The sequence below is a fragment of the Phaethon aethereus genome (genome assembly GCF_964289735.1).
Source record: "Phaethon aethereus genome assembly, chromosome: Z".
Lineage (NCBI taxonomy): Eukaryota > Metazoa > Chordata > Aves > Phaethontiformes > Phaethontidae > Phaethon > Phaethon aethereus.
This window is the reverse complement of record NC_138577.1, coordinates 79,734,018-79,878,196: the sequence shown is the minus strand read 5'-3', so window position 1 is coordinate 79,878,196 and position 144,179 is coordinate 79,734,018.

Genomic DNA, 144,179 nt, shown 5'->3' with positions numbered 1-144,179 from the left:
GCTATTTCTTTACAACATCACTCCAATTTACAGCGGTTTTGTCCTTTTTTGTCTCTCAGTGAAAACGTTTCCGTTATCATTGTGTTTAAAGGGGGTTTGCTGAGAGGTGTTTAGCAGTCCCGCTTGAACTTTCTCTTGATTGACATAGCATATTATTGTCATCAGCTGTTAAGAAACTTTGTACCTCTTCTAGAAATGTACGCTTTTATAGAAACTGTTAGCGGATTCGTGTGTATATGGCTAGGATTACGTACTGCTTCTATGTCCACCTGTAAGCTCTGAGAGACTGTCTGTAATTGACATTGCAAAAGGACACACTGCAATGTAGCCAAAGGGTAAATGGGAGAGACCACAGAGCCTGCATTTAGACATGCATCACTGGCTGAATCAAGATCTATTTACAGGCCTCCTGCGGGTGCGGATAACACTATCATTACAGTGTCTGTTGTTCTCTAGCACAGATAAGAGTACAGAGCTTGCCCTCTAAGCAGGACATAGCCTCAATGGCAGATCCACGGGGGCGAAAATTAATTGCTCTGAGCAGGTATGTCTTCAAAAAGACACTGCTTGCTTTGTGTCTAACCCTGCATTATAAAAAGGCAAAATCTGTATTTAGAAGTTTCTTCTAATTTTAGCATACTTTTCTTGTTAGTCGGATTCTTGCAAGAACACCTAGAATAAGGGTTCATTTTCTATAAATAAAAGAAAGGAAGCAAACAAAAAAAAAATCAGTAACATCTATACCATGAATCAGCTACACAAGGGTAATTTCTCAGATGTGAGGAAGGTGCTGAAAGAAGTTTCGCCTGGTCAACAGGGCCAGCCTGTTCCTGAGAGCGGCCTCATGACCAGAATAATCTGGGAGTTGCTCCCTGTGATCACAAACTGTTTGGGAAAAGGGACTGTATTTTTTCTCTGTAGTCCCAGCATCGACAGAGTCCTGAAGCACTTCTGAAGATGAGTTTCACATAAATCAGTAACAAGCAGCCTTTTTCGCCTGAAGACTCAGGCAGCCTTTATGCACATTTTCAGGGCAGCCACTGGTCAGAGGTTTTGGGTTCAAAGGCCAGGGCAGATGACTGAAATCGGCTACTCTGACTTTCCTCACGCAGCTGACCAGAGAACTATAGCCCTTGGGTCTTGCGTAATGATTCAGCAGGTTTTTGCTTGGTTGAGGTAACTTCTTCCTACTGCTAAAGAAAATTTGCAATCAGGTATTTATAGTAACCTACCAGAAACCCTAAGAATTGAAAGAGGTAATTATTCAGAGAGTTAAAGGTGCTTCCTTGGCAGAGTACTGTGGTGGGTTAACCTTGGCCAAGGGCCAAATTCCCACCCATCCTCTCAATCACCCCCCCTCCTCGGCAGGACAAGGGGGAGAAAGTAGGATGAGAAAGCTTGTGGGTCGAGGCAAAGATGAAGAGATTGCTTACCAACTACTGTGGAGGGCAAACAGACTTGACTCGGGGGGTCGAATTAATCTGATTTACTGCCAGGTAAAACAGACTCAGGCAGCAAGAAACAAAGACAAAAACCAACACCTTCCCCGCACGCACACCCCCTGGAGTGGGACAGAGTGGTCAGAACATGGCGGTTTCTCTCTGCCGCTCCTTCCTGCTCACAGTTTCACCCTGCTCTGGGCTCTCCCCGCAGGCTGCAGCGCCTGTCAGGGAGACTGCCCCAGCGCGGGCCCTCCGCAGGCGGCAGGGCAGGCCTGCTCCAGCCCCAGGGTGCTGCTTGGTACCACCTGCCCTACCTTACTCTTCCCCTTCCTGTCCCTCGATATTTTTTCCTCACTCTTCTGCTCCTTCAGCATTTTTGCCTTTTCTTCCATATGTTTTGGCAGCCGTGCCTGTGGCTAAGGGGCTGGGCTAGTCGCGGCCAGTTCGGCTCCAGACAGCTCCGAGGACCCACCGCTGGGCCTGGAGCTGACTAGAGCCATCTGGACCAGGCCATGACCAGGCCTGGTCATCCCCAGCAGAGATGCCGACATTGATCTCCCTTCAGCAGGGATCCTGAAACCAAGCTGAGACTGACACAAATTTATTTAGATATTATAAACGATGTGATTGAGGGGGAGAGGGGAAGGAAAAAAAAAAAATCAAGCTGACCATTGCAAGACTTGTTTGCAAGGGATGTTAGTGTATTTTTGGCAGCTAAACCACACAGCTAGTTGCGCCCAGGTCAGATCCCAGTAGGAATGGAGGAATCAGCAGTTCCCAACCTGCTCATTCCCTGGCCTTAGATTTCGAGGACATTGATTCCTGCCCATTCTCCTTGCTGGGGCCTGCAGGGAGAGGAGGGCAGGCAGCCCACCCCAGCCCTCTCACCCTTCTCCTATTCCCCATCTGCTGGTCCCTGGAAATTTTCCCCAAAGTTGGAGATGGGAGAGGTTGACAACCTCCTCGCTCTTTTTCAGCTCAGCGAGGTAGAAGAAATCGCACTACCCTTGAATAAGGAGAAACGGACGACATGTCTTCAAGGCACAAAGATAGCGATAATTTTCGTTCTGCTGACGCCGAGAACATAACATGCTGAGTTTCAGCCATATTCCAGAAGAGAGGAAAAAAAAAAGACAACTACAAAGTTATGTCTCTGTAGTTAAAGAAGAGACACTTCACTGGGTCACTGCAGTGCTGCTGGATTTGACATAAATGATGCCAGAATGAGCAGGCAGGTAAACAGGAGCTGCAGATTTGCGGGAGAAGCTAGAACTGGCCAAAATCAGGGCTGCAGCTGCTGAGGCAGCTGCTCTGCCTGACCTGTACCCATGGAGTCTTGCGGTGCCTGTGCTGCCCTAATGAGGACTGCAGAGGAGCCTGGAAGTTTTGCTTTTGACCTCATTCATCGACTTCAAGGGAATCAGGTTCTCCTATTCAGGATTCACATTGCAAAAGGCTGCCACCTTCACCTCCTAACAAGCACTTACTTGAAGAAGCCCAGGAATGGATTAACACTATGGCTTTATTCACAAAAGACTCTTGTGTCATATTAAAGGCAAGATGATTTGCAACACAAATGCATGGAGTGCCTGGACCGATCCCAATAGTAAGACTAAGATTGAACAACTATGAGTTTGGGTTGACCTGAAGAACTCTTCCTTCAAACCAAATCCAATTTTCAGCCACAGCTAGGGATGATTAATATAAATAAAATGTCTCTCAGTGTTAACTCTCAAAGAAAAGGCAGTTAAAACTAACAGAAGGTGATAGCACTCTCCTTGGTTTTGCTAGCTCTGCCATTTACAAAGGTCATAATTCAAGAAATAAACATTGTTTTGATGCACTCATTTATGTCCAGTAACACCACTGCAAAGTTTAAAGTCCAGATGTGTTCGAGTTGTTTGTTAAACTCCATACACTGTTAGTATCTCAGTATGCCATACTCCAAACACCACAATATTTTATGCTATTACCTGACAATGAATACCTTGTGTCAGAGGTCTTTCTTTTGACAATACTGTGCTGGCTATCTGCAGAGATTTCAGATCTCTCTTTCCACTCATTACTTGATGTCTAAGTGCTTGGTTCAGTCTTCTCTTATGAGTAGTTGGGAATCAGACAGTCTAATATGACAGTGATAATGCTTCCTCATTGTGACAATACTTATCTATATAGGACTTTCTATAGCACTAGGTTTAAACTCTTCATTCACTGTCATCCATACAAATTGTACCATCAGTTGCTATGCAAGGAAGGTTGAATGCTTCAGAAAATCTTGCCCACAAAGCTCCCGCACATGCTCAAGTGACAGCGTTGTGAGTAGCAACACATATCCCAAAGCACTCTTTAGCACTGTTCAGACGAAATGATGCCTCTAAGAGTACAGGCAGGCTTCTACATACTCACATGGCTGTGAGTCTGCAACAAAGTGTTTCTAAATAGATTTCTGTTCTTACAGTTTAATCTGAAAGGCCTGGCTTTAAACACGCCTGATTTACAGAGTCTTTCAGACATACTGATGTTTGAATAAGAGATAAGAAAGCTTTTTTGTCACCCTGCTACTATTGCAAACTCAAACCAGAAACTGGTAGGAGATAAGAGAGTGAGCCCTGCTCCATTCTGGCGATCTGGCCTTTGGACGTAAATCAGGCTACGCCCAAATTATCTGGGATTTGTTTATGAAGAGGTCACAGAGGTGATTACATACTGCGGGTTTTGGAACGTAAGAACAGGCCTTTTGTGATCTGAAGAGCAAGGTAAGGATGGCAATTAGATCTGCATTGTACTCAAGCTCCAGGTGTAAGCACACAGAACACCAGAAAACAAAACCACTTTCATATATGCAAACACATTAAACTTGTTTCTCCACAAAGCCTTAGGGATCACTGCACCTAAGACCAGTTCACCCAGGTAGGCAGCCTCACAAGTCTATAATGGACATTTTGGTTTCGCCGCCCTCCCTGGACAGTGCCCTGTCCTCCTCCCTTCCCTGCCTAGGAGGGGGGAAACAGCATGCCCCCTGCCACAAGACCGAAGATGTGCAATTACTGCTGTGCCATCATGCAATCGCTATAAGAAACCACACTTCCCTCTCATCCCTGAATTTGCACGCAAGGTTTCTCTTCTTAACCTAGATCCCAGCTAAGAGCACAGACAGGTCCTTTGCCTGCATGTCAGGCCATTTACAAACTGTCTGTCCCTTCTGCCACTGGAAATGTTAGTGGCTGCCAATCTCATGCTTCTGGCTCCTTAATAGCAAGATAATATAAACATCTTGTGAGCAGGAGGTGCTTGCTTCCTTTCCAGGTTAAAATCCTCTGTTGACAGCTTGTGGACACCCACAAGTCTATGGGGCCTGATGGGATCCACCCAAGAGTACTGAGAGAGCTGGCGGAGGAGCTTGCCAAGCCACTCTCCATCGTTTATCAGCAGTCCTGGTTAACAGGGGAGGTCCCAGAAGACTGGAGGCTTGCCAATGTGACGCCCGTCTACAAGAAAGGCCGGAAGGAGGATCCTGGGAACTACAGGCCTGTCAGCCTGACCTCTGTTCCAGGGAAGATTATGGAGCGGTTGGTTTTGAGAGTGCTCACAGGGCATCTGCAGAACAGCCAAAGGATCAGGCCCAGCCAGCATGGGTTCATGAAAGGCAGGTCCTGCTTGACCAACCTGATCTCCTTCTATGACCAGGTGACCCGCCTAGTGGATGAGGGAAAGGCTGTGGACGTTGTCTACCTGGACTTTAGTAAAGCCTTTGACAGCGTCTCCCACAGCATTCTCCTGGAGAAACTGGCGGCTCGTGGCTTAGACGGGTTTACTCTTCGCTGGGTGAGGAACTGGCTGGATGGCCGAGCCCAGAGAGTTGTGGTGAGTGGCGTTAAATCCGGCTGGCGGCCGGTCACGAGTGGTGTTCCCCAGGGCTCGGTTCTGGGACCAGTCTTGTTCAATATCTTTATAGATGATCTGGATGAGGGAATTGAGTGCTCCCTCAGTAAGTTTGCAGATGACACCAAGCTGGGTGGGAGTGTTGATCTGCTGGAGGGTAGGAGGGCTCTGCAGAGGGATCTGGACAGGCTGGATCAATGGGCAGAGGCCAACTGTATGAGGTTTAATAAGGCCAAGTGCTGGGTCCTGCACTTGGGTCACAACAACTCCATGCAATGCTACAGGCTTGGGGAGGAGTGGCTGGAGAGCAGCCCGGCGGAAAGGGACCGGGGGGTGCTGGATGACAGCCGGCTGAATATGAGCCGGCAGTGTGCCCAGGTGGCCAAGAAGGCCAACAGCGTCCTGGCCTGTATCAGGAATAGTGTGGCCAGCAGGAGTAGGGAAGTGATTGTGCCCCTGTACTCGGCACTGGTGAGGCCGCACCTTGAATACTGTGTTCAGTTTTGGGCCCCTCACTACAAGAAGGATGTTGAGGTGCTGGAGCGTGTCCAGAGAAGGGCAACGAAGCTGGTGAGGGGTCTGGAGCACATGTCTTATGAGGAGCGGCTGAGGGAACTGGGGTTGTTTAGTCTGGAGAAGAGGAGGCTGAGGGGAGACCTTATCGCTCTCTACAACTACCTGAAAGGGGGTTGTGGCGATGAGGGTGTTGGTCTCTTCTCCCAAGTAACTAGTGATAGGACAAGAGGAAATGGCCTCAAGTTGCGCCAGGGGAGGTTTAGATTGGATATTAGGAAAAATTTCTTCACTGAGAGGGTGGTCAGGCATTGGAACAGGCTGCCCAGGGAGGTGGTGGAGTCGCCAACCCTGGAAGTGTTCAAAAAACGTGTGGATGTGGCGCTTCAGGACATGGTTTAGGGGACATGGTGGTTCTGGATTAATGGTTGGACTTGATGATCTTAAAGGTCCTTTCCAACATAGTGATTCTGTGATTCTGTGATTCTGTGATTCCTTCCCTGTCTGCAGCAAGCAAACCCCGTGAAGAGGGACAAAACATTAAGTCCATATCCTCATTAGTATTCTTTAATATAGAGCAAGATGTTTCCCACAGAACCTTTTAGTTGTGATTAATGCTGTGGAGACATTGGTAGGCAAAGCTTGGCTGGGCAATAAAAGCACAAAAAATTTTTCATGGATGTCACCTCCAATTCGAAGATAAATTTGCTTCAGCTATTTCCCTGTCTCTCCCTGCTCATGTGTCTCTCTCTCTGGTGAATTAAAGCCTAGTAAAAATATGCTTGCTTTTCTCCTCTGTCCACAGAAATCACATCCAACTTGGATGAAATGGTTGGAAGTGAAAGGATATTACAAAGAAGCACTGTATATGTGCCATTCCAAGGCAGTGTGGTACCCTTTCCTGGATGCTTTACTGCATTACATGGACATAGTCTGGCTAAGAACCCTGGACCACCAAAGAAAATGAGCGCAGCTCCACAGGGAAATTGTTTTTCAGATGGTCAGTTTTTAAACAACAGAGTATTTTCTAAAGAAAGCAAACATTTATCTTCCAAAACGCCATTACACAAAAAATAATTTTTGCATCAGAAAGGCCAACTTTGTACTTTCGAATAGTCCAGGATACTCATCAGTGTTCATTATAAAAAACTTGCACATAGCATTCTCACTTTAAAAGCAGAGCAAGCGAGTTTTGCATATGTGGCTTCTGGAAGCAAGAAGCAGAGGGACAAGAAGGAAGAGTAAGACAGAGCAGTAGCACCAACAAAAGCAAAGTCATCAGGAGATCAGCCAGCAGAAGCAGTTAGATTTTATCATCATCTTGAGGCCGGGACAGACATCTATTTGCTAGGATAGAAGAAAATGATCAAGGAGAAAATCCAATTTCCAATACATGCTTTCAGTCTCTGCACACATCCATCAGTGGCACTCCAGGCTGATGACACTTTTAACCTCACCTTCGGCCACCTATGTTGCAACGACCTTGCAATTTCACATACTCTACACTACTTAACAACTTCTTTTTAAGGCTGCAGCTGTTGGATTCATATGTTACCGTTAGGAAGCTGAAATTAAGCAAATTCTCTAATTCCCGGTTGCAGGGGCAATGCCCAATAAGAGAAACCCTAGAGAATATGAAACAGAAAGCCACAGACAATCCAGCTGAGAAAAAAAGGACACTCTAACTCTTCAAGTTCCTAGTGCAAAATCTAGCAGCGATCAGCTGAAAAATCTTGCAGCTAACAAGTGTATCCATATAAAAATCAGTAACCGCATCTTCATTGTCAGTAGAGTATGAGACTTTCTCCCTTCCCTGTGTCCTCATGATCACTTGCAAGCTAAAACACTGGTAGCAACTCCTTTTTTCAGAGGCCAAAACCTATGAAGATAGCTCTCAACTGCCATTGAAGGACTAGGACGCCCACAATTTATCAAGGTCAGAGGCAGAGTTAGTAGCTGAGCCTGTGCTTCTGAAGTTGTAGGGCATTATTTTGATCACCACATCTATTCTTCTTTCTCCAACAGATACAGGTTACTGTTCTCCAAGATCTCCTTTCTGTTCAACCAAGCCAAGTATGAATGACGGAATGGAGGGGCACTGCACGTAGCAGTTTTCTGCTTAACCAGTCTCTGTACAGTATCACAGGTCGGTCTGGACCCAACTGGAACAGGAAACACAGGCTAAGCTACCTCTGCACTATGCAAGTCACCAGAGCTCGTAGGCTTCTGTTTTTACACGTCTCAATTTTTTTGCAACTCAGAACATAAGTCTTAAGAGAGTTCCTTAAATAAGGTTTTAGACAGAAAAAAAAATACAAGAAGTTAAAGGAAGTAACAGCAGGTAAAAAAAGCACCCTACCATTTTTATATATATATATTAAAAAAAAAAAGATAAAAAAAAAAAAATATATATTCAGGTCTGGTTTTGATAAATCCATGCAGTCAAGATTCAAAGCATACGCACAGAAGCCAATGGAAGTTCACCTGTGCTAGGCATTAAGAGATTAACAAGACATGCCATGGACTCTTAAAAATTTAATATATTTCATCATAACCGTAATGCAGAATACATAATGGAGATGAAATTCAACCTGCTGGGAACAGGATGCAACCCCAATCCAGCCAATTGAAAACAAACTTCAGCAGCACAGCTCTGGAACGGATACTATAAAGCAGCTAGATCAGAGAATAAGGCAGTTCAGTGGATCTAATGAGTCTGATGGATGGTTAGAAGAATAAACAGGACAACAGGACAGAGACCAAGATCCTGAATCTCAGAAATGGAATTTGTATTGCAACTAAGAATGGCCCAAGCACATACCACCACTCTCAGGCATCTACCTGCGTGAAGGAACCAGCACATCAAATACTGGGCCCCAGATGGCTTCTTATCACCCCGTCACCTGTGTGAGTCAGTGGTCTAATCTCAATCACCTTAAATCTGACTGGATCAAATCCTTGCTTTCCTCTCCATTTGGTTTTCCTGGCTTATCTTCTTATACAGCAGAAGGCTTCATGTGATGTTAATGTCTGTATTTCACATTGAAACATGAGATTTTCTTTCACCTCTTGCCAACTGGCTCTACAAACATGCCACTCAGTCAGCAACAAACAACACTTTTGGTTTAAACCACTCCTTTAACCCTCTGTGATACAAAAGGTGGCTGATCATGGAGCAGCAGCTTTTATAAAGACACTGAATTTCTGACCAGCACACTTCTAAACTATGCTCAAAGGTTAGGTTATATTCAAATACAAGATTTTATTATTATCTATGTACTTACAAGTGAGTGCCACACTGCATGTCTCTGTCTTCCTCAGACAACACAGAAACTTCCAAAAAAATTAGCCAAATGAACAACCTCATGCAAGAAATAAGATATTTAAAAAAATGCTTAAATCAAGCAGTTATTCCTCAGGGACTGATGAGAAAGTGGATAGTAAGTTATTTACCCTATGCCATAAACCTTCCTTGCAAACTCTCTCATTCCCTCTCACCAAAATATTACCGCACACGCTTTTCTTCTTCACAAACCTGTTATGGCCAGGTACAGCCCTTGGATCCTCAGGGCTGTACTCTCTACTGGTTGAACTGGCAGAGCTTCAAAGAAGCCAGGGCTTTGTTCCTGACTGAGATTTGGGCCTTCATCAATTAACTGAAAAATTTCAAGTCCTTGCAAAGGAACAAAACTAGTTGCATCTCCTTTTAATGGTTTTTATCATGGATGCAGCAAACAACCTGCTTTGCTATTTGCTAGCTTGCAAAGCAATGCCAATCATGAAGCTTGCCCAAAAGGAGGAAACATTTATTTTAAAGTTAAGTAAGCATAATGGATTAGACTTCAAGGGTCTGGTACAGTGCAAGGTGTGCTGAATTGTAAGCCAAATGTTGGTTTCTAACATCCAGTGGTGCCATCACTGTCAAACAAGAAAGTTGTCCAGAAACAACATTCAGATGACCTTCAAGGGCTGCTGTACCCTGTTGCTGACCGCTTAAAATCACAATAGAGCATGTGACAAAATTGACCTCTAGGCAACTGGCTCTTGTATTCCCCATGCTCTTGGGCGAATGTCCTCTCTGCAAGTCTCTGGAGTCTAATTCTTAACTTCAACATTTCAAAACTTGTGCTTAGCTGGATGCAGCTTAGTGGGCTCCCATTCCTACAAGCACCTCCATTTCCCAGGCAGATGCATCTAGAACAACTCTGGGGCTGGGGCTGCTTTGAGCAGTGTCTCCAAACTAGCTGTTCTCCTGCCTGATGAGCAGGGCCAGAGACCTAGGGGCATACTCACAGTACACTGAAGTTGCAAGGGGAGCTGATAAAGGGTTTTGGAGATACAGCTGCTCTGTTTCCACCTCACATTGCACACTGCATGCTGCCTTTCCTTGAAATGGCCTGTATTCAAGGCAGCGTCAGGCAGGTAAAGTTTCAACTCAGATCTCCCACCTCCCAGATGAAGGCTCCTACCTACCACCATCCTATGTGGATACTCAGCCCAACGGCAATGCTACAATAAACCACCATCTTTTCACTGGCTGTCCAGGGAAATGTAACTCCAGTGGTCCTAGTTCCCAAGCTCATGTGACTTCGTGTAGCACCGCATGGCTTTGCACACAACCACCTGCAGGTACTGCAGGCTGTCTCCACATCAACCACCCCAACAGCTTCAGCCCTCACATACGTACCTGAACCAGGTTTGAGGTACCTCCTGGGATCCTACCAAAACCACCCAAGCAGCTGGGTGAATACTCTTTCATTCTGAGCCTTCTGCTACTACTGTAAGCAGCTACATCCCCCTGAGCAAGCTGCTGGAAGCTGGGGTGAAACAGGAGGCTTTGTCTCTCAGGAAGGTTTGTCTGGACAGTAGTCAATAGAGGAACAGAGCACAGCAATACCAAGAAGGAAGAGAAGACAGTAAAAACCACCCCAGTATATTAATCCTTCTCTCTGCTGCATGCTAAGCATACCCAAGCACATAGAAATTAATGAAAACTGTAACCGAGAAACTTGAACCCCCTGCATTTCTAAAAACCATAATCTTACCTCGAAGCTTCTGGCTGGCTACAGGAATATTTCCTGTGAAATGTTTCTAGGGATGATAAAAAGAGTAAGGAAGCACTGCTACTCTTTGCAGAGAGATAGCTGTATATCACCAAAACAGTCATCACTGGTGCCACTTTTCCTCTTTTGGGTTCAGGGAACCAAAAGGCACCCAGACTTTGCTTTGCCTGGCTCTTATACACCACCCACTGTGACTGCGGTGAAATGCAAATGTTTCACAGCATGAGAGAGATATATTGTAGACATTGGCTTTGCTAACACTCTAAAAGAAGGACAATGCAAAACAATTTATACTGTGAAGCGTGAAGGACAGAAGAGGTTAGCTTTGATGCCTTTCCAGAGACAGTCAAAATAAAAGGGTAGAAGGTAGGAGCAGAGAGAGGGTTCAGGGTGAGGTTGTAACAGAGACAAAATGAATCCCATGGCACAGGCAAGTGAAATCCATTAGAGAATGCAAAGGGCTAAGTTCTGCTCTTCTTTATAAGCCTTCAAGCAGATTATACAGATGCAAGCGTCAGCAGAGCATGGCCCTGTGTGTCCACCCAGGCTTCCATGTGGTTGTCGAAGGTAGATCTTGACTGGCAGCAGAAAACAACATTCACATAGCTAGCCCTCATGGGGCTGCCGGAGAAAGGGCAAAGAGCAGGCTCTCAGACAAAAAAGGAAAACACATCCTCACAAGGAACAGCAGAGATGATAAAAAACTTGAGTATTAAGATATTCTCCCACCTTTTAGCCAAAGATCACAGACCTTCAAGAGGAGAAGCAATTTAAATGCCACTGGTTAATGCTTCTACTTGAAATATGTGTTCATGTGAAGAGCGGCATGACAGCCCTGTCCACCAATGTAACAAGCCTTACGATAGAAAAGGAAATCTGCTACTTAGGAACACACCCTTGTGCTAGAGAAAATCTATCAGAGAAAGCTGTATGGCACATGATCAGATTTCACATAATACTGATTTTTTTCTAAATTTCAAATTCTTACCATTTATTCCTTTTCATCATGCACAGAAGGGAACTACATTTCAGTTTAATGTACAGGGTTTAAAAATACATGCATTAAAAGAATACTAAAGTTGGCGCTTTTTTTTTTTTCCATTTTGGCCACGGTAATTGTCCTTTCCTCAAAATCTATTTTTCAAAACCATTCTAAAAAGGAGTATAGCTTCTTTAAAAAAAAAACAAACAAAGCAATTCACCTTAATTTTTTTTTTCCCCTACAGTTTTGAGAAAGAAAACATCTATAATTGGCATATCTCATTAACAAACTCAGCTATCCTATGGTAGAAGTAAGTGGGTAGCGAAGTGAGACTAGCATTTTAATTAGGTCCTTTTAATTTCTAGGCTAATTTCCTTCATATTATGTGAACATTTGAGGGTTAGAGAAGCTTCTCCTATGGTCAAAGACATGCTAAACCCACCATTCCTCAGCCAAATCTCTCTCAGTTACATGCCCACTGCTTTTGTTGAGAGCATTTTAACTCTTTTATCCAGCCTCTCCCTTTACATCCACATCTAGACAAAACATATCACTCGTAGCCACCTATATCAAGGCTCTGGCTTCTTCAAGCTCAGAAAGACCACATTATGATTGATCTTCTCAGGTACCCTCTTCAGGATGATGCTTATTAGGCAGGTAGTTACTGGAAATGCAAGCAGCTTGGACATCTGATCTCTATCCACTCAGCAGCAGATAAGCTGCACTTCCAACCCCAGATAATGGGACTGGTATAAAGGCATCAGAGGAATCACATATCCCACTCAGTATCCCACCCGACAGCAACAGCCTCCAGGTGGTGCTCAGCAGGCAGTAGCAGACTGCAGGATAATGAACTTACCTACAGCTTCTTCCTAGCCCCTGGACAGACAGGTAAATGCATCAGAGTATCCATCCTTTCCACTTCTGTCAAGCTCACTTATATCCCCACCATTTGCCTTCTGGCCAAATCACCAGGAAGTAAAACTTCCTGAAGAAGTCTCTCAGTGTTAGCAGCTTGTCAATGTAGGACTACACATTTGAGCGAGCTCCAGGTCTTTTTTTGTGTCAGAGAAGCTAATTTGATTTCACTGTCTTTCTGTTAGGTTGTGAGACTGGGAGACAAGGCTAGCAAAGCAGAGTGGAAGCTGACAGGAAAAAAAAAGACAAGCATATACCGAGGGCTGACTCAAAACAGCCAAACACACATTTGGCTGGAAGAGAAACGCCTTAATAAATTGATGTTCATTGCATGTCAGCATGCACAGCATAAGTGCTTATAAAGAAACACAGGAACCGTACTGTGAAACTGTCCCCTGGAAAGCATTTGATATCAAGGCAAGATAGTCCATCTATTTATTTATTTATTTTAGGCATTAGCCATTTTTATGTTAAGCAAGATAAAACTTAAGTTCGGGAGGGGGGATGGGATGCTTACGGCACTTGCTGATCAGGGTCAAACCCTGATCCCACTGAATCAGTAGAAGCTTTTCCAGAACGTCTTCAAGTTCAAGAGAATCAAAGATCTATCAAATTCTATGAAAAACACTGCAGCATTAAGGGGAAAGGCGGTCTGAGAAATCTATTGCAATATAGCTTCTCCAAAATGTGAATGAGTTGACCTCAAAAGATCTAGCATTTAACTTGAAACGTGGATACCCACAGGCTTCAGTTTGCAATTTATTTTTTGTTTCTATTTCATTTTCAAGGCTGTAACAATGGCCAAGATGGGAGCTAAGACTTCATTAGCAGAATGAAGATTTTAACATTCAGTAAAAATGAACAATTTTTAAGTAATAGCACCATTAGAAAGAGTTTGAGTGCCTGCATTAGTCACTGCTTAAACCTGAGCAAACCAGAAATGAGAGACAAACTCAATTACTTTTCTATTTGGCTTACTTTCACCCCACTCAATCCACCTAATGCTGTATAATATATAAAACTTAGGCTACCTGCACAGGGTTCTATTTCACCTTTCACATGAGACATGCCATCCTCTGCTACAAACCCCTATACCTCCACTAGCTGCAACAAACCAAGCTATTGTCAACAGATCAGTATGATGAACTGTACCTTCATGCACAGACAGAGAGGGGAAAGAAACATACACTTCTCTGGAAGATACTTCTGAAGCTTAGCTACCTGAGACAAGACATACATGACAGTGTTTAAAAGGCCAGTGAAGGAAACTCCCTGCCTGTTTGCACAGGAAGTCAAACCAAGAGCATGTTCCAAGTGCAGAAGCAGAGGAGAGCCTAAAAGCGCTGCAGACACGCTAGTAAGAAGCTGCATGGCCTTAATCCTGATATAACAGGTCTGCATCATACATCACGACTGGTTTAGAGATACAACATTCTGTGTTAACATATGCATGAGTACAGACCCCAGGACCAAGTGGGGGGGACCCCATCTTCTGCTCAGCCTGGTAGGTATAAAGAAAATGGGACAGCAACAGTCTCATTCCTGTAATGCCTGTTTACCACTGATGCTCACAGAACCACTACCATTTACACCATTTCAATTCCCTTCCTTCTCCACCTCCACTTTACATCATACCACTTGCCTTTTGCCCTTGCACTGAAAGTCCAGCTATATGGCTCATATTTGCCAGACATGGATACACTGCGCGCACACTAAATGTGGAGTTTTGCATGACTTTCAGGATAACAGCTACACCCTCGCAGTACCTCAGCATTTGTTTGCAAGCTGTCACTGCTCAACTGTTCAGCAACTGTTTACAGCAAACTGATAAAACAGGGCATCAACTGTTTCTGCTACACTAATGCAGAAGGAGGGAGAAGTTCTGAAAATCAGTTTCTAATTCCCATCTGTCACTCACCTGAACTGAAATATTTCCATTACCTCCTGCACTCCACAACTCATCAGCAAAACAACTGTTTGAAGGCTTAAAAGCAAAGTACCAAGAATCACTGATGATTCTTTGAGTCTCTCACTGAGGCTGTTAAGGCTTAAAACAAACTCCAAATTGCAATTGCTACCAAGAATGCCTTAACTAATATTTGCAAGTAATTACAGTTTACTTTCCTGACATAATGGAGTTATGGAGGAAGTTTCAGTTTCCTCCTCTGTCATCATCACTGGTAGATGAACTCAAAACTGTAAGAGATAAAAGCAAATAAAGATTGAGAAGATCAGTATATTAACGAAGGCCAAGGCTGGACATCCAAGCAAGGTCACAGAACACCAGACTACTCCAGTAGCCAAGCTGGGAACAAACGTGAGAAGGACTTGACTCTTGCCAGCCAGGATGTTGAAGGCTTTGCCACTGAATACATATGAGTAACAAACCACAGAAGAGTTGCATAACTTACAGAGTCACACCAAAAGTAGTCATATAAAGCAGAAAAAGCTTGCAGTTAAGGTATGTTAAATGTTGTTGAGGAGGATGAAGGAGATGAACATGACTGGTTTAAGTCCTGAGATGGACACCTTGCACATCTGGCTTCAGGCAAGGGCAGGGACAGAGGAGAAAAAATGGCTTTTTCTATTACAAGAGAATGGAGAAGGTGGCAAGGGACAAAGCACCACATAAATAAAATGCACTGGCCTGAAGCCTAGGAGGACTCGGGTATCCAGAACTCCTATCATCTCTCCCTCTCTCTGCCCATGGAGACATTCAGTGCCAATCAAAAACCATTTAGGTATTGACACTACCTCATCACTGAGGCTCAGAATGCAAAAATCTCAAAAATTTTTCTGTTCTGTGGTTTGATACAAGCTTTACTTGAAATGCTCACTGTGCTCTCTCTGTTCTGATTAACATATCATTTACTGCCTGACTCATGCACCTCTTCTTGCAAAACAGTGTAGATTTTATGCCTGCCTTTCTATCTCCCTTGTTGAATGCTTTATCATAGAGATAAATACTTTTCCCTTTTTCCTTTTTTTTTTTTTTTTTAATTACCTGCATCATTGACTGGCTTCTGCTGAAGATCACCATGCTAAATGAAATTCTACAAGCAGTAATACTCAGTATTTTGCTATGGCTATCTATCCCTACCTTGAATAACAAGGAAGAGGAATGGCAATTTTAAAACGATTGCTTTCTATTGTTCCAGAATAAAGTAAGATTTTAAAAAATCATTCCACATCACATCACTGCAAATAGCAAGTATGCTCTCCATGCACTCCATGGTAAAATTTAGTATGAGACCTTGTGTAATTGGATTTAAAGCTGAACAGCTGTTTTGCTATCCCTTTATACCAGGGCAAACATCTTGGAATCAGGAATCAGCATGATCTCAGCAGGAATTTAGGAGCCAGACAAACACTGATCGAAAGAATAATAAAAAGTAGCCTCTACTCAACAAATCATTCTGCTCTTTCAACAATTGCCGTTTTTAAAGCCCTCCTGTCTTTGGAACTCATCTCGCTCACACTTACAAGCATATTTTCCTGGCCCATAAAAGGAGTAATGCAACCAAACATCTGCTCTCTGGTGCATGCATTTTAGATCTGTGAAGCAATTTCACTGAGTTATTCAGGCAAGAACCCCATGAATAACTTCAGACCAGATTAAGTCATCTTTAAGGACTGTGAGATACATCCATCAAATCAAGTCTCTTAACAGCAGCAGAAACTGTCTCTACTGTATAAATGAAGCCAGGGGAGGAATTCTTCTTAAGATAAATGAAGCCTTACCATTATAAAAGGATGGCAACATTAATAATTTAAGAAAGTGTTATGAAGACATTAGTTTCCCAAGAAGAAATGACTGAGGAAGACAGGCTTGTATGTTTGCCAAGGTGAGTTCTGGTAAGCAAATAAAGACTTACAAAAAAAACCCAGTGTGTCCTAAAACACTAGTCAAGTAGCTACTTCTAGCATCAAAAAACAACTTCTTAAAATACCTTAAAAAACCCCAAATTGCTAATTTGGTCTGAAATTTCCTTCCTGATAATGCTGAACCGAGTATCATCATCATCACTGCCATAGCCTCCTAAGGAAACCAGCATGTTCTCCCTTTAGCTGTCAAATCTCTCTTTGCAATGTGCATCAGCCAGAGACCACAGAGAGAAAGTGCTGTCCTAGGAGGGCACTGACATTGCAAACCAATGCCTTCAGCTACTGCCAGGAGTGTGGCGATGAGCAACACAATTGTTTTCAAAGAAAGTATCTCCCACAGCCCACTTCAACACTGTAAGTTAGGATAATGATGATTTGCGTGTTCATGGTATCCTGAACATGCATGAGTAATACATATTTCAAAGTCATGTGCTGAAGGAACAATACTTGCCAACTCTTGTCCTAACTCCAAATGACCAGGAATGGTACTAACATCCATTTGTAAGCTAACTTTGTCTAAACTGAGACAGAATACAGTTTATGTCAACTACTAATTAATACAATCAATATTAATTCATTTCAAGAAACATCAGTTATCTGATAATAATTAATTTTTTTTGGAGCACTGAAAGAATATTGATAGGGCTGCTGGGCTGAAAGACTTTACAGGATGAGCTCCTTCTCAAAATGGATTAGTTGATCTCATAAGAGCTTTGTTTTCCCTCTGAGCACCCTAGTGGTGTTGATTACAAAGACATGAGCATTTGATTGGATAAATGACTGCAGATTAATTGCAGATCATTATGTACTGGCAAATACAGACTATCATGCCAGGAAATGCAGAGCTATCAATATCGCAAAATTATCAGTAAGTTCATTTACCATTTCCTTGACCTATATATTCTTATTTAGAGAACAAAGCCAGCAGGAGGAAAACAAGGTCAATGGTATTTACTCATTTTCTGCCATTTCGGCCAGAGCATTTTTCTGCTACTCTTAAGTTTAGCCTAACATTAATATTTCTTCATGCAAATAGCTTATTCATGACTTTTGTGGTGATCAGAAATGAGATCTGATGTCATGCTCAGGCAACAAGACTGTTACAGGTTTTTTTTTAAAAAAAGAGCATCTCAATCTTTTATTTCAAGAGCTGATACAGAGTAGCAGGAAAATCTATCTTTGGTGGTCCCTTTTCTGTAGGGACGAATGCAGTCAACTTCCTGGGGAATCACAGGTAATACTAAATAAATCCAATCCATCCAATTTATGCCACTGCTACTCTGTTGAACACCAGCTGTGTGCTTTCCCGTCTCTTAAGTGAATTGGTGAACCCAAGCGAAAGCGCAGCAGAGGGGCTTGGAGGCATGCTTTCAGTCAACAACTCCAGCCAGTAGTTTCAAAATTGAACTCTGGTTAAAAGAAAGTTTTTACAGAGAGAACCTGCAAACCGTAAAGAGATAAAACAGTTGTACAAAGTAAACAAAATATTTCATTCTATCTGAAATGACACCACATTTTCTTCCTGTTAGCAAGGAAAACAGCTTATGGCTTTCATCAACCCAAAACAACTTCCTTCCCGGTTTCCAGCTCTCCTAGTTTACCTCTTATTTCCATCATAGAACCACAAACTCAAGAAAACTTCTATAAGAATTCAATTAATGAACACAGATATGTACACAAACAGAATCTGTAGACCTTCACTGGATCTTTAATCCCTCTTTGTTACTTCAAGCTCACATCCCTTCTCTTACTCTAGATACCGCCGTCAAAAGTAGAATCTTCTCTCCCAAACTCAAAACACTAACACAACACAGAAAAACAGATAAACCCTCACACTCTCAACCAGAAATAAACAAAGTCAACTAAAAAACCTAAAGCAACTCAAAATGGTGGATCATTCTATGTTTGCAATTGTAAGTAAACATAACACAAATCCTGCAAAAAACAGCTCTACAGCAAAAAAAATTTGTACGCATAACACTTCTGCTCAATGTTTTGGGCCAAAACTTTTCAGAACTGAGTAATTTTTGGCAGAAATCTGCATGTTCCAGAATTCTATTTTGCTATGGAAACTGCCGGCATAAGAGAAACAAAGTCATAGACCAGTCACTTCTAGTCAAAATTTCCTCCACTTTCATACAAATCACTCAAGTGAATGATTGGCATATAGTCCTTGAACAGCTTCTCTTTAAAGATCATTCCTTGTAGCACAGACACTGCTTTCTTGCTGAACACCTGTGAATTAGTTATATTCTGCAACTGCCTTGCATGATCTGTTAGCTGATGCAAGTTGTACACAGTCCAGCTCCAGTATCTCCCAAGTGAGCTGAACTCAGTGACAGCCTGTGGGTGGGCCAGGTGCTGTTTTGCTTATATGAACTACATCTCCTGTAGGACGGATGGCAGGACAGATGAATGTGGTCTTATGCTATCTCTGCACTGCCATTGCAGCTTCTGTAGAAAGCTCAAGTATCACCAAACCTCTCATTTTCTTTCCTTTCCATTGCTTCTGTCCTCATCTAACCTAAGATATCTGAAAATTTCCAAGTTGTATTTCAGATACTTGGGTCACTGGCTTCATGCACAAGGGCATGCATGAAAGCAGAAGCAGATGTATTATATGTGACAACCCCACATAAACAATGGCCTCTCTCCATTCACTGCTGTAGCGGTGCCTGAAATGATTACGTACTGATGACTTTTCTGTTGTTTTTGGCAGCCTCACAGTAGCAATGTGGTTGCTACAACCCACCTCCAGTTTTCCCAATACCACAGGCTGCTGCAAAGGTGGCTGCCCTCTGTCTGATGCTCATCAGTGCATAAAACCAACTGGTGACCAGCATAGCCAGGACACCACTTTACATCAGCATATTGCATCTGCATTTAGAGTGCTCAGACCCATGTCAGCAAGTAGAAGGGACCTGATGAAAGCCTCAGGAAGCCGGGTATTTCTTGAATGGTTATTTTATTTGCTGAAAGACATTACCTGCTTCTCGTGCTTTCATGACTGATAAATTGTGTTCTATCTTCTTATGTCTTTCCAAATAACATTCATTGTATTCTCAAGATAATCAAGACTAATTTGGCTGAGTGATGCAAGGATGTGAAACCTTCATCAGTTTGTGGCTTACATTTTCACGGCGGAGACCTGAAATTCCCTTGATTCAGCCCAGTATTAGAAGCGTAACGCTGGAGACTGATGTCTTCTGACTGGCCTGCTCCTGCTCTGAAGAAATATACCAACTATCACCATGTATTTCTTAAGGTGGACCCCTTTCTACCAGCAACTCAAATCCCTGAATACCCCAGATGCAAAGATGATCTGCTGTCAATTGGTTTTTCACACCCATTTCTTCAAAATCTGTTCCACTTTCAGCTTGGTAGATTACAGCCAATGGTTCTGCAGCCTAGCAAAGGTTTTGAGCTACATGATGTATCTCCAAGTCACACCAAAAAGATGTGCAAACACTCCTCTACAATGTGTATGTGTATTTTCCCTCCTCTGTCTACAGCATTCGCAGCGACCGGTAAGACACCTCGCCAGGCAACCACTTCATCATGCCAGCAGGCATGATCCTTACAAAGAAACAAACAGCATTTAGGGGCACTTTGCAGTCTATTGGTGCCATCATCCCACAGCCCTGCACTTTGTAGGCTGTCCTGCCCTGCTTGTGCTCAGGTCTCATTGTGGAACTGGCACGGCATTTCACGAGCAGGGCGAAGGCCACTCTTAAGGGTAGGAAAGAGCGTTAACACAGGAGACTGCAAGTTTGTACAGCAGGTTTGCTCTATGAGAGGGCAAGATTCCTGCATGAGACTGTGTAAGCAGTTCTTCTGGCTTCATTTATCCAAATATGGCATTGCCATCAGAACCATCTTATTCTGACAGGTTACTGAGCATGTTTCACTGGTATTACAAATAAGCTTCGAGCACAAAGGATCATGTTTTAGCGAAGAAAAGGCATGCTTTTACTATGACTCTTCATTCTTCCAATACTTTTCCTTTCTCCCATAAATGTTTCTCATGGGATGCTCCAAAAATGCCAGCTGCATTTATGAAATTATATTTTTCAGGTTTCTTGCTAAATATCTCAGTCAATTTAAAAACAAACAGCTAATACAAACTGAGTTTCTCTTCAGTTCATGCGTTATTAAACACCTCCCTTTGTGCACAAGGAATGGAAGAACAGCTGGAATAAGTAGAAGAATAAGTTACTGTAGAAGAGCTACCAGTAATTACTCAGCAAATACAATAAATTATTGTATATGTGGAAATCAAACATACTTCATTTTGTTGTCAACGGGTATTTTACAAGCGTGGATGACAGAAGCATGCAGCAGAATATAAATGTGATACAACTGCCTTTTGCAGTATAAGTGTTTTCCATCAAAGTTGGATTTTTTTTCTCCTCCTCCTCTCCCTTTGATTGATTTAAACCGATGGATGATGAAGCAGGATTCTGAATTCACTGGTGCTTCAGCAAAGCAGTAAAAGCAGCACAGGAAACATCTGTGAAAATTCACGCTGAAATCTCATGCTCTCACCTGAGTCACTGAACAGGGCAGCTCTTCTAAGAGTATCCAACCCTCAGCTTCTTTAGATACCCATTAGCTTTGACAAACTATAAGCAGGCATTCAGGTCCACTCAGATAAGATTATGCCAGGGACACCAGACATGAGATTCAAACATGTTTCTTGAGACTTACAGCATCTGTCCTCAGAGAGGCTTACAAACGAGGCTCAGTTGTGCGCTTGTGCAGAGTTCAACTTTAATTTTAAAATCAGTTCTGCCTTCTGAGATTGTAGTAGTGGACTCACAGCCATTTGCCATGAATTCAGGAAACCCTCTTTGTCATCACTACCAAGTGCTATTAACTCTAAACGTTGCTCCTCCATAGGATGACTTTTCTGAGCAAAGAATCAGCCCTTCCCTTGCTAAAGTACAACAAAGAAACGATAAAAATCAGAGGAGTGCATTGTCAAAGCTCTTTAAACAAATGGCTTAAAGGAGTAGTGAATGTGTGGCAACTGTAACCACCCTGCATGGTCATGAATAAAAGTGACACCTTTAAAAAAAGAAAAGCAGAAACCTTGCTCCAAATGCAAAGGATGTCCAAGCCCATGGGTAACTTTAAACCTCTATCTGGCAGACACAATTCTGTTAGCTGGCAACGAACAGCATGCCTTTACATTTATGCTAGTCCTCAGATCCCTAGAGGACATGGTAAATCAATAATTAGCACATTTGTGCACATGGATCTGCCTTGAAGCTAATTCTCATCAAGATATGAGAATAATGCAGAATGAATCCTTCAGAAAAACGAATCAAAATGCTGCCTTATACATATAAGCCCATTCTGTCCCCACTCCCCCACCTGTGGTCACCCCTTTCTGAATAATTATGTCCTCAATCACTCCTGTATGCTTTTCACTACAACCAGAAAGGATGGCATCTGCACAAGACACACCAGACGTTGTCATGGGATGTCCTGCACTCCACGCTAGCAAAGTTCAACCCTTTTGAAAAGAAACATAGAAACTCACTTGGGTAAGGAAAATTATCTTGTATTTCAAGAGGATGGAGAGATCTACTGTGATCTACTTGCTTATTAGAAAAGAAAGGTAGCACAACAAAGATTACCATATGAATGACAGTACCCTCCATTCCCTACAAATGAGTAGAATTGCCCCAACGGCTGTTACAGGTGATTCAGGCAGTTACTGACTGTAAGGAGGTCTGACTGTTAACAGCAAGCTGTTCAGCACTGTTTTCACAGTGCACTGGTACAGACTACCAATGAGCAGGTTTTCCAAAAAAGGGAGGAAATGCGTGAATGTTGACCCCATACCTAACAACCCAGCTAATGATTACTCAGAGTACTTACTGATTCTGTAGCCTCTCTTTTTCAATCCTTGCTCATGTCGTCCAACAGACACTGATGGTAGCACGACTTTAACAAAAGCATGAGATTTTCATAATCAGGACATGCATCGTGAACAACAATGCCACTCACAAATGCGCTCTCAGCTGCTGCCAAGCAAGCATTTCTGAAATGCACTGTTGAAAAGCAAGTTTCACCCTGGATATGCAAACCCAGAAAACAATGCCTAAATAGGTAAGAGAGGATACGTAAGAAAGCTGCAGTACCAATTTTGCACACTACCAGCAGCAAACATGTTGGTCATTAGTCCATCCAAACATTTACCTATTAAAAACCCCAAGAGCTGTGAGTGTTCTTCAGAGAACAACTGGGTTTGCAGATCAATGTTTGTACCCAGTCTTTTCTCTGTGTGATCAGATATACTTAAAAAAAAAAAAAAAGAGAGAGAGAGAAAGAAGAATCCAAAAAGAAAGAAAACATGGCCTGTGAAGAGCACAGGGCTAAGTCTCCAGAACTAAACGTAACATCAAGCCAGGCTATCTGAAGAGCATGGATTTCCTCCAGAGTTGGGAAATTCAAAGCACAGAGCATCACAGACCCCAGTCAGAGTCACAATAGATGCTATGCAGCAAATTCTGAAGAACTAACCTGGCTGCCAACCAAGCTGACAGAACAAAACTGAACCTTGTTTAATTCACATGGGTATCTCGCCTGGTAAAGACTGGACTAAAACCTAAGCAAAGGCTTCAATATTTAACCTGTCATAAGCAGGGATGCTCTCAGTTCCTAAGAAATAACTATTCTGATATCAGTCTCTCAGAATGAGGTGCCACAGCTCATTTCAGCAGCCTTGTGCAAAAACTAGTGGGGAACCACAGATTTGCTTAGCATAAACCAGCAGAGAGAGAAGACAGAGGCTCACAAAAGCTTCTGGCATCAGCAATATGGATTTTGTCTTGGTTCTACTTTTATTTTCGGGAAACAATGATGGAGAAAAATAATCCTGAAGACAGATCTTACTCTTGAAGAGTCACCAGCTTAAAAAGTTAAATCTTTCACCAGAACTTCAACCAGTATAAGTAGGCCAGAATTACAGAATCATAGAATCATTTAGGTTGGAAAAGACCCTTAAGATCACCAAGTCCAACCATAAACCATAAGCCTTGCTTGAACTGCATGCCCAAATACTTAAACCTTACAGTTTCCTCCAGGGAGGGAATACACGTTGCTTTCAAAGATACAGGAGAAATGCTTACGCAAAGCATGATATCCTGACAGCAAAACAAAGAACAAAATCTAGGTGCCCTGATCTCCCATATCCGACCACTAGAGAAGTTTGCCCATCTTGAGGGCATAGTTCCATGATAATTATTATTATTATTCTATAATAAGATCCCAGTCAAACTATTATTCATAATACGTTCTCCTAAACACAACTGGTAAAACATGCTTCCTCCATGCTGTTGTATTATCTACAGAACTGCAAGATATTTGTGGCTGCAGAAACTATTAAGAAGAAAAATTAGAGCACTAGAAAGTAGGCTAATCAGTTCGACATACTATCTGATGAAGTAACAATTATGGAAATGTTTTCCAATTTAAAAAAAGCCCTCAAAATAACAAAGCACATCTAGAATCCTACCACCAAACAAAGAGGCAGGAAGAATGAGCAAATAAAAAAATGGCATGTTTTTCATGATGATCAAAGCTGTCAAAGAAAATTAAGGTACAATGCAAAAGACAGCTATTATGCAATTGTAAATTCAAAAATCTCCTTCTTCTGCTACTGAACTCTCTCAATGCAGTCAAAATATGTCTCCAGCCACAAACCCAGCAAAAGGCTTTGTAACTGAGCAGATGTGACTGCATAGCTGAGGAATTATGGGTGCAGTTCCCCCACCAGATTCTTTATCTCCTCTGATGTCTCATAAATCAGTAAAAAAACCCCAAAACACATGGTCTTTATTGTGTGTGTTGAAACAGGTTAATAAGCACCAACAAGTAGCCCAGTTTTGCCCAATAAGCCTACATATTCGGAAACAAGTTCACATCTGCTGTCAAAGGAGAAACAGCACCGAATATCATCCTTGTTGATAGACATGGGTTTGGCATGTCTTTCAGCATCACCAGTTTTCCACCCAGAGTGAACATAAGTTAACACTGAAATACGCCACGTGAGAGCTAGCACTGAAAGCTTAGGAGGAAAGGAAGGAATACAGATAAATAAGGGGAGGTAGTAGGGAGCTGCTGTCATAGCTCCCAGTACTTGACAGATCCTCTGGTGATGTAAATTTTGTCCTTTTTCCTCCTGTGTCAAGCCTCCAAAGCAGGTTCCTCTTCTGTATAGGATGTTCAAACTTACCCATGGACAAATGCTTCCCCTAAGGTCTTACCTGTCTTCATTTTTAGAAATAGCCCCCCCCCAATCACACCCAAGAATGGTGAGATGACTTAAAAAAAGAGAGAGGGCCACAGCAATGTCCTCAGACTAAAACGGATCTTGACATTCCGAGGCTGTCACACCAAGTAACCTCTACCTCAGAAGCAAACCCTTCTGCAGTAACTCCTCAGGCAACCTTTCCCAAGCCAAGCACAAGAGCCCACTGTACAAAACTGAGAGATTTTTAAAAATCTCCTTCCTTGTGTCCACGTAGAAACATGCAGAAATCTGAGCACAGAGCCATAACCTCTGCTTTTCCTCACCATACCCATTGCACGTACAATAGGGAGGATGTCACCTCAAGTCCCTGCTCTGTCCCAGGTGTCTGCATGCCCCCTCAAAGACCACATCGGGAGCAGGACCCGTACCGTTTATTTCTTAAGTACTTACCCAGAGGTACCAAGAGAACTATTGTACAACCTCAGACATCAGCTAGCTAAGTCTCACTGCACTATGTGCAAGCTTTAAAAACCAGCTAATCAAAATGCCTACAATTTTTGCTTTCTAGAGATGCAAAAAGATTCAGAGTCAGGCCTCTCAAAGCATCCAAGCCTGACAGGGACACCGCATACCGTGGCATTCTTGCACCTCTGCTCCAGAGCGTCTCGTCCCCGCGCGCAGGGTCTCCATCACGCCCTGCTGCCGCCTGCTCCCGAGCCACCGGCCAGCGCCGCAGCACTGCGAGAGGCCGGGAGGAAAGAGCACACTCGGGGCAGAGTCTCGGAAGATGGTGTCCGCCTCCACCGACAACCGCCCCTCCGTGGGCTGCTCGCGGGAGCCTCCGCGCCGTCCCCACTCGCGGGGCGAGGACAACCCACGCCTTTCCACCGCGGGCACGGCCGCGCGGTACCGCGGGAGGACCCGGCAGCGAGCTCGGGCGCGGGGAAGGCGTTTGGCTCCCCTGGGGACCCCGGCCCCGGCACCGGCGAGGCGCCTGACTGACCCGGCTCCGCGCGGTCGGGCGCAGGGGCGGCGCTGAGGGACGCCCCTCGCGGGGGACACTCCCGCGTGGAACGGGAGTGCCCGCAGCACCACGGCCGGGCAAGGGGCAGCCCGGCCCCCGCCCGTGAGAGATGCGCTCCTCCGGGAACGAGTCGCAGGCCCCGCGGTGTTGCCCCCGAGCACGCTCCTCGCCACGGCGGGCCACCCCGCCTCCTCCGCTCGCCCTGTGGCCACCGGCGAAACCGCCCCGGCGGTTTTTATTCCCAGGAACGCCAGCGCCGCGGGAGGCGAAGCCGCGATCCCCGCACCCCGGCGCCGCCCGGCTCGGCTCGCCCGAATGCGGCTCCCGCAGCCCGGACACCCCCACCCAGGGCCATGCCGGGCACCTGCCACCTCCCCGAGCGCCCCCACCCCGGCACACGGGGCCGCTCGGGCGGGCCGCAAGCACCCCCGGCAGCCGGCTGCCGCCCGCCCCTCACCGCCCGCCCCGGCCCTCCGCGGGGACCGCACGGGCAGCCCCCGCGCCGGCACCCCGCTCCCGCGCAGCCCGGCTCACCCCGCGGTGCGGCGCGGCAGCCACGCTACGGGCGGCGGTCTCCATGCGGGCGGGCGGGCAGCGCCCGCCGGTCGGGCATCGTGGTCCGCCCGCCCTCCTCGGCGCGGCGGGGAGGGGCGAGGGCCGCGGCCGCCCTCCCCCTCTCCCTCCCCCTGCGGCGTCCTCGCCCCCGCCCGCCCCCTGCTGCCCCCTAGCGGTGCCCGCAGCACAGCCGGCGAGGCCCCGTGCTCGCCGTCCGCCTCGCCGCCTCTGCCCGCCGCCCGCCGGGCCCGGCTCCCAGCCCCGCGCCGCGGCCGCCGAGCGGAGGGAGGGGCCCGGGGCCGCCGCCGGGCTCCCCGCGCCCGGCCAGGCGCCCTCCTCCGTGCCGGAGCCGCCGGTGCCCGGCGCCTTCCGCGGCTACTGCTTACCTGTCAGCCGCCCTCGCCGGGCAGGGCCCGGGCGCGGCCCCGCTGCGGGCAGCGCGCAGCTCCCGCGGCTGCACCCAGCGTCGCCACGGGCTGCACCGCACCCCCTTCCCCAAACAAGAAAAAGGCGGGGGGAGGGAGGACTGAGCGCAGGGAGCAGAGCGAGCGCGCAGCGGGGCGGGATCCGGGTGACCCAAAGCGTCGCCGGAGTCGCGGGGTGCTCCGGGGTCGAGGGCCCTCGCCGCCCGGAGCTCCGGGCTTGCCCATGGCAGCACGGCGGGACCGGGACCGGGACCGGGACCGGGACCGGCATGGCTGCCGGGCCTCCTTCGCCAGCCCCGTCGTGCACGCCGGCACCGGGCAGGGCTGCTGCCCAGGGCTGCTGCGCGGTTGTGGGCCCGTCCTCAAGAATCGCCCACCTGAGCAGCTCTCGCTGTGCAGGGGCTGCTGGGCCCCTCTGAGCTCACGGGGCCCAACCTTACCTGTCCTTGGCAAACGGCCACGTACGGCTCGGTGAGGATGCCAAGAGAGTCGCCTGCACTTACCCTGCGTCAGGCTCACATTGGCCTCCAAGTCACAGATGCGTTACAAGAAGCGGGAACGGCACCGCCCCAACCCCCAGTTTGTGTGCAAGCCAAATTCCTAATTAGCCGGGCAAAGCAAAGGTGACCCAGGAGTTACTCTGCTGCAAACGGGCGCAGAGCCCTGGATTCCCACTGGTGTGTGACATCCTCTTGGTGATGTGCCTTAACTGTGCGGTGGAAAACAACGGCATCCACAAGCTAGAGTAAATCACGAAAACACAATTTTTGTCTGTGGAGCCCTGGAGTTTGTTCCTCAGTTGCCAAGGCAGCTGCAGCGGCGTTTCTGGGTACTTCCCCCATTTCACAGACCGGGAGCATGGTGCCATATGGCAGTGAGGTGATCTGCCCAAGGTCACCGGGAAGCCCAGACTGTTGGTGTCTCATGAGCATGCATCATGGGCCACATGGACTGAAAGGCAAAAGCAGACAAGTAGTGTAACGTTACTTGCTGAAGGCTGAGAAGTGTTAAGTTTTCTCTGCTGCAATGCAGAGGAAAACATTTGTGCATCCAGCACCCTTTTCCTTTGTAAGATGTCAGGAGAACAAGCACAGTACACTGAAGACATCTTAGTTGCAGGAGGGAGGTATTGCTGTTCGCATAAGCAGTGCAACAGTATGGGCAGCATTGGTCTGATCATACCCGAAGACCGATATTTACTCAACAGATCAATCAAGTTAATTGGAAGAATGACTGCTTGGAAACTAACATGAAAATGTCTTCTTTGCAGCTTCATGTCCCTGCAGTTTCATCGTTTCTTTCACATCTCTCTGTAAGAGAAGTGGCATCTACTGTCCTTGGTGGCTGTAGAGGAGGCAACGGGAAACCAAAGTACTAACATGCCTTCCTGCTGGTTCCCCACTTTGCACCATCAGCAAGCCTAGTAGAAGCAGAGCAGGATGACAGGATTTGTTTTTCCTGCTGCATTTTGGTCCTATGGATTTCTGACCTGCTTGTCATTTCAGGGAAGCTCAGCAGGCCATGAGGTTTTCTTTCCTAGTGTGGGTGTTGGGTGGCTTGCGTGGAGCTACAGCAGCAGCAACAAGGGCTATTTTTAGCCTAAACTAGGCCAGGCAGTTCCAGAGACATATTAATAGGAGGAACATTTAAGAACAAAACAAGCAAACAAAAGAGAAAACAAACTGAGAAATGTAAACAAGAATCATCTTTAACAGAAGCACTTGCTAAATAGTAAACATGTAGAAATGCATGCATCCTGCATCTTGGAGGACATGACCTCACCACACAGAAACCAAACAAATGCAACCTCTCAACAGTGTGTGTTGCCTTCAGAACAGCCAAAGTACCTTGTTTTAGTGTCCTGCAACTGAACTGGGATTTTCAGAGATGCCCAATTCAGCAGTTTTCAGTATGCATTCATTTCCCAGAAAAAGGTTACCTAGACTGGCAATTTAAGTAGATAGTAATCTCCTTCTTAGAGTTCAGTACACATCTATGTTTTGAATCAGAGTGTAGCTGGTACCCAATGTGCATTGAAACTTGTTGGCCAACTTGCTGGGAGAATACCTGCCTGCATTTGTCAGTGAAATCCTGTGGGCAAGGTGCTGCTTTCTATGTGCAGCTCTCTAGCATAGGTAGAAAAAGAGGTCAGGATACATACTATAGAAGATTCATTTTTTACTGCTCAAAGCAACAAATTTTAGTTTTCTATCAATGATAATTCGGGGGGGGCACAGATATCTGTCAGCTCCTTCATCTAGTATTGGAGTTGGAAGAATAGATTGCAATAATTCAGCAGTCTGTAAATCTCCATGGAAGAATAAGTGTAACAACATTCACCACGACCACATGCGTACTTCCCATATGGGCTCACATAGCTGTTTTTTACTGATTTTTTTTAGCTCTTCATAGTAGTTTCTCCTCTTTCCAGAGGAAGTTCCAATAAGACATCTCACATTTTGTCTCTTGAAGTGTGAATCATTCCATTGAAGCCTATTGCAGGACACATTCAAAGTTGTTTGCCTGTAGGAGTGTTTGGGTAAATCCAGTCCAGAAATACAGAACAATCTGTGTCACCATGAGCCTTTAAGAGCTGAGTTTGCATACAATATACAGGTTGGAAGCAGTCTCCCCTTTGTACAGGGGATCACAATGAAACTTCATGACTCTGAGAGGAGAGAGATGGCTACTGAAGTCCTACAATCATATGATATTCCATCACATCTTGTAGTAGGATACTCATAGTTACAACAAAAGTTTTCGCTATATTTAGCATGCATTTGCTTGCTGTTAATTTCGTGAGATGATGTCCTCAAAAAGAAAGAAGAATCAGCAGTTTCTGCTTTACTCCTCTAATTCATAAACACCTTTTTGATGTCCCCATTTGACTTTTTTCCACACCAGTATGAATATATACAAGGTTTCAGATAAAGTGACATCAGAGTTTAGTGTGTAAGAATTCAACATAAGATCTCACTGTTATCATCTGTCAACTGATTTGCCCCAATACTCTCTACAGTGTGCTAAAGGATAGACTTCCTGCAAAGCTTTTTGAATCCAGTTAGACTACTAAGTGTTCCACTGACCAGAACAGCTACATCTGATTCACGCCCACACCTATCTGTGCACGGAGCAAGAAGATGACAATATACATATGCACAGACCAAACTGCATCTGTAGGATTTGTGTATAAGGCATTGAGATGCAAAGCTTCCCACCAAATTTTTGCAAACAAAAAATAATTTTAGGATTTTGGGGGGGATTTTTTTAGATGAGTACATTCTGTCTAAGAACACTGCACTTGATTAATCATCTTTGCTACGTGCTTGTCAAGCAGTGATGTCGGGTTACAAATCATAGGCCTGCCTTAACCAATTTAGGCTACTGCTCTGCAAAGCACCTAAAGCTAAGCAGGTGCCCAGTGGTGGCAGGTCAGTCAGCAGTTAGATATTTTGTCAGTCGGGTGTTGCTCTGGAAACCTGGGGATGACTGCTACAGAGCTGCCAGTGAATTCAAGCTTGGGACATTCCTTTTCACTATAGTTTATTTTCTCCTGATATGTTGAAATGACATTACACACCCTTCGTCACTAGCCAGAGACTTAACCATAGCAATTGCTATGGTGTCAGATGTTTCTGGTTGAAAATTCAGTGCACTTATTTGTAAGTATGTCATTTGTCATAGTCTCAATAGCAGGGCACACTGTTGTAGTACTCCTGTCACTTAAAATCTAGATTTACACATCTTCCTTAGATCTTAGATCTTAGATCAATCTTCACAGATTGAAAACTCAGTTTCTCTAAGATCTGAGGGGGGCTCAGTAGGCCACCGTCACATCCAAGAACTTCCTGAGGGATCAGAAAGGAGACAACATCCCTGCTCTGATGTGAAACTCTGCACCAGGCGCTGGCTGGACTGCAGAAGTGCCATAAGCCCATCTTCACGGCAGTCAGCCAAGAGGCCTCCCTTCTCAGCTGTGCATGCCAAATACGCCTGAGCCAAGCAGCAGCCCAGGCAAGCCTCTCATGACTAATTAGGAGTGATCTGTCAAATTGCCAAAATCCTGAAATAGGTCAGGACTACTTTTTGCTGGATGCTGACCAACAAGCTCTTGACTGCTACGGTCTGCAGCGGTGTGCTGCATAGACAGAAGACCTGGGGAGAAGAGAAAGTAGCAGAGAGACATCAAGGATTTCCTCTCGCTATTTGCAGGCTAGGCACTGCATAGCTAATTAGCAGCAGGAAAATGCACCATCTGTTTCACCAGTGTAAGATAACAGTATTCCACTTCAGCTTCAGGGAAGACCAGTTTCATAAACAACTCAATATCCAAACCTCCTGTAAGATGGACTCTTTTGGCCACAGGGAGGTATGACTGGAGCTGCTGTTTCTCGTTAAACACTCAGTACGCTAAATGCAAAGACCAGTTTCTTATCTGAGAACAAAGGATTCAAACATAAAGTACAAGTTAAACCCCGCAGAGAGGGAATAGACCAATTTCTAACATATTCCATTGCTACTACAGGTATGAAAATCTTTTAGCTGCCAGTGACTCAGAAGAAGTCTTCACCATGGAGAAGTTTCATGGGGAGTGGGAACAAAGCAACCTGGCAAGAGGGGTGTGAACACAATGAGCAACACACCCTGCAACACTGCCATGCAAATTACTTGCTCTTTAAGGAGTGGGGAATCAGCTCTCTGCTTTTCAACATCAGATTGATGCTTTCTAGCAAAAAAATCGCTGTATGCATACATATACATATGCACGCAGGGCTGCTGATAAAGTGTGATACACCTAAGTTTGGGAAAATCACCTCATAGCTTTATGATAGCAAATTACACTTGCATAATGAAGTGTACTGGCAGGCAAGCTCAAGCTGAGTGGGTGTAGGCAGGTAGTACATTTCAGCAGTAACTTAGCTGTTTCCTGAGCACATGTGAGGGATTTATATGCCTCAAATGTTTTGGGGTTTTTTTCTTAAATTTTCTGGCATCTCCCTATTAGCAAGAGAGAAGATACTATCTCCATATGGGTAGCGGCAAATTCCTAATTACTGTACAGGAAGTGATGAACAAACCAGAATTGGCACCTAAGTGGAGATGCCCTATATTTTTTCTGGTATGTGCATAAAACCAGCACTCCAGACAAACAGTCCGCAATGTCTGAGAGCAAGATGTATACTGCAACCCATCTCTCTCTGTTGCCCTTTATACATTGGCCTAAAGCCTCACATCAGGACACACCCTTTATTTGGACAGTGTTTGAAATTGAATTTTAGATTGCTTAAACTTATTTTTTTGTCCTGTATAGACTTCTAGATTTTTTTTTCCTTGTCAAATTGTTTTCTGTGGTCAGCATCGTTAATGGCACTGGGTAAGTCTTGGCCTAACATGCAGATCAATGGAGTTCCTCCTTTGTCGGTCACTATCAGCCAGCACATTTGGAAAAACAGTTATAGCAATGGGAAGAATTTCCCCACACACTTGTGTAAGATTCAAAGAGTTGCAGATTTATCTCATTAAATGCCCTTCCCCATCATTTTGTGAGCCTTTCTGTCCATTGACCTCCTATGCAGGAGCAGCTGTGCTAGTTCCCCCCACCAGAGTCCTTGTCCATGTGAGCTAGGACGTGCCACACAAGCCTGATTGTTTGCTGAGCACCTCAGAAGACATTGGCTCCATCTTCATCCAGCAGTGGCTGACAGAGAAAGACCAAGCCACCAGAGAAAGCAGAGTGAGTGATCTGCAAATACCTGTTTTCTGTTTTGGGGCTAAGGACTATTTCAGATAGTGCTACTCAGGTATCTGAAGAATAAATTCTGGTTTTCCATGCCTACATGGAAAAACTCAAAACAATTTACAGGCAGTTTCAGAAATGTATAGTGCTTACTTTTTGCAGGTGTAGTCCTCAAATTCATGATGGGTACTTCACTTGCTACCTGCTTGGGGCCTTAATGAGGCCACTTGATGTATACACAAAAAACCTTTTGACAAGAATAAGTCAAGGAAATCACCTGTATGACAGCCGTGAATATTAAAACTATTTCAGTACAGCTTGAAAACCTCACCAATTAATTGCTCAGATATGAGCTGAAAGTTAGAATTTAGTGAAGTTCTAGTTTTGTTGAGATGGTATATTATTTTCTTCAAGCTTTCTGAATGTCATCCATCATACTAAAAAGCAGTGAATTTAGCCTCCTAAATGAGATAACTTTGCTAGTCCTAACACCCTGAACAGCTGGCAGGGCAGGAGAAAAGCCTTACAAGCTCTTTGTATTCTCAGGCATGAGAATTTAGGGAGGTTCAAACAAGCAAAAATGTAACATCTCTACACAAGAGAAGAGGCATTAGCAAAATAAGCAAATTTATGCTTTCAGAACAACTGTATCAAATCTAGTCTTCAGCCTAGCTCATAAGTAAGTAAATGAGTCAGCGCAGCATGCAGCTGTTCCCTCTCCAGTCTAGCGTTTAGATTTCAGAAATGTGGGCACCTCCATAAAAGCTTCAGGTTCTGGTCAAATCTTTTTCAATTTTTCAAGTAAGAATCAGTCTCAAAGCACAAGCAAGACTCAATGTTCTAACAAATGAGCCTTCTCTGAATTTTCTGTGAGTAGGTCTGCTGTGCAGTGGTTCAGATTTGCCTGTGCTGCAGACCTCAGAAGTAGGAAGCGTTGTCCTACACAAAGATGTACCCATTTATCTGAATTGGTAACCCTGCTGTTCATATATTTTCATATCAACTCACAGTAATTTAGCTTGCCTGTCTTATTTTTCTGAGTTGGATTTTAGCTTCTAGTTTCTCAACAAGCTATGCAAGATTTTCCCTGGTATATCTTCATGTGTTTTCAGTTTATATTATTTTTTTTCGTTCTTGTACAAATCGAGCATGCTTGTAACACCATGCGGGTGCTCATTCCAAGTCTGGCACATCGAGGGCTCTGCACAGCTCTCTAGCAGAGTTCCCACCTGCCTGTCCTTCCTCTGCTTGCTGATGCTGCTCCAGGGAAGGGCCAAGAGATTTATACCACCACCATCCTACCATCCATCTCCTCACCTCCTAACCCATTTTCAGCACCTGCTGTTTCACAGTACAACTGTCAGTTATTTGCAGCAATGATGAAGCACAAGACTATTAAGGACTAGGAGCCACTTTGGAAAGCCTGACCTGCCAATGTTAGGGTCACAAACAGTTGTTAGATGTATCAGACAGTATCTATTACTCTTTTCTTTTTCTCCAATGTAGGAGTAATTTTAAAAGCCCTTTAGCAAGAAAATCACCTGTCAATTTAAAATAAGTCACCTTTATATCAGCCAAGGGCTCAATCTCCCCCTTCCCACTCTACCTCCTTTCCCAAAAGGAGCTTCCTGCCCTGTGCTCATCTCCTTACTGGTGACTCCACAGCAGAGCTCAAAGGCCTCTGAGTAGCAAGATTTACATCAGATCAAATGCGAAGGTGAATTTCTTTGTTTCCATGTGCTCAGCCTACCAACAAGATTAGCATGCAATAATACAGGGCCTGAAGTTTAAAACTAATTTGAAGTTTGCTCTTCCAGCAAAGCAGATTTTCCATCAGGTGTGAGGAATGGAGCTCCAGAAAGGCTGCTGTGAAGTCTGAGGGTTTGACAACCGGAAATGCATCCTGGAACAATAACTTCTTTAAAAGGTACTATCTGAGAATAACCTCATTCTGTCAGTGGGTGCTTGTCATGATGGGAGAGCAGAAAAGACAGCCTCAGTGTTTCCTTCCTGCTTCAAGAAATTATCTATGAGTGATGACTGAACTGGCATCAATTTTTTTTTTTTTTATACTGTTACAAGGAAGGAAAGGTCCAGAAAAGGAGTTCCTACAGATCATTCCAGATCTACTGCCTATTGCATTGCTCTTTGCAGCTGTGATACCTGGATTTGGGAGGGTTGTGCCCCAAATCTTGCACGGTATCAGTGCAAGCCAGTCACACAACCCCTCCAACTCTACAGCCAATCTTGCTCAGACTTAGGGCCAGGTGCATGGGTATTTCCTGGATGAGCAGAGCAATGTATGGGATCCTCACAGGACAGGTTCCCACAGGACTGACCACACCAGTGTCTGAAAATAATCATGATAACTGTGAAAGTGACTAACAGGAAATCTATAGTTACTGCTTTCTCTTCCTTTCAAAGAAAATTGTTCATCTTTGTTGGGAAAAAAAAAAGATTCAGTCTGTGTTTTGCAGTATTTAATTTTCTGTAAAAATGAAAGACAACAGAACACACTGTGTAACAAGAAGGATGGCTGCTTTGGTTAATCAGAGACAAGAAATGAGAAAAGTCAGTGACTTTTGACTCTGACCTGATTCAGCAGCTCTTATTAAATAAAGGATGTGCATTTGACTGTCTCCCCTTTTGGGAAAATGTGGACCAGTCCAGCTCATCACCATGCAGGGATTGGATGCCACCCTGAACAACAGTATGATGATGAATGGAATCTTAAAAAAAAACTCAAAGTACTTGTACACTCATACCATTTATATAGAGGTGACAAGCCATTGCCAGCCAAATCAAAGAGTAGGCAGAGCGAGAAATGCCATCACAGCTACAGAGCACTTTGCATGTCAGCCACCAACCACCTACTACCCTGTGGGGGTGGCTAATGCAGTCTAAGTATCAAGAAGAGGGTAAATTGTAAAGGCTTGACAGATAGGTTTAGCGATCAGCCAGCAGAAAAAATGCCTTTCCTAAGAGACCCAAGTTACGAGCATGAAGCAGGAAAGACTTTTCTCCTTTGAGAACAGCTTCACATGTAAGGCCTGTCTGGGTTTTTCATGACGCAGTTGATTGTCCTGTGACTTGCCAAGGTGTGCATTTAAGAACAAGGAGGATACATCTATTGACTTGATTAGAGAGAACTCCAGCATATCCAAAGTGTGACCAGACTTCTCTGCCTTATTCACTCCAATAATTCCATGGATTTAAGGAGGGTCATCCACAATATTTGGAAGGACAGAGAGGAGAAAACAGAGATTTTGGCTCCTCTGAAGTTTGGTTCCTCAGTTAAAAAATGCTTCCTCTGTGAAAAATATAGTGACTATGTACTGTCACTGACACTTGTCTTTGATGAGTGTTGGGGCAGAAACCAGAGGAGCGAGGGTAGAGAACACATTTTTCGTCACCACCTTGTGCCCTTCTAGGTTTAATACAAGAACCAGGAGCATCAAGTAGCACAGAATAGGATTTTTATCAGGTACAGAGACTTCTACTTTGAATTGACTTCATCAGATTTAGAATGCTTAGAAGAGGTTAGAAGTATTAGGAAAGATGATTTTATGTAATTATTGCATACATGTGATTCTTTTCTCTGTTCTCAAGCGGATCACAGATAGCTTGCCAAGCACCATGATGCTACATACTTACATTTCACAGGCAGGCACAGCCCATTTTGAGATCAACCACTATTGTGCTCTTGATTGGGCAGATGCACAATCTGGTCCAGAGGAGTTGTTTCCCTGTACACAGGCAGATGTGTCACACGGGTGTGTAGAACCTCCTGTGATAGCTCAGAGATACAACAGAAGCAGGGTCATACAGACCTGTCACAAGTAGTGGTGATTAATCCTTGACAATCAGACATTTAACACCCCCTGCTCAATAGTCTGAGCAGAGCGGCTGTTGCTGAACATTGATTCTTACAGCAGTTTCAGTATATACACCAAAACCTGATACTGTAGTGCTTTATAATACCTCAGGGTCGTAAAAGGAAGTGTCTTCTTTAGGTCATTGCAATCAGATTTGTCTGTGGATCTTTCAGAGACCTGGACCATGACCAGATATCTCATGACTCTAGTAATCAGAGACACCAAAATCAGTAGATGACTTGAGATTTTCAGATCGAAGGATCAACATAAGCCCTACAGCTACTAGATATATAATCATTTACACAGAAATTTTTCTCTGCCACCAGAAAACTAGGGTCCAATCAAGACCTGGATCTAGATTTGCCTTGAAAAGCCTGGAGGTCTTTGGTAGTATCTGGCTGGGAGAGGAAAGCCAGGGCCTTGGGAATGTTGAAGGGAAATAGCATCTGGTCAAAGAGAAACAGCAGTGGTGTTTCTGGACATTATCAAGGGGGATAAAGAGTTAAGTAGTTGATTTTGGCCCTAAATCTGTGTTAAAGTGGAATGGATATTAACTGTCAATTTTTAAAAAAGGAAAACAGAACCAAAAAATACAAGTTAATACACACAATGTCCACAGAGTAGTGGCTGCTCAGATATGGGTTCCCAGAGGCAAGGCTTGCTTTGAAAAGGCAGTACAACCCACTTTGTGCAATGGCAAGCTCAATTCATATAGCTCCTCCAGGATAAAGAGATCGGTTTGGAAGTGATGAATATAAAGAATTTGGATACTGAGATTGTTGCATACAATCCTAGGCCAAGTAATGACTGGATTTATTCACCCACTTTAGAGATGTTCCAATTACTGATTACAGACAGGTAATGAGAGAGGAAACGCAAAGGATTAACTGTTAAGGGAGCAGGCAGAGTGGCAGCAGGTAGTAGTTACTCAGCTCCAGCCCTTTTGTCCTTCCCAGACCTTACTGAAGAGCAAAGTTGAGCTTTTACCACAAGTCAGAACAGCCTCTCATGGCTACGAGCAGCAGGAGCTTCCTGGACGTTAGGGAGTTCACTGGCACCTAAAAATTTTCTCCAGCTGTTCTACTGCGTAGCTACAAGGTCTCCTAGTAGCGCCAAATTAGTGCCAAACACCTGGCTTACTAAGACGAGGAGAGGATGAGGAAGGAAAAGTGACAGGCAATAACACATGACCCGAACTGCTTTAGGACCAGTGCTGCAGGTTCTCTCCTAGGGTAGTATTGACTCCTGCCACTGAGGTGAGTCCTCAGTGCTGGCTTGACAGCACCGATTAATTCTGGAAGACAAGGTGAGCCAGAGCACAGAGACCTCCATCCAGCCAATTTCCCTTCTCTATCTCTGGCTGTCCCCATGGGCCAGCACCAACAGGGACCTCCGTGCTAAAGAGGACCAAGGCATTTCCATACCACCTCTCCACACCTCCACCATGAGCTTTCAGACATAGGCTTGTCTGAATCCAAAACTAAAACTCGTCTTTGTTTAACAAAACATGGGAGTTGAGAGTGGCAGAAGCCCACGCTCCTCTTGCTTTAGAAATGTGAAGACTGCAGCTATGTGGCAGTCTCCCAGAAAGACACACAGATGCTTCCGCCTCTTGCAGCTGAAAAGAAAGCTTGAATACCTGCTCCAGATGTGAATATCTCAATAGCAAACCAGCAACTCTTGAACAACTGAGATGTTTCTGCCATCCACCTTCGTTTGATCGTGGCCCCGTGTGATACTCACCACGTTCTTCTGGCGTCGAAGGGAAACAAAGCAGGCAGGAAAGAAAGGTTCATTGCAATAGCTTCCTGCTGGCAAGAAGAAAGTGAGTAGCATTAACAGGATTATACCTTCATTTTAGTAAAGAAAATGAATATTGGAACCATCTGATTCAGGGCTATTAGAGGAGGGTAAACAGGATTGCAACTGTATCTCCAAGATATTGCAAATTTTGTCTCCAAGAATATCCTGTCACTTTCCTAGGAGCATTTTCACTTTGAAGGCATAGGAAAGGCCTTGCTGTGCCCCTGCACTTAATGCCTCGCTGCAGGGTGAGATGCTGAGCACAATGGAACAGCCGAGTCAGGTCTCTTATTAGGATGTGAATGCCAGGCACATTTTCACTGTAAAAATGCACCGTTATTCAACAACAATTCAAGCCATGTGTTTCTGCACCCCTCCAGAACACTTATGAGGCATCACTGCTTACCAGGTAGTACTTGTCCTCCATTAACTTTTGAGAGAGAAGTAAATTCTACCAGTGGTGGGAAATGAGGCAAAAGCATGAATCTGGACTTGGAGTGCTTCTATACCTCCTTCTCTTCAAAGTTTCTGACTTTGTGTTTTGTTGACACTCCCCACAAAAGAGAGTTACTTGCAAAACTCAGATTTAGAATTTGTTAAAAATGCAAGGAATTAAATGTTATTCCACAAAGTCAGATGTTGGAGGATTGGAATTTCAGTGGTTTTAAAATAAAAAGATGTTACCCAGGTTGGTGGGATCGATGTTTTTTTCTGCCTACTGTCAGACGACCTTAGTTAACACCTATCTGAACAAAATGGAATCTGTATCACATCAGCACATAGGAATCACTACTGAACGTTTAATTTGCTGTCAACAGATTCAGGAAAGAGGATTTATCTTTGATAATGTATTTCAGCTAAAAGATCTGAAGCTGAAGGGGCCCAGAAGGAAGTTATTAAGCTGGTTTGGTGAAGTGACTTGGGGATTCAAATATTGCTGAACATAGCATGCAAACCAGGACCCAGCTGTTAAAGGAAAATCAAATATCAAGAAGAGTTCAAACAAAGCCTGTGTCTTAATTCTTATTACTTATGGATATGCAAACACATTTGTGTAGGCAAGAAAGGTTTACCGTAAATGTATGCTCAAAAGCACTCACAGAGGACTCTTTTCTACCTCATCCTGTTCTTCTTTCCCTACACCCCCAACAGGGATTCAACCTAAATGGGTCATGAATTGACGAACTTTGATGTGAATGGTAAACACTTCCTCCCCTACTCTACAAAGTCTGTGTGCTAATTTTTATAGGGATTGAGGAATATTAAGTTATTTGAGAAGGAGCCTATATATTCCCACAAATACAGGGGAGGAATGGAGGGGAAGAGATTGTCAAAGTTTACAGAGCCATGAGGTTGTAAAGAGCCTTGTGAAGACGTTAGATGGTGAAAGAGCTAGTTATTTGAAAAAGCAGTTCAGTCATTTTAATGAACACATTTCATGAAAGTTTAATACCATCTTATGTGGCACATCTTCAATCTCAGGCTCCTGAAACAAGGTGATGACATGTGAATCTCTGCTTTCCCTTTTCATGCAACTTTGTTGTAAAAAGCATTAACCCTAGCAACTCAAAGGGAAAGTAGTGAGCTTTCAGATGTAGAGCTTCAAAACTCGTGATTTATGCAAGCTGCTTGATTTCTGAAAGTTTTGCTTCATTTTTGAGAGTGCTGACACTGGGCTTCTGTTGGAGCCCTGACTGACCTGACAAATCATAAAGCTTATCAGAGTTCTGGGACTTTTTTCTCCAAAAACGGAATGGGTGAAGCATGAAGACAGAGAGTGGGATTGTTACGGTGCCTTGGCCGGGCACAGAGCAGAGATCAGGCAACAGGAGCTCCTCTTTCACCAAAGGAGGAAAGCTCTAAGCCTTGCACCCTTCAGCTCGCCCTCAGCCCTTTTCCACCGCATGACCCTGTGGAAATCCCCACACCCCTTCCATTTCTAATCTACCGTGCGTTGGTATTACTCTTCACCTTTCCGTTTTACCGCTCTGTTCACGCACAGGGTTTGTTTTCCTCTGTCCTCTGCCATTTGAAGAGAAGATGTTATTTGGCCTAATAGTCCACCTGCCATACCTTACTGCTTAATGCCCCATCATACCCCAGCTGGCGTAATTTGTGCTGCAGCATCTTGGAAGATTTCCACATGCTTTCCCCTGCCAAACTACTGTTTTCCCTTTCTCCTCACCTTTGGTCTCAGCCCTCCTCAGTTGTGCAGACGGAGATGGGGAAGAGCTGTATAATTAAACACTAACGTGACGGCATGTACACTGGTCAGTTGTTGAGGTGTGCCATGGACAAGTGCCTTAACACACAGGCTGTTCTCAGCAGCAGCTGCTGCCTACAGGTCTTAGATCACCAGTACTACAGACTGCTTTGAAAGATATCAGTAAACATTGAACTGGTAGTAAAAGCAATCTGAGGTGTGGGAAGGTAAAAGCAGTCCAAACAATATGTTTAGTTCAATGCCCTGCTTTGCCATCAGCTTCACGTGCCTTCGTCTAAATACTTAGTGGCTCTAGCCCAGCGTGCCTACAGCCTACCTGCCCGCAAGGCTGAGCAGGTTCATGAACTGCAAGGTGGAAGACAAGCTCAAGATCCATTAGGGAAAAAAAGGAGGCTGAACCTGGGTATCTTTGCATCTGGGGGCACCCCTAACATCCAAGGTAGAGTCTAAGGTTGGGAAGGTGGGGGTACAGGTCCTACGTGGTGCTTTGTTTTGAGAGAGATGGTCATACCAGCCCCCTCTCTGAAAGGATGCTCCAGGTAGGCTCTCTTGGCAAGAGGTGGGAACATCGTGACAGCACCTAAATCCGCTAGTGAATCTAGCCTTCACTCAGAGTTAGTACCTAAGAGCTACTAGAGCTAGTTGGTCATGATGGTAGCAAAGAACTGGAAGCTCCTCAGATAGTGGAGCCATAATAACCAGTTACCGAACTTGATCCTCAACAGGCCCTAATCCTTTGGGATGAGCTAAGAGGACTTCTGGTGGTAAGTCTGTAGTCTGCAGTAGTCTGTAGTAGTCTACAACATGTAGCAGGACTGGGAGAGTTTTGAATCACAAGGGCGTTTCTTTATGTTTTGATCTGTAGGGATTGGAAGCAGGATACATGATGCAGTTTGCAATAACTACAAGGATCTGGCACAAGTACCAATTTCTTCTGCAGAGAGCCCTTATTTAGTGAACATACATATCTCGTCACAAGTTTCACCTGTGAAATACGGGCAGTTATTGACTGCTGTTGGCCTTCAGAGCTGCCCAAAATGAAACAGTCCCATTTCAGTTATAAGGAACGCACAGACATGCAGGTGATAGGTAGTGCAGACTGGACGTTTCCCCTGTAATACGGCAGCTTTAAATGAGAATAGTGTGCAAAATGAGGCTGCTTGTGCTGGCCTTGGGAGGAAAGAAATATTTTCCTTTAGCTCTGGGATGCATGTAACACTGGAAGTTTGCAGAGAGACCTTTCTTTGCCTCGTGCATAAAAATGCCCCCAAGACCTCAAAGCAGACCCGCTACCTGTAAATCGCAAGTATACATTCTTTATCAGCTGTTCAAAAAACCCAGAAATAATTAAAATAAGGCCCCTGTGTCCTTTGCCCAGAAATGTCTGCAACCTCCGCAGCTAGACCAGAATTTCTGCTGTTCCCCAGTGTGGACCATTTGAGGTGTTTTCCTTACTTACTCTTTGAGATCATAATATGCTTTGGCATGAAGGTGCTCACGGCCTTCAGGATAAGCCCCTGTCTCCATGTTACTCAATTAGAAAGTACTTCCTGGCATGTTTTGAAATGTAGGGCTTGCTTCTAAGGCAATCGTTTTGCCTTAGCTGCTTCCTAACAGTATATTTGAAGAAGATTTGAACTTCAAAATGCTTCATGGCAGAACTCCTCCCATGCAACTGTTTTCCTCCCACAAGAAACAGTTTACTTTTGACTTTGGCCAGCATCAGGTTATCAGCTTTCCTCTCCTGAACACCACTGGGTGCAAATTTGAGCAAGAGTTGACTTCATTTCTGCACCTGACTACCCTCTTACAGAGCAAGTCCAGACCCTCACCTCGTTGGCCAGCTCAGAGTCACAGGGGCTCTTCAACATTGTGCAGGTGACTAAAAATCACAGGAGTCCTTAGTCTTGGAGTGGGTCTTCAGCATCCGAGAGTGGGAGTACTGTGTTAGGGAGACCAGAGCTCACTAACCTCACGATCAGCTCCTCAGGGACAATGTGCAGGACATGGGAGCCCAGGGCCACTTCCTGGGGCTGGACCCCAGCTGCACCTTGGTCAGATGGACAGTCAAGCCCCTTCCCCATAGTCAAATTTCTGTGTAAGGAAGATAATCTAAACAGGCAAGCAGGGAGCTTTGATGAGCTCCAGAAGGGTCCATATTGCTGCTGGTGCTCCATCTGAGAACTGACTGCATGGTGCAGCATAGCGTCTCTGAGGCCATCAGGAGGGACATGATTTGTTTTGCCTTTAGCTATTTTCCCAGGTAAAACAGAAAAATCTCTCCATTATACGAATCTATATTAAGGCGTCAAAGGAAAAAAAATAATCTCAGTTTATGCTGAGGAGCCTTAAGATAGAACGGAAATGCTTATGGCACTGCAAAACAAAATTTCCAGAATCAGAAGGCTTTATACCATAGTAAGGATACACAGAAGAGAAGCTAATAAATAAATGAAAAAGCTCTGGCTATGAAACATTTCCCAGCTGGCTACATACCTACTGAGGGTCAGATCTGAGAGGGAAATGGCTATTTTTGTCATAAGAAGTACCAGGCAAAAGTAACTGACACCACTAGGTGTTTAAAGGTGCTCTCCAGCTCAGCCCAGAGTCTGCCCTTTGAACATTCAGCATCATTTCTCCAAGGCAAATAAATTCAGCATATCAAATCCCTTTCATCAGCCCACTCGGTGGAAAGCTGCCTTCTCAACCATACCCCACTCCACCCTTTGTTCTTCAAAACTCTCTCCTGAAAAGACTCTCCTCACAACTCACCCTCCTCTCTGGGGGGCTCCCAGGAGGACTGGATGATCTTCCCCACATCGTTTAGTTGTTCACCCCAGCTGGAAGAAAACCAATTATCCCTGACTGGGCCAAGGCCAGTGGTTCTTCCTCAGCCAGTTGTTTTTTGATGAGTCTTGTCTGCAAACATGGCACGGCTTCCTGGCTGCAAGATAACCTCTGCTCAGAAAGGGGAATGGCACGCACTGCGAAGAACAGACATGAGGCTAAGACATACGATCCCCGAGCAGTCATGGGAAAAACAGAAAGTCTCATTAATACATCTGATCTGTATGGGTAATGTCTTGCGATTGGAAGGCAGGCAAGAAGAAGTGCAAATTTTATTTTCATGTAATATTTGATTGTTGTTTTCCAGCTAGAGGTAGAAAATCACTTGTCTCGCCTTTTTTGTATCATCACCCTTACAGCAGAATTGCCTTTCTGCTGTCAATTGGATGTTTCTGATTTGCTGAGTGGACATTTTCTTATACATTTGCCTTTTCCTGCCTTCATAATTAATTTGTTGCCACAGGCTGGATTGAATACGGACAGGTTTTGGATGTTTGGCACTCAGCTTTGATGTAGCAAGCTACCTGAAAATACGCACGGTATGAACTTTCTGAGTAGTGCTCTGAATTAGAGTGAACATGGCTATAACAGAACAAAAAATTCATGCCCTTATTGATACTAAGCATATGCTTCTTCCAGTCACTGTTGATTAGACTACTCGGGAAACAAGATAATGACACGAATGTGGATATTTCCATCCTCCTATCTAGATTAAAGTGAAGATTTTTAGAAGAGATTGGAGATTCTGGTTGCAGAGCAGGAAACAGTGTAAAGGGACTGATTTCTTTTTGTTTCATTAAAGAATAAAGCACCAGCCTCTGGAAAACCAGGGCCTTTGAATTCAAAAGACTGACATCATGAATGATATCTGAAAAAGGTGATCTGACTGTGCTAACAATGGCAGAGATGGAATCTCAAGCAGTTTGTACCAACGTTATTTGGTTTGCCTTGCAGTTCACATTCATGAAGTCCACTTTTATTGACTCTGCACAATTTGCCCATCAGCAAATGGAATCATTCTATCATTCCATATCAGACAAAGACCTCTCTCATAAATGTATTTATAAAGTACATTAATATGCAAATATTTATTTCTGCAGACAAGCAACAAGAAAATGCCACAGTACTTTAGCAGCTGCAGAGCAGATTAGAAGGGTGGTTTCCAGGACAGAAGATGCCAAGACTGAGAGCAAGGCAAGGGGGCTTGCCTTCAGAGCTGTTTATCTTCCTCTCATATGTCCCATTGTAAGAGAGAATTCAAACTAACTCTATGAGCAGCAAGGATATGCTCATTTCCAGTGAGAAAATAACCATTTTGTTAAAACTGCGATTACAGCAACATGTCAATTTTATCCACACACTTATTTTTCCAGTTCATTTTGAAATCATTTATCTATTCTGCTTACCTGCCACTTTCCATCTGATATCCAGGTGATCAACTATTTTGAAAGGAAAACACCCATACCATCTCTCTGATCAGCATTCAGCACAATGAGACCCTGTTTGAGCTGGGAATACTGCACATATCTAGACAAATACTTGACCTTGAAGCCAGATGGGAAAAGGACATTCTCAATTAAGCCAGGGATGATGAGTCCATTTTGAATTAATAAACGTACAGTTCTGGCTTCCCTCAAGAGAACTTAATGCAGGAGAGAGGTAAAGTGGGGAAGAAATCCATCACAGATGTGAATTTTCCTGACATGACCTGGAGTGCCTGATGCTATCTCAGTGCTAATCAAGGCTCTGCTGCAATCTAACACCCGTGCTTCATTAGTAAACATTAAGCCAAGTCTAAACTCATGCCAAAGAAGGACAATGGAATTGCTAAGATGAACAGCTTTTGACCAAGAACCATTCACTACCTTCGTAACCCGAGTTCCCTAATTGTAGTACGATTATCTATGGCAAACGGCGTACACCTATAGGTAGGTGTAGGAAGTGCTAATGAGCACTACACCAACAGCATGTGGTTGACGATATGTGAGCTGGGGTGCTGGTGTGTCTGAGAGAGGGAAGCTGTTGACGTTGATGTGACTTTGTACGGCGCCAGTTGAAAAAAACACACCCATAATCAACCAATGACTTTGTTGGACTGTTTTCCCTTTAGCTGGCCTTGCCCCAGCTAACAATATGAATGCAAGCCTGGTGAAGGCTTGTTCTTTTCTCTGCTCCTGCTTGATCTCTTGAAGGGTCAAAGTTGCAGAGGATGTTGTGTGGACACATAACTGCATCTACATCTCTGTGAAGTCGGTGGAGATGACTTCCAGTCACCAGTGGAGATGAGAGCCTCTCCATGGCTGCTGGGTCAGGCTGTAAGCTCAGCTTTGCTTTGCCTGCAAGGTGTGCTTAGCCAGCCAAAACACCAGTGAAAAAGTCCTCTGCTTGTAACATGCAGTTGAATCTCCATGAGATGGACATTCTGTGGTCTAACAGCAGACTTTGGTCTCAGCACAGATTATCTGGATGAGCCTGGTATTTAGGCGTCAGATCTGGTCGTCTCTTCTGGTTGAAGCTTTGAAAGTCAGGTAATGATTTGTTGGTCTGTTTGACTTTGCTCTGGTGCAAAGTCTGATATTGCTCTGGTGCAGAGACCAAGAAAGGTTCTGCACAGGCTGAGTGCTGCCACGTCTGGAGCCTCGTCACTGGAGATCTGGGTTTTTACTGGGGTATAACTTATGCGACAGAAAATGGCCTTGGTGGGTATATGCGTACGCAGATGTGCCGTATATTCACGGCACAATATCTGCAATCTGAAGTCTGTCTGTCATTTTCTAGAATAGCCAAATGCAGGTTTGTGTTCTTACTCCTCAGAGTTGGAAAGCGTTTCATTTACATTAAGCGCACTGCCATTCCCCATTCCTGGTGGCTGTGGTGGCCCAGTTAACAGCACAGAGGGGAAGGAAAATTTTGACCACGGCACACGAGGGGTTTTTTGGCCATGTGGCAGAGCTTCAGGGACTTTCCAGGAAGTTCAGAAGGGACACAGAATAGATGCTGTGGTCCTCTGAAAGCCACTATGTTGTTGTGGTAGAAGATCCCAACTGTCTGCGTTGGGAAGAGCAGTGCAACACCAGAGCTGCTAAAGCAGAAAGCTGCGTCCCAGCAGCTGGCAAAATCAGCACGTGTTTTGGGTACCTCTTGCTTCAGGAAGATGCCAGCAGCTTGTGCACAAAGAGGTGAACCACCAGAGCAGTGAGTCTTTGTTATTCTGGCTGCTGTCGTGCCATGTCAGCAGGACGTGACTTCCAGGAGAGCGTTGCCTCGGCCAAGCCACCTAGCTGGCCCTGAGCACGTTTTGGGTGGAGAAAAGCAGCCCTGTTTATAGGCTGGTTTGGGTTTTTATATGGTTTTATTTCAAGTACACCCTGATGGAAATGTCGTATATCTTGCATCTCAGCTGCATGACAGACAGTGACCCGGGATGCTCCAAGGGGTGAACTGGAGAAGCCAGAGTCTGGTGGGAAGTGTCTTGCCCTGACCCCACGTAGAAGGGGTTGAGGTGAAGTGGGACAGGCGTCTTTCTGAAAGGCCTGAAGGGACTGGTTTATGTTGTGGCATGGCAATGGAAAGAGGAACTGATAACTGAATTTTCCTTAACTGAAATTACATAAAGGAAAACTTTTTGGGGTAAAATGTAATGTTTTTACTCATGGCTTTTTGTTTGCCCCGGTACAATGCCCCATATGTTGAACAGTGGTTGGAGAAAAATTACTAAAGCCGTTTGTTTATATTGCTAATGTGATGATGTAATTTTTTTTAATTTTAGGGGATAAATGCAGAGCACAGAAAATCATCCCTCGTTTCTGGGCAATACATATGGAGTATGGCTGACACAGGAGCTTGAAGGCTTCAGAATGGTATTCAGTGATGCTAAAACCAAGAGCCATTTTCTATTATTTAATATTAATTACATCTTCTGTAACTGTACGTATTCTGTGCATCTTCTGTGCCACTGTATATGGAGAGAATGAAGTACCACTAGAATCGATCCTTCACAAACTGAAAGGTCCTTGTAACAAGGACTTTACCACTTTACAAAAAGCTGTGGAATATTACCATATTTTCTTTTTGACACTGTGATCACATTTTCCTAGTACCAAGCAAAACAAAAGGCAAATTACTCCCGACCAAAGAATAAAACATTTTACTTATGTAGACATGGAAGGAGTTGTCAAGCATGCAAGAAAAGCTAGAATTTATCAGGAATTTCAAGGGCTATCCAACAAAAGGCAAACCTAAAAACTGCTTAGTGATGATAGATGTAATGTCTTGTGTGCGCTTAGACTTGTGTAGGTTGAATAGCAGGAGAGAATAGATGTTGGTGTCTCACCGTTGTAATCAAGTACAATTTATTTTGTATTCGACACCTTTGCCCCACTTCTTAAAAGTAAAACCAGAATGAAATAGGTTCTCCAAAAATACTTCATTGCTGTCCAAGGCTCAGGATCCCAAAAGAAGCTGTAAGATTTTTCACGTGGAAGTTGCTTTGCAGTGAATGTCCTTTAAAAGCATTGCCTACCAAGCCTTCACCCAGATACTACACACGACTTCTCTACACATTTTGTCCTAAACACCAATGGCCTCTGTAATGGAGAAAGAAGCAATTAAAAACCTCTGTGATGTACTTCTGCTTACCCAAACTAATCTCAAACTCATCTTGAATTTTACACTCTGCGGAGTGGCAAAAGCAAGCTATAAAAAGAAGTAACAGCTCCAGACCAGAGGCTTCTGTTTCCTCAAATCTCACATTGTTAGGACCGGCTTTAGGAAGAGTGGGAGAGATCTATAGCCCTTAACAGCACATTAAATTATCCCATTAGTCTGAAGTGCAGAAACGTGACCTGTTACACTTCTATTTTGATTGTGGCCATCCTTATGCCTGGAAGGATGATATGTGAGCTGCAGAAATACCAGCCTATGAGCTGCCACAAATTATCACAAATAAAGGGGCTTCTGAAGAGCTAAGAAAGCTCTTACTGGCAGTTTCTTCTCTCAGCAGGGGTCAGGCTCCTGTTTGGATGTCAACAGCATGACTGAGCACTCTAAACGAGGGCTTTTTGCTGTTGACCTACAGGTGGCATTCGAAACATGCCAAAATCTCTGTATCAGGGCTGCTATTTGTGTACGGTGGCGATCAATAATCATGAGCAACGTTCCTCTCTACTGCGATCTGATGAAAAAATCACAGAAGGACAGCAGCACAGCTCCTGTCTCCTGCCAAGATGCAAAGGCACAAAAACTTGGCATCAGCTGTGTGTGGCAGGACAGATGCCTTCCATCAGTCCTAATATGAAAAGGAAGGGAGACTCCTAAAGCTTTCTAGGCCATCCTCGTGCCCAGTTCCTGTTACTAGTAATGGAAGGAAGGCTATCTGAATGCTCTATTTGGCACTGAAAATCTTAACAAATAAGCACTTCAGCCTTAGACAAAGCACTTACTTAGACATAGACAACCTTAGACATAAGCACTTCAACCTTAGGAGGCATGTCTGGACACCTTCCAATTACACTGTGGCAGTGTGTCCGATTAATTGCTGTTATTCCATGCCATTTGCCTTTTTTGGGAAGACAGGTCACAGCTTTATCATCCTCCATACTTCTGAAGCACTGCTTTTCAAGGATCTTCGCTAAGTGCTGTAGCGCTATCAATTAGTGCTGTAGCACTGTCAACAACTAGCTTTTGTTGTTGCTACTGAGGTGCACCGTTCTTGGAAAAGTAAAAGCCTTTCTTGCAGTTGAAGACAGCTTGTGTTTTACTGGTAGCATTGAAGCGGCACCTAAAGGCTCCAAGCAGACCTTGTGGCCCTGGCTTGTTCTGGTCCACATTACTCTAAGCAGGATGGGAAATAGTTTTTCTAGCTTGTGAACGCTGCTGAGAGGACAAGTATTTTCTCCCGTTCCGCATCAGGTTGTAATTGAGTTATTTGTCATTTCTGTTTAAAAATGTCCTATTTTTTCACCTGAACCAGACATTAACTTTCAGAAATAGATTATTTTTATACATTTCTCTGCTATGTTAAAGGCAAGGTCAGTACACAGAAATTATTCCTCACGAAGTTGCTCTTCCACAGCAATCATGCCATAGATCAGCCTCCTTTTTGATAAGTGAAACAGGCAGATTCCTGTAAGTATCTCATCTTAATGGATTTTCTGCAGCCCTTAAATGCTATCATCTGATGTGCCCTTGATGTGACCTCTCCAGTTTTTCTACAATCTTTTTACTTAAAGCACAGATACCTGGAGAGCAGCACTCGAACCTGATCTCAGGGTGCCTTGTGAAGAGACCAGTGCAACCTGTGCCCAATGGGTCACAAGGACCCCGTCCCACCAAGGAAGATGCTCCACATCTGTCTCCTGGCAGAAAGTGGTGGGGGATGCCAGAGCTGTGAAAGAAAGCAGAAGCCGGGGGGATCTGTGGTGTGATCTGCGCATCCTGGTGGATCGTAACCCTGAGAACTTCTGCCTACCAAAAGGAAAAAAGGGGAAAAAACCAGTTTCTTTAATGCATGGCCGCCTTTGTGATGGCATGGGCATGGGCTGCAGCATGAACTTGCTGAAGAAGAAGGATAAGAAAAGGAGCTCCCCGTGGGCTCCAACCTCTGTAGCAGAATTGGGGCTCAGTGGGGACAAGACCCTGCCCTGGCTGGTCCTGTCCAACCCTGCAGCGCAGAGCAGAAACTCCCCTCTGTCCTGCCTGCCGTACTCCAGTGCAGCTTTGAGCTTTGAGCTTTGGATGACAGGCAGGGATCTATAGACACCAGCTTTCAGTTGTGTGAGATGGGATCTGAAACCTTCCATGAATACTGGGAATGGCTGGTGAGAATGTAACGCTTCTACAGCAGCAGCATCCAAGCATGGCAGAATGATGAAGGGACCCATCCTGCACCATGGGAAGGAGCCTGGAGATGAAAGTGAGAGAAGTTTAAAACAGCAAAAAAGTATTCCAAGGGCTGCAGAAGCTGATGGTTATGTCCATCACTGCTGTACTTTGCTGGTTGGTAATCATCAGAGTAAATTTTTTTTTTAACTGGAAAGCACACCCTATCAAAAAACAAAACTTTACAAGAAAAATGGCTTTGATGCACCTCTCAGTCCCTCTGCAGCTGAATGAGGTTTTGCAGTTGTTAAAGACTTTTGGGTTTGTGTTCCAATTCAAAAAGATTGGTCATTTTAGAAAGCAAGTGAATTTGTACAAAAAATATTTGTGTTTTTGTTTGGCATCTTAGAAGTAAAAATCAACCCCAAATTTTCAGCTGGTTCTTTTAATTCTTCTTTTTTATTCGTCCAGATAATGAGTTTGCAAAAAACCCCCAACTAAACCAAATAAACAAAAAATTCAAGACTGAATTTTAAACCTGATTTGGAAAGGACATTTCAAATTCTTTAGTACAATAAATGCAACAAACATGACACATCCAGTTTTAATTTCTGCCCTCTCATTCTTCCCACCTTCCTCCCCTGTGATTTGTAGTATGTCTCATGCGTGCTTTCATCTTACAGCAACTCTATGTCTCCTCACCAGGAGTTATACTTCCCTGGGTTTCTGGTACGACACAAGTCCAAGACTAGCATTTTTCAGGTATTACTCATCCTTGAGTTTGGCAGGTAGCTTGAAGCTGGGGAGGCCTGGGCTCATCTCTTTCCTGAGCCACTGAGCAAATACACCCCAGTGTAGCGGTGACGGGGCTGCTTGGGCATTAGACATGCTGCAACATAACAGGTGAACTTGTCCACACATCCCTGCCGAGGGGTGTCAGACAGGGAGGAGCAGGGCTCCATGCGCCAGTCACTGCAGTCAGTTGCAAACCTTCAGTTAGGTTCAGCAGCGTTGTAAGGACCCCAGGGCAGACCCCGCAATGTGGGTAGGGACACATAACAAAAGTGATGAGACAACTTACCACCGCAGAATAAAAGGGGGAAGTCGCTTCTCAGAACGACACCTCCCATGAGTCAACCGAAGAATACCCAGAGGCCTAGGCCCAGAGCAGGAGTCGCCCCAACCATGTAGCTCATTGCAGCAACATGGCAGTTTATCTCTTTCCCACGTCAGCTTTAGCTTCTTCATTTGTTTGGCCACGCCAACTTTGAGAGTTTGCAGATAGGTCTCTGGAGGAGTCGGTGGGAAGAACAGGTCTCCAGCTATAACCTCAAACTCAACTTAATTCTCTTAATCAGAACGGGCTCTTTCAATGCCAGGTTTTTAAAAACTTCGGGCACACTACAGTCATCAAGGCAAACACCATGAAGTGAGGTTCACAGAAATCTGTCCTTGGTTTGAACCCTGCTCCTTCTGGAGAGGCAATGACCAAGGACTGGTGGCTGCAGCTCCAGGTGGAGGAAGTCTGCGCGTTCCTCTCCTTACCTCAGCAAGCGACGGCATACGTACTTGTGGTGAATGTTAAACACACGCTCTCCTATCCTTGCTTCCTGAAAACATAAATTCTGCAAACTGCAGCATAAGCATTCTTCTGCCTTCTCCTGGTAATTGGTTTAATGGATATTAAGAACTGGAGAAGCAATGTAGCCTGCAGAATTTATTGCTATAGCTAATTACAGAGAGTGTACATGTGCAGCAGGTTACAAAGAAAGAAACATAGGCAAGTGCAAACATGTACGAAGCATCCCTAAATCCTCCTTCTAATGAAAGCTCCAGATGAAATTTCCTGAAGTCCTTCTAATCAAAGTGTTTGAAAAAGCAATCCAATCTTAATGCAGTTAGTATCCTCACAGAGTAACCTCTTACAGCCAGCTCAAAAGTATTTGGCTAGATGTCAGCACTTACATTGAAATACTGTGACCATTCTTAGCCACAAATTCTAAAATCCTTTAAACGAGGTGGAAACCTACTATTCTAATTGCTCACTGTAGGAGAGAGGGGAGCTTCACCCACGGCTTGGTACAACAGAATCAGCATTAATTATGCCAATCAGAAATTATTTGTCTCCCTTGCTCCTCGCTCACACACAGGATCTGTTGCCTAAGGTTGCCAAGCCTGCCTTCTTCCACTGGAAATGACGAAACCTAAGTCATCGGCAAATACCCATTTCATCCTGCTGCATTTTTTGACCACAGCCTGATGTTCTTTAATTAGCTTTTAAATTAAACATTTGCTTTCCTGATACCAACAGTTCTACAACACGTAGAATTAGTCAAATTAATTAGTCAAATTAGCAACATGCAAAATCATCACACTAAGATGTAGAAGCCTTTTATGGGCCAGAGCCAAAGCTCAATTGACTTAATTACTGCCTTAGCATTCACGTCAGCGTGCCTCGGTCCATCCCTGTGTTCGGTTTAGGACCACTTTCCTAAACTTTGGGCTTTGGCACTGCCTTGCTGGCTTGACAAAAAGGAGGGTCCCAGCCTCGCGGGGACGCGTGCTCAGCTTTTCCAAAGGAGCTCCAAGAGGTGTTCCTCTGAGTCTGCATATGAACCTGCAGGAGAAGACGCGCTGGGGAAGGTGATCGGTGCAGGGACAGGGAAGTGGCCACTGCTGGTGGCTGAAGGTGGCTTCTCTGCCAAATTCTGCTCGTCCCATTGGGATGAGCGGACCTGGTAAGCCCCTTCCTCTGCTCTGCAGGCGACCCCGCTGCCGCAGCACCACTCGCCAGGGCAGGGTCGTCTCTGAAACCACCCCGGACATTGTCCAGATCCATCCAGCTGCTCCAAGGAATCCTGCCTACTTCCATCAGCCCTTGGTGTGGGACAGAAGTAACTGGATTATTGTTCAAGAAATGATGCATTTATGTGACCGTTGCTGGAGCTCCCCCAAAGTACAGTTGAGTCTCTTTGAACTTCAGAGGGACTTGAGCTTTCAAGCTTTTTACCCAAGTGGCTCACTAACCTCCTGAGGCAAAGGAAGGACATAGGTTCCTATTTTCCAATTAACAGTCTCAGGATGGTGAAACCCCACCAGTAATGCCTTCCAACAGCTGGATCTTCACCGGAATTTCTTGCTGGTTGCATAGCTGGAAAGGCAGTTTGGCCGTGGCTTCGCTTTGCTATAGGTAAACCAAAGAGCCGCTGTCAGCATGCTCCCAGGACTGCTTTGTAAGGGTAGCAAACATGAAAGGAAGTTGCCATCAGGGGGAGCAGGATTGCAAATATGAGCAGCAAAAGTTAACCACAGCTTGGGAGAAAAGGAGGGGATCAATATGGTTACTCTAAAAGGAATTTCATCCACCATCTGCTTTCTCCTCACTTCCAAACTATTCATCTGTGTGCCCTTTCTGAGTTCTTTTCTCACTTTCCCTTCCATCTGTCTTCCTGGATCAAGTCAGTTTATTATGGAGAAAATTGTTATTGTTAATAAAGCAGCGCTGCAGCACACACCAACCCCCCCAACAGACCGAAGCAGAAAGCAATGAAGGAATGGGACAAGGTGTTCCGGACTGCACAGTGCAGGCAGGGACTAAGACTGCGTGAGACTGGTTCCTGGAGGCAGTGCCTCGGCAAGCGTGAAGCTCCTGTACACGTAGTCCATCGGCAGCCTGGGGTCCAGAAAGCCCACGCTGAGAAGTTCCTTCTGCTTCAGCTGCTGTGGCTGCACAAAGTCCTGCCACCCTTCCCGTATGAGGAAACTGCTTTTGGCAGAGCAAACAGATGCTACCCGTCCTCTTTCAAAGCTGGGGTCAATGTTTTTTTGGACACCTGGGGCAGATCTTGGCTTCAAAATATGCAAAGAAATGCTTAGTACAAGCAAAGTCACCCATCGATAGGAGACCCAATACTTTTGAAACTCAAGTGCATATTTTCTGCTGGAGTCAAGCAGCTTCAGATAAGAATTGCTCAAAATCTGTATTGGTCAGACTAGTCTGGCTTCAGCTGTACCAGGTGTTGTGTGTGAATCACGCGACAAAATTCAGCCCCTACGAGAAATTTGATACAACATCAAAGACAATTCTTAGCAAAATAATGACAAGACTTAACATGATCAGGGGCAGGTCTTGGGTGACACAAATGTAATAGGATGTATCCCAAATCTATCAGATCAGGCCTCCTGCCCCTTGATAATAACCATATGCTGCACCTATCTATACCAGCAGCTCATTAACATCAAAGGGAGCACTTTGTTTCATTGTGCGGTTGGAGGACCAAATGTGGCTCTTCCAATGGCATTTATTTCCAGCTTAGAGTTCGTCTGACATGAGTGAAAAACTGATAAGCCAATGGTGGAGCAAGCTACCATGGGTCCCTAACCATGGAGACAGTAGCTTTTCTTGCCAGCTGTTTAGGCTGAAATGTAACAGAGAAAATTTGCTTTGAGAGAAAACCTTTGCAAGCTACTTGCCTCCAACAGTTTGTTCTTTGTGAAGCTACTGCAACTATAAAGTAGACTCATTCAGAAGCCATTTCAGATAGGCCAGCTGCTCGTCTGTGTTATGAATGGTTTACGGCCAGTTGCACAATAAGGCAGGAACTGAGGGAGCTGTAGATGAACCCAAGTTTCTAGTCTGAGTCTGTGGGAAGAGAAAAAAAGATGTCATGGACAATTATAATGCCTGACTGGACCCATAGAATTTGTGAGAGTGGAAGAAAAGATGCTCCACCACTGTTTTCTTATCCTTCCCCTGCTATTGGCAATTTCTTTGACCTCAGCTAGTGGAAACCAGCATCTTGTATTGCCTTCAGGCGAGCAAGGTCAGTTGAGAACAAGTAAGAAACTGGCTCTGTTATTTAAGGAAAGGGAAGGGGAAGGGCCTGGAAGGTGGGTGTGTGAGGTCTTTTGTAAATGACTGCGTGCATCTTTGTCCTGAGGTTGTTCACAGCATCAAACAGTGCTCTGCTTTTGTCTGCAAAGAGGTTTCAAAATGAATGGCAGGATAACTGCTTTCTTGCAGAGATTATGGACACAAGTCTGTGCTGTAAAGTTCAAGGGCATAATAGTGTTTTCTCATAGGTAATAAATGTCAGCAATTCAGAGATGTGTTACTGGTGCCAGGGTGAAAAAAAGGTGCAAGAGCCTGGCAGTTCAGTACCAGCAACAGGTTTGACAGCTGGCTGTGAAAGAAGGTAATGAAGGATATATTTTCTCGATGGTTGAGTCTAAGCCCACCAAGAAGCTCTAAATTCTTGACCAACAAACGCCAGGGGCTGGCACTGCAGGCAAAAGACTTTGCTGGCATCAGAAATCCTGCCGGAGTGAATGGGAGGATTCTGTAATGAATATCTGTATCTGTAATGCTACCCTGTGACTGCTTGCAAGATCGAGGCTCACCATCTGCACAGAGCAGCTTGAGAAGTCTTATCGATCTGCTGTGTCCTTGCCACCTTTCTCTGCCCTTGCTTATCAAGGGGAGCGCGGCCATTTTAACACCCCAGTGCCCTCTCATTGAAAATCTGTGGTGATGGTTACGGGTCACGGGGATGATAAAGCGGGCATCTCACATCGCACTGTGCGTCTCAGTGGCACTTCTGGCAGTTCGAGAGCGTGCGTTGCTGACCAGTGGAGCGCAGGTGCTTGAGGTGGGCATTGCTGAACCTGCTTCCTGCTGAAGGCAGCAAACATTGCAGAGACCATGGCTTGGCTGGAGGCAGCATGCATGCCTTGTGCACTGCTGGAAGAGAGAAAAATTTCTGCAGTGTATTTATATAAGCTCAAACCTTTCAGCAAGTCTCGATGGAGTGAAAAGAAACAGTCTGACTCATATTATGCAACACCCCAGTGCTGCACATTCTACACACACAAACAGAGTAAATATGTGCAAGCAACATTTTCTAATGGACCCACATTTATTTCCAATCACAAAAAGCTTGCAAGCAATGCAAGCTTTGCAAGCAATGATAAGCATGGTAATAGAAAAATAGCACAGAGCCTCCGGACTGACTCCAAAATGCAAGTCACATCACTGTGGAGGGAATTTCTGAAGTCCACTGAAGTTAGGGTCACCTCTCAAGCACCTCCATTAACATGTGGAGTGAGAAGCATCAGCATTTCACAGCAATTTCCATTTGCTGAAAAGCCAGTCTGCAGAACACCTGAAATACCCATATGCCACACGCTGTTGTTTCCTTCCCCAAATCCATCTTCACGGGGCTGCCAACAAACGTGAAACCATGGCACAGGAGTGCATTACTTTTTTTCCCAGATGCCACTCCCAAATCCTGCAGAGAGCTGCATCATTTTGTAGCATGTCTCTAAAGCGTTCAAGCTGAACTATTTTTGGGACAGTGAAAGCTTCATAATTTTGTCCAAGCAGTGTCTGTGCTTTTGTACAAAAACTCAGCTAGCAGAGCACAGGTTTCTTCTTGCTGAACTTCGTGGAACACGAGCAGTTTTACTGCTGGAAGAGCCCTATATTTCCCATGTCCAGACAGTGTCTAGAAACATGGAAATTTTTTTCGCTTCACATGCAGGGAAGACAAGATGGACCTCACCAGGGTCTCTGCCCAACTGCTCACACTGGACGCCCCTGTGAAGTCCAGCCAGGTGTGCAGCACTGAACTGGCTGCAGCGGTTACAGCAGGATGCTAGCAGGAAAAAACTAAGGTTGTGGGTTTTTTCCAGGGAGCAGGGAGGTGATCCTACTCCTTCTCTGTAACACAGGAATCGTGTGTGGAGGAGCGACTCAGATCTGGCTTTTCCCAGAGCTTTTCCTGAGATGCAACGTGTCAGTGCTCGCTGCTCACAGTTTGACTTTGCAATCAGTTTGTTTACATATGAATATCTACCCTTAACCTTGAAGAGCTTAAGGTCCCCTGCTGTAATTATCATTGTCTGGACTAATTAAGCAGAATGCTGGGCCATTCCCCAGTGATGGTCCCAAACAGGATACAGTGCCACTACCTGAGGAGTTGCCGTGGACTTTGGTATCAGTGTTTCTGCAAGGGCAGAGTAATAAATCATGGTGGGGATGCACAGCAAGGGATGCCCGTGCTGTCGCCACCGCTGTGACAGGTCATGGCCAGCCGCGCGCAGGTTGCAGGGACCGGCTATCTGAGCATCCACCCTGCTTGCCAGGTGGGCTCGTGCAGCCAGCGTTGAGCTGCTGTGGCTGCAGGAATATCGAGGGACCGGCAGACGGGACTTCGCTGTTGCGAGAGGCAGGGGCACGCAGCGTGCTGGCAGGTGCGGGCTGGAGCCGCAGAGCGGTGCTTACCCCCCTCATAAATCAGTGCCCGGCTACTGCCCGCAGAGACCCTCTGTGTGGATGTCGCTGCTTTGCTGCAGGGACAGGGCTGCACAGGCACCCCAAGGGCTCCTCTGCTTCGCCTGCAAACTGTGTCTTGAGTTGCGGCTTCTCCCGGGGAGCCGAGCAGCGCCTTTTTACTGTGTTACAGCTATTGACAGATCCCGGTTGAGTCTTCTTGGACTTTCAGCTGCCGCCGTTATTTTTAAGAAATTGAACCTGTGATATTCTACCCAGCACAAAAGTTCAGAATACATCCATTTCATCCTTGCAGTGAATTGAATTATCCCTCACAACAAGAGACAAGGCGGAACAGGTACCATGGATGGTGAGCAAGAACAGCTGCTCCCTTTACCTGGAAGGAGGAAGTTTTCAAAGTATCATTGCCATCAGCACCCAAAGAAGGTATCCATTTTCAGGCATTCTTGTCAAAGCCTATTTATTTAAAAAAAGATAAACCCCCTCCAGTTCCTTGTTTAGTATGTAAAAAAAGACAATTTTTGTGCCAGGTGAGAAATCCAGATTCCAGGCAGTGTAATTTTAGAAAGGACAGATCATCTGGCTGTAGAGTTGAGGGCAGCCTCCTATAAATCTCACACCCATCCGTGTTTGAAGCCTACCAGTTACCATGGTTACCATGACATTGCTAGTCTTATTTATAGCCCCGCGCTCTATATATCGCTTTCCAGAAGGAATAAAAGGGATAGCTGACTGTGAAGGAATCTGGGAACCGTGCACTGAAAAGGAGACATCAGGGGGAAGAAAACCTAATTAACGAGGGGCTGCTGAGGTTAGATGTTGGCTTTTGTGGCGCAGGGCTGTGACTCCGTCCTCACATCAGAGCGCGCAGGGGGGACGCAGGCGGCCTCGTGGCTCCTTCACCCCGAGCCCACCCAAAGGACCCCCATCGCGAGGGAAAGCCAGGCGCCGTACGGGGTCCCTGCAGACAGCTGGGGCAGGATGTGCCGGCACTGGTCCACGTTCCTGCGGGACAGAAGGGAGCCCGTGGGTGGCAACGCAGGTGGGAGAAGGGCTGGGGACAGGCAGCGGCAGCCTCCGATGTCGGTGCCCTCCAACGCGGCGCCCCAGAGACGGGCAGCCGCAGATGTCTGCGCTGAAGTGGGACACGTTGCCCACCTCTCCCAAGAGGACCGCGTTTGGCTTCTTTCCTCTCTGGAGCTGACCATAATGTATGTTCCTGTAGTCACATGTATGGATGTATACATGCGCATATATAACGTGTTATGAAGACTGTACGTTTTGTTAGGAGGAATGCAAAAGAAAAATCAAGTCAGTGGCAACATTTACACAGGGACTGCCTTGTGCTATGGGATAGAGACAAACCTGCAGCTCTGCAGAGGAGGAAGACGGGGAAAGAGAGTTGGAGGTAGATAAGGAGGGAAGGGAGGGAGGGAGGGAGGGAGGGAGGAAGGAAGGAAGGAAGGAAGGGGAAGGAGGAAAAGAGGCAGATGGGATTGAAGGAGGGAGGGAGGTAAGGGACAGAGGCTGGGATGAATTTTTTAAAAAATGCTTCCTCAGTTTTTAATCTAGTTCCGCTTCCAGGAGCCACGTTGCTGCCCAGGTCAGCTGTCAGCCCCGAGGGCGGTTTCAGCGGCTCAATGTAGATCAATAATATAAATAGAAAACATAAAGGTAAAAGTCTTGAAAATGGGAAACAACCACCTTTACAGCTGAAATGTAAACCAACAAGAAAGAGGAAAGTTTATTAAAAATAACTGACATGAGGGGCTTAAATGGTGTGTCCTATAAAGAATTTGGGATTGATAATATGGGTACGATTAGAAGCAAAAATTCTGAGGAGGGAAGGTCTGCCCAGACTACAACTGTGCTGAGCCTCTTGGAAAGCAGCTGAAAATGAGGCTGCGTTCCCTTTCGCAAGAGCATGCAGCACAGTTTCAAGGCTGGTGCTTTAATGGTGACTGTTTTGCTGATTAAAGACCTGTAGGAATGAGTGGAAGCTGATGCCTGTAGAAAAAATTGGCTAAAGTCTGACCCAAACAAGAAAGGTGAGGTATTCTGTGACTCTGCTAATGACATTGAGATGTCCCTTTCACTAACTGTATGAACCTTAACTGGCATAGGTCCTGACAAAATGTTCATTTAAAATCTTTTAAAATACATTTTTTAAACTTGTTTTCAAAAGTTCAGCTCTAAGTGCCTTCTGCGTAGCTGCCTGTGGAACTGTAAAGACAGGTAATGCAAAACTCTTAGACCATTTTCACAGGGAAAACCAAGGAAGCAGACAAGCAAACCTCCTCGTGACCAGGCATTTAGTAAGACAACCCCTGCTCTGGGAACACGGGTGTACTTGTAGTCCACTTCATTTTCAGTCCCCTCTTCCTCTCTACAGGCTGAGACTGAATTCAGTCCATTACTGGGAGTACAGGCAGGCTTAGTTAGGGAGTAGGGAAAAAACCACCCCAGAACAACATAAAAAGGGGGAAGTAATATGTAGAAGGGACAAAACCAGAATTAGGTCCTGTTCCCCTCACTCTTATGTCATGTAGGGCAGACACGGAATGTCCCAGCAAAATACTGTGGCTGCATGGGTATGAATTACAGTGTCATGGCTGTGCCTCTACAGAAATTTTGTTACTCAGTAGCTAGTTATGCCAGTCCTGTACAGAAGCAGTCATCACAATATCAATATACTTTTGCTGTTGTCTGCAAATTACTGGATGGCCTAATACCACTGCGAGCTTTTGTACTATTATTTTTCTTTGTATTGATTAAATGTAAATTATTAAGAAAAGTAACTGAGGAAATTCCAAGGTAGTGGAGATGCCGGTCACTGTAACTAGAAGCTGTCTGTCACTGAATGTGATACTTCTGACCTGATAATCTGATATAATGCTTATAATCCAGGATACCCCTCTAGGAGTCTGTTATTTAGGATCTTGTTTGTTTAAATGCCCAGCCAGGCACACTGGAGAGGGAATGGGAAAATCCATTTGCCAAAAGGAGAACAGATAAATCTTGAGATGGCAGGAACCAGAAGAATGTTTGCATTTGGTTGTACCTGGGCAAGGAAAAGAGAGGAGGGGAAATATTGAAGATGAAATTCAAATGGTTTTACACCAGCCTCGGTTGATTTTTTTCTTTTTTTTTTTAATAGAGAAATCCTATGGGAAGTAGTATTATAATAGGATTCTATGGAAAATAGAATGTAGCAACTATTCTAAAACATATTGACTTTTTGATGATGAATGGTGTTTTGCTTTACATACATTTCATGTTCATGTGTATGACCCCTTCTAATCTCCACAATCCTGATTATAAAAGAAAGTGGAGTTTTTACAGAATATTCAGGGGGTAAAGGTGCCACTTCTTCTGGAACTTGGTCAGCAAAACTCTGACCCAAGCCCTGCAAACATGGATCACACCTTTCACACTCCTGGGGCATAGGGTTTCTTCCTTTCACTCTAGTGTAACCCTCTGACCTTTTACACTTGTCCACAAAAACATGCATATTAAAAAATTAGGTGCTGCTAGGCATTATCTGGTATGCTGTATCACCTCTAGCAGCGGGAGGCCATTAACCAGTATGGTTGAGATTGCGTTTCTGTTCCACATTTGTCCATTTATTGCAGAATTTAGAATAAACAGAAGTGACAATGCAGATGTAGCCAGCTGTTAACAGCAATGTCACAGCCTACTTGCTATCCTGTAGCTCAGACCTGGATTTAGATGTTGGAGGCAGTAAGACAGAGAAGGGCTTAGCTATGTGAGCAAGCAATTCTTGTTTTACAGGGAAGGATTTAGGAAGGTATCACTTTCCTTAAATCCAAGGTGTTAAGTTAGGGTCTGAAATGAAATGTCATTAGATATTTTGGCCTGATAGTGAAAGGCTATTAATAATATTTGTGACTTCTACATTCTAGAAAGAACAGCAGTGTTTACTGCCCATACAATACAAAACTGCTACCTAAAATCCCAATGATGCTCAACAAAGACTTAATTATCAGACTGCTGAGATGTCTTTTAACATTCCTACTGATTTTGATCAGGAATAAGAGGAGGCAGCTTTCAGATGCAAAAGTTCAAATGCAAGTAAAAGAACGGGGAGAAAGTGCATAAGTTTCATAACACAATAGCTGTAGGTTATTTAACATATAACATGAGTACTTTTCCATTTCCTTGGGTTGGAGACAGAAGAACTTTTGTATATTGCTATATTCTTCCCAGCACTATATGCCAAGAAAGTAACATTGCCTTCTCGTTGTTATTCTAGGGTATCTTCCCCTCTGTACCTCTGTACTGAGCTCTCAGCTTTCCTGTACCATCTCTGTTTTGCATCTCAAAAGGTTTCTATTTGGTCCCCAGAGTGGAGCATTCAGGGTGAGTCGAACAGAAAGCTGGTCTTGCTGCTCCCCAACCAAACCGTTTTAACAAAGCATAACACAATCTAAACATTGAACATCTGTCATGGTCAACTCCAAGACTAAAGAACAGGCAGGCATGCACCATTTCAAACACTATATGAAAGCAATCACACAGTAAAACAATTGCATATTACCAGCAAATAAAATGTTAAGCTACTCAAATACTGTTATAAGCAGACAATAATATGTGAAGCAAACCTGCATGTAAATGTCATTTCTACAGCTGAAATGGTTTAAACTGATGTAGATAACACAAGAACAGTACCAGAAAACGTCTGTTTCTCACCTCTTGGAAGCTGCGGGAAAATATATATTTAAAAAGAAATGGTTGCAATTACCAGCTCCAGGACACAGTAGCTCTTCTTTTAGGACTTGATTTTTTTCTTGCAAGTGATCCTCAAAGTGGTACTTTACTCTTGTAGAACTGCTGCTGTTCTCTGTATTTGCCATCACCCCTTTCACAAGTGTCAACTCTTTAGCATTGTCTACACATTCAGCAATATTTGGACTTTGACAGTGTTTGTAAACTTTCTTTGTCAGAACAAATGAATGAGATTATCCAGTATCATTTACTTATACAGTGGTCCTTCTCCATTTCTAGCCAATCTCCTTTCCAGTCTACTTGGCAAGCAGCCTTTTTGATCAATAGAAGCTGATATTGGGCACTCAAAGTGTCTCCAGCCTGCCTTTTATTTGCCAGGCAGTACTCAGAGACTGATCTAACCTTTGGTGCACATTAAAGCAGCCTGAGGGCATGCAAACTATTTTGCCATGAAGGGTTCCCTGCAAACCTGGTGAAGATTGTGCTCCAGCTCTGCACCTGATGAACACAAAACCCCTTCTGTGACAATCCCTGCCAAAATTTTCTCAAGTGTCCTTTCTGTGGCATGGAAGGAGTTATATATCTGCCTCTCCGCAGGCAATAGGAATATCCTGTAAAACACTTGACTTGATAATTTGGGTTAGAAAATTAGTCATATGTTGATTATCTTGAATTTCCTAAAGTGTTTTTTCCTGCTACCTTTTTGAATAAATCTAGCAGTTATTAATAGTCAGCATGGTAATAAGGACTCTGAATCTTGTAGCAAGTTTTTGTTGCTACTGTTATCCTGAGAGCAAAAGGCAAAAGCCTGTGCTCTGGAATTACTGCATTTTGACACACAGCACCAAGGAAAAGGTATTAAATGTCCCTTTTGCAAAAGATTTCTTTTTCTAACTGGATCTGGGAGAATAGCTTTCTGATTTGATGGCTAGATACAGGCAATTTAACAAACCTGTTTTTATTGGTATCAAAACTCAAACCATGTATTTTGATAGGGGGGAAAGAAGAGGAAAGCATGGAAATTTTGGTAAAAGGCTAAGAATAATTTGAGTATTTGAGCTGTCCCCAGAAAGAATGAATGACTGAAACACCATATATTAGGCTGGGGAAGTGCAGGCACCCCGTGTATGAAGCAGTGCTGGTCTCATATCTCTTCTGTCAGTGATTTGCTGCAAATTGACTTCCCTGATGATGTGAATCCCTGTGAGCTGCCTTTCTCACATTCCCAGGTATCATTTTTTTTTCATCTTCTATGGAAATTTCTGCTTCTCACTCCCTTGTGCATAAAGTCAAACAGGAGCTTTGCTATGCAATACCTGTCTAATGAAAACTCCAGTACTCCCCTGAAACCTTGACACCATGAACAACTTGAGGCAAGAAAAGAAAGTTTTGCAAAGGCAGAGACTTTCTCTTCAGAAGGATAGTAGCAGAAAATAAGACTTCACCACAGGAAAGGATTAAGGACAGTTGATAAAATAATAACTTCTTAAGCAATAAAGTGATTAAAGGGCCTAGTTAGCAACAGAAGTAATTGCTTTCTGTTTGTCTAAGCACAGGCTGTGTCTGCTGTGTCCTATGAAGAGTAACTACAAATGGCGTGTTTTTAACCTCCAGCCTCCTGAGACATCACTGAAAGTAAGGTTGTACGGTGTCTTACCCGTGACAAAAATAGCGCATGTTTTAAGTAGGGAGCGTTAGGCTGCAACTGTGACCCCTGGAGGGTCACTGAGAAGTGGAATCAATTCATTTAGCAGGTTGGTTTGAATTCTCAGGAAAGAAGGAACGCAGTCCTCAGTTTTACTCCCAAGATTTACTCAATACAGCTGGTGCTGTGAGTGTGCAACTACCCGCCAGCAGAAAGGCTGCCGTAGATGCTGTAGGTGCGAGTCAGGTATGCAGAAGAGAGAGAAGACAAGAAAGTGCTTCCTTAAGCAAGTAGCTTAATTCTTTATGTAGCTTAATTCTCTTAGGAACATCAGTGACTTAAGATCACCATTTTACTATATTTACTAAACAGACACTAAAAATTTTTAGTATTAAGTATAGTGGTAAACAACTGAGGGAAACAACAAAGACCAGTTTTGTAGCATCTTGTTCCCCAGTCTTTTGTCTGTGACCCATAGAGTATGAGCTACTCTATGCTGCTGCTAGTATCTGACAGTTGTGCAGCTGACAGAGGCAGAATCCCCTTCTTTGTATGCAGTGTGTCTCTCACTTTCAGAAGAAAATAATGCTACCATGCAGTGCATCCCTAAGTGCACATCGTACATCAAGCCAGCAAATCAAATTCTGATTTATTGCACTGCATGAAGTAGAGAAAGAAGAAGGGGGGAAGAGAACAGTGTGGGAAGAAAGAAGATACAGGAGAGTTATTCCTTGATGAGATATTGGTTAAAACTAGTTTATGCAGCTAGAAAAGGAAAGAAGTTGATTGCGGTCTCAAGGCTAGGAAAGCCAAAAGTATTTCCTGGAACAAGCTGGGGAAAGCTAGGTGTTTAACAGACTCTAGGATGATGTTAGTAATCAAACATTTTCAAGTAAGAAGATTATGTCTTCCTTGCACTTTCTAGATTTTAGTTCAGGATCCTCTTACCTAGCCTGTGCTCTGCTTCTATAACCCATGGCTTCTGCAAGGATAAGGCATCTTTCTTGCCCTCTGTAATGCGTTCAGTTATGGCTTTGATGAAAAGGTGCACATCTGAACCCCTTTCTTGCTTCTGACTTGCTTCCCTGCTTACTGATTTATGTATTCTCCAGTCCTATAGATGGGTCTTCCCAGTTTCTCAAGCATAGAAGTTTCCATGGTAACCTAATGAGTGAAGGTAAAACCATGGTGGAAATCAGCATTAAGCCAATAAGTCACCGATGTGCAGAAAAAACTGCTCAAGACCAGCTTACAAAACATTCTGGCACATTAAGTAATGTCTGAGGCATTCATGGCTTTCTGAGCTGTGCTTGCACCTCTTTTTCCTTTTCTCTGTTGGCCTGCCTCTTCTTCTGTCCAGACCTAATGTAGCACCCTAACTACATTGTTAAGACATAACAATAAGACTGAAGGAAATCTAAGTGAATAGGTCTGTGGCATATTTTGGAGAATGTCAGCAGTAAATGTTTAAAACCAGTTCTGAAGTTAAGCAGGGTTTATGGTGTTGTGAGCATATGGTATTGTGAGCATATTATGGCTCACAATGAAAGTGGTGAAACCACGGCAGAGGTTGCCCAGAGAGGTGGTGGATGCCCCATCCCTGGGAACATTCTAGGGGAATGGACGAGGCTGTGAGCAACCTGATCTGGTTGAAGATGTCCCTGCTCATTGTAGGAGGGTTGGACTAGATGGCCTTTAAAGGTCCCTTCCAACCTAAACTATTCTATGGTTGTATTCTAGAATTCTATGGGTTTAAGAAGCATGTAGCCCTGTGCCATAAACCCAACTTTTTTCCATGTTGCTAGTATTGTTCTGCTCAGTCAAAGTCACCACATCCAAAGATCACTCTGGTACTCTCCATCATCTCCATTCATAACTTGAGGATGGGTGTTTTGTCCTCTTGCTTCTTTCTAGAAAACATCTAAACTGTGCAATCTGGTGCTGGTGCAGGAGTGCTTGTGTGTGAAGAGGGCAGGAGAGAAGGAAACAGCAGCAGTCCAAGGCTAAGGATGATGCTAAGAGCACATGGGGCTGGGAATGGGAGAGGCAAACAATTGTGTTTATTCTTACAGTTGGACCACAGGTGCAGCAGCATCCTGGTGAGACCCTCTGAAACACTAACCACAGGAGCAGGCCTCAGCCTATACTCAGATTTTTTAGAGAACAATTGCATCACCAACAGCAATAGGGAGTTTGGCTAAAAATATTATTGACTACGGTTGGACTCAATGATATTAAAGGCCTTTTCCAACATAAAAGATTCTATAATTCTATGATTCTGTGACTGGCCTGGGAGAATGTAGAAGACTCTGTACAGCTATTGACACAAACAGAAAAAAAAGAAGATAGGTAGATATGTAGGTAGATACATACATACATACATTCATCCACCTTGAAATAAAACAAAACCTCACCATATTTATATGCATATCCCTGCAAGGAGGACGTATTACACCAGAGTCCTTGTTTAGCGTCACAGACCAATACACCCAGCCAGTGGGTGGCTGAGCGCCTGGCTGTGAGTGTGCTGTGTCCGCACTGCTCAGCTGGTGCTGTCATCCCTCGAGGGTGTACTGCCATGGCAGTTGGTGAAGCAGAGATGGGGGATGCGAGCCCCTCCTCAGCTGACACCACCCCTTCTGAACCATGGCTGGTCAGTTTAGCCCAAGTTTGGATTCCCACTTCACTTTGAAGCTGATGTTGCAATGCGCAGGGTGTGATCATTCTCTTTCCTAGCTGTAGGTAGAAGAACCATCACATGTGGAGCACAGCACCCAGCATAGGGTGGTGATGCCTTCTAGCATGTTTCCTCACCCATGGCTCCTGCCTGCTGGTGAGGGAGCCCAAGGGCAGAGGAGAGGACTGGGGGTGCCCTGAGGAGAGCTGCTGCCAGGTGGTTAGTTCCTGAAACTCCATGTGAAAGGGTGGCCACCAACATCTGTCATTTCTGAGCTCTTGAGTTTTGGGGCCCTCTCTTTGCCATGGTAGCTGTGGCGTGTTTTCCGTCATGATAGGACAGGTCTTCCTCTTTGCCTGCCTTCCTTTCTCACCTTGCCAAGCTGCACCCCACCAGGCATGAGAACCTGTGGAGAAAAGCTAACACCTCTACCAGGGCAACACCGTCCATCTGATCTAGTTGAAGATGGCCCTGCTTATTGCACAGGGTTTGGACTAGATGACCTTTAACAGTCCATTCCAACCCAAAGATTCTATGATTATGGCAGTGTGCAATCAAAGTTCAAGCCATCGAGGAGTCAGTGGCTGACCGTCTTGTTTCCCAGGTCTATGTACTCCTGCTAATAGACTCACCTGATGACCCACTCTCAGCAGATAGCTGTGAACTATGAAAATTTTCATTTTTTCCACAGCCCCGTCAGAGGTCTAGAGGGGTGAGCATGTGCATTTGAAGCTGTATTTCCTTGTGCTTCTGGTCCCAAGAATCACTGTGGGCCAAGCAAGCATCCTGCCCACCACGATGGAACTTGGTGGTCAAGCTGACATCCTGGTCAAGATTTCTGTTACTGAATGAAGTTCTTTGAAAAATGCTCTGGGCACCCAAAGGGGTGGTAGAATTTATTAAAACAAGGAAACAGCCCAGACTGTCCAAGTGAAACATACTAGTAGCTCCCCCCAGCAAAACCTGACACAGAAACACCATCTATAGCAAAGTGGCAAGAAATCAGTAATTATTGGCCTGAGTCACAGTGCTGAGCAGACCTACTTTTTCAACCACTGACTGGAAGGCTGATTTGTGAAGGGAGCTGCTCCCTCTTTCCAAAATGTACTTTTTCATGCTTGGAATACAAGGTGATTTCCTTATGTTCAATGAGTGCTGGTGGAAGTGATTGCAGTTTCACAGAGACAGCAGAGTTACTCCCAACTCTGGCTTCCTACTGCTTGTCTGTGACCCATGAAATCATGTGCAATCAGTGGAAGAGGAACTGTGTTCAGACCTATTCTGATATTTATTCCCTCATGAAACTCAAGAGTATTTTCTAGTAACAATGCAAAGACTTTTATGCTCCTTTTGATTTTATGAGGTCATTGAGCAGCAGTGTTTTCAGGGTTTCTTTTTAAAGATTTTTATCTGCAGGTTTACTAATTCTCTTGCATGATCCACTTAAACTCACAAATCTAGAGTAATCTCAAGAAAAACATTACTTAAAGATCAGTTTGTGAATCTCTAGGGGACACATGGAGGCATGTAACTCAGATTTATTTTAACTCTTAATTCTTAGCGCTTTGTCTGTATGCTATGCCAAAGGCAAGAGCACACTTAGCTGTGGAGCAAACTGGGATGCTCCTGCAGTGCTGGGTGCTAGTTACCAGCAGACATCACCAACAGGTATGCCTGGTTTTCAAAGATCCCCTTTTTTGTGGGAGCAAGATATGAAGCTAAATAAAACCAGTTTTCTTGCTCTGAAACATATGGCTAGGAAAAAAGCCCTCAACACACTGTGGAAGAAACACTTTAGCCTGATTTCTTAAAACAATAGGGTTTCTTCAAGTGCATAAACTGGGTAATCAGCTCTGAAGAGAGATGGAGTGTTAATAACTTTTAAACATACTTATCACTGGACCTCTTTCTTCCAGAAAGGGAGAGGTCTGACAGCTATCACGTTCTGCAATATTCAGGAGAAAATATCCAATCTCAGGAGAGAGAGGCAGTGAGAAAGTCTTGCTGTGGTCAAGGGGCAAAGTCTGGAGCAGAAGCTCCAACAGTGACATGTATATAGAGTGAAAGAAAATGGTGTCTGTGAGGCATTATCTGACTGACTTGATGGTTTTGTCCTACTGATGTGTAATTCATTTGCTCGGTGTTTGGTATTACCACACAACCAACACAATGAAGAATTACTAATGCAGTAAGCTGCAAACTTGTGTCTCCATCTGCCAGGGATTAGCTGCCAGAAAAGACAACTGTTTTTGCATTAAATGCTAGAATAGCAATTACTTGTTACAACAAGAGCTTGAAAAATCAGGCTGCATTTTGCTTCTCTGATGAGTGACAAGTTTCTTGCTAGCATTGCCCTGATTACTTGACCACAAGCTGCATTTTTATAGCTCTTTTTATCTGTACCCTTGAACAGTCTGGATAGAAGTGTGCAAAACATTGTGTGATTCAACCGTGGAGAGTGCAAAGCAAGGATCTCTTTTAATTATGGTGAGAATAGGTTTATGCAACTGATGGGATGACAGAGATAGAAATACACTAAAAGATCTGACAGAGAAGCATCCCATTGATGTAGGCGTACGTCAGCATACCCCTTTGTTTCTGTTGACGTTGGTACACTTTATTGATGCATCGGGAGCAGGTGTGTAACACGCTTCAAGGAGCAGGCCTAACTGCCCACTGCCTTTTCAGTTTGGTCTTAATTCTTGTTTGTAAAAAGCAGGTGAAAAAGATTGTTATTCTGACTGCATAGCATGTAGCAGCCCTGGTATGAAATCACAAGCAGCGAGGCAATGGGGAATGCTGCCTACAGACCTAAATTAATCTCCCTGAATGCAGTCAGTGACGGTTTCTCTTTCCAGATTCAGCGTCTCATGGCTACCCGGTCATGTGAAGTAGCATTTTGTCCTCTGAGACTCTCTGGACGGTTCCTAAAATTAGAAAAACAAAGCACCTTGATGAAGTTCTACCTCCTCATAATGTTTCTTGGCCTGCTCTGACATGCCTCAGCACTTAACCTCAGCAGTGGGAAATGCTAAGCAGTTTCTCAGTGTTGGCACAAAGCTGCTTTACAGGATTTTGTTGTTCTGTTTTTGTGGGGAGTTTTTTGGGGCTTTTTTTTTAATTGTTTTGTTTTGTTTTGTTTTGTTTTGTTTTTTTCCTGGCCCCTTCTTGTGGAAGTTTGCAGTAATGGACTGTAAATAACTGTATAGTTAGAATCTACACAGAAGCTGCCTGAAGCTTGAAGCTGCTCATAGTAGTAACAAATCATTCTCCTGTTTCTTAATCAGTATTCTTCTGATTAACACCTTAACAGCGAATTAAGAGACCACATACTGTACATGCATCAATTTGCAGGATACTTTTTCAGTGCTTGAATTAGTATGGCACACAGGAAATGGCAAGTTAATCTGTTGACTAGGCATTAAGTTTACATCTGTTTCTGCAGCTTTTTGTGGTCATCTCATTGCTTGGAAAGATGCACAGGCCTGAAAGGAAAACCTTCTTTCTGAACCACAGCTCTGATTTCTGTAGTTGGCATGTGCTTTAGCACCTGCAGGAGGAGGCTATATTCTGTGCTACTGACACTTCATTTGAAACCTGCTTGAATTTCCCTGATAACTGGGGTGAGGAGCTTGATTTTGCTATATCAAAACAAGCTGGGGTTGTTTGGGTTACATGCCAGATCTCCCATGGCAGAGAACATACTAGCCAGAGATTTCGTACAGTGCTTATTGTTGTGCAAGGAAAGTGGGGACTTGTCCCCAGGAGCTTGCAGTCTGAGCCAGGTACAGGCAGTGTGCTACAAACAAGTGAATAGTTCAGTAAACAGCAGAATTAATAGAGCTTGGTTTCCTGAGGATTTCTCTCCAAGCTGATGGATGTAGATAGATATGGAAGATGACCTCAGAATTGGCAAAAGCTTTGTTTGCAATTAAGAGTGTTTATAAAATCTTCTCACCACCTGAATCTTGCTATATCATGTTCTTCCTGTAGTCAGTGTCCCTTTAGCAGAGGTTGTGTGTTTTCTTACTCCTGCACAGCCACCTACTAGCAGCTAATCACCTTTCTGGCTCTTGTGTAAAAATGAAAATGACAATGGATGTGGCAGTCAGGGAGCCATCCACAGTCCCTATTTCTGTAGGAAACCTATCTATCTGCCTGTCTAGGGCAGGTAGAGTGGAAATATAGGAGGTAAGTAGATATATTTGAACTGGGAGCTATAACTGTCTTGAATTTTTGTTGTTCTCAGCTGCTTCTTTCTGGTCTCCAGGGGTCTTCCATGTTTGCATCAGGCAGAGGCAACAGAAGGAAGCAAAATAAATTAGTTTGTGTTGAACTCTTTGCTATTCTTGTGTAGAAGAGAGTAAGGAATCACAAATGATTATTTTGATCTTGATGGGCATTTTCCTGGAAGTAGAACATTGTTTTAGTGTTCAAATTGAGGGTGTCAAGGCGAGCAGTTGCATGGGATTAGGGTGTTAGATTAGGGTGAAAGAAGGGTGTCCTTAACTAGTAGGAACTATCATGTGAGATCTTTACTTATGTTATTGCAAAGAATGGCACTGACCCATGCATGAAGTGGAGGGCTGGTCAGCCAGAGCCAGGACATGAGAATCTGGGTATAAATCATGTCAGATAGAAGAGTCAAACACAAAACAAGCAAACAAAATGACTGCAAAGCAGGTGGGATTAAGCTGGAAGTGACACTGGTGAATTTGTTGAAGGTAGCTTTGAGGAGGTGTATTATTTACACATAAAATCCCCTTCAGTATGATGCCTGGAAACTTCCTCACCTTCCAGTGTAAGGAGCAGAATGCAGTTTGCACTGACAGCCAGCTGTACAAAGTCTGTTTTCACTGTGAAGGTTAAAACTGAGATAGCTTTTATAAAGCCAGAGAAGCCCATTCACACCCAGACACATGAGCAGTATGGCTAAGGAGGAAGCCAGCTGTCCTTGCTATCCCAAAAGATTAGCCTGAGAAAAAAGCAGAGAGGCAATAAATGAGCAACCTTTAGTAAAAAATGTTGGTAAACAAAATGCTAAATTGTTTGACAATGCAATCTGATACTTATCAGGTTGGTGCAACAGTAAAGCCCATCTCTAAAACCTCATTGTTTTGCCCCCTGTTTAAAGCTGGCTATCTTTGCTATTGACAAATAGAGCAGGGTCATGCATAGCATTCTGGTCTCCTGATGTTAAATGATGACACATCTGAAACACATTCAGGATTTGCATTAGAAAAGGAGTTGAAAAAAGCGTTTTTAATAGATTTTAGTTTGTGCATGCCTGTTGGGTGTGTACTGTATAGAGCTAGTTTAAAAAAAGACCTAAACAAATAATAATTCCAACCTCCGCTCTTGCTACTTGCTGAGGAAAATATGTCACAGATGCTGTCAGCCTGCAAGTGTCAAGGCAAAAAGTGTGTCTACACACTACTAAGACAGAGCTGTGAGAAATGTGTTGTTTACTCATCCATTTTATTTTTAAATTTGTATTCTAAATAATGTTAACATTTTTTACCCATTTTTACTGACCTTGAAGATCTTTTATCATAAAAACAAATTAGTGCAGAACAAAAATCAGCTGTTGAACAGAACACAGCCTGCTACATTGCAAAATAAATTACTAGGTAATTAAAAGCAGACTCTGACCAGATTGTTTGGAGCACATTTTTCACACAGGTGGCAGTTGTTGGCATATGAATGGGGAGTGAGGTGCCCCATACTGCCTTGTTAGTATAATCTTGTTAGAATGAGTGGTTTTTTCTTCTTTTTGGATGGACCTAGGTAGCAGCAGGAGGAAACATTTGAATGCACAAACAAGACTTAGGGATCTGCATCAGTATAGGAGTAAGTTTCTTCTTCATCATGATTTCCCTACAGTGTTTTCACTTCACCTGTCTTTCCAAAATGTCTCATGTTAGTATGCAGGACCTGGCTCTTGTAATCTGTCTAATCCACTGAAAAGTGAAAATATCTATCAGGAAGAGAATTCATGTTCAATCCTGTGGGTCAGCGGTAGCTATAGAAGGACTAGAATGTGCTAGAATGTACTAGAATGCTCAGCCTGGGAACAGTCCATCAGACTTCTATTACGGAGACATCTTGCATTTTATGCCCGCAACTTCTAGCAAGTGCCGGTGAAATGTTAACACCTCACACCATCAGAATTTCAGGTGTAAAGTTGTGAAAGACCTATACCAACCTGTCTCAAATGGGCAGCAGCTGCCAATTTTGACACTCAGGTGGCATCCTAGCATTCTCAAATTCCAATGCGGGAGGACTGAAGGAGTTGATTGCCCTAAATATGATGTCCTGAAGGCTTCAGAGCTATGATCTTCTCACATGTACTGCACCAAATGTGTTCTGAAGTTTACATACATTTAAAATTTCATTGTTGCACTGCAGTTTTCCATAAAACTGAAACTGTCTTTTAGAGTTCTGTCACCTTCTGTGCTTTATTAGTGACTCATTAATTGTCGTCCTGGGTCTGGGGTTTATCTTCTAGCTTAACAAAATTAACAAGAAAACAGACCTAACAGCTCGCTCATTTTTTTTTTAGCAAATGCAGAAGTAGTATTTTTTCATGGAGAGTGTGATACCCAGCCACTCCATCACACATGGTCATCTCATGTGCAGTACAGCTCCAGGCAGTGGAGGTTGAGGAATCTTAATACAGGCAACCCAAAATCTCATATCTGAATGTACGTAATTGCAGCTGGAGAGTTCTTGTCTATGTGCTCAGGTCTGCACATGTCTTATTTCCACAAAACAATGTCTGGGAGACAGGCTTGAGGAATATGTGCTTTCATCAACCAAACCATGAGGCAACATACTTCTCTGGTAGCTTCTTCAAAAGCACCTCCAACAGTGTTTCACTAACCAGTACCACTGTTTGAGAAACATTGAGAGAACAAGCCACTGTAAAAGTCACATGGATATTTGATAGAAATGAAGTATGTGATAGCAAGGGAAATGTTAGATGAAGGGAATGTAAGAAGTGCAATGAAATTTGACATCTTTTAAACGTACATAACATCTCTCAGCACTGAATACTGCATTCCACCACTTCACACACAAGACTAAAAAGTAACAGTGTATTTGGCCTATGGCCCCGGTCCTTAATCTTTTATTTAATTTAAGTTGGCTGAGTTCCAAGGATTTCAGCAGACTTGTATCAGCTTCTGATTCTTGAGAATCTGGCTTACCATGTTTGATCACATTGCTCTGTTTTTGTGATTTATTTGGTATTTCATATCTGAGGATTCTCAGTCTTCTGAGAAAGAGCAAGAGCACAAAGTACCTTAGAGAATACCTCAAATTGTGCTATGTGTTATTTTTAGGAGGAAGAAAAGACTTCAGAAAGTGTGAGAGAAAAGGAAAATTCTTGTTTTTCAAAAGAAGATGCTGTTTTAATGCGCTCTGGCCAGTGGCAGAGGCCAGAGCCTCTCTCCTGAGCAGAGACAGGAAGGAGACAGTCCTTCCAGGCTGAAAGGGGACAGTGCTCCTTCCCAGTTCATTTTAGAAAGCAGTACATCTCTAAAGGCAGGAAATTGGACAGCATTGCGTGTTAGCAACAGGCAGGCCTGGGAAGGCATCCAAAGTGTCTCTTCATTCTTCCATCCTTCTCACCACTGTTGCCTTCTGAAACAGAAAAGATATCACTTTTTCAGGTGGCAAAAGAGCCTGCTCTTCCACTTGACTGTGACAGTAGCACTTTATAGACCATAAAAATCTATTTATGTGGCCTCAGTGCTCTTTTGATGTCAGGTCCTCCAATGCAGGTCTTTTCCAGGCACATTGTTTTTCTGTTATTCAATGTCAAAACAAAGATATTCTGCAGCACTTCAGTCTCTTTTGAACAGTTGTCCATTTGTGTATACTCAATTCTATATATTTAACAGAAGCTCTGATCACCAAGGAGAACATGGGAAAATGTGGCTCATTCTGTACTGCAGCAGGAGGAGAGCTGGGAGAAGCAGTGAAGAATATAGCTTTTAAATAGCTAGTATCATTCTACACGGTTCTATCATAGTAAATTTCAAGTGTTTTACAGATTTATTGATATTTCTGGGATAATCTGGTTTATTTCTGTGGAAACACCTCTTTTTCCCCCGATCACCTAGAAGTTGCACAGACTGGTACCTCCCAGTTCGGTGAACACAGGCTGAGCAGCATTTCCAGCGTGGATCTCTCTGAAGTGGCCACCTTGGCCAAGCAACCTCAGAAGCAATGAGACGGGCTGCTGCAGCCATTTGCCTCCTGAGAGGTCAAAGAGCCTGGCAAAAGAGAGTGTGTCTGAGAGTCGTGCAGAAACACCGTGCCGTGCAGCTTGCCAGTGGCCTCTCACACAGGCCAGCTTCGATGGTGGGGTAACACTGTCACGGTCCCTGTCAGCTATTTCACAACTGCGGTATCTTTTTAAACATCAGCTTGGCCTTCTTTTACGGGTTACGGCTGAGGGACAGCTACCACCACACAGGTGTGACTGCGGGCCCTTGCGTCTGACTTCCCCGACACCATCTTTTGGACAGGTGGCCATTAGCCATGGGCGAGCTGGTCACGTTCCCCCCTTCTCTTCGAGGGGGGTCCTGGGCACCCACAGGCTGTGGGAGTTTTAGGTGTGCAATGGGAACTGGGGCTGCGGTTCATGAGTTAACACTCTGCTCTGCAGAGGGTCCAGGGCAAAATGCAGCTTTTGTGGTAGCAATGGCTTCGTTGCGTTACTGCTGTGCCGAGGACGCCTGAAGGACCTGCCTATTCCCACGGCACTGGGTGGCGATGGTTCAGTCTTCTTTCTAGTGGTGTACAACCTCCTCGTCCAGGGCCTGACACATCCCGAAGTCTTGACGCAGCAACCGTGAGACTGCCACAGGCCCAGGGATAACATCCAGGGATAACGTGTTGTTCCTGTGAAGACATGCATTGCAGTGTGTACATCCTTCTCGCTGTAAGCTGTGTGGGGCTGGCCGTTGGTAGGTGTCAGGCAGCCTGTGCTCCATCACAGTGTCTGCTTCAGCAGGAGGCCCGGGTGAAGGCAAAGGCTGATGCTACTTAATGGACAAGCTAAAACATAAGGACCCAACAGTCTGTCACCACAGGAAGAAATGCAGCTGTGGATCAGTGGTCAAGAGTGTAGTGATACAACGATGCCTTTGAAATCCTCTACATCTGCATTGGTGTGAGTTTCATGTGTTGTGGGTTTTTTTAAACAAGTAATTTAATTTCTCTGTTCCTCTCCTTTAGTCTTTAAATATGGAACATCTCCATGCTGCATGGCTGTTAATGAGGTATAGCTTGGCACACTTGTAAGGCAAATGTGGAAAATGTCTGCAAGCATGGGAGGGAGAGAGGTGAGGCCTGGGGGAGAGAAGTCTGTGGGACAGTGAGTTTGCTGCTTTTGCCACTGATGGGGAAGGAAGACCTGCTGTTGTTGGATGGGGCACCTTCTCAGGCCAGCGCTTTGTGCATGCTTTGATCATCTCTCAATAGCAACATGATGGCTGGGTTTCTGGAGTGCTGGCACAGGCAGAGAAAGTAGTAGGATTGTGGCCTTTTGCAGCCTCTTGAGGGTAATGGTACCATCTCAGGGCAGTGACCCAAGGAGGCAGCTGACTTCTGTGGAAGTCCCCATTCTCTGTTGAGCAAAGGCTTTGCCCAGCCTGGTGAGATTTCTTCTTCCCTCTTTCTTTTTCCTTCCCTTCCTCCCCCCAGTCAGATGATTAAGTGATTTAGACTGAAGTAATAGCAATGATCATTATCAAGAGCCAGAAAGGGAATTGCTATGCAAAACAAACAAACTTTCAGTAGGAATCCATTTTTAATATACTCTGCAGCACATTTAATAATGTAATTCTCCAGTGCAGCTGAATGTTTAAATATACCTGTGAAGGAGAAAAGTCACTGGCTCATGCAAAATTGCTCTGAAGTATATCATTAATTTTGATACACTGAAAATTCAGCAGGCCTACACTGAGTTATAATGTCGGGCTTTTTGTGGGTAATTTAATGCAAATGAGAAACTTCTTTCTTTTATGCATGCAGATTTTATCGAAGGTGGTGACTCTTGGTTAGTCAATATAAACCTCTTGCCTTTTGGAGCATATACGCATTTCTGATGTTATCTCCAGAACAGCGAAAGATTTTATTAACACTGTGTGAGGTCCCAGGAGAAGCCTAAACATGGAAAAAACACAGGTTTCAAAATTAATCTGTCATTTCCTTGTCTGTGAGTTAAATGCAGGTTTCCAGGACCTAGGCAGATAGCTTTTATATTTTCAGAATATGTCAGGTTTTTGCTTGGAAAGTGAAAAGTTCTGGATTTTTTTCTTGACCTTTCATATTTATCTCTGTTCCATTTTTCATGCCAGTGAGGCATCTCTGATATTATGAGGAAATACTAATTTATTTGTCACAAGCTGCTTTGTGCCCTTCACACAGTATTGAACTGTGTCCAGTCGAAGATCTACTTGACAGTAAGCATTTGTCCTACAAGTAATTTACGCAGCTGCAGGAAGTTTTAATTGCTGCTCTTTGCAATCAGCTATATAAGTGTCAGTACACCAAAATACAGAAAATATTTGGATACAGCATAGGATTATATTACAGTCAGGATGTGGGCATAGGTCATGCAAGCCTGGCCAGAACAGTTTAAAGACAGCTAAGCCCTCTTCTTGTAACAGCATAACTGTGAAATATCAAACCCAGGCGAGCAGCTTGGTTTCTAAGTGGAGTATTTCTGCTGTCTTCTTGTCGCATGTGTGTTGCCATGGGTATCTGAATTAGGAAATCTTGAGGTCACTCAGGCATATCTTGCAGACAACATGCTAGGTCTTCATCAGAAACTTGCAGAAGCACAGCTCAGGTGCTTCTGGGCTGTGGTATACATGGCACCATTGCTATGGGGACCAGTGGCAGCCAGCCCAGTGCAAAGCCTAGCTGAAGGACATGCCCCAGCTTCCCCAATTTCTTGGCAGACTGACTAAATCTTACTGGTGTGTTTAATGGTTTCAGCATGCCTAGCCCTCTCTTCTGACTGTGTGACGTTTTAACACATTCAATCCAATGGTCCAGTTTATCACATTTTATCTTAAGCTACCATCTCCCAGCGTTTTGGAGAGCACAGTCTGTGGTGGGATTGCACCACAGCAAGAAACAGTGGCAACATCTCTTTCCTGTCCTGGGAACACCATGGCTGAGATGAAGAGGGTCAGTTCAAGTGTTCCCTCAAGTGGTGCTTCCTCTGTTGAGTAACGCTTGCTCTGCCTGCCCCAGCCATTTCTATCCCTGTCCTTGCTCTGGAGGGAGGATGAGGTGAACCAGCTCCCTGCCCTGTACTGCATGTCCACCCCCATGAAGCCCATGGTATTTCTTCCATGGTCACTCCCATCACATCAGAACTGAGATCATGTTACAAGAACTTTGCCAAAACCAAGCAATGTTAGGTGAGGGCTACAAGCTGCTGCTAGGAAACTGCGTTCACAATTAGTCATTGCTCTCTGCTTTTGTGGTATTTATGCTGCTGCAGACGAGGCAGGAGAGCTTCACTCGGGGGAGCTTCACTCTGCCTATTCTGTGGTGGGCGTGAGCAGCCGTGCATGCTGCAAGGCAGTGGTAGTGTAGCTCTCCATTCACAAAGCCTGGCTTCCCTGCAGAGAGGCATACTAAAGAAAAATGGGCTGACTAAATTAGACTCTTTCAGTGGGGACTGCGGAAAGTGGGAGTATATTTTACTGTCAAAGAAGAATGAAATCCTTTAATGTGTAATTGCTCTCTACATGGAAAGGTGATGATGATTAGGGCACTAAGTGAATCAACAGCAGTAGTGATGTCACAGTGCAATGAAATGTGGCAATGCCTCATTACCGGGCAATAATGCTTCTGTTAATGTCAGCTGCATAGAACATTAGCAAGATTTAAAAAACTGATTAATAGAAAACAACTTTTCTTCCAAGGCAATGTACCTGATCTCTAGTGCACGACAATCTACTGGGAGATAATAGCTAGAAGCTGTGTGCTGTAGGCAGATGGAAAAAAAGCAGTGAACCATGATGGAGGGAAAATTGCCTTTGCATCTGGAGTTATTAACTGAAGGAATTCTTTTGAAGCAAACACATTTTAAGCAAATATACAGTAAGGCACCTAGAAGTAAAAGTAGATTTCCCTCTTTTTTACCTTCTCAGACATCATCTTTCTGTCAGAGCCTGCAGAAATAATTACCATTGATGAAATGAATACAGCTGCTATCCTTATATATGTGTATATATATAAAGCTTCTTTCCTGTGAAATAGATGTTTTTCTGTAAAATCCTGTGCTTTAAGGGATGACCACTGTCCTCTCATCTGGGAAGCATAAAAGAAAACTTTTCCTTGAAATTAATTTGCTGACTTCAGCAAAATGCCAATCTTCTGCTAACAGTGGAAATGAAAGAGTAAACCAGGCTCACCTGTCAGATGTGCTTTTGGAACTGACAGGCCCTGAACACTTAACTCTCCTTTGGACCTGTTGTGGACTGATGAAGAAGCTGTGAGAAAATCAGGAACAGCTATCTGTTTCCTGCCCTGCCTCTTGGGGAAATTATCTACATGTCTCTCAAAGTCTTTCCTCATTTACAGAAAGGAGATTGGATTCCCTCTATGTCAAAACTCTTTCATCAGCACAGGAATGTGCTAGGTGAAACACAATACATCTAGGGATTTCTCAAGGTGATTTTCCTCAAGATGTCAGCAAGGCCTGAATCAGAGTCTGAAGATTTGAAACTATGGGACTGAGCAAATGTTTGGAGCCCATAGGATGTCACACCATCATCCAAACATTTGCTGTGCCTACAACTGATCCTGATGCTGTATGGTAACCTTGCTGTCCATAGGAAATTATACTAATAGCTACTAAATGCCATTTTCTCCACCCACAAGTTTGTGGAAATATTAATGGTTGGTTGGCAGCAACCAGAAAAGTAATTCTGTCACAGGACATGAGTGTTCTTGATTTTTAGTTACACAATCTAAAGCAATTACAGTGTCATTAGCAGAGTTTGACAGCAGCTTTTCCTTTGTCAGGTGCCTATCACATTTTCAACAGGAAAGGAGGCAGTAGGTGGAGGAAAGTTCTCTGGCTCCTCTCCTGGTGTTTTGTTTGTCTGTCTGTCTTGTGCTGTCAGGACAACTTGGAGAACATAACTGGCACTGCAGCATCTGTTGGTATTGACAGAGAGCCTGACACTTGTCTAAAACTGGGAGCAATCTCACTTTATTCAAGGACTTTTAACCTGTATGACAGTAGTATTCTGCATATGTGTTGCTCATTCTTCAAAACATCAAGAAAAAATTAAACATTTGACTACATATCTCTCGAATGATCTTGAAAACCATTAGCAAAAGACAGACAGGGTCAGGAAAGTTGTGGATTGATTTATTTTTCCAAAGAGGGCCTTGACTTTCATTTGTGAAGTATTTAACAGAATCACAGAATCATTAAGGCTGGAAAAAACCTTTAAGATCATCAAGTCCAACTATCAACCCAACACCACCATTCCCACTAAACCATGTCCCAAAGCACCACGTCCACACGTTTTTTGAACACTTCCAGTGATGATGACTCCACCACCTCCCTGGGCAGCCTGTTCTGACGCTTGACCACTCTCTCTGTAAAGAAATTTTTCCTAATATCTAATGTAAACATTCCCTGGTGCAACTTGAGGCTGTTTCTTCTCATTCTATCCCTAGTTACTTGGAAGAAGAGACCAACACCCACAACCCTCTTTCAGGTAGTTGTAGAGGGTGATAAGGTCTCCCCTCAGCCTCCTCTTCTCCAGACTGAACAACCCCAGTTCCCTCTGTTGCTCCTTGTAAGACTTGATCTCCAGACCCCTCACCAGTTTCATTGCCCTTCTCTGGACACACTCTAGCAACTCAATGTCCTTCCTATAGTGAGGAGCCCAAAGCTGAACATAGGATTCGAGGTGCAGCCTCACCAGTGCCTAGTACAGGGGCACAATCACTTCCCTACTCCTGCTGGCCACACTATTGCTGATGCAGGCCAGGATGCTGTTGGCCTTCTTGGCCACCTGAGCACACTGCTGGCTCATATTCAGCCGGCTGTCAACCAGCACCCCCAGGTCATTTTCTGCTGGGAAGCTCTCCAGCCACTCCTCCCCAAGCCTGTAGTGTTGCATGGGGTTGTTGTGGCCAAAGTGCAGGACCCGGCACTTGGCCTTATTAAACCTCCTACAGTTGATCTCAGCCCATCAATCCAGCCTGTCCAGATACCTCTGTAGATCCTTGAATATAAATTGATGAATGAGTTTATATTCATTTATAATGAACTCTGATTTCCTTTTCCTCAGATGCTGTTAACTATATAGTGAGAGGTTTGCTTTACTTTTGTTGAGGGCTATTAATGAGTCAAAGCAGACAAAGCAGACAAAATAATCCAAGTCAAGATTAGAAGCAGAGAGGTTCCTTTGGGAGGCCATACCAGAGTGGGATTGCCTGTGTCCTGCCAAAACCACTCCCAAAACACACTGCTACACCATACAGATTGCATCCTGCACAATGAAATAAACTGTGTTTACAGAAGACCTCCAAAGCTGATGAACAGAGGTGGGTTGCTGGTTGCTAGCAGCTAGCACCCAAAACCATCAGGTCAGGGAATGTGTCTCTCAGTCTTGGGAGTGTGAGGATGGAGACAGCAATGGAAGCAAACTCTTCCTCTAGGTCATACAGCAAATGGGTGGCAGGGATGTCACCTGAAGGCTAGGCTAGGGAGCAGTACACTTAGGAGAAGGGAGAGTTTGTATACAAGTACCATCAAAAACTTTGCATACAGCAAATTCTGGTGACTGAGGATTTATACTGGTTCTAGCTATCAGTCCAGAAATGTTCTCATGGAAGATGGCTAGAAGCTGTTTCTTAGGACAAATGGATACGTTTGGCCTACTTTGGACTGTTTTGGAGAGTCAGAATTCCGCGACAGCAGGTTATGTATTCTCAATAATTGAGCACACAGTTTTGCCTCTTGTTGTGTAGTCCTAATATTTTATTCAGAGAAACATGTGCTTGTGATACTAATGTCACAGTCCATGAAAAAGTATTAGTGAAATTAGTGGCATATGTAAAACTGAGTAGCCCAGAGCTCCTTCTATTTGCACAAGAATAAGTAGGGAGTTTGGTTGTGGCTTAGTCAGGTGGAAGAACAGCGTTGTTGAAGTGGGAGAATAATACATGTGGGTGGTAGAAGAGTTTAGCAGCACTAAATTATTCAGCAATGTTGATTCTATTCTAGCAGCTTGGTAGCTTAAGGTGTTTGGAAAAATTACTATTCCCTCACAAAACCTGCCAGCATAGAATTTACCTGAGCAGAGATCTTTGAAAAGATCATTGTTATTTTATGGAGCCATTGAAGGTGGTTCCCGGTGGACTGATTCTTTCGGTGTAACAAGACAGCAGGGGAGGAGAAACAGACCTTTCCTACAGAATATATTTATTTATATCCTTTATTGAAGGATCCTGATGTTCCACTGAATGTTGCTACATCAAAATTCCTGTGCTTAAAGGTAAAAAAGCAATTATATATAATTAAATGATAAAAAAGCAATTATAGAATTATACTCCATTGCAGCTTGATGGATGCATGAATTAATTGACTGTAAGAGGTAGAATCGATAGAGCAATTCAGGTTGGAGAGGACCTCTGGAGGTTGCTGGTCTAATCACGTTTGCAGAGCAGGACCATCTGATTCGTGTTGCTCAGGGCCTTAGGCAGCTGAGTTCAAGTATCTGCAAGGCTGAAAACCCCACAGCCTCTCAAGGCCCCCATTCTGGTGTTTGGCCACCTTTGTGGTGACCAGAGATCTCCTTTTCTCCACGTGGGACAAGTCTGGCTCTGCATTCTCCATACCTCCCCTGGAAGTACTTGGGGAAAGTTTAAAGTCACTCGACTGACTATCCCAATTAATAGGTCTTCTGCATTTTTGATTTATTTGTGTTTGCACTGAATACCTTTGCTTCACTGACTTTGGATTTGTATCTTTTCTCATGTCTAAAGGGGAAAAACAATTTTCTGAGAACTTAATCTGAAGATTCCGATCTTGTGAAATGAAAGGTAAAATATTCAAAGTCTTAATCTTTACATGCAATTTTTTCTGCATTATGACAAATTCTGTTAGCTAAAGCATGGCCAAAATGTGACACTATGTGTGAGAAAAGACAATGGAGTAACTTTTGCCAGCTACAGTGACTGTAGAACACTGACGTTTGTACAACTTGGAATAAAAATGGAATATCAACCATCTGGGGGAAAAAAGGAGCATTTAATGGGGTAGGTGAGAGAGTGGCTATGAACAATCTCTCATTTCAGTTAAAAATTCTTTACAACCCTGGTTTACTCACTGGAGATTCCATAGTTTCACTAGCAACTCTTTGGTATTGTTCATGGCAACTGATAACTGCTTTAAAATTGGAGTGACTGTTCATCTCAGCTGTGACACAGAGCAGCCTGTGTTTTTCTCTGCAGGAAGGAGCCACTGCATGGACAAGGGGGAACTGTTGAAACTGCTTCTCTTCAGTTTCTAGTAGCAAACAGGGATGCCGTCTTAATGAATAAAGTAAAAATTTATTGCTACAATACCTGGGGAAGACAACACTGCAGTTCATGATTTTGCTGGCTGTGGATGCCTTGCAAGGTATTTCCACATCAGCATTAGTGGTCCCATTAGGAGGGAAACAGCACTGGTTAGTGGGAAACTGTTTAGTCTTTCATGCTTCTAGCAGCACTCCTACAGAATGACGTAAATTTAATCCTTCCATTGGTTTTGCCTTGGTCATGTACCTTCATCACCCTGAAATTAATTGCATTTGATCCAGAAAGAAATGGACTCTTTTCTTCAAAGGCTTGGCTGGTTTCTTTTCGGGATCTACGCAGGGTCCTTGGAATAGCTTGTGCCATGAGGCTTTTAGACTAAATGTAGAGTTTCACTTCATATGGCTGGGCAGAACATGGTTCACCATTTTTGAGAAATGACAAATCATCTTCTAATTCTGACTGTACTACAGAGCTGGCTGTACTTGGGCATTAACCCACCTGAAGTCCAGCAGCATAAAAGAAAAAAATGCCTGTGAAAGAGAGACTGCCCAAATTAGCAGTGGCACTGAAGACTTTAGTGCATGACCACAGCCAAGAAGTACCAAGTTTCTGCAAATACACACCCAGAAGGCCCACCTTCTTTCCATCTGGTTCCTGTGTTAACTGATTTAAAAAAATAGTTCCTTTTTTCTTTGAGCAACCCAGTCCTTGCCTGCTTTATACTTCATACATTTTGAAAATGAGTTTTCGCAAGCTGTGAAAAACAAGTTCTAATTGAAATGAAAGCATTTTGAATGTATTCTGAAGTCAGGGCTTTTTTCCCCCCAGATGACATCTTCTGTTGGAAATAATTTGTTGAGAGTCAACCAAATCCCCATCAAAAAATTATGAACTTGCTTTCTTTTTCTTAGGAAGAACTGATGTTGTTGTCAAAGCCTGGTAATTCCCATTAGCACATGAATGCCACAACCTGAGTGTGAAATACACATATTGTATAATTTTTAAATTTCATAGCTCTAAACACACTTGTGTGTTAGGGTTTTTATTCATTCCCTGAGCTACATGCTGCGTGTTGTCTCTAGCTTATGCCTCTCTGTAATGTGGTTTTACCAGTTATTAGATGTCTAAGATCCTGTCATAAATTTAGCACTTTTTTCTTTTTTTTTTCTTTTCTAAATAGTGAACAGCATGTCTTAACATTTGGACATGTAACTGTTCTGACAGATTTTCAGGTATCTGGAGCTAGTGAGTGGGAATAAAGTGGATTTGTTTAACCTGAGAGAGTCAGTGAAGAAAAACAGATTCTAAGAGAAATGAGTGTTGTGTTTTCATGAGATGTTATTTTGTTTTGTTAGCAGAACTGATGAATAAACTGTCAAAACTCTTTCATGCTTTACCATGTGGTTCTTAGAGGAGAAAGTATTCATGCACAGTTTTGGCATTTCAGAAGACTAGCGTTTGTTTCCTGGGCTTCAGTGAAAATCTCTAAAATACCCTTGTCTAGTTGATCGTTGCTGATTTTTAGCAGGCAGCTTGAAAACAGCAAGTTTGCAAAACTTTTATTTTGTGATTGAATGCAAAGTATCTCCTGGTGTCTTCCTCGGTTCCCTGTAGTTAGCAAGGCTTTCCAGGTCCCCTGAATGCCTCAAGGGCATGTATTTCATTATATCAGGAGTGCCTGCCAGGGAAAAGAGATTATCAGCAGAATACCATTTTAATACCATTTAATATACCATCTTTTAAATACTAATATTATTTTAGTACTGAAATACTAAACCATCTTTTAAATACTTAATGTCTTTTAAGTACTCATATTATTTCTAAATAGCTAATAGTATTAGTAGCCACTACTACCATGTGTAGATGTGGTGCTTAGGGACATGGTTTAGTGGTGGACTTGGCAGTGCTAGGTTAACTGTTGGACTTGATGGTCTTAAAGATCTTTTCCAATCTGAATGATGCTGTGATTCTATGATTCTGTGTTTTGGACTACATCTACCAGTTAAATGTACTTGTGCAAAACCTCCTTTGATTAGATGCATCCTTTGGGCAAAGCGCAAGGTTTGAAGGTTCAAGTCTCTTGCCTTTGGCTAATAGACTTCATCAGAGCATGTTACATTCACTCTATGGAAGAAAATATTCTGTCACCTTGACCCTCTTGAATAGGACTAAATACATTTTTTAAAACCTTCAAAACATGTATTTAGATCACATGTAAAGCAGCCTTCTCAAATGCAAGAAACTGAAAATTCTTGCACTGCCTTGTTTTACAGTTGTGGTCCAAACATGTAAGTTTCTCTATATAACGGTACTATAAATAGCTATGAGAAGATTTATGTATTTGGTTTGGGTAAATACATGGGGACAGCACAGTATGAAATCTTAAGATAATCACTTACAAAGTTCAGGCTCATACATTTAAAATTCTGATGCATTCTGCAAAGCTAGTGACCAAGCTCCACTCTCTCTACAGGAATGAATCTGACTGTACTCTTACATTCTTATTTGATGCCTCTCTCAATTCTTGTAAGAAAGCAGAGATTCCTGTTCTGTAATTAAGGACAGAATTGTGTCCTAGAGCTGATGCTGCAGCAGAGGTCCAGATGGTCATAGCATATGGTGAGGTGTAATACTAACATTGGAAGGTGTTTATGGACTTTTGTTGCCATATTGTATCAGATGCTCCAGCTACATACTTGTGGAGTAATCGCTGAGGGGTACTTTGGAAATTTACCCTCTAAGAACAGCCTTGAAACCAGGTGGAACGTAGCACTCATGTACAACGGGTCTGTGCCATGGAGACTCCCTGAACGGCCTTGGATGTTGGCAACATCAGGGGCACCTGGTGTGCTGACTCTGGGAGAGATTACATGGAGGGTGGAGCGGAGTGGAGACCTTGCGGCCACGCTCTGTGAACAGGGGAGTTTAGGGATGCACAGGATGTACATTGATAAGCTGCACTTACAATGTCCTGGGCCAAGAACCTGTCAACTTTGATGAAGTGCTGTACTTGGAGTGAACTTTGCTAATTATAATATCATTATAATACTAAAACACACACCCCTCTCAAAAGTTAACCACCCTCCCAAGGTGCGACCCCTCCTCAATGAGTGTGCGCACTGAATTTTTCCTAGTCTGTACCTTTAAACGCGAAGCGAGAGAATTCTGCACCAATCCTGATAAAGGTATGTATGACTAGAGTCACTCAAGCTCCACCTGCAAAGTAAAACACTATAAAATAATGTTTTAAGAGCTGGATGTTAGGGAAGATACCATCGTCGTGTACTACTCTAACTTCTGGGATCAGTCGACGGGCTGAGCCTCCCTTCCCCCCCATCGGGACACCGTTGGGTAAGATTCGAACACTTGGTCATACCAAGTGCCTCCCCGGGAAACTTAGAAATCTCTGTAGAGTCACTTTACATCTTTTAACGCGTTTATAGCCAAGTAGTGTTACTCATATTTTTAGCATTTGCATGTGCTTTGCAGACAGTGAATTTATCACCGGCAATCCAAAGAACCTGTGTATCTGTTGCTTCAATAAATTGCACTATTGATTGACTCAGCCGTGTGTGTGTTGTCCCTGAACGCGACCGTACCTCTGAGTGCGGCCGTGTTAGTTCAGGAGGTGTCCGGCTGAGCAGGTAGTGTGATGTTAGTAGTGCATCCGGACCCGTGGTAGTCCAACGAGGTGTTGGGCGCGACCGGACTACTAACGCTGACTTTGGGCATCATTCAGAACCTAAGCTCAGCCGCCCCCAGTCCCTCTGATATCTGAGGATCGACTGGAAAGCAAGGGGGTTTAGTTTCTGCCAAATTGCTCTGCCTCTTAACGCAACAATACTGAATTAATTCTTCAAAGATGTATATTATAGTGGTCATATGACTAATTATCAGTCATATGGTCTGTTGGATATAGAGTTTCATTTTTTTCTCCTATATGAAGCTACAACAAAGAGGTTTTACATGTACATGTAGCACAAAAAGAGGCTACTTTGGTATACTTCATGCTGGTAAGGGAAGGAAAACAGATACCCAACTATATCTATAAGCTTGCCTGTAAGGATGTGAATATTTTGTGGCGTAAATTGTGTTTATAACATAAGCTGTGATTTAGCTTAGGAGTGTGGTAATAAATGAGTCCTTGGTCATTAGCAATTGGGGAGGTAAGGTGCAGCACTCTTAATGCCCAGTAAATGCCTAGCTTGAACTGTTTTTACCTGAGCCCATTCTGCTTCACAGCAGTATGAGACAGACCAGGAAATGCACTTCAAGGTAATTAGGATACTTCTGGGTGATTAAAGTGACTCTGCTTTTGACCTTTGGCCTTTCATGTTATCACATCATCCACAATGTGCTAATAACCTCACAAAAATTGTAAAGTCTCATTGCTTAAGCAAGGTAAGACACACTGTGCATTATACGTCTTTTATTATTTTCTGTGCTGTGAAATTGTAAACCCTGAAAGCTAAGCCCAAAGATTAATGATAGCAAAGGACCTCTAAGAGAGACCTCCAAGACAGATGACATTTTTTTCTCCAAGTGAGGGCAAAACTCTCTGTTTCTGGATTCGTGCACACCTGCAGGTCTTCTGAGACCGCTTTTGACATTGCAGGTAGCTTCAAGCAGGAGTTGTATCTGTCCTTGCCTGCCTGTCCTTACATTTTTTTTTTTTTTTTTAAAGAAAGCTAATTAAAGAACTGGAATAATTGCATAAACTAATCACAGGCTACATTTTTTTCCCAGACCTACTTTTTTTCCCCAAAAATGCTGCTCGTTCAGTGCTGATCTGTCCTGTTGACAGAAGTGTGTCCAAGCACAGAAAATAACAGGTCCAAGAGTCTTTTTAAAAGGCTATATTTTGAGAATAATATCTTGGCAGCCAGAGAGGTAAGAGAGAAAACATGACCTGAAAAATCCAGAGGCAGGAATCCATAGAAATAAACTGTGCTGCAGGTGCCACATAACCTCTTTAGGTTAGAAAATACTTGCAAGTGTGTCATGTATCTGTTGCGTATTGATTGTTCTGTCTATGCATGGCATTTGTAAATAAACATGAGAACACATTTGCCAATGTGAGTGTATATTGAAAGGAAAGGCAAAAGGGGTGGTAAACCTCAGGTTCCCGCAGCTGAACAGCTCTAGTGTAGTCATAACTAATAGGCCAGAAATAGGAAAAATGTGTGCACTTTAATTCATCAGACTCAACTAAGCCTGAGAGACTGTTCTGCATTCATGGCTAGGGAAAAGAATGGCCCTTGGCTGACAAGAAAGGCAGATATTAGAAGAGCCAATGTGTTCCAGTGTGCAAGTGCTTATGCTAGAAGAGAACCTTTACAAGAGAAACATTTTCTGAAATCTCATTTGGGCCCCTTACACAGATATGGCATAGAACATTTGTTTATGGTAATACAAAATATTATATAATTAGCTCAGCATTTCCAGTCTGAAGGTGCTACTCCCTACAACCGAACATTACAAAACCTGCATTTCAATAAAAGCACAGTTGCTTGTGAAACAAGGATCTAAAACAATTAAGGTCAATTTCTCAATATATATATATACTTTATGGAAGGTTATTGATTAGGTGATTAGTTTAACTTTCATATAGACTTCTTTAGCCTAATAACTGTGATTATCTTTAACAGCCTATTCTCATAGTCCTTAGGCTGTATTTGCCTCAATGCTAACATTGTAACTATGTCTTTAAGGTATATAAAGGATGAACTTCTGTTTCAGCGCACGCATGTTAGGAGGAGATATCCCCCATGCGTCCAGCGCTGCCATAAAGATGTCTGCTTAATAACACTTTGATGTTACTGAGTTTAAATTTCTTTTACTTTTTTGAATCACTTGTATGGGCCTGTTGGAACATACAAATTTCTCTAACACTGTTTAGTTCAGAACATGTACTAATTGCAAGGCAAGAAACAGCATCAGATGAAGCACTGGGCAACTATGGTTGATTTACAAGTTCACGGTGATCTTAAGAAGTGACAACAACAGGAACTAAGAGTCCAGTGGCACATTCTTTCCTGGCAACATTAATGTTGCTCAGTTAAAATAAAGAACTTTTATTTTTGGAGTCACTAGCTCAGCTAGTAACTTTACATGCCTTGACTGTTATCTATCTGGGCTTCTGTAAGGCCTGTAACACAGTCCCCCACAACATCCTTCTCTCTAAATTAGAGACGTAGGTGTTTGATGGGTGGACTGTCGGATGGATGAGGAATGGTTGGATGGTTGCATTCATATGGAGATTGGTGATGAGTGGTGTCCCTCAGGGGTCCATACCGGGACCAGTGCTGTTTAATATCTGTTTAGTTAATACATTTAATGTCAATGACATAGCAATGGGATTGACTGCACCCTCAGCAAATTTGCAGATGACACCAAGCTGAGTGGTGCAGTTGACACTCAGTGGGACCTGGACAAGCTTGAGAAGTGGGCCCATGTGAACCTCGTGAGGTTCAACAATGCCAAGTGCAGGGTGCTGCACCTGGGTTGGGACAACCCCTGGTATCAAAACAGCCTGGGGTGTGAAGGGACTGAGAGCAGCCCTGCCAAGAAGGAGTTGGGAGTCCTGGTGGATGAAAAGCTGGACATGAGACAGCTGGACATGACCCAGAAGGTCAACCGTGTCCTGGGCTGCATCTAAAGCAGCGTGGCCAACAGGTTTGAGGGAGGGGATTCTGCCTCTCTACCCCACTCTGGTGAGACCCCACCTGGAGTCCTGCATCCAGCTCTGGAGCCCTCAGCACAGGAAAGACATGGACCCGTTGGAGTGGGTCCAGAGGAGGCCACCAAAACGAGCCGAGGGGTGGAACACCTCTGCTGTGAGGACAGGCTGCTAGAGTTGACGTTGTTGAGCCTGGAGAAGAGAAGGCTCTGGGGAAACCTTATTACCGAATCATTCTATGATTCTATAACTGTATGAACTTATTGCTCAAGAGTTTCTATTCTCAGTTTAAGAAGCGTAGCAAAAAAAATACTTGAGAAAAGCTTGAGAAAAAAAGAAAAAAGAAATATTCAAAGCCATCAAACAGGAAATTAATTTACACTAGGATTTTTTATTTCAATTTTATTCTTCATGAGTTAAAAGGAGTCTTTGATAGCTATATATTTTAAAGATAGTATAATCTGGATTTGTTAGAACAGTAGGGAACATCAAGGTACACAGCTAAGTGCTGTTAACTAGTCCTTCTGCTAATTTCAGTTATTAAAACTAAAAGAGGAATTTTAGCTTCTTTTATCTACAGAATTTCTGAATGTAGAAGAATAAATTTCCCAAGGGCAGAGATAATTTGACTAATTCAGTCATTTACGTACATTATGAGTTTACAGCTAGGTTTGTGGATACTGCACACAAACCTTCACCCTTAATTAGATTATACCAGAAGTAGATAATGGTTTTACAGTCTGCTTCTTATCATCTTATTAAGCATAACACCTTATGGACTGGAAACAAGGTAGTTCCATAGAATGCTATGTGAGGTGATACAATGATTTTAACCAGTCTGTGAATCTGTCTTCAGAGGAACACATTTAGGAAGTTTGTGCCAATCCTTTGATCTGTGCTGAGACATTCACATTTTCAATAGTTTTCAAAACAGGGTTGTACCACCCGAGCTACCCAGCTGCAAATGAGTGCCACATAGAGCCCAGCTGTTCTTGCCTTCCAGCTGTCTTAATGAGATGGAGAGGGTGGAGAACGGTTTTCATCAATTGCAGTTGTACCCATGATTGTATTAGCTTTTATGACACAGACATTTTTCAGTATTCTAAGAAAATAACTGATTTTCTTTTTTAAGTTCATTGAAGAGATTGGGACTGAAGGAACATAGTAGCTTAGTTCCAGTATTTCAGCTTTCTTGGATGTTGGTATAGATAGTTTGGGGAATATGGAGTGACTGGGAAGACAACAGAATGGAACAAGTCAACCAGCTTCACTAGCCTCTTTCTTGAAACAGACTGTCAACACCAATAAACAAAATACTTGATCATTGCTACCAGATCAGTTTTAGCCTCGACCTAAAATGTTGATACAGTGTTAGCTCTTGTGATCTCTGTTCTATTGATTTATGATGAGAGAGGATGTGTTTTTATTTCAAGAGGATTTCTGGAGTGATGATCTCTGAGCATTTGATAAGTTTTTCAGGCTCTGGAGGTGGGGAAGACATGTATTTAGTGCTTTTCTAATGTGGAGATAAATGTGAATGTGACCCATACAGCAAAATGAGATGCCAACACTTAGCTTTTGTAGTTGCTCTTGCAAATGAAGAGAACTTCATGATTTTTCTAGGAACCAACTCTTTCTTGAGCTTGGGGCACGATGCTCACATGCAACTGCTTTACTTTATAAAAATGAGCATGTCTTTTCCAAAACTGCTGCTGAGTGGGGCTTGAGCCTGCAAGCTTCATACTATGAGCTCTTTGACCTGAGATTCACTGAACACAAGGACAGATCATTTTCTATGGTCTAGCGAACCTTGTCTGCATACTGTGTTTCACATGTATTTGAGAAGAATGTGGCTTTAGTAAGGTTGCTACACAAGCCAATCTTGAAGTAAATCACAGTTATAATTACCTTTATGTTTCTGCTGTTGTTGTTAAGGTAAATGGATTTTGTTGTGAATACACTGGCATTCTTTTCAAGTGTCGAGTAATGATTTTGTCTGGTATTTTAATTAAGCAAATGACAATATTCCCATTTGTTTTCTGGATGCAGGATCAGACCTTATTCTTCACGTCTCTTATCTCTTGACTTGAAAAGTCTAAAAATGTCAACTTCTTCCTCTTCATCAGGGAGTTATAATTTCACAGGACCTCATGTTCACTATATCATTTTATTAAAGCTGACCTACTTATGCCAAGAGCTCTGCAAGATTTTCATTCAAGTTTGTTCCCCTAATATACTTCTAAACTTCATACAAAATGAAAGATGGTTCTCTAATCATATATTGGGATTTTTTTTTCTCAGACCCAAGAGTTCACTGTGTGTATGGATGATAAGTGCTAAGCTCTTTTTGGATGACAGGAAGGCTCTTTAGACAAGCTTTTCACATGGCATTGGTGTGACTCTTGTGTGTGATCTAACACACAAAAAAGATTTGTATGTCATTTTCTGACATTCTACTATAGTTGACCTGGAATACATAAGATTATCGTTCTTGTGTAAGTCATATTACATTTGTGAGTAAACATTAGTACAGAAGCACATGCACCTACAGAGTATAAATGTCCCTCTCATTGTTTTGACTGTAAAAAAACTGAGAGAACAGTATAGAGGAGTATGATAAAAAAAAAGTATAAATTGAAGCAGTAATGTATTAAAAACTACAAAATGGTTATGTTGCAGGCAAAAATTAACAGCCATTGTGGAATTCTCCTGAGGAAGATAAAAGAAACTCGGAAGGGGATATATAGAAATCTTATTCTTTTCTTTTGGTAGAAGTGGGTAAATTCTTTGGTAATTTTGGAACAAATGTCATCAGAAACATCACTATTTATAACAGTGCATTATTTTAATGACTGTGTTGTTGTAGCTCCAGTCATAAAGGATGGCTATTTGTATTCTTCCCTAAAGTTTTACTTTGCAAAATATATACACTTTAGGCAACAGAATTCTTAAGTGTAGTAATGTACACTGGAAGTACGTAGGTACTTCTGGCAAGAAAATTGAAGCTCCTCTAGTTACAACAGATAAAATCACTACTACTACTGTTTCTGAAACTTGCCTTGGTTAAATTCACCATCCAACTTTGAGTAGCTGATTGATGCTGTCTGTTGCATTTTCTTGAAATCCTAGTGGTAAAAGCTAGGGATTTTTCTTTCCTAATATTCTAAAGAACGTGCTAAAAACTACTCTGTATACATCAACATTTCTCTAAAGTCAGTGATAAGCTGAATTTTGAAGTGAGATAGACAGATTTCTAGTGTAGCTCAGTCCAAGTTTTTATCTCTTAACATTTATAGAAGATTCTCACCCTTTGCAACACAGATATGTGCATAATGTGGAAACAACTTATTAATGAGTCAGTAACAGAGCTGAGAATGAAACACAAACACCCCTGCTCTAGCTGCTAAATGAAAGCTCCTTCCTACCCTGGAAAATGTACAGATGGAGAGGGAATTGCAGCAGTATCTCTCTGGATGGTGACCAAATGCATCAGAGATACACACGCTTTGGGTTAAACAATACTGTACCTTTCTTTCAGTGTGCTATTTGAGACTCAGACATGTTCCACGTAGGGAAAGAAGGTCAACCTTGGCATTACACTACCTATTTTTAAAGCACTATCTTTTTTCAAGTACATAAGCAAAAGGCCAAATTACATAGCACTCAGTGAGTCCACTCCACTTAATTCATTCTTCAGAATAAATCAAGTGGGATTGTCTTTAAAGAAAAAGTGCTTACCATGGCTTCTCAATACCCTCAATAGATTCCAGCTGCAATAGCAACAGTATTAATAGTCAGCAATAAACAAAATGTCTCAGCTGTTTTTCCAGTGGGTGTTTTAAGAACCATCAAATTCATGTGCACATTGTTAATCTCTTCCCTAAGCCCTGCTTCAGTTTCCTCTAATGGTTTCCCCTCCGTATCCTTCTGTCTACTGGTAATGAGATGCAACTCAGGACTCAAAACACCAGTTAAAGGTCACTAGACACCAAGTCAATTAAAAAAGACCCGTAGCATCCAAATACCACTGTAATAATGACATTCTAATTAAATATTACACTGTCTTGTACTGTGTAGATGAAAACAATGTAGGAATAAGAAAGAGGTTAGGTATGAACTGGCACCTGTGTGGTCTCTGGGGGATGAGGGGCTTGCTGAGCCTCCACAGCCCCAAAGATTGATGAGCTTGGCCAGGAGCTTCATGCTGTAAATCATACTGACCCTGGCAAAAGTCATGCATTCGTTCTGGGGCAGCTGTTTTGCCATGCTGTCCTTGGCCAGCTATATTGTTTTACAAGGATTACTTGAATACACTTTTTAAATCAGACACTTCCATGATTCCCATGCATGAGATTTCTGGTGTTAAATTACAGCCAGCATTAAATAAGTGATAGTCATAGTAAGCTGGGGAAAGTCAAGACCATAAGAAGTTATATTTAATTTATCTCCTCTTTTGTTACCGAATTAAAAAGAAGCAGGGACAAAGAATGATCTATCCCAGATGCCAGCTTTTTCACCAGACTGCAGTTTCCTTTCCCTTTGTTAAGCAACAAGAAAAGGTGTGAAAAGAATTTGGTTGGATACTCACTTACTGGAGGTTTACTGGCAAAGAGAGTGGATAAGCTATTTCAGGTCCTATTGCTCAAGACAATTCAAAAAATAGCAACATTGTTATGTAAATTAACTGGTTAGAAAATACCTAGAAGTTTGCCAAAAGTCATAAAGCAGACACTTTAAAGATAATTCTATGGACAAGTCTTCCAGGACAAGGAATACTATCATAGAATTATATTGGGTTGGAAGAGACCTTTAGAGGTCATCTAGTCCACCCCCCCTGCAATGAGCAGGGACATCTTCAACTAGATCAGGTTGCTCAGAGCCCTGTCCAACCCAGCCTTGAACGTTTCCAGGGATGGGACATCTGCCACCTTTCTGGGCAACCAGCTCTAGTGTTTCACCACCCTCATTGTGAAAAACTTCTTCCTTACATCTAGTCTAAATCTAAACTCTCTTTTAGTTGAAAACTGTTACCCTTGTCCTATTGAAACAGGCCCTGCTAAAAAATCTGTCCCTCTCTTTCGTATAAGCCTCCTTTAAGTACTGGAAGGCTGCAATAAGGTCACCCCAGGGCCTTCTCTTTTCCAGGCTGAACAACGTCAAGGTTGCCTTTCCTTTCAATATACACTCACATTGGCAAATGTGTTCTCATGTTTATTTACAAATGCCATGCATAGACAGAACAATCAATACGCAACAGATACGTGACACACTTGCAAGTATTTTCTATCCTAAAGAAGTTATGTGGCACCTGCAGCATAGTTTATTTCTATAGAGCAACTGAAGTCCCGTTCCCCAGTGCCACAGGCTTCACTCCAGTGAAAGCAGAGATGCGTTTCCTTACCACCTGAAGCAGCGTTTGTGCTGATGTAGAGGCAGGAGGCAACCCAAAATAGTTTGAAATGGCCAGAATAACATGCCCACCCAGGAACTGGGCTGCACTTCTGGATTCTGCAGTTTAGATACAGCCTCCCCCTGCAGTTGTTTTATTTTTATAACTTTCTGTTATGCATCATTTTAATTCAGCAGAAGGCCTGTACAGGAGCTGACAGCTATTCTTTCATATGACATGTGTCATTATTTATGGGCTGTTATGTCCCAGCCTACAAAATTAAAGTAGAAAGGGGAAGGCTTCAGAAGCTTTAAAATACTTTCTGCACTTATTCTTAGATCACTGGAGACTTTGGACAGAAAAGCCAGTGTTAGGAAACTAGGCAAATAGGACAAACCGCAATTTCAGGTCTAAAGCATCCCCAAGATTGATACATACACCTTTTTTTCTTAATCAGAGTTGCATAGTGGAGAAATGAAGACTTTGGGTGAGACAACTCTCTGGTTTGTGACAGTGATGGGCACAAATCTCGATTCCAATAAGGGGTTGCCTCTAACAGAAGGGACATTCCAAGCTAAGGCAGCTTTTATGTGCTACACCGTACGATGCATCGGAGTTACTGTGCAGATGCAGTGTGTCCATGCCTGCTGTTTGTCTTGCACGTACACAGAGTGTAACAAGCACCCTCCTGGGTGATGAGGAGACCCAGCCTCTGATTGATTCATTTACTTTCAAACTGCATTAATCTTGATTGTATTCACTTCACTTTCTGCCACCAAAGTAAGATAAGGATAGCTATCCTTGAGGCATTTTTTTGTCTTGCATGTTAGGCAGCACTGAAATGTGACTAGCAGTGACTGAATTCTGCTGAAAAAGCAATCTGTTCCAGCACCCACAGGTGGGACTTGCTCTGGCTCTTGATTGTTCACAGTTCAACCCAATTTTCCTATGTGTACATGAAAAATTTTCTTTTGCTAGGTATTCACTTCATCTACTTCTTCTTCAGGCAAAGATTGTTGGTAATAGAGATCCATCTCCAATATCAAAAGCATTGAAAAGTAATGAAAAGATTTTTTTTTTTTCATTATTCATCTAGAGATTCTTCTTAACCTCTCTGCATCATCTAGCAACAAGGATATGGCATCTCTGTTCCTTCTCCCTCCAGTTGTCCTTATTATTTTATTATGTTTTTTATTACTATTATGCTATTTATTACTTTTTAAAGTGTGAGTTTTTATAACTTTTTGTTAAAAAAAAATGGGAGGAGAGGTATCACTAGTCTTTAGAAGGATATTTAGAAGGTCCTGCACTTCGGTCACAACAACTCCATGCAAAGCTACAGGCTTGGGGAAGAGTGGCTTGAAAGCTGCCCCGCAGAAAAGGACCTGGGGGTGCTGATTGACAGCTGGATGACTATGAGGCAGCAGTGTGCCCAGGTGGCCAAAAAGGCGAACAGCATCCTGGCCTGCATCAGCAATAGTGTGGCCAGCAGGAGTAGGGAAGTGATTGTAACCGTGTACTTGGCACTGGTGAGGCCACACCTTGAATCCTGTGTTCAGTTTTGAGCCCCTGTCTACAAGAAGGACATTGAGGTGCTCAAGCATGTCCAGAGAAGGGCAATGAAGCTGGTGAGGGGTCTGGAGCACAAGTCTTATGAGGAACGGCTGAGGGAACTGGGGTTGTTCAGTCTGGAGAAGAGGAGGTTGAGGGAAGACCATCTTGCTCTTTACAGCTACCTGAAAGGGGGTTGTGGGTGTTGGTCTCTTCTCCCAAGTAACTCGCGATAGGACAAGAAGAAGTGGCCTCAAGTTGTGCCAAGGGAGTTTTAGATTAGATATTAGGAAAAATGTCTTTACAGACAGAGTGGTCAAACATTGGAACAGGCTGCCCAGGGAGGTGGTGGAGTCACCATCTCTGGAAGTATTCGAAAAATATGTGGACATGGCACTTTGGGACATGGTGGTGTTGGACTTGATGATCTTAAAGGTCTTCTCCAACCTTAATGATTCTGTGCTTCTGTGATTGCCTCACTGTGTATCCCAAGAGAGTTGTCTCCTAGGAAAAGAGGGTTAGGGAGAGTCATAATTAAGACTGTCTTGTTAAACTCTGTGGTTTGAGCAAGTTAACATCCTCTGTGTGCAGGGTGCAGAGCACTCTAGGCAACTGTGGTCTCTGCTAGAATTCAGTTTTGCATGGCCTAAATCCATTTTGAATCACATGGGTTTAATTTGCTTCTTAGCTGGTACTGAACTGCTTTGCCAAGTAAGGAGGGAGTGCCAAACCAGGGCTGGAAGAAGCTCCTGCAAGGCTGGGAATGAGGCTTCCCATCCATCTTCCAGTGGCAAGAAGGTTTCCCCCAGTGGCTTCCTGTCCCTGGTTTGCTCACTCATTTTTCTTTGCAGGCTTTAGCACTCTCATCTTGACACAAATGCTTGCACGCAGATTAAACTGGTTGTGGCTTACAGTGCATAAGAATGATTTTAAAAAAACAACAGTAGAAACTTGGTTCCTGTTCAAAAGCAATCATGATATATCCACCTGTCTAGACACTTTGTTCTGTTGTGAATCAACCTGTGTTAGCAGTACCTGTCTGCATTTAGCACTACTGCTTCAGAAGAGAAGTTGCAACCTGAATTACCAGGTCGCTGCGCACCGAGCGAACAAACAGTGAGGGCTCATATCTGGGGCTTCACCCCAAGGTGTTGCAGTTTGCACAGCAGGACACACAGGCAGGGCCCTAAGAGCTCTGCTAGTGCAAGAGTTGAGTTCTCTAAGTTCTCAGAGGCAAGGAGCAAAGCAGTGGCCTTCTCGCTGTAAGCACTTTCTCCATTAGCGCGAGCAGGGCATGTGAGAGAGCTCAGCCATGGCCAGGCGGAAGGCAGTGACCTCTACACTTGCCAGAATGGACATGGGAACCCAACCAGAATTCCCATGGAAACATGCAGCTGCCCAGGTCACAGCCTGCAGGGAGTGCCAGAGCCTTGCACTGGCAACAAGTGGCAGTGATGAGAACTGCTGGGTCCGCTGTGAACAGGTGCACAACCTGCTCAGCCTGCTGGCAGAGCTGCATGAGGAGGTTGAAAGGTTGAGGAGCATTAGGGAGGCTGAACAGGAGATAGACTGATGGAGCCAGGCTCTGCCCTCCTTGAAACAGAATTGGGAGCACCCACCAGAGAGCACCCAGGATCAATGGGTCTCTGTATCCTGCCACTGTCAAGCCAAAGGCAGAAGGCTAAATGAAAAGACTGAGTTGAGGCAAGTCCATGGTAGGGGCAGCAGGTGAAATCCCCTCTTGCCCACCTTGCCCCCCCAGGTGCCTCTGAGCAACAAGTACAAGGCTCTGGTTGAGAAAGACCAGCCAAATGAGGATGTGAACGGTGGGCAAGCTACACCAGAGTTGTCTACACAGTCAGACAGGCCTACTGCCCATATCACCACCACACACAAAAGGAAGAAAAGAAGGATTGTAGTTGTAGGTGACTCTTCTCTGAGGGGAACAGAGGGTCCAATATGCTGCATAGACTCTCCTCACAGGGAGGTCTGCTGTCTCCCTGGAGCCCGGGTTAAGGACGTTGCTAGGAAACTTCCTAGCTTAGTGAGGTCCACAGATTACTACCCACTACTGACTTACCATGTGGGTGGAGAAGAAGCAGCAATTTGTAGTCCTCAAACAATTAGAGAGAGTTTAGGGCCTTGGGATGGTTAGTGAGAGAATCTGGGGCATGGGTTATTTATTCTTCCCTCCTTCCAGTTGAAAGCAGCGGCATTGGAAAGAACAGGAAGATACAGTCCAACACATGGCTCCGTGGTTGGTGTTACCGCCACAATTTTGGGTTTTTTTGATAATGGGATGGCACACATGGCACCAGGAATGCTGGCCTCAAACGAGAGACACTCCTCTCAACAGGGGAAGAGGGTCTTTGCCCAAGAGATAGCGGGGCTGATTGACAGGGATTTAAACTAGATGCGAAGGGAGAGGCTGATAATAAAATCAAAATTATGACAATCAATCGACTCCCTTCCTGAAATGCCTGTACACCACGTGCACAGCATGGGGAATAAACAGGAAAAACTAGAGATCTGGCTGCGGTCACAGGGCCATGATATCATTGCCGTCATGGAAATGTGGTGGGATAGCTTGCATGACTGGAACGTTGTCATGGATGGCTATGTCCTGGTTAGGAAAGATAGGCCAGGAAGGTGAGGTGGTGGTGTTGCTCTTTATGTACGTAAAAAACTGGAATGTATTGAGCTCTGCCTAGGGGGGGATTAAGTACCTGTTGAAAGTTTATGGGTAAGAATCAAGGGGCAGGCTAATACCGCCGATGTTGTTGTGGATGTTCACTATAGACCATCAGATCAGGAAGAAGAAGTAGATGAAACCTTCTACATACAACTAGAAGTAGCCTCAAAATCACGTGCCCTGGTACTTATGGGTGACTCCAATCACCCAGGTATTTGTTGGAAAGGCCACACAGCTAGGCACACACAATCCAGAAGGTTCTTGCAGTGCATTGATGACAACTTTCTGATGCAGGTGGTGGAGGAGACAACAAGGAGAGGTGTGCTGCTGGACCTTGTGTTAACAAACAAGGGAGGACTGTTTGGGGATGTAAAGGTTGGGGGTAGCCTTGGCTGTAGTGATCATGACATGGTGGAGTTCAGTATCGTATGAGGAAGAAGCAGGGAGATAACTAAGATTGCAACCCTGGAGTTCAGGAGGGCTAACTTTGTCCTCTTCAAAGACCTACTTGGAGGTATCCCGTGGGCTACGACTCTAGAAGGTAGGGGAGCCCAAGAGAGTTTGTTAATATTCAAACACCACTTCCTCAAAGCTGAAGATCGGTGCATTTCTTTAAGTAAGAAATCAAGTAGACGAGGCAGGAGACCCCTGTGGATGAGCAAGGAACTGTTGGAAAAACTTGTATGGAAGAAAGGAGTTTACAGTAGGTGGAAAAAGGGACTAGTCACTTGGGAAGACTGTAGGAATGTTGTCAGGATATGCAGGGATGCAACAAGGAAGACCAAGGCCCTCTTGGAACTAAATCTGGTGAAGGAAGTAAAAGAGAACAAGAAGAGCTTCTTCAAGTATATCAGTGGTAAAAGGAAGACTCAGGAAAATGTGGGAACTTTGGTGAATGAAGTGGGAGCCCTGGTGACAGAGGAGGCAGAGAAGGCAGAGTTACTGAGTGCCTTTTTCACTTTCAGGAAAACTTGACAGCATGAGCATGAATAATGTCCACGTAGCTGCTGTTTATTTCCATAGGGCTCCCTTAAGGCCAGAGTCATGTGGCGTAAGTGGCTGCTACATGAATGTAGGCTTGTTATCAAGTAGTATGTTCATGCAAGTAGTAAACCCCTTGCTCCATATCTGGTTTGGCTGGTGTACAGATTCCCTGAGTGAGGACTTTAATGTTTTTGGGCAAATGCGGGCATTTGCACTCATTTTAGTTGCTCTGCCAAAGACTTTGAAACTCCTATGAGGCTGTGGGATAGCTGTGATCCTTACGCAAATTAAAACAAGATGTTAAAACTCAGCAGAGCAGCACTTCTTATACACAGAATTTTTGCAGAGTAGCAAGAAACAGTATATATTCTCACTTAGTGGGCAAGGATAAGGGTTTGCTTCATAGTTCATCACTTGGCTATTGTCTTTCACTGATATAAAACCAGTGTTACTCAGGAGTTCAACCTGCTCCTTCAGTCTAAGTAGGTCTAAACAGTCTTTTGAGAGATGCCAAGGGTGAAGTTGGTGGACATTAAGCTTGTAGAAATAAAATAATCTGTTTTCCAATAAATGCTGTGAAAGTAAATCAAGAGGGAACATTTGCAATTTGTAAGATTTAGGAGCTAGGTCAGAGCAGGCAGGACTTTAATTCTTCCGCTGTAAGTCTTAGATCAAAAAAGGTGTTTTACTTCGTCCAAGATTAAAAATTTCATCTTCTAAGTGAGATTTAGGGTTTGCCAGTGGTAAGTGAGGGACAAGTGGGTAAGCTCCAACAATGGGAGCTGTGGGAGGATGGATGGAGACATAAGCATGGTTTTTTCAGAAATGTGCCTAGCAGAATCAAAAAGAGTGACACAGATTTTCAGGTGTGGGTTGGTGGGTCAAAGTGACTTAAATGCAGCACTGTGGTCTGCTTTCCTTCTGTTTTCTCTGCTGATTCTGCCACACACTTGATCACAAAATCACAGAATCATTAAGGTTGGAAAAGACCTTTAAGATCATCAAGTCCAACTGACAACCCAACACGACCAAGCCCACTAAACCATATCCTGAAGTGATGTGCATCTTGTGGAGCTGGTGCGTCTGAGGTGATGCCACTGACCTGTTCAGCAGCTAGCCCAAAGGGCTCGTCCCAGACACAGATCATGGGTATTACTTGTGTACTTGCCTTAGGTCCACTTGTTCTGGAAAGCTGAATTTCAGCATTCTGCAAGTGAAAAGTGGAGCACCTGTTTCCACAGCAGTTCATTTAACTGACTCTCGGTTTACTCTAGAAAGAATCCCTACCTACTAAGGCAATGCCTACAGCAGTAGTGGCACCAACAGAAACTAGTGCCCGTTGACTGGTGTAATGCCATGATGTGGGCACTGATTTAGTATGTCGGGTTCTCCTTTGTCTCTTACTGTAGCCCAGTGGATTTCTCATCCTATAACTGTTCTGGTAGGCTGCTGGGATGACTTAATTAAACATTGACCTTTGAGAATGTATACAGCCATCGTGCAGTCATTTCTTCACACCTCCCAGCCCTAATATAGCATATTTCTGAAGATTTGATATTCATAATGACTTACAGCAATATGTATAACTGTAACTTTAATTCTTCACACACTCTTTTATATGCATATATATATACACACACATTTATACATACATTCGTGTGTGGATATACACACAGGTGTAAAACCAGCCTGGGGAATCACAGAATCACTAAGGTTGGAAAGGACCTTCAAGATCACCAAGACCAACCATCAACCCAACACCACCATGCCCACTAAACTATGTCCTGAAGTGCTACATCTACACGTTTTTTGAACACCTCCACTGACAGTGACTCCACCACCTCCCTGGGCAGCCTGTTCCAATGCTTGACCACCCTCTCGGTGAAGAAATTTTTCCTAATATCTAATCTAAACCTCCTCTGGCGCAACTTGAGGCTATTTCTTCTCGTCCTATCACTAGTTAGTTGGGAGAAGAGACCAACACTCACATCGCCACAACTCCCTTTCAAGTAGTTGTAGAGAGTGATGAGGTCTCCCCTCAGCCTCCTTTTCTCCAGACTAAACAACCCCAGTTCCCTCAGCTGCTCTTCATAAGACTTGTTCTCCAGACCCCTCACCAGCTTTGTTGCCCTTTATGAACGCATATACACATATTTATGGGCTGCTGGCTTTTCTTTTTGTGTTTTATTTGACATTGAGCTTCACAGATAGGAAGTGTGCAGACTCACCAAGGGGACTGTAGACGGCTGGGAGTAAAACTGTGGTGGTCTTATTTTGGGAGGGCTTTAATCTGTTCTCACTCTGCAAATTTTTATGGTTTTCAGTTAAGAACCTGTAGTATCAAAGACTTTGATAAAAACCTTTGTTGTAGCAGTTGCTGTTATTTCATAAATAGTGACATTTTTAACAGTTTTTTCTATGTTTTCATCTCAGCAGTGCCCTGAAGAATTTCTGAAATGTAGTTTTGCATAGAAAAGGAAAAAAAACCCCATACAAACCTTATTAATAGCAAAATAATTTTGCATGAAATATCTTGGATGGGGTCTGTTCACCTCTTACTCAAAAGGAGAAGTTCAGGTGGATTGTTTTATACATAGAATCATAGAATACATAATTCAAGAATTTCTATTACCTTACACTTCATTGAAGCAGTAGCAGAAGAGCATCCAGTTTAACTTGCCTGTGTGAATGCATTCATTCCCCAGAAATTTTTTGCAAGCTTAGAGTGATGGAGAAAAACTGCATCGTATCAGCTCTTACTCTTTCATTTATCCAGATGCACTGGGTTCTGCTTCATCATCCACCTCATGAAACTAAAGCTATCTCAAATCATGCCAGAATGTCCTTTTCCAGCCTACTACAGTTTTTTAGTGGTTTGGGGAGTTGTCTGAATAGTTAGGGATAATCCTGTTATCATTGACTCTCCCCCACTGAAGTAATTCTGAACTAGTTCACCTACATGCTAAGGTAAAAAAGATCTGTGAAAGAACAACTTATTTCCATTTCTAAATACCAGGACTGAGTTCAGATAATGTGTGATGGCGACTACACAAGTTCTGAAACAGATAAAACTGCATATGGTTAAATCTCACTGGAAAATGACACATTTTTCTTATTATAATTTCATTATCTTAAAACCATAATACCATAAACCTGATAAAGGAACTGCAGTGGAACATGCTGGGATGAGTTAGTTCAGTAACTGATTCTGTTTCATTAGGATGATTTTAAGCCATCAACAAGTGTCACGACATTACCATTTTATGCAGAGCTGTGGAGAGATGGCTGCTGGAAGAATCAACAGCCTTTCTAAAAGCCAGCACTTTTTGCCACTGGTCACTCTGCAACATTAAGTGGCAACGTCGCTGCAAGAATTATGTCCCTCTGTGATGTCTTGCTTGGGCATCTGGCCATTACAGGAATGAAACTGCCAACTGAAGCAATAGCACTCTCCATCACTGCGCTTGGATGTGGTTCAACCCTCCATCTCCATTTGGCGAATATTCCTAAAGTCCAAGTCAAGTCCAAGTTCCAAAGTCTCCCTCAGGGCAAGTAACCATTTAATAATAACCCTTCCCTCTGAATTTGTTACAGAGATACCTGCCCTAATATAGTGTTTCTGCAGTAATATCTACTCCTTGGCAATTCCTTCTTGCTTTCCACCATGCGTCTCCTCAGTCCCTCTCTGACAAAGGTGCAAAGACAGCCTCTTCCCATCAGCTCAGGTGTGGCAAAAGCAGTCGGGACTTACTGGGACCATGCTTGCACTGTCAACAAGCCCCCTGCCCGTACTGCTAAAAGACTACGCCTTCCTCTTCTACTGGTTTGTACCACACATTTTTAGTAGATTTTCATCATTAATCTTTATTTCTGAGGAACAATGAAGATGGGAAGAGTTGATTCACTCAGCGTTTACCAAAAAAGTGTTGCTAATTTTAAACCCATAGTAAAAGGCTACCAAGCTGCATTGACCAGTCACACCACAAGCATGAAGGGCAAACTACAGACATGAAATCAGGAAGTTTTACTAAGCGTTGAACTGCAAGGGGTTAGGAACACAGAAACAAAGGTTGCATACATCGCAGAGAAACTCTTTTCTAATGAAACAAATTCACTAAAGCCTTTTCTCTTCTACACCTTCCATTTTATATAGAGGACACCATATTGCACGGCCGCTATGGCCAAGCCGAGCAGAGGTTGCTCCCGTTGAGTTCCCCGGAGGAACAAGCAGCACGCTGATGCGGTGGCAAATACGCACACAGCACCGTGGTCATGAGCAAGGCAGCAACCGAAGGAACGTACACCGTTTTAATTCTGCTGCTGGGGTAACAAAGGCAATTATTAAAACGGGAAGCCATGATACAAACCGCGCCAGCCTGATCCTTGAAACAAGTGTAGTCTCCAGGCCTGGTCTCGCCAGCAATTCCCAGACGTCTGCGCTGGAGTTCAGGCCTCCGCCCTGCAGGGTTCGTGTAAAGAGGCTGCCAAGAGGGGCTAACTGGAAAGGTGGCTGGGAGGGTGGAGGTCCTCCTGTGCTTGGGGGGTGCTACAGCTGGGAAGGGGGAAGTGCCAGTGCTTTAGTGATCCCGTCCTCCATCTGCAGGAGCGGGAGGACACCTCCCGCTGCCCAGGGCCAATGTCTGCAGCGGCCCTCCTGGGCCCCTCGCAGGGAAAAGCTCTCTGGCGTGGCTGCAAGCGGGGGGCACGGCCGTGCAGACACTGTCTGGCCGTGCAAGTCACCTGGTTCCCCAGGCCTTTTCTTCTGTGCCTGTGAAATGGCGACCGACACACTTCAGGCCCTCACAGGCCGCCGAGAAGGCCTGCGTACTGTACTGAATGGGACCTGCGAACGCCCAAACACACTCAAGCTGCCTCGTAATGCCAGAAATGTAGAGCTGGGAGCAAATGATGAACCATTAAGTTCAGGTGTGTTCACAGTATGTATTTTTTCTCCTTTTTATCATTCCCTGCTGTTTGGACAAACATGCGTTACGTCAGGCAGTAGTACTGCTTCTTCTGCTTAATGGAGCTGAATATTTACAGTGGGAAAACTCTAAAGCACGTCATTCCTTTAAATCTGAGTGCCACGGGAAACTTGGAAAAGTGCTTTCCGTAAAAGCTTCCACTGATGGAGCATTTCCAATCCTAACTGGTTTGGAATTCCTTGGTCATTTTTAAGTTAAATTGCTGTTCTTTTTTCCATGCCTCTTTCACACAGACCACGGAAGAGCTGCCTAGATGTCTGCTCAGAGACCTGAGCTGTTACTTAAAGCTATAGCAGAGCCTGCTTTTTTAATAATTCACTGCATAAACTTCTCTTTTTAAAAATGTCACTTCAGCTGATCACTTCTAGTTCAGTTGTTTCAAGATTGCCAGTCCCAAGTTACTAAACATTGAGAACTAAGTACTCCAAATAAAAAGACCCCTTTCTATTTCTGCATGCCTCCAGGGCTTCAGGCTGGCATGGTTGATATATTGGGCTTTACCTAGAGCTGTGAAGGGTAGAAACTTATCCCTTCTCTGGGGGAAAGCTAAGAGTGTAAAAAATGCCAGCTGCTGCAATGTTGAGAAAAAAAATCTAACTATTAATTAGATACAGGAACTAGAAAAACACGTCTTTGTGCGCTACAGTTTGAGATGGAAAACTAGAAAACAATATTTCTACTTGAAAGGGAAAAGAAAATGTTGGCATCCAGAGTGCACAGAACTCTTTTCTCAGAGAACTATCTTCAGGCAAGAACCTTGTCAGCTTCAGATGACAAATATTTTGTGCATGAAACATAGTTCTTGCCACTGTAACTATTCTAGAACTCCTTTGCATCTGAACAGAAACCTACCGAAAATTTAAAAAGAGGCAGTTTGTAGGAAATCTTCCAAGCAAAAGTTCTTGCTCTATTTTTTTTTCCCCAGGAGATTTTATTTATTTTTAAGTGGAAAAGAGTTGGAGAAAGATTTTATTTGTGCCCATTTCGAAGTGAATGACGTTGGATACTGTGTGACTGGAATCATGCAGGGCATCAACAGGATTTTCAATCATAAAAGCATTTATGTGTGCTCTAATTTTCCATCTTTTTAAAGAGCTGGTGAATTTAGAAAAGATAATTCTGGTGAGTGGTGATATGTTTTCCTACCTCCAAATGGAGTTCCATCACTTGTACCCTTGGGTATCCATTGCTGTATTTTCCTAATCATTCCTAGGGAAATTAAGGGAAAAAAAGTAAAGCTTCTTTTTAATGACTTCTTAAGGAACTTTTGAGAGATGAGATTAAACATGCCCTCTTTAGCTTCAGTGCACTGATTTGATTTGTGTTAGATCTGTGCACAGAACTCTTTTCTCAGAGAGCTGTCTCTGCCTAAGTGTCTGGTGATCTTAAATGATAAATATTTTGTGCGTAAAAGATAACTTTTTCCAAGTGGCGTCATTCCAGCTGTGTTTCAGTTTAAGGCCTCCAAACCAGTCAAATCCTGTGTCTGTGGGCTGCGGTATTCAGCTGTGTTACCTGTGGGGAAAGAAGCACGGTTATTCAGTAGAGTGACTATTAAATCGTGCAGACTGTAAGAGGATTATATATTCACACAAGCTTAAACACGGCTGAGTGCCTTAGCATTTACACGTGCAGCTCCTAATTGAATTTTGTCGGTAAACATAACAAGCACAAACTCGAGAGACATTTGACTTTCATTTATCCCAAAGTGCATCCTCTGCAACAGTGGCATTTGAGAAAATAGGCTTTGAGAAAATAGTTCTTTCAAATAGAAAGTTAAAGAGTATTCCAGAAAGAGATCTGTAAGTGGTAAGGAGCTATTGACAACTTTCTTGTGCTGGAAACTCCCCATGGTCCACTACAGCCTGTATCTGGACTGCCTGCATTGAAGCCATGCATGCTGCCCAGCGCCTTCAAAAGTTCCTCATGAAAAAGCATCTGGGTGTTTTTTTCAGAGCACAATATAGTATAATGCCATGGTGCATTTTTTTAAAGATGAGAAGCCAACACACGCATCTTTGGTGTTCACAGTGCTAGAGTTCCCATGCTGAACATGACAAGAGCTGTTCAGAATTACCAGAGGGGTTTAAAAATGGGAAGCAGCATAGCTCTGTGCCTGCCTTGATCTGCCATGAAATGCACATCGGGCTTCTGCGGCTGGAGTGCTGCCGGGCGCTGGTGTTTCTAGGACAGCGCAGCATGGTACCTTCATGCCCTCAGCCCCTTGGCAGCCTCTAACCCACTCATCCTCCCGATCACTGGCCGATGTAAGATAGTGATGATATTCCTGTTTTTGGGGCACTGGAGTTGAGACACAGAGCCTTGTCCCAGGGAAAAGTAGGGGACCGAATACAGGTCATGGAGGCATCTTAACAGGGGTTTTGTGCTTTCATTCAAGCCACATTTGAATCTGAAAGGGCAGAAGTACAAATAGCTTTGGTGGGGTGCATTTCTCCTCTTGCAAATGGAAAGATAAAACATGTGTCAGTGGAAGATTTGTCGAAAACCTCATCAGTTGAAAGCTACGACCAGTTTTAAGATTTTGGGCTTTACCAGAAGGGATGTTTATGGGCAGTTTTATATGAGAGAAAATAATGAACAGAGTTGATGGAAGGCAACGGGATGATGCATGATCATCTTTAACAGAGGGTAAATCTCTAAGTGACATCCAGGTTATACACATGAAGGAGTTTAAATGAAAAATTCTTAGATCAAAGAGAATTTTAAGCAGTTCTGTCTAGAATACAAAGCAGGATTATTATTTCCTCACTAAACTGGTTTCTGACAAATCTTTTGGAGTCAGTTTCTGCTGGGAAACGATGACCATTTGTCAGATTTAACGGGACCAGTCTATTCCCTTTGAATCTTTCAGAGGAATAAATGCCCCTTGGTAAATGCTTTGCAAATCTCCCACTGCCTCTGGGTACAGCATGGGGCACGCTGCTTTCATCCGTCCCTTTCTCTAATGTGCACTGCCACTGTGGATGGTTGCCACCAAAAAACAGGGAAAGTTGAGGAAGCTTCAACTCTTCCGTAAGAGGCACAAGAAAATGCCTCAGCTCTAGTAGAAATACTGAGAATGCTGTTTTCTTTTATTGTGTAACCTGAAACACGTGACAATGCTGTCAGTTAAGAAACAGGTCAGGCCTTGATTTCGTAGCAACCGTCCTTTTAACGCAGCAGTTTTAGAGCGTACGCATCCCGTTCCTGCTTCACTTACAGCCTGTCGGTAGGTCCGTTACTTGCTACGGGGTGGCTGTGTCCTTGATGTGGTGTGTGTTATGCCACTTTTGAAAACCTAGGTGTATTGTTTCTGTCTAACAGTGACCCACAGGCAGGATGTGGATTGCTTTGTCTATCTTTGCTTTCAAATTTAGAAACCCAGGCAGACTGGTATAGGTGGTGGTCAAGGCCAAGGAGGGAGTGCCAGCTAGGTCTTGGCTTGCTGATTCAGAGTGCCAGAAAGTTCAGGGGTCTGGAGCACAAGTCTAACGAGGAGAATCTGAGGGAACTGGGGTTGTTCAGTTTGCAGAAGAGGAGGTTGAGGGGAGACCTTATTGCGCTCTACAACTACCTGAAAGGGGGTTGTGGCGATGAGGATGTTGGTCTCTTCTCCCAAGTAACTAGTGATAGGATGAGAGGAAATGGCCTCAAGTTGTGCCAGGGCAGGTTTAGATTGGATATTAGGAAAAACTTCTTTACTGAGAGAGTGGTCAAACATTGGAAGAGGCTGCCCAGGGAGGTGGTGGAGTCACCATCTCTGGAAGTATTCAAAAAACGTGTGGATGTGGCGCTTTGGGACATGGTTTAGGGGGCATGGTGGTGTTGGGTTAACGGTTGGACCTAATGATCTCGAAGGTCCTTTCCAACCTTAATGATTCTGTGATTCTGTGATTCTGTGATCACAGATGCAGACAGCACTGTGCCTGCTAGCGATAATTGGAAAGACATGGCTCCTGTTGTACTGCTCAGGTGTGACCTCAAGTTTTCTTTTGATGGGAGCGACAGAAAATTTATGAGTCTGATTCTGCCTTCCACCGCTGAAAGAGCTCTTGTTAACCAAAGCTTTCGGTGTCAAGACTGTGCTGTTTTACTTGAGGGTTGGAAGCACAGGTAGTGGTGTGACAGTAAGAGGTGCCTTTAATAGCCCTGTGTTCAAAATGATTGAGTGGTACTGGCATCAGGCTATCCCTCCTGACATGTGTTTGGCTGTGTTCACAGGTGGTCATTACTAGTTTTTTGCTTGCATTGGGCTGTACATGTATCGTGCATGGGTAGAGGAGTAGTGTAATGGAGCAGTCACTTGAGTTATCACAGATCAGCCAATGTTCTCCTGCATTCTCTTTACATTCAGTCTTTCTGCTCCAGATAGACGAAGAGCAAAGACAACCTGAGCTCTGTTCCAGCCTGGAAAAATTCATGGGTTGTGAAACTGAGTAAACTGTGTTCACATGACAGACGAAAGAGAGGAGCAGAGGTGGACCTGTGTCTGAACCCTTCTACCTTAAACCAGTTTAGGTGGAAATCTGAGAGACTGAGGCAGCTGAGAGACTGACTTACTTTTTTCAGGTAGACTTGGAATGCCTTGCAAGAGAAAGATGTTTGTCACTCCATGTGCCAGTTAAGATCAAGAAAAGAGGAGTGCAGAAAAGAAGGGCTGCATTATTTGTTACTTAAAAGTGCAACTTGAAAATGTGTAAGGGGAACTTTTACACAGCCAGCTTGACTGGAGCAGGTGTGATGGCAGATTTGCTTCTCAGTGCTGGTCTTTTCCACCTACCTGGTGATACTATGCCAGGGTGGTGTGTTTGGCCCTATCTGAGTTCACCTGAGGATTGCTGTGTGGCCGTTCCTCATGAACATAACTTATTTGTGAGGTTGTGATGAAGTTCCATAAGCTGGGTAGGAGCAGCCTCCTAAGCTGCCTGTTGGCTGTTAATACCTGTTTTCCACTGAAGTCGAGGGTCTGGCTCTCTGAGTGCTCGTGCCCCTCCACTCCTTGCCACTGTACACAAGTGTTGCCTCTCGCTGTGTAGCCACAATTGTTCTGTGTGGCACCCATGTGGATGCTGGACCACCAGCTGCTCCAAGCCGGAGAGCTGTGCATCCTGCAGTAGTGACACAACCTTCCCTGTCCCGTGCATGATCCCAAGTCCCTGTTCTCTCTCTTTTTCTCTGGGTCTTACAATAGGCTGAGTCACGAGGGAATGGCTGTGACTACATCAAGGCCTGAGGGCCAAAACCAATTAGACTACCTTGAAGGGGGAGGCAGGGATTAAGTGAAGCAAGGATATTTGGCAATAATGTTAATTTTCCAAAAGCGATTGCCTGGAGGCTCATAGTACCTGCAGGACTGAGCTCTGTAAAAACCTGTTTGTGAGGCCAGATCCTGTCCCAGTGAGGTTCAGGGCATCGCAAATCCTTTGCCCACTGACAAATCTTGTTTCACAGAATCACTAAGGTTTTATAAGTTTGCCTCATCCTGAGAGATTTTGCTTTGGAGCTGTGTCGCTTAGCTGGCTGTTCCGCATTGCTGCAGTGCGTTCCCCATGCAGTAGGCAAAAGCAGGCTTGTTTTGCTTGGCTGCCACAGCTGAAGGTTTCTCTAAGATCATGGTGCTCCAGCAGGGCCCTTCAGGACTTTTCGGCCTCTTCTTGCTTGCAAAAGTCGACGTAACACCTTGTGTTACCAGTACTTCTAGGGGTCAATATTCATCTTGTAATACAAGGCTTGAGGGATTTTTAAGTGAGATCAGTACTTTCCCCCCACATCACTCGGTTGCCATTCAAACAGGGGGAGAGTTCAGCCTGCTTTTGGCAGTGCAGAAGTGTAGGCCCAAAATCTGTACATGGTTCTTCCCCTTTCAGGCTTTGCTCTGTGGATTGAAGCTTTTGGTTTTCCCAGGGATTTCTGCTTTAGAGATGAAACACATTTCCCGTTAAAAGGGTGCTTTCCCATAGCTCTAGTTTCTTTTCCTGACAGATTCTAATGAAAAGCATTTTGCTGAGTTTCCCAAGTAAACTAACCCTTAGGATTCTTAAAGTGTATCGGTAACATCCTACTTTTGCGTATTGTACAGTGGTGGAAAACACTTAAAAGAAAAGCCCTTTAGAAACACATAAACTTTGTTTTGTAGGAGCCCTGCACGTAGAGTACTCCGTAACAGTCCAGACCTTGCAGTACATTTTGAGGTCCTGATCTGTGCCATTGATGCCTTTGAGGTTAGCTGGTAAAGTAATGTTTACGTATGCTTTTGCCATTATAGTCACCTGTTTAAAATTTGTCACCAGTGTCAAACACTTCCTAAATAATCTGTTACAAAGCTCATAAAATATCCTGACCCTTACCCGATTACCACAGCTAATAGGATGGTTCTCTGACTTCTGACTTTGTTTCCTTCATCCTACAATCAGCTTTGTTTTTTGTTTTCGTATGGTAAAGTGTCCATGAGAGCAACTCTTCTTATACTTCAGGAGGAAGATAATAACAGGATGCAGAACTTCCTGAATGCTAATTCTTGTCCTGAATGTCTCAGTACTGTGCTGAAAGTGGACGTTTGGTTGCTGTTTGGAAATCAAAGGGCTGCTTTGTTGTTTCTCGAATAACATACCTGCTTTTGGAAAGTTCATGAAATTGGTGAGTATGAGCCAGTGTTAGCTATTTTCTCCCTGTGAACTGAAATTACTGTGATTTTTCACATGAGCTGATCCTTCTTTCTTTCATTTTTCACCCATCCGGCCCATTTCCTGCATGCCCTTCAGCAGTTTAGTGAATTAGTCGCCTGCATCACATTGTCTCAGGTGTTGTCTCTTGCCTCTCAGCCTGCAGATTCAACCAGCTGAAGCACAACAGCACGAGATGATTATTCCCATAGGTGGATTGTGGCACGCCTATGGTTTTCAGTAGAAGACATAGATCAAAGCCAAACTGCATTAAATGCAAGTAATTTCTGGTGTCACCTTGCAATGCCAGATCATTGTTTACGCTTGAAAGATTCTTGGGCAACTAGCTCGCATTGAAGTCAGTGAGCAGCAGGTTCCTAATTATCTTCAGAACATTAAGGCCCTGGTTAGTAATTCATTCCCTCAAAACATTTACTTCTGAGAGGCAGAACAGTGGATAACTCTCTACTTCTGCCCAAATTAATTTTCCCAGGCCTTTTCTGCTACCATATGCTTGCAAGTCTTGAAGTTGTGTACATGCTGTAGAAGCAAAGTAAGTCTTTTTTGAGACATGGTGCGATTGTCCAGCCCGGCACCTGGGAAGATAAACCACGGCCAAATTGTTCTTTTCAAAAGCATTCACAACTAAAAATGAATTAAAAATGGATAGCCAGGACAGTCTTTCCATTACCACTAGAATGACAAATGCTTAGCCATTCTCTTTTTCATGCATCTAGCCCAAGATCATTGTCAAAATTTAAACACTATAATGAACAGCATGTGAACTAGTTGGAGAGCTGCACTGGAAATTAAATTAGAGGAAAGGAACAGAGCATTTGATGAAGTGGAGCTATTGCTTGAGGCTCAAAAATATCTTCGGAGAAAACTGGGCCAAGTGTTCTGTATAGGCCTTTATTTCTGTGGGTATCTGTTTTGAGGGACGATTGTTATTCACTAATGGGGAAGATTTTGTGAAAGCCAAGAATGGATTAGGTACTCAGAATTTACGGCAATCCATAAACGTGTGATTCCTAGATGATGCCAATGCCTTTGAAGACTCCCTTTCATCTTCCCAGGTCTCTATTTGTAGCACTGATTTTAATGCTTTAGAAAAAGAGTGGGCGAGAGTTAAGGCCTCTTCACCAGGCATGTTCATTAAGGTTTACTGGCATCTGGCATCTGGTGGTATACATACATTCAGCCAGAAGCCCTATTTCTTGTATTCCCAGTCCCATATTCTCCTCTTTCCCACCTTCTACTTTTGGACTGCTTTCAGAGTCCCCTCCCCTCTCCTGATGCTACTTGTGCTGAGCAGAGGGTGGGCTGTGGTCTGGCGCCATCCTCTGAAGCAGCTGGCACTGCCCCATGCAGAGACTGAGCTGCAGGCGTTGAATGTTTGCAGACAGGCCTGTGAGCGTGATGCTGTCCCTCGTGCCCTGGGTCCTGCTGCATGCTGAGGAGTCCCTGCCTGGAGCTGATCACAGCCAAATTTGCCATGCACATCATCCCACTGCAATGTCCCAGGGTGCTGTACATACCAGCCTGGTGCAAAACCCACCTCTGTAACCAGAAAGGGGCACTCCTCCACCTCTCACATACCTGAGAGATGTTAGTGCTGTTTGCTGGTTACCATGACACATCTCATGACACCAGGCATAGCTAAAGGTAGAAACACAAATTTTACTTGTAAGAATTAAGCCAGAACCAAAGAAGCTAGATTAGAAACAGCCACATGGAAAGAACAACCCTGCTTCTCTCTGTGCATGCTTCCCAGCAGCTCCTGAGATGTCAGAGAGGTCTCTCACTCTGTCACCCACCTAACAGCCTGACTTTATAGCAGTCTGTGGCTGGGGTCCCATCTCTGAGTAGAAAATATCTTACTCTGAGTTCAGTGCTTAGTGAAGAAGATCTTGACTTAAAGACAATTGCACCCTTAAATGCCTAGCTCTTATCCAAGATTAAAAAGCTTCATTCCTCTCAGTTATTCCCATGACTCATCACTTCATTAAGTGGACAGTTTAAATGTTCCTTTTAAGGGATTATGGAATTACTCTGTCCAGTCTAGATACACTGCTCTCCCCTGAACACGACTGGGTAGAGCCTTCTTCTGTCCAGAGGTAAGCAGACTAGTTAGTGGTGCTGCTACTTAACTGATTATTCATTAAACAATGCTGTGGTAAGCACTCCCTCTGAGCTGGACAAATACTGTTGTGTGCAGCATTTGTACTTTGTATGACCGTATAGTCTGAAACCCACAAGGAAAAAGGAATGGAAATAGTCCAGTCTTGTTCGAGGCCAGAAGTGATGATAACCAGTCTCTTTAGACTAGCAGCGGTTTTGAGGTGAACATGCTTGGCAGGGTTGGTCACAGTGCAGCTTGCATTTGTATCTGATCCAGCATTTGCAACACATCTTCCTGCTCCTTCCAAAGGCAGGAGGGATGGAAAATGCCTGATGGTCCTTGTGTTCCTGGAAAGTGTGACAGGGACAGCATTCCCGCTGGAAAATGCTGTGCAAGACATGCCTCAGCACCACCGTGCACTGGCAACCGGCTGTTGGATGGGGGTGAGGAGTGGAAGTTCCGGTTTCAGTTGGGATACAGTTAGTTTTCGTCACAGAAGCTAGTATGAAACTATATTTTGGATTTGGGATGAGAAAATGTTGATAACATACTGATATTTTTAGTTGTTGCTAAGCAGCCAAGGCCTGTCCAGCTTTTCATGCTCTGGCCTGCCAGCGAGCAGGCCAGGGGTGCACAGGGAGCTGGAAGAGAACACTGAAAGCCAGGACAGCTGACCCAGGCTGGCCGAAGAGATATTCCATACCATACAACATCATGCTCACTATGTAAATCTGGGGCAAAGAAGGAGAGGGAGACATTCAGAGTGATAGTGCCTGTCTTCCCAAGTAACCATTACACGTGATGGAGCCCTGCTTCCCTGGAGATGGCTGAACACCTGCCTGCCCATGGGAAGTGGTGAATGAATGCCTTGCTTTGCTTTGCTTGGGTGCACAGCCTTTGCTTTCCCTATTAAACTGTCTTTATCTCAGCCCATGAGTTTTCTCACTTTTACCCTTCCGATTCTCTCCCCCATCCCACCAGTGGGGAGTGCATGAGCGGCTGCGTGGGGCTCAGTTGCTGGCTGGGGTTAAACGATGACAGCAGGGTAGTGGTTGTTCCCTGCTGCTGCAGACCTCTGAATAGAATCACTACATAAATACAGAAATGCTGGTGGGAAAGCAACAGGAGTGAAAAAGGTTGTGTTTAGTCCCTGGAAGATGAGAAATCCTACAGCATTACAAAGAGAAAGTACTTTCTGGCTGCAGGTGCTGGTTTTGAAGAGCAAACCAGAGAGACAAAAACCCAGCAGTTCCCTCCCCCAAAATACCCCACAAATGAGCTTGGAAAAGTCAACAGCCAGGTTGATGGCATTGTGATTTCCACAGCTCTGCACCCTGCGGTCAAAACCCAGCAAAACCCAACTCAATGCCATACAACCAAACCGAACCGTTACTGTACTTTCTCTCAGAACTAGCGCTGGTAGGATTCAGCTTAGAAGATGACACTTCCTTACCAAAGCCCTCCTGGTACTGCAGCTGTGGGGTTTTAGGAGAATGCACAGACGTAACATTTGATCACATGGCTTCTGTCCACATCTGCACCTTCCGAAGCTCACGTTCCTTATCTCTTCTCTGTTGGTATTTCTACAATTCTTCTCCCACATCACCTTTGTCCTGGAGTAGAGATGTTGTACCAAATGTATCTGTTGGCTGCATGAGAAGTGAAATACGAGCCTGGGTGAGGTGAATGCTGAAGGAGTTGTTTTGCTTGGTACAGGCTAGGGCTGCCAGAAACCACCGTGTACGTGCCAACTGCTGTTCCCCGAAGGCTTGCCTCTTGCTGGGATGCCCCTGCCTGTTGTGCATCCCTCCTTGCCAGCCCTGCCACTAGTGAGATTGCCCTGGCTGATGGGCAGTTGGTGGGACACAGGGGAAAGGGAATAGCACCAGGAGAAGGGGAAGAAAGCAGCACCCGGAGATTGTGCCAGGGAAAATGGCATTTATTTCCTTTGCCTTGACTGCAGAAGGGTTGCTGGAGCCCTGCTAGTGGTGCCGACGGGGCGGCCTCTTGCAGGGCCGGGGAGAGTCCTGGGGGCCAGGGGCCCTCCTCTTTGGGGGGCGCCGGGTCTTCCCAGGCGAGCGGTCCCTGCCCTGGCCGGGAGCGGAGGGGCTGCGGCTGCAGGCCTGGGCAGAGGGACCTGCCGCCGCCGCTTGCCCCGGCTCCTGCTGGGGCTGCTCCTGCTGTGCAGGGACGGGCGCAGATGGGGGGCGGCCGGGACCCCCACAGAAGGCGGCCTCCAGCGTGCCGGCTTCCTCCTCGCCATTGGAGCTGGCCGGGCTGCTGGCGGAGGCCAGGCTGGGGTCGGGAGTCCCCTCCCGGGAGCTGCTGGGGCTGGGGCTGGCTGCAGGGCTGTCCTCCTCCTCCCCGGCAGCGTCGGAGCGCAGCAGCCTGCAGGCCTCCTCGCCACACCGCTGCACGATGGCGTTGATGAGGCCATGGACCAGCGGTGCTGTATGTTCCTCGAGGCCAGCCTGCATCCGCTGGACCACGGCCTCCCCATCCAGCCCGCAGCAGCACAGGGTGTGCAGGACCAGGTTTTCTGCGGCCATGGCCAGCCACCACTCCTCCTCATATATGGCCTCCAGCTCCCGGCGCAGCCAGGGCAGCACGGGGAAGAGGAGGTGCTGGTGTTGCTGGAAAAGCGCCGCCCAGACCTCGGGCAGGAGGCCACCCACAGTAGCCCTGGCCTCTGCCCCCGCAGCCCCCTGCTCGTCCAGGAACGACATCGCCCGCGGAGGGGACGGAGAGGATGCCGTGGGGCGATGGGGGCTGCTGCTGGCCGGGCGGCCAGGAGCTCTGCCTGCCTGGCTGCTGGCGACTGATGGCTGTGCGGGGGCCGTGATGACATGCTCTAGGTAGTCATGTCCTCCCCGCACCGAAAACTTGACCTTCTCCATCAGTGCTCTGCAGAGTGGGCAATTTGGGTTCGTTTTTGCCCACCGCAGGATGCAGCCCAGGCAGAACTGGTGCTGGCATGGCTGCACGAAGGCGACGTCCTTCCGAGCATCGCGGCAGATGGGGCAGCTCCACTCTGTCTCCGTGGCCATCTTTGTGCTGTGCGGCGGGTTTGGGAGAGCTGAGGATGAGGAGCTGCTCCCCCTCACTGACGCCAGAGCTGCCAAAGGGTGTCGTGTGCTGCCAAATGAGAGAGGCCATGGTCACTCGCTGTCCCAGGGAGGGGAGGAAGAAATGCCCAGGTTCCTCAAGAAGGACACCCTCCCAGCTCCCCGAGCCCCATGGCCCACCGTACGACCACCCTGAGGAGACATTTCCCCGCACAGCTCACCTCAGCCACTGCAAGTGCGCCCGTGGAGCCCGGCTGCCTGAAGCAGGCAGGGCCAGGGAAACACCGGGGATGGCTCCGGGACGGGCAGCGAGAGCAGCCGATGGCAGCCCCCTAAAGCAGCACCCAGCACCAGGAGAAGCCTCGCTCGACCCTCCAGACCTCGCAAGCACGCTCGGCAGGAGTCCAGGCACGAGCCAGGCTGCGCCAGGCTCTGCCGGAACCCGAAGTTAAGCAGCGAGGGATGCAAGGTCACAATCCATCGCTCGCTGATGTCACAGCAGGCCTTCCGCCCCTGCAGGTGCACAGCATCAGCTAAAATTAGGCAGTTCAGGCTGGAGAGCAGGGGCCACCATTCCCACATAAGGACAGTCTGTCAGTAGAGCAGGATGCCCAGAGAGATTTTTGCCATCTCTGTGCCTGGGGTTTCAAGCCCCAGCTGGACAAAGCCCTGAGCACCTAATCTGACCCCAGGGCTGACCCTGCTTTGGGCAGGAGGTTGGACCAGAGACCTACCAAGGTCCACTCCACTCACATCCATCCTGTGATCTTACTCTCCTCCTGTGAGAAGAATCAAGTTTAAGATGGTCATCAGTAGAGTCTGTATCAACAAGCTTTACAGGAGAAAAAAGAAAATACCATTTTTTGGTTTTGTGTTCTATATTTCCATGTCATTCATCAGTTTAGCATCTTTTTCATCATCTATACTTTGCAAAGGATAAAGTTTTCTATTCGTACAGCCTTGTTTTGTAGTACAGTGCCACACTCCTGTCAGTGCGGCAGAATGTATAAGCTAAAATTCAGATTGTCAAAACTACATCCCTCTGCATCAATGGATAAACTACAGTTGTGAGGGGTGTTTGCAGAAGGCTGATTGTCTAGACCCAAGGCTTTCAAATATCTGGGCAGTGAATTATGCCCATGCAACTGTGTTGGTAAGAAGAGTTAAAAGAAACTTTGTGTTTTCATTGCAAAATTCTTAATTGTATTTGTCTGTGTTTATGTTGTGCTCCACTCAGTAGCACAGAGACAATGCTGTTCAGAAGCAGCTTTTGGAAAGAAAGTATTTTCTTAATAATTTACTTTCTGAGAGAGTTCAGCTTCTCCAGAGGTAATGAGGACTGGACTCTTGGGAATGTTTCTGCTGCACACTGCAGTCTCATGACAGACTGGCTCTGCATGTACTCAACAAAAGAAGGAGGTCTTAATTTTTTTTCTGGGCTTGGGGAGTGTAGTGTTGGTTACTGTTTGTGGAACGCAGTGTATTTGATCCATGACAATGTCAGAGAGAGGGTCAGGAGAAGGACTTTATGAACAAAGAGATGGAAATAAGCAAATAAAATAAAAATAAAGGAAGAGACAAAAAACTTACTAGCAGTATTTTATAGAGATTTTCTAGCAGTATTTTTCATTCCATTCATGTAGTCATTTTACTCCTTTTTTTTTAAGTTACAAGCTTGTAAAATCTTGTTCAACAAGATTAATGTTGTGATTAATCTCAAGCTCAAATTCTTCCATATCTACCCTTTTCTTCAGTGAACTTCCAGTCAGATCTGGTTTTTTCCCCTTTCAAGAAAAGGAACCTAACATACAAAAGTCTGCTGTCACAGGGTATTAAACAGACTCATCTCTTGCTGTTTCAAAAACACAGGGATAGAACACTTTTTTTTTGCCTGGGCCCATTAATTGTAAAACATTTGTGGATGATGAGAGGTAAGAAAAGTAATCAAGTATTCAGCAGCATCTGTTTTCTATTTATTGGACATGCACCTTCCAAGAAACTACATAAGGCAATGGCAAAAGTTTTTTTTTTCCTGGGTCCATAATCTCAGGCACAGAACCCCAGGGAAGGACCGAGCTTGTACTTCTGTGACTCCTATCACATCCACTCCACTGAACTGTCATTCTTAAGTAAAGCTTAGCTGCTGATGGGTTTATGAGGATTCCTTAGTATCTGGGCTCTAAAGCATCTTTCTGCTCCTGCTGCTGGAGTGGCTGACATAAACTCCTGAAGAGAATAAACATTTTTATTTTAAGATGCTAAAATAAAAATTTTAGCTCTGCAGAAAAAACATGAGCATTGGGATTGTCCTTTTCCAGGCATTTCTTAATTCTCCAAGTACCTTAACACTGAAGGACTTTCTGTGATAACTTCTTGCTTCGGTTGGGTGTATTTTGCTATCTGCCCCCACTACTAATGGATTGAGAAGAGGCAGCGAGGGTGGTTGGGTAAGTTGTAAGGCACTTGGATTTCTTTGTACTTTTGATCAAATAACCATGTGGGTGCTCTGCCTTACTGGTTTGAAACACCACAGTAGAATTTCATACCAGCTGATACTCTCCAGGCTGTGGGTGAGGCAGGTGTTTAAACACATCTGACTTGATATTAATAAGAGGTCTTACTGCCATCCAGATTTCCTACAGTTGACACATGCTTAAGTATGGGGCTGCACTGTGCCCTTTCACAAGCTACTGACTCCCAGGTTAGCCAGCTATCTATGACATCATTGTCATGACTGGTAGTAGACACCTTTGATTCTCCTCTGGGTGCAGGCTGTCTTTGGCACTGACAAGCTGTCTAGGCTCTAAAATTCCCCTGAGCATTGCTCTATTTTCTACTGACCTCTATTTCTTTGGAATGTAAAGTTGCCTGCGGCTTTGCCATATGTTCAGGTGGCTGCAGTTCTTATCTAAGAATCCTGTATGTGTATGTAAGTAGATGTATATAATGTATGTGTATGCTTGTTAGACTGTAAGAAACTTTATGTATGTGCATCTTTGGTGACATTTCTCTTTTTAGGGGATAAAGGAAAAGGCCATAATGGTGTTTTGTAAATAAACTCCTTTGTGTTTGAGCAGCCATGGGAATGGCATAGCCTGCAAAGAAAGTATTTTTGCATTAAATTGAACATACCTGAAGTTAATCCTACAGTTTTTAGGTTCTATTTGGAGTCTGAAACTATTTTCTAATTGACTCAGATGAAGCCAGGTTTTCCCAAAAGATTAGTTCTTGTTTCAGAGTCTAAAAAGGGCTGGATTTTTTGAAGCTCGCATGTTTTAGGCAGAAAATTTATGGCCAGACTACCCCAGGTCCTCAGAGATATCAAAGTATTTCTCATCTGCTTCAAAACAAGTTTTGAACAGGTAACCTTCAATTACAGAAGCTCCCACCCACTGAACGTCAACTATTGCGAGCTTTTTTCAAAAGCTGGTCTCTTCCTTATTTCAGTGCCTACACAAAAACTAAGCTCTGCTGTGAGAGATAACCTTCACTCATGCAGAGGTAGAAGTACCATTTAATATATTGACTGTTCCTCTGCATATAAATGATTTCATCACAGTTTTGCAGCATGGTTTTCTGTATTACTGAATAGTTAATAGCATTGTCTTCATTTTTCTGCGCTCAGTGCAAAGAAAAATTGCAAACAGTGGGAAGCCAGACTGAATTAGCTCTCTGTTGAAAATGAATTGGTAAGTATACCTGCTGAAAATATGAGACTTTTGTGATTAATTCCTTTCAGAATCTATCTGAACTAAGGTAGATAAGCAAATTACTTTGAAGGGCTATGGAATGTAGCTGGTCAGATATTCTATTTAAGTGGATGTTGCTTGCTATCTGCTTTTCCTTCTTCTCCATCCACACATAAGAACTCAGTGAAAAATAGAAAATAAAAAATAGCTGGTTAAACTTTGTATGGCTCCACACCATTACAGCTTGGTGGCAAAGCCAACCTCAAATGTTTGTAGTGACCCATTTTGCCTCCATACTGCAATTTTCTTCCCCAAAAGATATACTGACAAAATTATTCTAATGCTGTCAGACTGGCTACTAACTGTTTAAAAAGTTAGCCCTGGAACAAGTTACCCAGAGAGGTTGTGGAATGTCTATCCTTGGAGATATTGAACAGCCGTCTGGACATAGTCACAGGGGTTGGATCAGATGACCTCCAGAGGTCCCTTCCAACCTTAATCATTCTGTGACTCCGAAAAAAGAATTGGTAGTCTTTTCAGGCCCAACCATTTGAATGACCTTGGTTAGGGTATGGCCTGACAGTCAGTTATCTTGACACAACTGGTGGTACAGGGCAAAACCTAGTGTGAAACACCAACTACCAGTGAGCAGATGCTGGTGCATGCAAGAACTTCTTAGTCCAATGTTGTTGCTGAAGACATCAGTAAATTAATTGTAAAGCTGCTGCCTCACCAGCATCCTCAGATGTTCAACCCAACTGCATTTAATTTCAGATAAATGTACTGGATGAAATTAATATAATAATATGGCTGGTCTCATGCAGGCTGTGGTTCAGGATTCCTGGAGGAGGTGGCTTAGTGTACCTCCTGAAAAAGTACATTGTCTAGGAGCCAAACCATGAGTGAGTGCTGAAAAATGTTGTTTGAAATCAACACTCTTGGGGAAGGAAACACTTGTAAAAAGTACCATTTCTTATGAGTCTGAAGCTGATTATGGTTCTAGTAGTCTTTTTGACAAAGAATCAGGCTTTGGCCCTGAAAGTACTGTTGCCCAGAAGCTTCAATGAATGACAGTTTAGTGCTGAGAGAACAGGACGCACAAATGAACTAGGCAGACCACGGTCATCCTGTGGCCTTGAAGAGCTGTCAATACCATCAAACTGAGACAGATAAATAAATAAACGAGAATATGTGACATTACATTAATGTCATTCATGTTGAATCTTCGACTGAAGCTGGGTCAACCAGAAGCCCCTGGAGGTTACTGCTGTTTCTCTAAAGGCACAAGAGTCCTTCTTGGGAGACCAAAGTTCCAACATCTTATCAGCAGCTTTGTGCATTGCATTCCTGCAATGGGAATATCAGGTTTTGCTTGGCTGAGGACTGATGTTTTCCCACCTGAGTTTGAAGTCATGATCATGACTTTTCTTCCTGGAGCACTGAAGTTGTTGATTTTTTTCCCCTTTTGACCCCAAATTACTAACTTCAGATGCTTGGACCTCCCTGTGTCCCAGCAACCTTCTACTGCTTCCTTTTGCCCAGAAAAACCCAGTGCATATCAGTACCCCACTCTGCCCTGATGAGACTACGTGGCTGATTTTCACTGGATGCATTGCTCAGATATCTCCCTTCTTTCTGGGCTACAATGGGTAATCTTTCTCAGAATTTATTCATTCTGTTGAACTGCCTACACTTAAAAAAAATACATGCATAAACACATGGGAAATAGGATCAGCTGCAGCTTACAAGACAGACAGGTGCAAGGCACTCTTTGAGAATACACAAGTGCACACAGCCAGTCTGCTTGTTAGCTTTAGTCTTGGTTCTGCCATATTAAACTAAGGTAATTAAGATGTTGGCTACACAGTCACTGCAATTAGGTAAATCCGGACTACCGCAGAAAGTTGTCTTGCCTGCTACTCTCCACCTCCCATTCACTCTATGGAGCTATCACAGGCTTTGGAGAAGCTACCAGGGAATTCATACCAGGGAAATAATCCGTTTTCCCAAAAGGACAGGTGGGAAGAGCTTGTAACAAAATCAGTTCCCTGATATGGTCTGTAGGAATACAACTGCTCGTACATGAGGGCTGGTGGAAAAGAACTAGTCAATGGTTGGAGAGATTTATGCTAGATTAAACCACAGCATGGACTGGTCTCAGAGCAGAGACATCTTCATATCTTTAAAACTGAAGGCAGGCTGTGTTTGTTCAAGAGTATCTGTAGCTGTGCTATGCAGCACTGGGTGGCTGAGGAGAAATTGCAAGTATACACATTAAAGATGTTGACTGAAAACAGAGAACACCACAGTCTCACAGCCAAAGTCACGGCTGCAGACAGCAGGAAACACTGAAAGACCAGCCCACTTCAGGAAGAGAAGTCTGTCCATTACTATTACTGCTGAAGAGCTGAAGGAGGGATCCTGCAAACTGCTGTGTACTGCACTTCACTTCCTTGAACTTTTTCACACTTTTCAGACAATGTGTTTTTTCAAAATTTTGGCTTCTGCCCTGGAAATAACAGAGTCTCCCCTTCCCTCCTTCTTCCCAAAAAGAGGAAAAGGAAGAGATAACAAGAAAACAGTAGTACTCTGTGAGAATCTATATCCTAAACATCATTCATACTTTTCAGCCAAGAACAGAAAGGGAAAAGGAAGAGCAGAAAATGGGAATAAAACGCCTGCTTTTTAGGAAGAGAATGAAGAGATTTTATAAGCAAAAGTTTCCAGCATTTTTTTTAAAATGCCTTTTGTTTGCAGAATATGCTGCCAAACTCCTTAAAAGTAGTTATTGTTGGGCCACCTTCAGCTGATGCATTCAGATGTTTGTTTGAAATTTACACCAGTTGGGAGACAGACTGGGCCAATGTTCCTTAGGGCTGGGGAATTCCCTCCTTATCCCCAGTGTGTTTGTCATGGGCAATAGCTTTACACTTTTGGGCAGGCAGTATTGTGCCTCAGCCTTCAGCTCTCCACTTAGATCAATTGTATAAGACAAAAGCACATAAGCCTTTCCTGGAGTTTTTCCTAAGATATACAGACGGATTGGAAGCAGGTTTGAGCCTGGTGATAGCTGCTGTGTACATTTCCTCCTCCAGTTGTAAATACCTGCCAAATATATGTATTATGCACATTAACACACTGAAGATTGAGGTTCATAGGCCATTTCAGGCAACAAACCCATCTGAGTCTTGATGAACTAAAGCTGTGCTGAAATATGCCTTTTAGATATTACTGGATATTTACAAAAAGCCATGTTGTGAGAGCTGCCTCTCTCATTTGACAACCTTTTTCTCCATTTCATTTCTGTATAAATACTGGTGGGAAATGCATCAGGCAGACTTTTAATGAAATGTACAAAAAGTTCATAATTTTTCATAGTCTGTTGTGTACTGCGTATCACTTTTTTCCTGATTTTATTCTTTTTGTAATTGCCATGGTTTAACCCCCGCCAGCAACTAAGCACCACACAACCACTCACTCACCCCTTATCGGTGGGATGGGGGAGTGAATCAGTAAAGTAAAAGTGAGAAAACTCGTGGGTTGAGATAAAGACATTTTAATAGGGAAAGCAAAAGCCACACAGGCAAGCAAAGCAAGGAATTAATTCCCCACTTCCCGTCAGCAGGCAGGTGTTCAGCCATCTCCAGGGAAGCAGGGCTCCATCACACGTAATGGTTACTTGAGAAGACAGATGCCATCACTCTGAATGTCATCCTCTTCCTTCTTCTTTGCCCCAGCTTTATATGCTGAGCATGACGTCATATGGTCTGGAATATCCCTTTGGTCAGTTGGGGTCAGATGTCCCAGCTCTGTCCTCTCACAACTTTTTGTGAACTCCCAGCCTACTAGCTGGTGGGGTGGTGTGAGAAGCAGAAAAGGTCTTGATTCTCTGTAAGCACTGCTCAGCAATAACAAAAACAGCCCTGTGTTATCAACACTGTTTCCAGCACAAATCCAGAACATAGCCCCATACTATCTACTATGGAGAAAATAATCCTCACTAAGATCAGGAATTTGCAGGAGTTACCTAATTTTTTCTCGCAATAGAAATGACGTAAAAAATATGCCCAAAGCCATAGAGGACATCTGCAGCTGAGTAATCACATGCTTTCTATGTGCCCATAAAGCCCTCTAAACTTGAGTTTTCATTTTTGTGATGAAAGCAGTAGTAAAACAACCCATTTCAGACATATTTATTTATTGAGTGTATTTAACTGCTTCCACATCACCTTTCAGTGGAAATCCTTACTTCAGATTTAGTAAACGTCAAAGTTTATTTGGACATGAAAAGTGGGATTTAACCATATTTTACTGAAATACTTTTTACCACTCACTGCATCAAGGCCAGAAATTCTCCTGACAAACTCATTTTGATTATCACTGAAGTCAGAAAATGTCATTTACTCACTCTGTGGATAGAAGGACTAGCCCCATGGCTGAGAAGAAAGCAATTGCTGCAACTGTTCCTCTTAAATATTTCATTATTTTTGTATTGGAATTGACTGTTTCTGAAGAAGTTAAGAGGAGATTTTGAACTACTGGTTGTACAAAGGCAGGTTCAGGTGCACCATGGAGCTTGGAGTATGACATCTAACCAGGGACTGAGTTGGTTGTACAGAGGCTAAACCACTGTGGGATAAGCAGCTCAAGAAGTTATTGTAAAGTTATATTAGTGAGAGTGGAAAAAGATCTGCTGTGAGTGAACCTGTGGTGCACGCAGTGTGACAAGACTGCTGGCAGGCTGGAAAACAAAAGTCCTGGTCTGCTCTGTGGGTAAGGAGTGAATATTATTTTCACAGGAAGGTTAGTTGAAACAGCTGAGTCTTCTGTATTATTTCAAGTTGCGCTGCATGAAATGGTACCGAGAGCACAACTCCAGATCCTGTTGTTCCAGAGAGTCTCTCCAGGCTCTTCTCATGCTTAGTTAAATGCTTTTATTGAACAAAGGCAAATCTGAATTTCATGGTATGGATGAGTCTCTGGCCGGCATAGCATTTGGCATAGCAGAACACAAGGTTGTGAGATTTGTTTATTTCCAAACTACATACACAAGTATTTTTTTTCCCTCTTCAACATTAGATAGCCAGTCTGCTAAACTTACCTTAGTGGTTACCAGAAATTGGTATCAATTTATTCTAAATTTACAATATAGTTCTCTTAAATTTATGTGAAATATTCACATGGATAACACGTTGTGGCAATATTCATACACCAAACCCCTGGAAGTGGCAGAACACAGTGCTTTTTAGTAAAATACATCATCAAAGCATGCCAACTACACATTGTGATCCATCTGGTGAAGGCCCAGATGGCCAAGTAGTAGCACTACTATTAATATCATTTTGAAGATAGAAAACCAAGCTAGAGACAGTTTCAATTTTTGCAGGACATAAGATGCACCTAAAAATGACCATCTCTGAAGTTTGTCTCTCTGGAATTTCTGTTGCAGGTGAAAGAAAGCACATTACTAAGATACATGAAGAATGCAAAAGTGCAAAGATGTAGGACATACATACAGAAATAAAGAGGTACGATCATATTAAGAACAACCTTGTTTCATCCCTATATTTTAGCTACATATGCCCATTTATAAGCAAAGCACAGGGAGTAGGATATACTGAGGCTCTGTGGATAACAGTAACACTGAGAATATCTGCTAATCAATAGAGTACAAATATGTACTGGTGACTTCAAGCAAGCAGTTTGCAAATGCTTGCTGTACTGTATGCACATGCATATCTTTCATTGAGCTTAATGGTACTTTCATTTCTTTCAAGTGGCCTGGCCCAATTGTAAATGTTATTGCACATTGTCACATTTGGATATTACTGTATTCAACTATTTTTAACTCCAACTAAATCATCATGAGCTTGACAGTGAGTTTTTTACCCTATGAAATCTTTAAAAACAGGATATAATTCTTCTCAAATTAAATTGCACAGTACTCTACTAAAGGCTCCTATAAAGAAATTAATTTGGAAATTATTTTGTCAACCTGTTAAAACTAATAAAAGGATTTCAGTAAAATATGGTTAAACCCTGTTTTTCATATCCGAATAAACTTTGACGTTTACTAAATCTGAAGTAAGGATTTCCACTAAAAGGTGATGTGGAAGAAGTTAAATACACTCAATAAATAAATATGGCTGAAAAGGGCTGTTTTACTACTGCTTTCATCACAAAAATGATAACTCAAGTTTAGAGGGCTTTATGGGCACATGGAAAGCATGTGATTACTCAGCTGCAGATGTCCTCTATGGCTTTGGGCATATTTTTAGGTCATTTTTATTGCGAGAAAAAATGAGAGGTAATTCCTGCAAATTCATGATCCTAGTGAGGGTTCTTCATGGAGACAAAGCTCTGGAGTTTTTAACAACAGCATGTTTACACAGGGTTTCTCATGAGTAATTGATTTATTCTAGGTAAGTTTATCTATGTCTTGTCTCCACTTGTTCACAATAGCATCAATATCTTTTTGTTATTTATGCCAAACAGATATCCCACTACACAAAAATGTCATTCTTTATAATCCAGTGAAAGGACATTTTCCTTTTTATTCCTTTCTAGTAATACGTGTTTATTTTTAGCATGACAACCATGATGGTGCTTTCAGAAAAGAAAGACCACTGTTAAGGAATCCATGTTGTTCACTTTGGGCATGAGCAGTGTATTCATGAATATTTCAGACAGTGATCTAATTTCACCTGGGTATATGTAGGAAAGTAGATATAATGTTTTGATCAGCATTAGTTATGGGTCAAAGACATCCCTGACAATGATTTCCACCTGCTTCTGCTGTTGCATTTCTGTGGATGGTAGTCCATTGCTTACGTACAGTCCCTGGAAGTTTTGGCTTTATTTTTATTACACTATCCATATCTGTTTCAGTTAAAAGATATTTACTTTATGTTATGTTGCCTAGTGTACACAGGTTCTTTAAGACACTACTATAGAGCTGCAGATGGTTAAAGACTGTATCCTATCCCTAAAATCAGCTGAGATTTTAGGGATGGGATACAGTGCTACCAACTAGGAGCAATCCCTGGGGACAGAGGTGACTCTGGATCTTCTGTGTGGCCTGCTTAACTTGTGCTATCTTCCTCTCAGCCTGGCTTCACTGTGTGATGCTGCCTTCATGCCTCATGCCCCTCCAACATAACGTTAGTTGTCAGCCGGACCGTTTTCCTGATCTGATCCATCACTCAACCTCACAAGCATTTGGGACGGTGTGAGAGAGAGAGGTTGCACATAGGTGGTTCCCACTGCCCTTGGTCAGCAGCCATCTTGACACAATGGCCAGGTGATGGATCTGCTCACCAAGGATTTGCAGAGGGGCCTGCCTTCTCCAGTGCCTCTACCGGCCCCCAAACTCTAACTGCACTGAATCTTTTGCTTCCTTAACAGTCATGCAGTGAGCCAGTTCATAAAATTGATCCAGCTTGTTTTATTCTCTTTTTTTTGGGGGGTGAGCTTAGCTCTTGTTTCTTCCTGCTGGCTCAAAACACAGCCCATGCAAAAGCACATCTCTGACGGAGACCAGTTTGTCAAAAAATGGACCCGCCTCCTGTTATAGTTGCACGTGGATACCCATGATCAGTGAAAAGTGAAAGGACATATATAAAAATATATACTGTTTTTTCTATGCAATTCATAGTCACCTGTGGATTTTGTTGTCATTTGAAGGCAGTTATATTAGCGTACATAAAAGAACATTGTATTTACATAGCCATTAAAGCTCTCACCATGAATATAGAATACTAAAATTGTGTAAAAATCATGCTCTGTATCTAAGCTAAACAATAACTGGGTCTAGGGAGGAAAAGAGTATATTACGCAGTATTGGTGTGGCTTCTTGAAATCTTCTTCTAGTATTTTTTTAAGGAGCTGACTTTGTATTTGGAAAATAATGTTGCAATTTGCACTTAAGTTTATTTTGCATAAAAGCACACCATTGTTGTAAAAAATACTGGTCATCCTGCTGAATTTTTGATTTAGACCTAGTTAAGGGTTTATAAATCACACTTCCATTTTTCAGATCCTTAAATTCATCTGTGTTCACCAATGTCAAGTGAAAAGGAAAACAGAATTAAATCCCCTCTGTATTGCAATTTTTATTCTATTAAACTTTTGCTTTCAAAACTCTTCACATTGGAAGTCAAAGCATGCCCTAAAAATAGTGACTAAAATAAAATAAAAACAGCACACCAGCCATGTGATAATAAACAAAAGTTTAAAAAAACCACATGTAATAAATATAAACTGTCGTATTTTGGGTATGTTTTTCCTTTAGTACCAGAGGTTCTTTGTAATAAATGGCAGCTGAGGATTTGGCTGCAATCGTGGATTTTGAAATACATTGCACCCTCCAGAAGCACAAGGAATCCTATGTTAGTAGAATGGGGCAAAACTAGCATTCATATTACTATGTCCAGTTTAGCAGAGGCTGTGAGTAATGTACTGGAATGACAGGGAACAGAATAAGAAAATACAAAATTTTAGGGTGTCAGATCCATAGGCACCAGGACTAAAGCTCAAGCTCTTGTAGAATTTGCTAGGAGTTTTTTAACAGATACTCAGCTACTCAGAACCTTGTTCATTGGAAATAAAGTTGCCTGCTGGTGAACACTGGTTTGCCAAGGCCAGCATGGTTCTTTGAGTTTGCTGAAGCCCTGGACTTTGCTAACTGTACTCAAAGAGTGGCGTACTCAACTACTGTACCAAGGTATAGATGTTATACTCTGGAAGAAGTATACCATGTGTGCAAAAAGCCAGTCCCATGAGCAGTCAATGGAGAAGATGTGTGTCTACTTGTGCAGTTGTAGGTAGTTGCCTCTCCCTCAAAAAGCAGACTTTCCTGTGTGAACTGCATGGGTTCTCCATGCACAGAGGACTGGCACGATCGACGTCCCAATGCCTAATGCAGATTTGCTGCCTGGTCTCCACAAGCACGGATGGAGCATGCCAACTACGGCACCACTGGCAGCCAAGACCAGCACCACCCGACTTTTGCCCAGCAAAGCTCCCATTCACCTCCGTGGAGGTTCAGCCTTCTCCCACTGAGTTAGGGGAATTTGTGAATCTGAAGGGAAAGGAAGGAATGGATAGAGCCCTGTTTTCCTGTGCATTTTTTGAGTTCAGGAGTGATCTTTCCTGGAGTGGCACAGGCCCACAGATTTTCAGGAAAGGGACCATTCTGCTAAAGATGTCCAGAGGCATGAGGTTAAAGCTATCACATGGTTGTCATTTGCAGGCATCTTCTTGCTGTCAGGGGGAAGTGCCAGTGTGCACTGATTGCCCTGGAGAAGCCATCATTCTCTAGTTTGTTGTCTACAGGCTGGGTTTCTGGTCAGTGCAAACTGGGACTTTTCATTGGCTCCCCTGGAATAATGTAGCAAAACACCACCAGAAAACCTGTCCCCAGCTTCTCAGTTGTTTTATATCCCGGTCAGTGAAACCAGAGGGCAACTGCATAACAGTAAATTGCATAACCTTAATTTTTTTGGCAAAGTCTTATCTTCAATGTTAAGTATCTACAAAGCCTATTTCCATTTCTGTGCCTGTCCAATGCATGTCTTTGTTGTGTCAGCCCATGCTTTATTAGTTAATTATGACTTTTTTCCTTCGCTTGATGGAGAGGTGGAAATATGGACTTAATTAAAGGACTGGAAACATCTACCTTCCCCTCAGCCTTATTCTGCATGGGAAACTGAGAGATACACAGTCTCTGCCTGATAGACAGTCATCCTCCAGCAAACCCACCATCTTTCCTACTCCCTGTAAACTCTCGGTTCTGTGGGTGTGGTGGGTATTTCCTTCCCGCCTCATGTGTTACTCTGATAAAGATGGTCACCCCTGGCAATTATGAATAAATAATAGTGTGCCACTCATCAATTTGTGGACAGTGACTAGCAGTACAAGTATTTCAGTGCAGCATATCAACAGCCACATATACTAGCACAGGAAAGACATGGACCTATTGAGTGGGTCCATAGGAGGCCACAGAAATGATCAGAGGGCCGGAACAGCTCTGCTGGGAGGACAGGCTGAGAGAGCTGGGGTTGTTGAGCCTGGAGAAGAGAAGGGTCCAGGGAGACCTTATTGTACCCTTGCAGTGTTTAAAGGGGGCTTACAAGAAAGATGGGGACAGACTTTTTAGCAGGGCCTGTTGCAACAGGGCAAAGGGTAATGGTTTTAAACTAAAAGTGGGTAGATTTAGACTAGACATAAGGAAGACATTTTTCACAATGATGGTGGTGAAACACTGGAGCTGGTCGCCCAGAGAGGTGGCAGATGCCCCATCCCTGGAAACGTTCAAGGTCAGGTTGGATGGGGCTCTGAGCAAGCTGATCTAGTTGAAGATGTCCCTGCTCATTGCAGGAGGGTTGGACTAGATGGCCTTTGAAGGTCTTTTCCTACCCAAAGATTCTATGATTCTATGAAAAGCAGAAATAATGAGAAAATCTCTGGGGTTGCTTGGGCACCGTAAGACAGGAGGGCTGAGTGCAACCAGTAACCACCAGGTCTTAAAGTCATGGCTTAAACAGTTAAATTAGGTGACATTCAGGACCCCATGGCACAAAATGTTCAGAGTGTTCAGCTGCTATGTGCTTTGCAGTGCAGCTGCAGACGTTGTGAGACCTGCAGGCCTGGAGCAGGCTGGAAGAACCATGTGGGCTTGTACAGACCATGTGCCCCCCTCCCACAGCCTCCCTGTGCCGGGCACCTCAGGAGCTGGCCACCTCCAGATATGAGCCAGGACTCTGGCTGGAGGGCATGGGCAATCTGCTAGGAAAGGATTAAAGGCTACCACAAGTTCACAGCGGTAAATATGGAGGTAAACAGAAATATATTGAGCTAAATTGCAACTTGGGAAAAATCCCTAGTCTCTAGGTGAGCATGGTCTTTAGCAGAAAAAAAGCTGAAATACTGAGAAATTTAAAAATGCTTACATTTGTGCTCAATTAAGTTGCATGATGGGTTTTTTAAGATAATGCACTTAGAAATTCTGTGTGCTGTTATTCACAAGTCACTTCAAGAAGGTCCTGGTTATCTGATATTTAATTATTCAAAACTATACAATGAATTATTTCTGTACAGGGTTTATGGACGGCTTATTCTTAGTCTTTAATATTTATACTGAGATTGGATCATTTTAACTGAATGCCTATGGCCTATGTCCTGCTCTTTGCTTCTGTTCTTTGATTGTATAATATCCTGCACTTGCACATTCAGGATTTGTTTTTGTGATTTTTTAAAAAAAGATCCTGTTTATTTGGAAACTTTGGCCAGTGAAGAAGTTCACTAGCATATCATGGAAAATAAAATAGGTAGTGTGCTAAGATGACAAAATTACCTGAACATTATCTTTTTTCCTTTTTCAAGCAAATATTCTCAAGCATTTATATTTTAAAGAAATTCAGTTGAGATTTTTGTGGAATTAAGAAGGTAACATGATGACTGAGAAAAGACTAGAAGTCTGCTGAGGTGTTTTGTAGAGAAATATCTTACAATTTGCAGATTGGATTTGTTTTTTAGTGGTCACCGCTCAGAATAATCTTCCCTCTGAGGTGCAAAGTGCACAATTCGGTATGCATAACAAAGCATCCCTCTTGCAATGTGTAACAGATGAAATTGTAGCCATTTAAAGTAAGTGAAGAACATCAAAAACTTTGCAAGATTGATTTTCTGCCCTTTGAGTAAAAAAAACCCCAAACACCGAAATGTGGATTGTTAACCAGAGCAAAGACTGCCACAACTACAAAGACAAATGCTCAGACTGCACCTTACAGAAGACGAAACAAAGCGGCTGAGGAAGAAAGGAAACACGCTGGGTGACTCCTTCCTGTCTTGCTATTTTCGTCTGTCCCGATTCACCCACCTCCCAGCCAGTGTGGTAGTTCTGACAGAAACCTGGAAGAGAGAGTGTGGTGTGCATCCTCCCCTTTCCATTGCTGACATTGCCTTCTCAATTTGTGCTCTCTCAGAAACGCTCCCAAATATAGTGCAGGACCCTCTAAAAATGTCTTTTGTTTGAGGCTGAGTATGCCCTTACTCTGGAGGGTGTGAAACTCTCAGGCTAAGGAGAGTAGCAGCTCAGGACAACCACACACTTGTTTTTCCTTTTTCTTACCAAGGCATTTAGCTTCTGAAAGCCAGCTCTGGATGTGCCTGTTCTCACAAGTTTCCTATCAGTTTCTGCTACTGAACATGTGTCGTGGTTTAGCCCCAGCCGGCAACTAAGCACCACGCAGCCGCTCGCTCACTCTCCCTCCCACAGTGGGACGGGGGAGAGAATTAGGAAAAACCTCGTGGGTTGAGATAAACACGGTTTAATAGGACAGAAAGAAAGAAGGGAACAATAATGATAATACCAACAAAGGAATGTATAAGAACAAGTGATGCCCAATACAGAAATTGCTCACCACCCCGTGATCGACAGCCCGTCCCCGAGCAGCGATTTCCGCCCCCCGGCCAACTCCAGTTTATGTACTGGGCATGACGTCGAATGGTAGGGAATATCTCTTTGGCCAGTCTGGGTCAGCTGTCCCGGCCGTGTCCCCTCCCAGCTCCCCGTGCACCCCCAGCCTGCTCGCTGGCAGGCCAGCACAAGAAGCTGGACTGTCCTTGACGGCTCAGCAACAACCCAAAACATCAGCACATTATCAACAGTTCCTCATCCCAAATCCAAAACACAGTCTCACACTGGCTTCTGTGAGGAAAACCAGCTCTATCCTGGCTGAAACCAGGACATGGTAGCATTTTTTTAATGATGGTGTCCGTCAGGTGAGGGAGGCATGTCACTGAGTGGCCAGTAACATAGGGTGCAGTGCAGTGAGGTGCCTGGGTCACCTCTCCAGAGCAGTCATGACATGGGGGCAGAGCATTTCTCTGCTTGCTGGTGTCTGAAAAGGAGTGACTGCTTTCAGAGGCAGATCAGTGTCCCAGTCCTCCTCCCCAGCAAAGCAGGGCCTTCTCTGACTCTTGCAATTCTCCCTTTGGCTCAGGTTGTCCTTAGAGTCTAAGTCTGTGTCCAGCAGGCTGTGGTGTTGAGACCATGCAACTTCTGCACAGCCAGTTGATCTCCACCTCAGGATGCAGCAGCCATGTGAAGCATGTAAGTTATGGTGTGGTTCCCACAATAAATTTGCTGCCAGATTGATTAGCTCGCTGCAAACTGGTCAGATGCTCAGCAGTAGGATATTCAGTCTGAATTTGAAGCTGTCTTGCAGGCTAGGTTGGGATGTGATTCTCCTCTGCTTCATTTCAGGAACATGTTGGGGACCAGAGAGAGTTGTAGCGTTACCCACATGGGAGTATGCCATGGACGTGCAGACCTTTTTCTCCCCACAACCTCCATTATGCAGTAATTTTAGACATTTGCCTGATGTGCTTGAGGGAAGACACCTGAAGAGATGTTGGTCTGGGTGAGTTCTTCCCATTCTCTCTCCCCTTTGCGTCCCTCCCCAAGCAGTAATTGCATTGGTAAAACACATGCAGTTTTCACTCTTGATACTGCAGTAATAGATTTGCTTCCCTGTGCACTACAAAAATGCCTCTGATGACAGTGTCTGACTGTAACTTCTGCGCAGACAAATGCTTTTGGCTTCAGTCACCACAGCCTGGTCCAGTGCCCACCAAATTGCTGTGTGTGCTCCCACTCTACTTTGATGGGCATCTGCTCAATCTCTGCTGAGTTGCCCTTCTTCACTTTTCCAGTGGTAGCTACTGAATTTATGTGATCAACAGCAAGAAAAGGATTTTGTCCAGATAATATTTTTCTGTGTTTGAAACAAATAGCCTAGCATTTTTAGCATTCAAATAACAGACCTTTCAGAGGAAAAGTCATCCCTGCTGGACACGTATTTCAAAATTTGCAGTGTGCTGTAGCTCCACAGACAGTCAAAAAGCAGTTATTGCTAAAGTTTCCATGCATGTTGATATCTTTTACTTTCAGTTTTTATTTTTCTTGTGACCGTACATTTTTACTGATTTTCTTTTTAACTTTTCTATGCCATGTTAAATTAGTTTTCTTTCTTTGGAAGAAGCTTATTTTTAAATGCTTCCAGCCTTCACTGGAAAGTTAATTTTGTATCCAGATTATTCTGCTCATTGATTTCTGTTTTTTCCTGCTCCCAAATTCTTATTAATTTTGTGTCATGTCAGAACAAAAAATTATTACACATTTTGAGGGATGTTGTATGAACTAAATTATACATTTATGCTTGTCTGTTGTATGAAATAAATAATACACTTCTGCTGTTTGCTCAGCAGAATTGGCTGCATTAGTTGTCTGTTTGCTTGTTTATGGTGGGAGCAATGTTCTGTAATAGCTGGAGCAGGTATTGCCTGAAAAGAGATTGAAAATGTTCTATTTTTGTTCCACACACAGAAGTATGGGGCAAAGTGGAAGAGGGAGAGAAGGAAAACCCTTCCAATAAATGTAACCTTTATTTGTTCTCTGTCCTTGCTTGCACTCTGCTGCTCTGTAATAATGCTGTCATTGCTGACAACCATCCCACTAGGTGGTTTAAATTGTTCTCAGCTTTTTCTTGTTTTGTCTGTGTGCCATTTCTCTGGGGGGATTTCACTTTAAAACTGTTTAATCAAAACTCAGACTCTCTCCTGATGTTGTGATAGCTTCATTCTCAGCTGGTGGTGCCAAAATTCATCTTTCCAGGGTAGTAGCCTTTGTGTTAAAGCTGCCCTTCCAGTGTGAAGCCAGTGCATTTTTTGTTAGTACCCAAAAGACAGGGGAAAGGTTGGAAATTTTTCAGTCTTCTGAAATGTATCAGTGGGAAAATGTCCACTGCCCAGACGTAACCATCCTTGCTTCTCTCCTCACTTACTTGGTCCCATCCTATCAATTAAACCCCAAAGATCCCTTCCCTCTGCTCTGAAATCTGAAAGACCTTGTGACATGTTCATCTCTTCCTTGCTGCAATCAGCTCTGAGATGCTCGTCTGTCTCTCAGCAAGACAAAGTTGTTTTGTTTAAGATCATGAAGAACTGGGATTTGAAAGGTGTCTCAGCTTTCAGTACCAGGGTGAAAATGGCATTGCTGGCGGCTTCGTTCAGGTGTCCGGTGTCATGCCCCTGAGACACCTCAACCAGGGACTCTTGGCCTCCAGCTGCTACACCAAAATGATGTAGATCTTGCATCTGCCAACTGAAGATGGGGATCTAGGGTAACACACGGAAATTGATGTACCATTGATGCCTACCCTTGGGTAGCTGGATCAAAACATTAGAACTTGTGAGCATGACTCAATTGCATTCAAGGGGTTCAGACATCAAAGGACAAGTTTGCCTCTCTTTATAAAATGCTATGATTTGGTTTTGTGTCTGAATCCTGACCTGCAGAATGCTTCTCCAGCCTGGACTCCACATGGGTGAATAGGTGTGAGCATTTATACCCATCCTTGTTGTGTGACCCAGGCATGAGATGCAAAAAGCCTACAGCGCTCTGAAGAGACATTGAAAAGAAAATGTTTGACCACCTGATTTCTCCCAGAGGAAGAATGTTTCCTTTTTTCCCTTCCCAGTCAGAAGGGGCTTAGATGGGAGGGACTCTTCAGCACTTTAGTCCATTTTTGCTAGAGCCACTTTTAAGATCAGGCATAGTTCCTCTCTTTTTACTGCCTCTGGCTGATGAAAGGCAGTACTTCCACATCTGGACTGCATGATGATTCCCGTATTCCCAAATCTGAACTATTTTCACAGATCTATTTTGTTTTCAATTCTGTTGCAAGAACATTTTTCACGTCATCTCACTCAAACTCTTCTTCCCACATTTGAGGAAGAAGGTCAATAGCTTCAAGAGTAGAATAGCTCCTAGAAGCCTAAAATTGTCTTGCTATGAGCATGCACGGAGTCTAGTGCATGATATCACCCAATGAGAGATCTCAAAATAAATATTTTATCATAAAGAATGTTTGGACAGCTTTGTGGCTGATTGATACATGTCATGAAATAAAACTGCATTAAATTTTTCATACAAGGTTTTACTTTCAAAAGTGTATGAACTTGTGTTGATAATTGCTTTCTGCTCTAAGGATCTATTTTAAGGCTGAACTAATGAAGTTGCATGTTGCTTTTGCCAGTATTTCTATCACCAGACTTTTTTTATCCTGTTCTTTCACATTGCTTCAGGCAGTCTGAGCACTTGCAGATGCCCAGTACAAGTACAAGATCTATGTTGCCAAATGAATTCATTGGGATGCCTTAAACTTCCCTAGCTGCCAATACTGAAAAAAGTGACAAAGACTAATGGGTACAGTGGAGAAATAAACATAAAGGGTTACCACTTTCTTGGTGAAGCTGTTGATGAGGAAGCATCACTTGAATCTTGGAAGCTGATTTTCTGACAGATACTCCCACACTTTGTGGGCAGAACTGTCACAGGCAGATCTAACTGAACTTTTTTTTTGAGAACAGTGAAATTTTATTCCTTCCTTTCTTCTGAAATTGTAACTAATATTTCATGTCAGATTTGCTAACCTTGGAAGTTAATGTTATATATTCCCTTCCATAAGAAAAATAGCAATACCAGTCTCCCCCAACGTTTGCCAGGCTGGAGCAATGGTGGTCCTAGACACTTTTGTTGTTGGCACAGTACATGGATGAGAAAACCCCAGTACATCTGAAAGCACCATTCTTGGGCAATAGGGGAATGAAGGTGGAGTTTAAAAATTAGTAGACCTGGTAGCCTGACTCCTCCAAACTGTGTTGCAGATTAGGTGTCCAAATCTCCCTTGCATAAATTTTAAAGGCTGCCTAGACCTTCATAGCATTTCAATATCAATCTCTCAGAAATGATTATAATAGTTGGTACTTGTGAGCTTGTACTGGTTGTCCTATGTGGCGAGTGGAATGACACCACTAGCTGACACTACTTTGTATGACAAAGAGTCACTGTATGAAAATATAACCCAAATATGTCACCATTACTATGTAATTCATTAGAGTCAATCATCAAACTGACGATGTCATCACAGCTGTTCTGAATTTCTCAGTTCTCAGCTCTCCTTTGCCTTGAATTTCTTTGGGTTTTTTTAATAGTGACAAGAAAAGTATATTGAATATTTGATATTTTTGCTTAAGAGAGGATCAAAATACAGACATTTAATGCGGAATATCAGGGTTATTTGGGAAGAGAACAATATTAAGAAACTAATGGATTGTTTGGATTTGTGTGGAAAATCTGTTTCAACCGTTTCTCCACAGAGATATCATATAGAGCCAGGGCAAAGATTAACGTAGCAAGAATTGTAACTATGTTTTTTTCACATATCAGGATGAGTTGTCCTGAAAGTGGAATGAAAATTGGAAAATTTGCGAAGCATGGATTTATACACGGTGAAAAGTCATCATTCTAAATTGAATGAAATTATAAAATAATTAGTTTGTGTTACAAGTATTTGGAAATTATTGCCTAAATAGTTTAAAAGAAAATTTGCAATAGTAGATTAAATAGTACATTAAACTTTTCAGAAGTACTTGAGGAGCTTTTGTCCAGCAGTCTTTCTAACCTACTAAACTACTTGTTTTTAAGAATTTCTTATGTAAAAAGAATATATATATTTTATATATTTTATATATCTTTATATGTATATATATAAAATAATATATATTTATATTTTAAAAACCCCAATATTTTAGTAAGGAACGTTGAACAGTTTCTGTCTTACTGTTGACAGGTACTTGCTGACATTGAAACAAGACAGTGGAAGATTAAAAAAGTAAATGATGGATGAAATGTAAATGAAGTTTAGATGACTACAAAAGGCAAAAACCCATCTGTACTGTTAATTGAATTCTGGAATCACTGACTGAAGCTCAGGAAAACACCTGAAGCTGACTGAAAACCTTCCGCTGAATTGAGTGAAGGAAGATGAATGTCACAATGTTCAAAAACGAAGGAGGCAATTTTGAAAGTGGTAGCATTCTGAAAAGTGTAATAAACACTTGTTTCCAGCTGAGAACCAGAAAACACACGGAAAAGCCTGAAACAGAATTTAGGAGGCATCTTAGTGCAAACGTTGAAAAGGTTGTAATGTGACAGATGATAGTATCTGCAGATTCTAACTTCATTTGTCTGCAGTGCGTTTGATTAATCCTGTTAGAAGTAACTGAGCAACTTTCTGATGCTGTGTAACAACATCATCTTTATCACATACATGTTTTTCTTTGATGCCAGTTTTCAAAATAATTTCAGGCAAAAACTGCCTTCAGTAGCTACTAATCAATTTGTCATTTTAACCTTCACTATACTGTTTCATATTAAAATGTCAGATTTTAATAGGGAGAATTCAGATTTTAATAGCGGGAATTATATGCTAATCCAGAAGTATTTCTAACCTTCAGTATCTTAGATCCAAGCAGATACATTTTGATTTCCAAACTAAGCCTTTCTTATCGGTCTTTAGAACAGAAAGAAGACACAATTAAAGGTTCAAAATATTATTTAAAACATTGGTTGGGAAAACACTTGCTACTTTTTAAGGAACCAAGCTTAAGCATCTTACTGATCTGGAGCTAAGCTAGAAAAAGATGATGTTGGTTTGGAATAGATTTCTGCCAGAAACCTTCCTTCAGTTTCTGCTCAGTTTAGCCCCCAAGCACAATTTCCAAACGAAAGGAAGGTGGAGCTAGGAATGTTCAGAAATTTGATCATTAACGGAGAAAAGTACTCTTCAAACACCATCTGTAATGTGCTGAGATGAAGCTGTGAGAAAACAAATTGAACCACTCTACTGGGTCTGTCTGGGATGGGGTTAATGTTCTTCCCAGCAGCCCACAGAGTGCTCTGCTCTCCATTTGTGACTAAAACCGTGCTGGTAACACACCAGTGTTTTGCCTATTGCTGGGCAGTGCTTGCAAAGGCTTTCTCTGTTTCTCATGCTGCCTCTGCCAGCGAGCAGTCTAGTGGGAAGAGGCTGGCAGAAGACACACCTGGGATGGATGACCCAAACTGGCCAAGGGATATTCTGTATCATACAACATCATGGTCAGCAGTAAAGACTGGCGGGCTGCTCTTGCCAAAGTAGCTGTTGCGTGGAGACTGGCTGGGCATCAGTATGCCAGAATGATTGTGTCTGTGTAATTTTTTTTACAAAAAACTTTTTCTATTAAATGGTCTTTATCTCAGCCCATGAGTTTTCACCCCCCCATGAGCATGCAGCTACATGGGTGCTTAACTGCTGGCCTGGGTCAACCCATAGCAACCACACAGCTCATAGATGAGTGAGCTGGGGTGTTTTGTTTCCTCCTAAACTTGAAAGCCACAAGAGGATAATTAAAACTTCCACTCTTGAAAAATAGCCCATTAAAAAATTTACTGTATGTTTCCTAGAACCACCTAAGCCCTATTAAGGGACACGTTAGGGAATACATGAATTATGAATGTCTACCAACTTATTTTCTCTGAACAACAATCTTTCCTTCATTATTGCTGTATAATTTTAGCCTTTAGGTGAAAAAATCATATTATATTTATGTTAATTATATTGTACACTTACTATATTATAACTAATCTTTACAAGGTCTTAAAAACTCTTCAAAAGTATTAATATTCTGTATCTTCCCAGGGGAGGGATGATCTCAGCAAAGCAGAGGGCTGTGAACCATTTGCAAATTGTCCAGCATCCATTCTTAAAGCCAGAGGGTATGTCCATGTAATTTCAGCCAAAGACTTAAATTTGGTATCTTTCTCAACCATACAAAAAAGGACTTCCTGAAAGTTCCTACTTCAAAAGTTTCAAGCATAGATGTTTTACATGGTTGTACATACCCTAAAAATAGTTCTTGTTGAGCTACCATGGACTGTAAAAAGGGAAGAAAGTTACTTAGTTCAAGAAATATTCTAAAATGTATTACTGTGGAGCAGCTACATGGAAATAAAAGTAGGAGTACTCTCTTGACTACTTTGCACATCAGTGGAAGTGCATTTTCATGCATGGAATAGGCCAGTAAAATGTTCCCTAAGATTCTGCAGAAGCAGACAAAGCACATTAGCTTACTTAACTCACCTTCAGTTGCCCTGTAGCAGGGTTCCCTGTTCGACTTGTTGTCTTCTCAGGGAGTGCACAAGAGTCTTCTCAGAGCGTACAAAAGTGTGCTCAAGGAAAGAGGCAGAGCAGACAGACCAGCCTGGCTGGTGGTGGGGTCACAGCTTGATGCCCTTCTCCCTCTCACTGCTCCTCAGCTGTCAGTCACCCACCCGTCACCACCCAATAGCACTGAGGAGTCTGGTTCTCAAAGGAATATAGGGAAGTCAAGCACTCGCATCCCGCTGTTTCTGGCTTGAGTTATATATAAATTACTTACCTGTGCATCTGTGTATTTCTTAAATAGAAAATATATATTGTGTGATGTGTTTAGCTGACAGGGCATTTTGTAGTCTTGTAGGCACTTGCATTTTACCATGAAAAGCCATATGGACACCCATTTTCATGTGGTGTGGGTAATATGACACAAATTAAATAGAATTAATATTTGTAATTCATCAGGAGCACCTCAACATTTCTGTTTTCCCTGCGAAAGCAGCAACAGCAATGCTTGTGGTTCTCTTTCTTTACCTTCTTTACTCCAAGCAAAGCCAAAAGATGTCCTTAAAGTGCTCCCATGAATGTGAACATGTCTATTAAAAACAGGGATATAACTTTGTTGCAGGCATATTAAACTGGTAATAATTCTGTACAGAGATGTTATAGTGTGAAATTTAAAAATACCTTTTTTTTTCTTGGTAAGAATGACAACCCTTTACTTTGGGATTAATATAAACTTATTTTTATTGGTTGCAAAACACTGTTTTTTCCTTGCTGCATACAAGAGGCTTCTGTGGTGCTTTTTTCTTTTTATTTGTCATATAGAAATTTTCTTAGTATTTTATACTAATGAGTGATTTTGGTCCAAGTTAAAAACTCGGAGTGGCCCAGTGATGCTGTGCTGCTTTATACTGCATGTGACCTTGAAACTGCAAAACAGTGGCTCAGAGAAGCAGATGTGCAGGGAGGAGCAATACATGTCTTAATGAGAACTGCAACTTCCTTATGCTCCTAATGGTTTTAGCTTTCCAATGATCAAGAATTATTGATTTTCCTTCTGTCCTTCCCTCATGTTGAGACTGTTTTCTGTGACTTGCAGTGAGCTAAGCCATAACAGCAGAAATCCTTCTTCCAGCATAGGTAAGGGGAAACCATTCAGTTCGTTAATGGTTTTACTCTCTTTATTGCTGCTGTTGCTGCTTTTTTTTTTTTGTTAAATATAAGTGTCTATAACAAAGTCATTGCCCACCACCTGCAGCAAAGCAAACCAAGCAGTACATGCTCAGTGTTGCTGTGCCCCCGGGCTCAGAAATAGCTCTGGGACTGTGGAGGCATTGCCCTGCATTATTCACCATCAGGCACCCTTAGACTTGCACATATTGGTAATTCCTTTGGTCGCCGTTCTTTGTGGTCTCTATGGCAACTGTTTCCATTGCCATTAGCATCTCTGGGGCCCAGCCTTGCTCACATGTGTCTCAACTGCTTCTCTCCTAACACAGCAATTAATAGCTGTGGTGTCACTATATTTAGATGCCTTGTGCCCTCTGTATTATTTATCTCTGAGGCAAATGTCTTTGTGGTGCCCCTGGCTAGGACTGGCTGCATTGCTGCCTTCCGCGGCTTCCTCCAGGGAGGTTTCTGCTGCCCATGCCACTCTGGACCGAAGTGCCTGTGGATGTTGCTTACAGACCTCAGCCTTTGCACCACTGGTCTGTCAGCTCCGCTCCTGCACTTCCCACAGTCTTCACTGGAAATGAGCAAAGAGAGGCATTGTGGAGGTCCCTGGCAGGTGCGCAGTCCCACGGACACCAATTTGAGTGATTAAGACCAAATCCAGAAGACTAACCTCCCAGTCCCCAGGTTTCCCATCACAGAACATGGTATCACTTATTCACAACCCCACATTTTAAAATACCCTCCAAGGCTATGATTGTCGAGGGAAATGCAATTATTAAATGCTTAAATATAAGAATATCTGAATAACATCCCATGCTGGCCACTGGAAGTACTGGAAGCACTTCCCCACCACAATGCCCTGTATAAAGTTTTTAAGAAGAGTTCTAGTGACAAGATAAATACAACATTTTGAAATCCCAAATTCTTTGATTTTATTTTAGCAAACACTATTGGTCAGATTAAATATATGAAAAATAAAGATTTTACAAGAGTCCATGAGATGGTTACTAAGAAAATCATGAATTCTAAATTAGTTTCTGCCATTTGATCTTCAGATAGTCTCTTGGTGCTCAACTGCAGTCTCACAGGAAGATGGACTATTGTTTGTTTTAAAGCAGAATCCAAAGTAGCCTGGAAAGGCTTTTTGTCCCCTCTTTTTTTTTTTTTTTTTCTGTACAGTTTTATTACATTGATTATAAATTTCAAGTTTGGCTTGGATTATTTTAGATGTCTGCTGGACTACAAAGTATACAGTGGGACACTACTTGAGAACGAAATTAAAATGCATGCTTTTGTGCAAAAATTATCACATCCTTTTTTTCATTCCTATGCTAAACAGTCAAGCAATTGAATCACAGATTAAAATTAGTTTTATCACTTGTTCAGAATTAAAAGAAAAACATACAGTTTTTTCGGTTTGCTTTTTTTTTGTTTTCTCCTCTTAATATAGCTGTGGAGCATCAATGCTAAATCTTGAGATTGTGTCTTAAGGATGAATGCACATGTACCACAGATCTGGTTGAGAAACCTGCATATAATATTATTTCTTCCCAAAACCTTTTCTTGTACCATGGAGCTCACGAGTATCTGACACTTTAAATTCTGAAAAGGATGGTGAATCATCCTAATAAAGCTCCTCTTTTTATTTTTACTCACTCCATAACAGCAACCATTGAAGATGTTGTTACTTTATGCTTTTTAGTAATCAGGACCGCAAATTGGTGTCAATTAGTGCCTAGGAGAAGTAGGTGGAAGGTGCTGTGTGATCCCACAGGCCACAACTGCTGCAGCTGCTCTGCTCCCCGTTCTTCCTTTTCCTCAGTTCCCAGATAAAAGCAAATGCAGTCTTTAGTCTGCAAGAGCTCTGACTTCTGAATGCTGCAGTGCCCAGCCAAATGGTTATTTGAAAAAAAAAAAAAAAGCGATGTCTCCAAATCAAACAG